General features: G+C 37.5%; 2 protein-coding genes across 4 annotated transcripts in view; both read left to right on the forward strand.

Moving 5' to 3' along the window:
* Positions 1 to 4,878: 4,878 nt before the first annotated feature.
* itgb6 (integrin, beta 6) lies at positions 4,879 to 113,821 on the forward strand. 3 transcript variants are annotated; one of them, XM_051930580.1, is made up of 16 exons: positions 4,879 to 5,066; positions 49,454 to 49,535; positions 50,404 to 50,483; positions 53,090 to 53,288; positions 53,531 to 53,777; positions 60,087 to 60,252; positions 64,794 to 64,955; positions 74,598 to 74,693; positions 85,693 to 85,782; positions 90,478 to 90,612; positions 92,520 to 92,937; positions 98,317 to 98,539; positions 107,546 to 107,643; positions 109,288 to 109,407; positions 112,369 to 112,535; positions 112,630 to 113,821. In XM_051930580.1, the coding sequence occupies exons 2-16, from the start codon at positions 49,475 to 49,477 to the stop codon at positions 112,729 to 112,731; spliced, it is 2,364 nt and encodes a 787-aa protein (XP_051786540.1). In that variant the 5' UTR covers positions 4,879 to 5,066; positions 49,454 to 49,474; the 3' UTR covers positions 112,732 to 113,821. The 3 variants fall into 3 exon arrangements, with proteins under 3 accessions (XP_051786540.1, XP_051786541.1, XP_028662245.1); XM_028806412.2 differs by lacking the exon at positions 4,879 to 5,066 and adding an exon at positions 48,917 to 49,291; XM_051930581.1 differs by lacking the exons at positions 4,879 to 5,066; positions 109,288 to 109,407; positions 112,369 to 112,535; positions 112,630 to 113,821 and adding exons at positions 48,913 to 49,291; positions 108,930 to 109,219.
* Positions 113,822 to 122,403: 8,582 nt separating this feature from the next.
* Positions 122,404 to 144,179, forward strand: part of pla2r1 (phospholipase A2 receptor 1) — a 149,250-nt gene continuing 127,474 nt past the window's right edge. Inside the window, exon 1 of the mRNA XM_028806414.2 lies at positions 122,404 to 122,919. Coding sequence (XP_028662247.1) covers positions 122,763 to 122,919 — 157 coding nt within the window. The 5' untranslated portion in view covers positions 122,404 to 122,762. The remainder of the gene's footprint in view (positions 122,920 to 144,179) is intronic.

The following is a 144,179-nucleotide window of genomic DNA, read 5'->3' on the forward strand; positions in this document are numbered from 1 at the left end:
ACTGGGAGCGGTGTCAGAGCCTGGAGGAGGTCCGGGTAGTGCCTGCACTCATGGGAACTACAAGGCCGAACTGGGGAGATGGCAAGAGAGGCCAAGGGAGCCAGTGGAAGGAAGGGGTACTGACCTGGTGGCAAACAAGGGCATGGTGCCCGGGAAGGAGTTGTGGTGCCCAATGGAGGTGGCAGCTTCTGGTCGGCGGTGGATCAAAAAGGGTCCAGCGGGATGCTAGTGGGTCCTGACGAAGACCTGAAAAGAAATGTGCAGATTTGACCTTCCAGTATTGGATTGCTATCTGTGACCTTTACCCCCCACTAAGGAGCACTGGATTTTTTTCCTGGAGGTTTTAATGATTTTATTTATTCTGAAATTCTGTGCAGCACTTTTGCTTGGAATACTGCTGTTTGAGAATAAGAGCACAAGTGCACTTTGCTCCTATCTCTGGCTTGTTTGTGTCCGTATTTGTCCGGTACATTGTCAGTTACATTATTGATGGATCTGGGATCAAGCTGTCGAGGAGTGTGGAGCTAACCCGGACATCTCAGTCATGTCAACTTTGGCTTTGTGACATGGTGCATTGTCGTACCTGAAGTAGCCATGAGAAGAAGGGCCACGTCATTCAAGCGATGATTTAATGGGCCCAAAGTGTACCAAGTAAGTTCTCCTCACCCTTACACCACCACCATCTGCCTGGACCATCGACACAAGGCGGGTTTAAAGCCTGGATTCATGCTCTTGGCACCAAATTCTCAGCCTACAAATTGAGATTCACCAGACCAGTCTGTTTTTCCAGTGTGTGACTCTCCGGTTTTGGTGAGCCTGTGCCCCCTGCAGCCCCAGGTTTCTCTTTTTGGCTGACAAGATTGGAACTGACGTGATGTTCTGCTGCTGTAACCATCTGCCTCGCGGTTCAACATGTTGTGTATTCTGAGATTCTTTTCTGCTCATCACAGTTGTGTGGGGCGGTTATTTGTGTTACCATTGCCATTCTGACAGGTAGAACCAGTCAGGCCATTCTGCTCTGATCTCTCTGGTCAACAAGGCCCCTCACTGGATTTATTCTGGTTTTTTTTTTTTTTTTGCATCATTCTGACTAAACGCTAGACACTGAGCACCAGGAGCACAGCCATTCCAGAAACACTCAAACCAGCCCGTCTGGCACCAACAGTCATGCCACAGTCGAAATCAATTTTTTTCACCATTCTGGTGTTTGAATTGAATATTAACTGAAGCCTTTAGCCTCTGTCTGCAGGATTGTAGGCATTATGCTGCTGCCATATGATTAGCTTATTCAGTTATTCTGTTTTCTTTCATTTCAATTTAATACCAACTCTTTACTCTTGAAATGGGCGCAGTTCCAATTCCAACTCCTATTCCATGAACTGAATTGCAGTTGATCATGTGCTCCCAGTTCTGTTCATGAATGGCAAAAACCCGGCCTCTGTTATCCAGATGTGCAAAGAATATGGCATCCTCTGTGGACCAGTTGTGATGATACATGACTGTCTGGAATATTCTGCGTAACATCTCCTAGTACCCATCTCCCAAAGTAAGCGTCGCTGGCCCATAAGCGTCCCGACAGTCCACTTCAGTCTTGTTAGGCACAGCGTTAATGGTCGTCCTTTACTGTCCTTCCTGTGCTTTGCAAATACATTATGTCCTGTTTTGGCTTTTTTAATCTAATGGAAAGCAGAACTACCAGTGGCGTAGCTTGGGAGGGCCCTGGGCACAGCATCCAGGGGGTGCCAAATTTCCCTTCCCCATTGCATTTTGGCCAACAGGAGGGGGCGCGAAATCTTCAGTTGTCCCCGGGCACTGAAAACCCTAGCTACGCCTCTGAGAACTACACTGGCCATGTGTTACAATGTACATTACAAGTGTCTTCAGATGATGTTTGTCATGAATACATGTATATTGAGATGATGTTTACCACCCTGTTTTATATATATATATATATATATATATATATATATACACTGCCAGCGGCCACTTCTCTGAAATCCCTCCTAAATGATGATACAATGGGAAACAAAGACATTTTTTAAACTCCTCTTTGCTCAATCAGCTGCTGGCTTGTTGCTGCTGCGAACGTTCAAAAGCCTGTACAGCACCTGAATATTTGATCTCTTTTTGCTGTTCCGTTATTTCCCCAAGTAATATTTTCTGTTTGTTTGCGCTAATGTAATCTTTATTCTCATTTTCAAATTTTCCTACTTTCATTATCTCCTACCTGCTCTGCATGTGTATCACGGGACTTGTGTCTGAAGGTTATAAGTATGACGAGACTTGTCCATCTCGCGGGAAGTGAAAGCGTCTCTGTCTCTCTTCAAAAGATCACGTCTCATCCCCGGGAAAAAGTCTCGTCTCGTCACAAGTTTTTTTTTTTGGTTTTTTTATATGTAGCCCTCCCACCAAAAAAAAAAAAACTGGCATGTTACCTATGACATTTCACTGGTGGGATCCACATTAAACACCTCCCAATAAATTTTAATAACCAATGGGTCCAATGAAACAATAATTATTTATAATTGTTGCACTATTTCAAAGTAATGATTTGTAAGCACTTCACACAATCATGGATAGAAAACAACAAACAAACAAAAAAAAAACATAAAACACATTTATTTAAACACACCGCTTATGGGATATTATCACAGTTCAACTTAACTGAATTTGTCTGAGTTACAGCACAACAAAGGTTCACACATAGAAATCAACAATAAATATGTAGGAATATATATATATATATATATATAATATATAAAATCGTTGGCGCGCTTAGTTGGAGCTCATATGCAGTACATAACTTCACGTGTACTCACGGTGTCCTTCCAGAACTTTTCCCCGCACTTCTCATTTTCCACCTTGGTTAAACACAGGAATCTCACAGCTCCGTCTGGGATGACGCCAGCAGCTTCGTCTTAATGCGGGATTTATTTGCGTTCCCTGATTAGTTGTAGTCTCCTGTGATATTTCTGACACTGCTTATTTCCATTTTCTCCTTCTGGGATAAATCATGTCAGACGTATTTCGTACCAGCTGTGCCTCTGTGGACTCGCGGCTGTGGCGGTCCTCCAAAAAGTCCTTATCACCCAGCACTGTATCGCTTTAAAGGGAGAGCCCCCAACTGCGCCGCTGTGTTTTCCTCTTCGACAGGTGAGGCGCCAACCTGCTTGGCGCGCGAGTGCCCTTCCCGCTCTCCCGTGGCGCCGAAAACCGTGCGCGCACTTAGCGTCAAGTAAACACTTCTGAGTTTACTATTATACCCAACAAGAAGGGTGCTACATATAATATATATAAATATACTGTCACAAAAGTGCGCTTGGGAGTCAACCAAAGGGACCAGAAAACGCCATTTCCACACCAGGCCGGGAGGCGGCGGGTTACGCTAAACCTCTCTTTTCTCTCCGCAGACCACATAGAGAAATCCTGCCTGTCCCGGGCCCCGAGGACGTCACTTCCTGGGGACCGACTATAAAACCCCTCATCTGTATACATTGTACTCGACTGAAAGCCTTTTGCAGCCAGGGAAACTATACGGGTGGCTGCCCCATACCTTCGTTGTGTGTCCAGTCAATTATTAAACATCAAATATCACTAACTTGTATTTTATTGCATGCCTTTTCTATAGAAATGCATTTTTGTATGTTACTGACTGAATCAAAGCAAATTTCCACTTTGGTAAACTAAACTAAAACTAAAGGCGCTATAGTAAATGAGTACAATGTGTTTATTCCGTCAGCAGTGACGCCTGCTATTCTCATGTTTAACGTGAGTGTGTTATCATGTCTGTGTTTAATCAGCATCAGCGCTCCAACAGGACCTGGCTTTGCACACTGAGTAGCTCTGCTGCCTTTCAGATCTGACACCCTGTTTTCAAGTTTCACAGCCAGTCGTTTTAAAGTGGTGTTTGCACGTTCTCTCCATGTCTGGGTGGGTGTTCCGGCTGTACCCCAGTTTTCCTCCCAAATCACCTCGGACATTCAAGTTAATTGGTTCTGTAGGAGTGAGTGTGGGTGTGTGCATTAGTGGGTCCGTGCTGTGGTCTCTGGGCCCCTCGGCTGGATTGAGCAGATTATAAAATGTAATGTTATGTCCTTTACATATTCATAAAACTACATTAAAAAAAAACGATGCTTACTGCTCTCTTGTAGTCATGCTAGACAAAATGAGCTGTTCTGATACGATAAAGCGCCTCCCCACGTGATTTATTGTGTTTGTAAAGCTACACCACCTTGCAAATACAAGCTTGCGTCTGAAAACAGACTGAGGATCGATTGTGAAATATAAAGAGAATCACAAAATGAGGAGGCATTATTTTGTATTTATTACAGTAATTTGTCTGCATATGGGTACTTAAATTGTAGACACTGTAGAGCAGGACAAGTCAAACATTGTCTCATAAAGGTTAAGTAAACACGCCTCAAGTTTACATTTCGTAATAAGGAGCACTCTCTAAGGCTCTGCATGACTCTCTGTCTGTCGCTTGTGAACATGAGCTCATTCAAGTCTCTATTACCTGCTCAGCCCAGGTGCCCCGCTTTGGGAGCCACGTAACACACCCACGCAGTCCCTGGCCGCCTTTCACGCTCACTTCCAAGCACTTCGAGGTCCTACAAGTATCTGCTCTGCACCCTACCATAATGTGAAACGAGCAGAGCTGACCGAGGCCTCCCTCCGCTCTGCTTTCTGTAATCCTGTAACGAAATGAAGCACAGGCATAACTTTTCCATGTGTCATCTCTGACTTGTGCACATTTGCCTGTCACTCCAAATTTATCCTATTATCTTGCTAACACTGTGCACTTGTTTTTTTTTTTTGTTCAATCAGCCGGCCAGTTGGTGCTTTCATTCATTGTTACCCTACACACTTACGCATGAATGAAGCACAGACTCGGTAGTCATGGTTTTTCTATGAGCAGTCGCTACTTTGGTTTAAAGTTTCCCAGATGAAGTTGAACTGGAAAGTGTATGGCGTCCAGCCGCTCGATTAAAGTGCCACTGTTGCTTGACTGTTTAGTTTATGGCTCCCGGGTCTCTAAAGAATGCCAGCAGAGCACACAACTAATGGTAAGTTTCTCAATTTCAAATGATATTTTATTTAGCTGTGAGGCTCAGTCGATCTCGACTGGAAACTCACAGATGACATCACTGCCACAGGGGGACACTTATGTGACATCACTTCAAGTGGTCTGATTTAATTTGGCTGGATGTGATCACTTTTGCTCATGTTTTTATAAAAGGTGCTACAAGAATATAAATGAAAATGTGGGGCGGCTGGTGGGAAGCCCATCTTTTCTGCTGACTCTTTTTTGTGACAGGAAATCCCCCGCACCGTTCATTCATCGCCTACAATAAATCATTTAGGAGTTTTTCAGCCACTCTGTGTTCAACGGTTGCTGTTTTTTCTTCTTTTGGAAATATTCCTTTTTAATCTAGTTTACCGTAATAGCAAATATTTATCATTCGCCCAAATGAGACAAAGGAAATGAGACATTGTGCTAATAGCACTTTAGAATATTAGGTAATGATACTGTGCCTAATTATGACTCATTAGCACTTGAGACTTTACACAATTCAATCAAAAATATGTTGTATTATGAAGATATTTTATGCTGTTTTATTACATCTGATACAGCTTCACATAATTGTTAAATTACATTCTTGATTTTGCACATTTAATATGTCACTTTTATTGCAGTATTAATTTAAATCATATGTCATAACATAATCTTTGAAATCTGTTTCAAAAGACTCATTATATTCATCCAATGAGTAACTGTGATACTGAAAGATAATGTTTTTGGCAATAATTATCTTTAAAGGCATGCAGAATAAATGTCTAAAAATGCCATTTGCCTGTAATTTTAACACAGGACTAAGGAGCAGATGATCAAGTATGCAACTTTATATGTTTAGTACTCAGACAGACAGATAGATAGATAGATAGATAGATAGAACAAGGCACTATATGATAGAACAAGGCACTATATGATAGATAGATAGATAGAACAAGGCACTATATGATAGACAGATAGATAGAACAAGGCACTATATGATAGATAGATAGATAGATAGATAGATAGATAGATAGATAGATAGATAGATAGATAGATAGATAGATAGATAGATACTTTATTAATCCCAAGGGGAAATTCACATACTCCAGCAGCATACTGACACAAAAAACAATATTAAATTAAAGATTGATAACAACAAAAGGCCTGCAATGACACGATTATCAGTAGAAACACACTCTCTAAAATACTGTATGTGCATTAAAGAAACACAGAAGACAAAGACAGGTTTGAACAAGGGGCAGACAGCAGACCACTCCGGCTTCTAGCAAACTGTAAATGAGAGAGACATGGAGGGATATGGGAAGGACAAGATGCTGGGATTAGTCACTTACTACTGAGATGGAATGGATGACGTCCTCAGGATGGGCAATATATTAAAATAGGAAAAGCACTATATAACAGATAAGCACAAAGATTAGGTGCTGTACAAAACTGATACATATATTGTATATACAATAGATAGATAGAATAAGTCACTATATGATAGATAGATAGATAGATAGATAGAACAAGGCACTATATGATAGATAGAACATGGCACTATATGATAGACAGATAAATAGAACAAGGCACTATATGATAGATAGATAGATAGATAGATAGAACAAGGCACTATATGATATATAGATAGATAGAACAAGGCACTATATGATAGATAGATAGATAGATAGATAGATAGAACAAGGCACTATATGATAGACAGATAGATAGATAGATAGATAGATAGATAGAACAAGGCACTATATGATAGACAGATAGATAGATAGAACAAGGCACTATATGATAGAACAAGGCACTATATGATAGATAGAACAAGGCACTATATGATAGACAGATAGATAGAACAAGGCACTATATGATAGACATAGATAGATAGAACAAGGCACTATATGATTGATAGATAGATAGATAGATAGATAGATAGATAGATAGATAGATAGATAGATAGATAGATAGATAGATAGATAGATAGATAGATAGAACAAGGCACTATATGATAGACAGATAGATAGAACAAGGCACTATATGATAGAACAAGGCACTATATGATAGATAGATAGAACAAGGCACTATATGATAGACAGATAGATAGAACAAGGCACTATATGATAGATAGATAGATAGATAGATAGAACAAGGCACTATATGATAGACAGATAGATAGAACAAGGCACTATATGATAGATAGATAGATAGAACAAGGCACTATATGATAGATAGAACAAGGCACTATATGATAGAACAAGGCACTATATGATAGATAGATAGATAGAACAAGGCACTATATGATAGATAGAACAAGGCACTATATGATAGACAGATAGATAGATAGAACAAGGCACTATATGATAGACAGATAGATAGATAGAACAAGGCACTATATGATAGACAGATAGATAGATAGAACAAGGCACTATATGATAGACAGATAGATAGATAGAACAAGGCACTAAATGATAGATAGACAGATAGATAGATAGAACAAGGCACTATATGATAGATAGATAGGATTGGAAAATAACAAAAATGATCCCATTATATAAAAAGGGTGACCAGGCACATCCAAGCTTCAGAGATCAGTAACCTTAACACGTGTATCAGGTAAATTAATGGAAGGAATTATTAAGGAAAAGATCGAGCAGCACGTGGCATCATGAGTTCAGACGGTGGAGGTCATGTTTTTCTAATATGACAGAATTCTATGAGGAAGCAACAAAAGCATTCAATCAAAGTAGTGCAAATGATATTATTTATGTTTATTGTCAGAAAGCACTTGATAAGGTGCCACATGAACAGCTGAGCATCAAACTAAATGAAGTGGGAGTTCAGGGTGTAGATGGGTGGAGAATGGGCTCAGACACAGAAAACAGGACTATAGTGCGAGGTGATTGTCAAAGGTCAGTGCTAGGGCTGCTGCTCTTTTTAATGTATACAAATTATTTAGATAGGAATATAGACCACAAGCTGGTAAAGTCTACAGATGATACCAAGCTGGGGGATTGGCAGATAATCTTGAATCCGTCAAATCCTTATAGAGGGACTTGGACAGCATACAGGTTTGGGCAGATTTGTGGCAGAAATTGAATGTGAGTAAATGTAAAATATTACATGAAGGACACAAGAATGTTAGGTTTGAATATGTAAGGGGATTCTGAAAATCAAAACCATACCTTATGAGAAGAATTTAGGAGGTGTAGTGGACTCAACACGATCAACCTCCAGGCAGCGTGCAGAAGTCATTAAAAAGGCAAACATTGATAGGTTATATATCATGACTTGTAATGTACAAGCTGAAAAAATGTTATGCTTGTTTTTCATTTTCAATAAAGTTTACTTTTTCTTCTTACTTTTGTTATCCAGTGATTAGTTTAAATTTGCAAACTGGCAATTACTTTCTGTGGGCACAAAGCCATTGACTACTTCATTTCTATAATCAAACAATTTGCTACCAAAACCCAAACTCAGCATCTTCTTCAAAGAACCATCCATCTGCCCATTTATTTGCTAATCAGCTAATCCATTTTAGTGTCACTTATCCTCGTAGTACTGAGCAAAAGGTAGGAACCCACCCTGAATGGAGCAGCAGCCCCCATCACTTTGTCACATGCATGTCATCAGTCACACCAGGCTGTGGTAATGCATGTTAGGGATCTGCGGCAGTGTGCGCTCGGGCTCAGGAGGGTGTAGGTGCGCGTGCTGGCAGAGCTGAGTGAGGAAACTGAATGATTGTACATTCATGTGCAGACGCGGTCAGTTCAGCCGGCTTCCTAATTAGCCCCCTATAATTAAAGAACCTGCACCCACGTTAGTATAAAAGAGCCTGAGGAGAGGAGAGCGAAAGAAAAAAAAAAAGAGAAAGAGTTTGGAGGTTAAAGTGAAAGAAAGAGAAAGAAAGAAAAGAGTCAGGGATGTGGCTGAGCCAGTGCTGTAGAGAGGCAGCAAGCAGTCGGAGACGATGCGCCAGGTGGAGCGAGCAGATAGGGTCTCACACGACGTAGGGTCTCTCCTACTGAGGAATGACCAGCCACTCTGGGATATCCCACAGACACCAAGGGAGAGCGGTGGGAGAAGGGAGCAAGGCCTGTGGGGACCATGTGGATGTTGTGGGATGGCGGCAGCGACACAAGCCAGCTGAAGGTTGACTGTGATGGCCAGGGGACATCTCCCCTTGCTGAGCTGAGCACTGAGGGTGAGCAGAGGAGACGTCTTTTTAGTTGGAGGCACCCAGGCTCATGATGGTTCTTATGAAGAGATCCAAACTGTACATTAACCTTGATTTTGACTGTAATTTGATTAGATTTCATTTGATTTTAACCTCCACTGAACACTGTTCTCATGACATCACACTTTAGTATCACCAGCTAAACTAAGGCACATCTCTTTAGGATGTGAGAAGAAACAGACGAGAGGAAACTGCAAACAACACTCTGGACTGTGCCTGGCTTTAAGGAAGCAGCACTAACTTCTGCACCACCGTCTCTTTTTAAAGGACTAGGAAACCATTAGAATCAGCACCACTCTGAAAAGAGAAAACTATGGAGGAAGTATTCAGCTCATGCCTGTAAGCTATTTCTCTTTGACTGTGATAAAACGCACGCTCTTGTTTACGACTGTATATACTACTGAAAGCCATAAATTTAGTTTTAATGTTAGGAACCACATAAATTGATCAGTATTTTGCAAAAATTCATATTTTTTATGGATTATTAGACATATAAGGTATAGTTCAGATGAAGTTCCTTCTATTAGTTTTTTGCTTTGATCCATCCAACATGAATCCAAAAAATTCAATCTGCTGCTCAGCTGTTCTCATTTAATTGACTTCATGTTCACTTCACAATCATCTTCAGGCTCCTGTGGCTCACATGCACTGTTCTAAAATCAAACATCCCAAAATAGCTCAGTACTTCACTTGACCCTTACAAACCGAAGAGACAGCTGACTTCTTCTGGCGCCAACATTCATGTTGCCCCCCCCAAAGTCTCAGTGGACCATCTTTGTGCAGCTTTGTTGCCGTGTCTGTTTGTGAGGCTCTTCCAGTCAGAAATCTTGACCCAGGCTCAAAAACCAGTTCTTCCTCTCCTGTGTTCTTAATTGTGATGTTCTTACATACTTTCATCTTTGGTAGTCAGTTCAGCTTTGGTGACTTTCTGGGTGGCTCTTTGGTTGATTTTCTGTATCTGATACACATACTGTACCTCCTACATTAATTCACTTTTATTGTAATGAGCTTAGCAAAATATGTAAGTGTGAAAAGGTCCATCCATCCATTATCTGTACCGTTTATCTAATTTAGGAACAGCATAACTCATCTGCATCAGATGTCAGGGGAGACACCAATCCAAGGTATTGCTCATTCATACACGCCACACTCACTTACAAGGGCCCCCGGGTAGAGCGGCCAGTTAGCTTAGCACGTCTTTGGAATTTGGGGAGAAACTGAAGTAACCACAGGAAAAAAAACATTCAGACACAGTGAAAATGTGTCAAGTGTACAGAACACGTGTCCTGGCCTCAATTCAAACATCAGCCCCGCCATGCTGCATTCCCAAGCCCACGTAATCCAATTCCTAGCAATGCTGGTGTGAAGGCCCAGGATGAGGAGCGTTACATTGTGCTTATCAGATCACCTGTATGTTGTAACTAACACCCACTAGCCTCTTACAGTGGACATGAACAGTCTACACATCCCTGCAAACATGGCATGCTTTGTGTGGCATAAAAATGAAACCAAGAGAAATCGTGTCAGAACGTATTCCACCTTTATTACAAAATTGCAATCTATACAAAGAAGGTGAAAACAAATCAGCCCCCCCCACCCCATAGCTTTTTCAGGCAGCTCCCAAAACCCAGAAGGGCTGCCCACTGGGGCTACAACTCCCATGCAGTCTGCAGGTGTGCTCATGGGAGATCCAGCAGGGGGAGAAAGAGAGAAGGGAAATAGGGACGCTCATGACTCTGGAAGGCTGCCTCCCCCCACGAAACCATTATAAAGGCCTTCTGGCTGGGTAAGTAATCATCCATCCACTCAATTTGTGTCCTTTTTGACAAATCCACTTGTCTTTGGGATAGGGGAAAAAAGCAGAAACACCCAGACATGAGCACATGCAAACTGCACACCAACAACTACTTGGGCTGAACGCAGCATACGTGATGTAGCTACACTAAACACTGCGCCACCATCCCTCCCGCTACTAAAGGTGTTATATGAACATATTTTATTGAAAGTTCTACCAACTTTAGTAGGAATCAAATTGATATTTTAAGTGTTCTTCCATTCGATATGCACATATACAGTAGTACACAGGACTTGACACACCTGCATGCAAAAATTCCCATCGGAGTGAAATGACTCTTTTGTTATGAAGGCCCTCACATAAACCAGTTATTGTATCCTAAGGCAGTCGATGGCATTTCCATGCTTTGAATACACAGACATCAAATCCATGTACATTAGGTGAGCTTTGACACTTTTCCCAAGACTATCACTGTTACCAAGTGCAGAATACAACAATAACAGAAGGCTAGGGAGACGAGCTCTACTTGTTTATAGATTATCAAAATGATGTGTGTATATACATGTATATATGTTACCGGCAATGTAGGAAAAGCGGGTATTGTATAGAATACCTAGTCAATGTATACAATGCCTGCCGTTTTTAGGCAAGGTATGAAATATCTGCGTTGTTCCATACTTTTCCTAGGCATTGCATAAAATGCCTAGGCATTATAAAGAATGACAAGTACTATTTTACGCCAAGTGTGAATTGTCCAGATTGAAAGGTCTTTAATAACAAAATGTCTAAAAATGAAAGAAGAAATACAAAATGAACTACAGGATATGATTACTGGGAGAACAAAAGAATCAGAAGTGTCATTACTTAGCCTACTATTTGTTGCAGCAAGGAACGCTAGAATGGCATTTTGAATTGCACTTAATTTTCTTTTTTACGCAAAGGCATTTGTTATTTTTTTTACACCTTTTTGTTTCTTCTGCCATGGCTCACAAAGGTGAATATACAGTTCAATGTCATGACGGGTAATGTTCTTGTATTTGGATGCAAGCTCTTTCAACATTCTGTCTTGTCCTCCATGGCCAATGGAGGAATGAATTGTGGCCAGGACACTTGTTATGTCAAAGTGTCAGATCATTTTTTCAAAATAATTTTGGTGAACTAAAAGTGTGTACTGTAGTATCATTTTTACCTTTTGCAGAGTTAATAATATTACTGGATCATTACAATAAAGCCTTATTAAGAATTATCTTAAAGTCGGTTTAATAATTAATATACCAGTTTAAAAGTCTAGCAGAAAAAAAAGTCATATGTTTTTGTCTTATGTATTTGTTCCACGTTTTTAAAAAAAGTAACAAAGTGATCTATTATATTGTCGTTATGAAATGGATTTGCCTCACTGGTGCAGAATTCTGCAGTAACTATACAGTGTAGTATATGACATAATGACACAGCATACACACGGAAGCACTGACGATAGATAGATATGAAAGGCACTATATAATTCATTAAATTGATTGACAGTAAGAATAGGAAAGGTATTTTGTATAAGATAGATAGATAGACAGATAGGAAAGGCACTATATAATAGATAGATAGATGATAAACTTTTCGTCATTCCCTGATGTTAGATTTCTGAATTGCATTTAGAACGCTACAACTAGTGTCTAAAATGAGCAATTTCTCATCTAATCAACATGCATATAATGCAACATTCACTAACTTACTCATCAATATCTTCTTCTTGTCCCAGTTCTATGTAAGGTTTATGTTATATAGATTTTTACGGCCGGATTCCTTTCCTGACACTGGTACTGACTGGAAATGGAGGCTGGGTTCACTCACACATCAGCAAAAACAATATTTCCATTTAGCTAAAAATCTGAAATTTGGCGGGGTGGTACACTTAGGGCAGTAGATATCCACTAAAAAGAGGATTTTTGGATATATCTGTATTTAGGGGTAACCCCCCCCCCACAACAGAAAAATGAGATACCTGAAAATGTCAAAAATGCCTTGAGACGGATTGGATTGAAATTTGATGGCATAGAAAAAAGAAAATTAGCTGACACCAGTTTACAGTATGTATTTGTTCGTATTTGACATTAATAATGCTGTAGTGAGTGGGAATTTCTAATGCACTGCATCCCCTTTTCACCACAGCACTGACAGCAATTACACAGAGAAATGGAGCGTGCCAGTTCATGCAAACAAAGGCCTTCTGCAGAAGCAAAGTGAATGGAACAAAGTTTAGTGAAGCTCAAAGCAGACATGGATTTAGCAAGTGTGCTATAACCAGGTGGTGTGGTTGTGAGAATTGTCATTTTCATTGCTTTCCGGCCTCACATTTTGTATGTGGTACTACCCCTGGACATTGTCACTAACAGTCTTGTCTCCCTGTTCCCCTCACAGCCTTGGGAGACGTCCCGTTGAGGGCAACTCAGCCAAGGCAGCCCCACCCTGCCCAGTCCTCTCACTTTAAATGGGAGACGCTCCAAGTCGGTGGACCTGACACTACAAGAGAGACCGACAGGGAGAGAGTGTGTCTCGCTAAGACTGGCCAGTCCAAAAGGGCAATTGTCCCAGCTGTACAGCACCCCCGGCTGCGTGTTTTGTTTAAAAGCCTATATTTCTTTTGTTAGAATTAAACAGGGTTTGGCCTGGTTCACACTCCTGCTACAACACATACATTCAATGGGGCAGCTACAGCCATTCCAAGTAAAATCTAAATACATAAATAACAAATATCTGAGCAAGTAACAATGAGACAGTCATAGTATAGTGGTGCTGGTTAGGCAGTGTCTGTCCCTCCATAGCCATTGCTATCAGTCCATTAGATTACGGTTCTTGTTCTTCTTTATACCTCTGGTTGGAGTGTAGTGTTAGCACAAAGCTTTTACTTTGTTCTTTTTCCCAGGCACCACAGTGACTCTTATGTCTGCCACACCTCTTTTTAAATGATTTAATGCATAGCTTCTTTCTCCTGCCTAAGGCAATTCATTTGTTCTTCCCATTTGAAATGTTGGTATTCTCTTACATTTCACATACTGTCAAGGCCATCTGCTTTTGAGGCTAATTTACATCATTTTCAAATAATGGGGCTACAAAATGTGTTCACCCCAAACCTCCTTCACATCTGATGATGATATAATTTAGATTTTATTTTTTTATTTTAGTAAATTTTCCATGGATTTAATGTTCAACGCATACTGTAGTTTCAAGGTCAAAATCAAATTCTTCCGATTCAAACACCATAAACCAGACCCCCTTGGTCATGAACTCCTATTTGCTACGACTTTCACTGCCACTTTTTCCAGATAGTTTTTTAGTGATAGCTTACTGGTTCATCTTTCCAATACAATATTGTTAAAACTTTGTCAGGTTGGATGGGACTAACAGCAAACATCACATTTTTGAAGAAACTGAGATCTGTCTTTTTTACTAGACTACCTCAGGAAACTGACCTTACTGTTTTGTAAACTCCTCTAACATGAATGTCATTATGCTTTTGGTTATTTGCTTGCTTCCATGTCGTTAGTCTGTGGTGTCAACTGCGTGGGCAATTTCCATTCCAGTGTATTTTGAACTCTGCCTGTTAATGGACAAACGATGCCAGTTTCCCTTTCTTTTTGTTGGCAGGACAGCACTGGCATTAATCCTTTATGGACAGGTGACAAACTGAGAGAATATGTTTTTTGCCAAGACTGTTGTTTCCACTTCAGCTGCTTTTACTTGCTCATAGACAGTCAAACAAAAGGCTTGATTATGACGTCGGCTCAGGGACCATTGAGAAAGCAAGAATTAAGTCCTTGTGTTAGAAAGCTATGAGGACTGATGGACATTGTTCTAATGCTTCACCTCCCACAGCATGAGGTGACACTGAGAGGACATCAATAATGTGAATTGAAGGAAAATGTAGTGTCGGTCAAGCAGTTTTGGACAAACACTATTGTCATCCTTCTTTAGCTTTGTGTTTACTTCCAGCTATGAGTTGTTTTTTTACAACTGAAACTGTTTAAAGAAGAGAAAGAGACTGAACTGCCATGGAAATGACTCCGTTATGATAGTGCCATGGATCTGGTGAAAGTAATGCCACTGGAATCTAAGATGATAAATTGAGGCCCGGGTGACTGTTAGCACATCCTGCTGAGGCCACTAACCAACAATACTCTGATTCAGTTTTAGGAATATTGTGATTATTTTAGTTGTGCACGCTGATTCTGCACTTTTCAGGACTCACGAAGTAATGGCTCCACTTGGTTTTGCCCAAAATGTAATAGTAAATGGCGTTCTTCAGAAATACTGTGCATCCAGAAAGTATTCACAGCGCATCACTTTTTCCACATTTTGTTATGTTGTAGCTTTATTCCAAAATGGATTAAATTCATTTTTTTCCTCAGAATTCTACACACAACACCCCATAATGACAATGTGAAAAAAGTTTACTTGAGGTTTTTGCAAATTTATTAAAAATAAAAAAACTGAGAAATCACATGTACATAAGTATTCACAGCCTTTGCTCAATACTTTGTCGATGCACCTTTGGCAGCAATTACAGCCTCAAGTCTTGTTGAATATGATGCCACAAGCTTGGCACACCTATCCTTGGCCAGTTTCGCCCATTCCTCTTTGCAGCACCTCTCAAGCTCCATCAGGCTGGATGGGAAGCGTCGGTGCACAGCCATTTTAAGATCTCTCCAGAGATGTTCAATCGGATTCAAGTCTGGGCTCTGGCTGGGCCACTCAAGGACATTCACAGAGGTGTCCTGAAGCCACTCCTTTGATATTTTGGCTGTGTGCTTAGGGTTGTTGTCCTGCTGAAAGATGAACTGTCGCCCCAGTGTAAGGTGAAGAGCGCTCTGGAGCAGGTTTTCATCCAGGATGTCTCTGTATATTGCTGCAGTCATCTTTCCCTTTATCCTGACTAGTCTCCCAGTTCCTGCTGCTGAAAAACATCCGCACAGCATGATGCTGCCACCACCATGCTTCACTGTAGGGATGGTGCCAGGTTTCCTCCAAATGTGATGCCTGGCATTCACACCAAAGAGTTCAATCTTTGTCTCATCAGACCAGAGAATTTTCTTTCTCATGGTCTGAGAGTCCTTCAGGTGCCTTTTGGCAAACTCCAGGCGGGCTGCCATGTGCCTTTTACTAAGGAGTTGCTTCCGTCTGGCCACTCTACCATACAGGCCTGATTGGTGGATTGCTGCAGAGATGGTTGTCCTTCTGGAAGGTTCTCCTCTCTCCACAGAGGACCTCTGGAGCTCTGACAGAGTGACCATCGGGTTCTTGGTCACCTCCCTGACTAAGGCCCTTCTCCCCCGATTGCTCAGTTTAGATGGCCGGCCAGCTCTAGGAAGAGTCCTGGTGGTTTCGAACTTCTTCCACTTATGGATGATGGAGGCCACTGTGCTCATTGGGACCTTCAAAGCAGCAGAAATTTTTCTGTAACCTTCCCCAGATTTGTGCTTCGAGACATTCATGTCTCGGAGGTCTACAAACAATTCCTTTGACTTCATGCTTGGTTTGTGCTCTGACATGAACTGTCAACTGTGGGACCTTATATAGACAGGTGTGTGCCTTTCCAAATCATGTCCAGTCAACTGAATTTACCACAGGTGGACTCCAATGAAGCTGCAGAAACATCTCAAGGATGATCAGGGGAAACAGGATGCACCTGAGCTCGATTTTGAGCTTCATGGCAAAGGCTGTGAATACTTATGTACATGTGCTTTCTCAATTTTTTTATTTTTAATAAATTTGCAAAAACCTCAAGTAAACTTTTTTCACGTTGTCATTATGGGGTGTTGTGTGTAGAATTCTGAGGAAAAAAATGAATTTAATCCATTTTGGAATAAGGCTGTAACATAACAAAATGTGGAAAAAGTGATGTGCTGTGAATACTTTCCGGATGCACTGTTGCTGTCTTCACCATGTCAGAGGACTTTCTGCTTGTATCTGTGATGTCACCTGCCTTAGTTCTTAGTGGCTCAAAGACTCAATGATTGGTCAGATTTTGTTTAGAAACCACTGTATCTTTTTTCAGTTTACATTTTTACTCTGGGTCTCTTTTTAGATGTGTTTGCAAAGAATGTAAAAAGCACCTACTGCATTCAGTGTGTCTGCAGAAAACACCTCGACTGCCAGTGAACCGATTCTGTTAAAACGTGGCACAATAAATCTTCAAAGGTGAGGGAGAAATTCAATTTTCATTGAGATGTCTCAAATTGAGTTCTCTGTACAAAATTTCGAAATGTTAAAGCCTCCTATTGAAAAGCATGTCAATTTGCAAACTTGTCTATCTTGACCCAGAGAGACGTTCTGTGTGATATTAGTTACAGATTAGTGTTTTTTGTTTCAAACCTTCACTTGGATATTTATTTAGTATATTTTCCTGTTTTACTTGTCTGACATCCTCAATACAGTTAGTGGAACAGCAGGAGAGGTGAGCACAAATGAGCCTCTGATATACCAGCTCTCTTGTCCCGCTGTTTGAGGTAAGGAAACTGTCAAGAATGAATATGAGAGGAAAGAAACGATGTAAGTATAGAGAGAACAAATACGTACTCAGTATGCAAGTTAAACTAAAAACAATTCACAGCTGCACATTCTAATGACTCCATGTTTCTCTAACACTACAGTTTATCAGCAAAGCTCCAGACAGATATGATTGGGTGAAGCAGCCAACAATTCTACCTTAAGACTAAGAAACAATGAAATCAAAAGAATTAACGACAAAAATGACGTTCGGTTACACAGCAAATTGGTTAAATGCGTATCAATAGACTTTGCTGAAACAGTTGGTGTTGATGGTGCGGAAGATGAAAACTTCAACTTACAATATCCTGAAGAATATCTACAGCCGTTAACACCGTCAGGTCTGCCACCTCACAAATTACTGTAGAAAGAGGAATGTATCCAAGAAAGGTAATGTGGTACATCTTCAGGGGCTAACATTAGACAACAAAGGAAAATGTTAACAGTTTCCCGTTAGAATAGCTTTTGCAAAGACAATTAACAAATCACAGGGACAAACATTTGAAAAAGTCGTTTTATTTAAAGAGAAAAAGAAATGAAATACAATCACAGGCAGTTACATTGTCACGATGAAAGTCCAAACACAGAATCAAAATTCAATGTGATATTGACGAAAATTTAATTCAAAAAATTGTTTTTACTGAAGTTTTACAGTAAAGGTGTAAGTTTAAAAAGTATTTGCGTATTAATTTCAAAGCCAAACTGAATGAAATCATATTACGTAATGAATAACTCTAATGCAACATGAAACATAAATTACTTTCAAATTATTACGTTTTACTCTTTTTAATATGGTTAATTACTCGCTGTAATGTAAAATAGCTAGTTCTATTATGCATACTGTATGTAACAATACCCATGAAAATAAAAATCTGTTTAAGTTGTACATCCGCATCCTCATACGTGAGTGGCAGAACCACAAAGAGGCTAACGTGTAGCGCCCGCACAGGGGTTGGCGAGTGAAGTGAGCAGGGGGCAAAGCCCACTAGTTTAATAAATGAAAATGTGATAACGGAATCTTTGACGAAGTAAGAGAAAATGTTGAAAATGTTCCATCTTTCAAGTCATTTAATGACATCCTGGAATGCACCGGCTACTTCATTTATACATTTTCCAACTTGTTTTAGAAATGTAAACGTGACAGAAACGCAATCTAGGAAGGCAATAGAAATTTAATATAGTCTAATACATTTTCATAATTCACCCCTATAGTAAAATAGTTTTGCCGATGAAACATTGCACTGTTTCTTAATCCCCCTTAAACACATTGTAATATCAGTGAGCACCAGACCTGGCAAGCCTTCTAAAAATGCCCAGTATGTCAGTTAGCCTCCCAATAACTAGCGTTCCAGTGCCTTCTTATGACTGACGCCTGTTGATTAATCTTTTCTCTCTTTTTTTCTGATTAGGTAGGTCACTGACATTTTCTCTCAGCATTACTGTTTTTAGCATACAGTATCAAAGGGTCAGCGCTGCCTCCACTCTTCCCCGAAGGCATTTTACCACTGACACCAGCCACTAACCACACAAAATAAATAATATTATCAGATCACAACTCTAACATTCAGCACATTTACATGTGCTTCAAAAACCTGGTTATTCACAGAAACCTGACTTCTAAAATGTCATGGAAACCATTATCCTGGTCAGAGACATCAGCCTCTGAGAAACCTGATCAACAGAAGTCATTTTCTCAGCAAATAATCAGATTATGTGGCCATGTAAACCCTTAACTGGGTTATAGTTAACCATTTTCTACTCTGCGCATGTCCGTTGCACTCTGTCAGCCTGCACATGTATTCACTTTGCTTATGTTTTCAGTAGGCACGTCCACAAAATACATTTCTAGAAGCAAATGTTCAGGTGATCACATTATTCCTTTTCCTGGCTGAAATAATCTGTCTCAGTATTTCAGAAATTGAAAATGTATGCTGATAAGCTGAACATTCAGTGCTAAACTAAGAAACACAATCTTGATGGCTGTAGGATACCACGCAAAAAGTAACATGCATTAAGTAGTCCAATTACTTTTTAAAGTAACTGAAGTTTTACTGAAGTACAAACACCTTGGTTATTATTATTCAGCATCACTGGGTGTAAGGCAAGAAGCACATGTACTGTACCTACGAGTCTTTGCAGGGTCAATCGCACGGCCAAGAAGAAAATTGCTTGCTGCATCCGGTAATAGAACCCTATAAATAAAGCATTAATATAACACATTTATAAAACATAAGAAAAGTATCACAGGCATCATGCTTATTTTTAGAATCACAGTGGTGATGACATTTAACTCTTTTTGCTTCACGCTCAGAACGCGTACGCTCCCACATCATGGCCGCCACGCGTTCTGACTGTTCATTTGATGCGTCCTCTGAGCAGGTCCTCAGAAATTAACGCGACGCGTGCGCGAGTTGCAGTACCAGCAAAAAGTTGGGGGGCGCAGTGTGCTAAAAGTTGGAATGTGACGTCAGAGTCTCTGTTTACTATCTACATGTGACAGAAAACCGCTTTGCGGATCCTACGAGATCGGTGTGCGTGATTCGATATTTGATAATTGGTTCGATGTGGTGAAGCAAAACGCTGACATACAGATGTATTCATGGTGGTTTTATATTCAAGCATCACATATTCCTGATCGTAATGACACGATACATTTTATAATTCTCACATACCGTCTTCTGTGCCATCTTTTTTTCTAGGGCTTCCTTTACTCCTGACAGCAGCGAATCGCCAGCAATAGACCGTCACTCAGCGCACATTAAATGTATGATATTCCAACTCTCTGCACATTTAGAATCCTTAGATTTATACTTGATTTCACTTTCATGATGAAAAGCATTAAAGTATGTATATTACATTTTATAGATAAATCTGTAATTTCGTTTAAATAATGAATGCTGTTAATAATTACACACATGGGGTGACACAGTGGCGGAGCGTTAGCGCTGCTGTCTTGCAGGGAGTCACGTCGCTGATATTCGCTGCCTTGGAGTTTACATGTTTTCCTGCTTGGTTTCCTCAGTGTGCTCCAGTTTCCTTCCAAAGATATGCAGATTTGGGGATCTGGTGCCGCTAAAATGACGCCAGTGTATGTGTGTGCTTGTATTCAACTTGCAATTAGCTGCGGCATCGTCCAGGGATTGTTTCTCACTCGTGCCCAATGCTTGCTGGAATGGACACATCCCTGGATTTAATCAATAAACATCCTTTTCAGAGATATTGCGGTAAGGTGTCATCGGAATTTAATGGTTGTTCTAGGCAATTAACAACACAGAGAAGCCGAACATGTTCTCACAGTGATAATATCTCGCACTGCCACCTGGCGGATTCCTCCAGATTTACGTAAAGTACGCGCGCAATTATAAACACTTCAACGCTTGCGTAGCAGCAGCGTCCGCTGCAGCATGCGTCGCATCGCATGAAGCATAACTCCGGCCTAATGAGGTTGGAGTGTTTTGGCAAAGGAGAATTTTAGAAGATTACTTGCACATGTAAATGCAGATCATTAAGAAAACAGATATCTGCTTTAATCGGGTTATTTACTTTATCCCGATTATTTGTGTGCATGTAAATGCACTGAAGCATAAAATAGTTTGCTGCATGCTATCCAGTAAAAGAAACCTATAAACAAATTATTGATTTGACTAAACATATTTATAAAACACAAGAAAATTATCAAAGGCATCATGCTTATTTTTGAACGCACGGTATTTAATTAAGACGTTTAGCTCTTTTTTTTTGCACAGTTTAATGATGTTGGAGTGTTTCACCAAAAAAGAACTCCAAGTATACTTACCCAGGTAAACGCAGATTGTTTAGAAACTAGAGTATTCGCCTTAATCCAAATATGTGTGCCTGTAAACACACTGATTGGTATGTGTCATGGTTTGATGATTTATAAGACCAGTGTTAATGTTTATAATGTGTCATCTTTTGCAATGATAGAGACATATCAACCAGACAGACACACGGACACTCATCCTTTAATTAAGGTGGACTAGCTGTGCCACCCATCTAAGAATGTAAATTTTAGTGCACCATTTATTGGAGTGAATGTAGTATTGAAATGCATTGTATTTTGTATTTCAACAGATGGTATATCACAAACATAGGCACTGCTTTTACAAATCCTATACAAAGTGACATATAACAAAGACATATCAACCAGATAGACACACAGATACACAGACACACACAAACACTTGACTTTTTAAAAGGCGGATGCTAAGGGTCCTGGTGATCTGTCACATGATTATTCACTAACCACATAGGCTATAACATTAATCTTGGTCTTAATTGAAAGCTTATGACGTGATACACAATGGTGAAGTAAAAAATTGTAGTCCCGGCAACCTCCGCAAGGTTTTCAGGGTTCGCGTCTTTCTTGTGGCAAACTGCCCAAGAGGGTAACATGGTAGAAAGGAAAAGAACAGTAGCAACATCCGCTGATTGTCAAGCGCATTGCTGAGGCCAGTCGTAGCAAGAAGAACAAGAACAGCAGCACCTTATGCTGAGCGTCAAGTATGGGAAACAGAAAGTACACATGACAATCAGAGCCACATGCCAGTGTAAACTGACCTGTGAACAGCTGGATAAAACTCTGTCTCATCGATACTGAATGCTAGAATGACAACTACAAAGAGATATATGCCAACAAACAAGAAGAACGTCAAATACCCACAACTTCCATCCGTGTGCAAACACTGCGTTTATATCCTTACTTTAATGTTTGCTTGAGGAGCACTACTTTCAGGGGTCACATCAGCGATGTGGTCACTGTGGGCTAGTATTTTTTCATACTGAAAATAAACAAATGTGTGGCCAAAATGGAAATGTTCAGCTTGCTCCTTATTGCCTTGTATTAGTTAAAATGATAAAAAAGATTTTTACAATAATATTTCACATTTATTCCTAACCAATGTCAAGAGTAATGCAATCCAAAATAATGACAGTAATTGTTTTCTGTTTTTTTTAATATGTGGCTAAGAGTACTTTTCAGTTGTCTTCATTTCAGACTAGCAATGGCTGATACACAAGATCTGAGAGTGGCAAACTAAGTCAAAGCCGAAACAAAACCTGTGGTCACAAAACTAGCAGTGGTCAAACTTGAATTCCTCTTTCTTTTTTAATTATTAAAGTTTTTTCACAAGGGTGATCCTTTTTAGCACAATGTTTGAATACCACTTGACGCACAGTCTAGGCTTAAATAAACTTGAATTGGAGACTGAGCATCTGACCTCAATGAAGGACACAGAGCACACAATGTATTTACGTAGCAACATTCAACATCAAAACAGTCAAATGGTGCATCTGCTCTCCCCAACAAAGAAAGCTGGAAAAAGAAACGTTAAAAGATAAATACCAAACAAGATGAGGCACTATCATTTAAGTCCTGACAATCACAGAGAACACTCCTTCAAATTTAAACAAATCTGCAATGGACACATTCATTTCAAAAGTTACCTTAAAATGTTTTCAGCCGGAATCTTTGAAACTGAAACCAGTAAGTTTATAAGATGCCATGTACAGATACAGTATGAGCACTGTGTCCATTTGGAATATCCAGTGATTTTCTAAAGACTTTACAATTACTGAAGTTACTCGTCTAGTTAACCAACACCCTCTGCTGGCCACAGTCTGTAATATGCAGCATACTTCACGAGAATGCCATTTTTGTGGTCTGTGTTCTCTGTTACTCATGTTGCATCCAGTGCAGGTGTTTTTTTCCAGACAGACTGTCCAAAGCAATGTTTGTTTAATGTCCAGCACTAATAATATGCTGTCACACTTCTATTAAGGCCAAATCATTTACTTGTAAATGTATACTTTGATAAAGGTTTTTAACCTTGTTTTCATATTCTGGAAATGCTGACACACACACACACACAGAAGGATTCATTTTCAGCGACTGCTCTACTTACACATGAAACAATTTTGTATTGGACTCTCAAAGGCCAACCTGAGGAGAACACGTGTCAGGTTGCTGTGAGAATATATGGATTTAGGGCTATCCTTAGTTTTGGGTTCATGGGTCAGTATTTTTCCAGTTCCTGCATATTACTTGAAATAATTGCCACCAAAATATACGTTTTTCTCATATAATTAATACATAAACCTTGCCACAATTTCCCAACAAGCTTATTTATTAATTTATAAGATTATAACAATTAAACAAAAGATGAAAACCATTATAAAAATGACTAGACTCCAGAAAAGTACTTTGTGATGACAGTAAAGGACAGAATGGCTGGATGTGTGCATTGATGAAGGCATGTACAGTATAAATGCCTTTCTATGACATTTTCAAGCCTACATAATTGAATGGAGTGGGGGGCTAGAGAAAATGTGCCCACATTTGTTTAAGTTTCAGACCCCCAAAACATTGTACCATCTAGTGTTGGCCCCTCACTGGTATAAAATGATGCAGTACCAAACAAAGAGAAATCCGAACCCTTTCTTCTATAATTCTGGTTCTCTCACTAGTCAAAAAACATAAGAGCATTCCCTAATACCCACTCATGAACTCCACTGGCCTTGTTTCCTCCTGCCAGGCAAGCTCTTTGCCACTTTCTTTGCCTCCATCTCCAAGCTCAAATGGCAGAGTCTGGACAGAGTTTTTAAGTTGCCCTTTGGAACCACCTATGGGTGACACGCATGTAGAACTCTAGAAGTCCCAAAGCTCTCAGGTGTGTCTCCGGTCTACCTCAAAAAAGACCAGACAAAGTGTGCCAAGGTCTGAATGACACTATGTGCTGGGGAGGACTCACTGCTGCTGTATTCTAAGTACTTTTACCCCTGCGTTCTTCTGTTACAACATCGTCCTTGGAATAGTTATGCCAAAAGTATCATCAATTATTTATTAAGTTGTCATCCCTGTCAGGACATTTAAAAATGGGCCAGAACACTGCATTTTAATTTTACAAGAAAGTCGGGGTCCCCGTTTCTGTGTGGAGTTTGTATGTTCTCCTCTTGTTTTTTCGGGTGCTCTAGTTCCTCCAACAGTCTAAAGACATGCAGCTTAGGTGGGCTGCCATTGCTAAGCTGGCCTGTGTGTGTTTGCATGTTCTCCCTGCAATGGAGCGACAGTTTGTCCAGTGATTATTCCTGTCTTGCACCCAATGGATGCTGGAGTTGACTCCACCATCCCTGCGACCCTGCTCAAGATAAAGTGGGTTTGGAAAATGGATAGATGGATGAATGACATTAAGTGTTGGGAGTCCGTGAGCGAGGAGGGAGCCACTGCTGTTGTCTGTCAAGTCCCTACAGATCGATCTTCTCTTATACCATCTTCTCCAGTAGTTATATCTGAAGAATCATGAATTATTTATTAAACTGTCTTCGCTGCCAGTACATTTTAAAGTTGGCCAGAACACTGCTTTGTAAATTCTAATTATGGTTCAAACCATCCCTAATGTTACATCTGACAAAGGTGTCAGCCAAATATAACAGTAATATGAAACCACAGGCATTTAACTGCAATATTTTGACACATCTCTGCCTTGATTAAAACTACACCCAGTATAAAATATGGAGCAGCAAGAGGGAATGCTAACATTAATACAGTACACGCCTTTACAACACCCCACATTCAACCATAATTACGTACATTTATTCTCACATCATTTCAGACAAATATCTCCTTTATTCATTCATATCAGTACAAAATGTCAAGTTTATAACACCAAATACCTAAAAATAATTAAAGGCTGAAAGCCTGCCTTACAAGTACATGGAGTACTGCACCAGCTTTCATCTCAAATATGTTCACGTTCCCAAGGTTCCTATCACAAATTTCATCAATTCTGCCATCGCTTCTACTCCTGCATTTGCTCATCTGCATCCGCCTCCTCGGTATGACTCACGCAGCCAGCTGGGCGGGACAGGGCGCCGTCTCGTTCTTTGCTCATGGGGCTCAGCTTTGGCTCTGTGGAAGCCGATACATGAGCGCCATGCTGAGTGGACAAACTACCTTTAAACACCATCACATCACCAGACTGAAATGTTGCAGTGTCATCAGTCTGAAATATGATATAGCATGAACAAAAGTTATTTACAGACATGTATGGTTCATTTACTTTGATAAGCTCTAGATGTTTGTGTGTTTGTGCATTGACTCTTCTATGATTTGAGACTTGGGAAGTATTTGGCACTGCCACATCCCAGCTCCCCAATATTGTCCATATATTTCTCTGAGCACTCTGGTTTTCCTGCCATATCCCAAAGTTTAACCATACGTTAATCATTTTACGTGGGCATGTTTCAACATAAAAAAACATTCTCAGTCCCACTTAATCCATGTCAGGGTCACAAAGGGCTATGGGAAAAAATCAGAAAGCAACCCTGATCATAGAAAAACTCACAGAGACATCGGGAGGATGTGCAAACTGCACACAGAGGAGGACTTGGTGTGGGATTTGAAGGCTGGACCCTGAATCTGTGAAGCAGCAGTGCTAACCACATCACCTTTAGAAAGAAAACACATTGAAAAAATAAGAAGGCATTTATTAAATAATCACAGATTACAATAAAAATGAAACCAATAATAAAATGCAAGATAGTGGCTTGATCTTTTCAGCTCAGCATGTTACCACTACGTTTTTCAACAGAACTAGCAAATCTGTGGACCTTTAGTCCACAAATAAAGGTGGTTTATATACAGGACGCTAAACATTTAGATTTTGGCCACACTTTCTTTTTTGTCCAGTGTGAAAAAAGACCACCACATGGTGAGCACAATGCCAATGTAATCCACGTAAGTACCACTCATCAAGCAAACATTGATGTAAGGATGTAAAAGCAATGTTTTCACATGGGTGGAAGATGTTTTGGCCTGATGCTGCACTTCCTTAATGTGTAACTTAAATAGTGCACATCACGTCATAAGCTTTCAATTAAGACCAAAATCAGGGTTGTAGCCCCAGTGGGTCACAAGTGATTATGTATTTGTCAGTGAAGCTCCTTTATTTGGCTTGAAGGTCAGTGGGGGTCACTGCCCTTGTTCTTCTTCATGCCAGTAATGGTGTGTATTAGGCGAGTCAGAGGCTTCTGCGATTTGTTTTTGGCTGGGGATGATCTTCTTCTTCCTGTCATGTAAGTGGTTTTTGCAATTTGCTTCCCACCCAGCAGATGGGGCTGCTCTTCTTTTTCTCTCTCTCTGCCTTGTTACCTTCTCCAGCAGTCTGCCTATGCAGTTTGCCATAAGAAAGACATGAACCCTTATAACAAGCACCTCTCGCATTTGGCCTGATGGTCAGCGAGGGCTGTGGACATTGCTTTTCTTTGTGTCATAATGGTGTGTATCAGTCAGTGTAAGCAGCTTCCACAATTTGCTTCATGCTTAATACAAAGCCAGTGCCAGGGCTGGTCTTCTTTGTCTTCCTAATATATAAGTGGCTTCTGCAATTTGCTTCATGCCCAGCAGTTTGTCTCTGCCATGTTAACTTCTCTAAGTAGTCTGTCTGTGTAGATAACCATATGAAAGCTGCAAACCACAATAACTTTGTGGTTGTTAATGCAAGCCAAATGTTGTTTAGTTAACTATATTTAAGAGATTCTATTTGTCTTCTGGATTTTTTCTGTCTCTCATAATTGCAATCTACATTGATATCAGCAACTTTTAACTTTAATTTCTGCCTGGAGTGTCCCTGAAGTACAGTAGGACATGCTGTGACATACTTATACTGGAGTATAATAGGATGCTATAAGCTTAATTTATACTGGTGAGTTAAAGCCACGACAAATCATTTTTAACATCTGATAAGTGTCTTCAAAAACCTATTGAACTAATAGACTGTAACGTGTACTATGGATTGTCGAAGAAATTTCACGGGATGTGTTTATGTAAATGTCTTATCATTGTATTGGTGGATGTAATGGGTAAACTACAATTAAGATTAGTTGAATTTTTCTCTTTCTGCTGTTTTCCATCAGTACAAATAATGTTGTACTGTGATTATGTTAATGATACCGAGTTGGAACCCAGGATTTTTGGCAATTGACCAGTGTGTAGGATTTGTTACAAATATGTCTGTTACCTTAATGGGTGACTCCAAACTGGACCAATATAAATTAGTGTATGCCCTGTGATGGACTAGAGCCCCACCTGGGGTTAGGGTCCAGCCTTTAGAACATTAGAACACTCTAGATGAGAACTAGAGGAAGAGAGGTCTTCCAAAAGAACATTAAGTCGAGTTTTGAAAGTCCCCAATGTCTTACTGTCTACCACACTACTTGGTAGCTTATTCCAAGTGTCTATTGTTCTTTGTGTAAAGAAAAACTTCCTAATGTTTGTGCGAAATTTACCCTTAACAAGTTTCCAACTGTGTCCCCGTGTTATTGATGAACTCATTTTAAAGTCACAGTCTCGATCCATTGGACTAATTCTTTTCATAATTTTAAACACTTCAATCATGTCACCTCTTAATCTTCTTTTGCTTAAACTGTAAAGGCTCAGCTCTTTTAATCTCTCTTCATAACTTATCCCCTGTACCCCTGGAATCAGCCTAGTCGCTCTTCTCTGGACCTTTTCTAGTGCTGCTATGTCCTTTTTGTAGCCAGGAGACCAAAACTGCACACAGTACTCCAGATGAGGCCTCACCAGTGCATTGTAAAGCTTGAGCAGAACCTCCTTGGACTTGTACTCCACACATCAAGGCACTATATAACCTGACATTCTGTTAGCCTTCTTAATGGCTTCTGAACACTGTCGGAAATCGATCGCTTAGAGTCCACTATGACTCCTAAATCCTTCTCATAAGGTGAGAAGGATGTTGGGACAGGCTTCTGAATGCTTATGGATTCTTCTAACTCACAAGTATGGTTTTATTATATTATATTATATTATATTATATTATATTATATTATATTATATTATATTATATTATATTATCCATCCATCCATCCATCCATCCATTTTCCAACCCGCTGAATCCGAACACAGGGTCACGGGGGTCTGCTGGAGCCAATCCCAGCCAACACAGGGCACAAGGCAGGAACCAATCCTGGGCAGGGTGCCAACCCACCGCAGTATATTATATTATATTATATTATATTATATTATTATAACACAGTACGTACTTTAATAAGGTTACTATTAAAAGAAATTTAACATCACTTTGCATAAAGGCATATATAAATGATGTTTGAAATAAAAATCAGCATACCAGCATAAGATTCTTATGGTTTAAAAATGTTCCTGTTTAATTCCTTCATTTTATTCCTTCTTGTATTCCGTCCTTTAGAACAGGCTATTTACAATACAGGGAGCCAAAGTCTCTTATACGTTGTTAATGATGCCAAGTCAGGACCCAACATCAGATGAGATACCAGCCCATTGAAGGGCACACTCACAACTGCCCAATTTAAAACTGTCTGTTGAGAATTCAGTACAACAGGAAAAAGGCCAAGTCTGGAAAACAGACCTGAAGATCTGTAAAGCAGCACAAGGTATTTTATATTTTTTTAAATTAAAAATTATGTAAAAGACTTTCCTACAGTAATTTGGCCTAGATTTTGTTCTTGCCCTACTCCCAGTGTGGCTGGGGTATGCCCCAGCACCCTTTGACCCAGAATTAAATTAAGCAGGTTTGAGAAAATTATATCAAATCCAAACAATTATTGAGTTTTATTTGTCAAAATGTGTTATCTGCTGTTAAAGGTGATAACAGGTGATGAGCAAATATTTCAGCACATGATAAAATCTTAGGAACAGCACACTCTTTTTATGATCCTGTAAAATGTAAATGCATGCATCCACTTTTTAAATATGCTTAATCAGATGTATGGGGGACAGTGCTGGAGCCTTTCCTGAAAACATCACATACTAGCTAAAAATGAACATTGAGGGGAATATCAGCCCACTACAGGGCACAAGCATTAATACCAAAAGAAAGCTGGCATTTCAATACACAAAGGAGGAAATTTTGGAGTACCCAACAATAACCCAGACTAAGACTAGACAAACTGTACAGACAGTTGCAAGTTTGGAAATTGAATCCCTTACCCTTGAGCAATAAGGCAGAAATACTAACTACTATGCCACCACTTTAAGTAAACACAGTTCAGTATTTTTTTTACCAGAATGCTAAGTGATAACTTTTACTTTACAGTTTAAGAATAACAGCAGCTCTTCAATTTCCCTGACTTGTTGATGCTACAACTAACCATCTCTGGCACTTAGCAATAGACTCTCAGCACAAGTGTATATGCTGTGAAACATAATCTAGGAAGAACAATGAGAATATTTCCTCAGTCATAGAGTACGATGAGAGCTCATTGTGTTCATACCTTTAGATGCTTTCACTCTCTAACTCACTCATAATGCCCAGTGTAGCTTAGCAGCACCCCTTACTTATGATTCTAGTACACCATTCATATGGTTGGTTGGGGACACCTGTTAATCCATGGACATAAACTTGAGTGACAAACAATATTGTGTAAGATCAATGCTTTTCATTCAGCTGACCCCAGATGAGGGGTAACGTAACACAATCCTCATTCTAACAAGGCTTGCACGGAGCTGCTGTCTTAGGCTACAGAGGGAAGTGCAGATTGGACTGTGGCAGTTTGAAGTAAATGAATAAGAGCCCTTCACGCCGCCTGCACAAACATGTCTGTTCTGGACTAGTTGAAAGACTATAAGTTTGTTTTTTTTACAGCTCAGGCATGTGGTTCATTAAAAACCCTGCCTGAGAGCACATATTTTTGACCAACAATAGAGAGAGAGATAATAAAAAGGTATATTAGGATTGATTATGAAAAAAAAACTGTCTTAACACAGATTGGAAGACAGAATAAGGTAAATAAAGTGATAAGGTGCCTGCTCATTTGACTAAGCTGCTTAACAGATTTTCAGATTTTTTGCTATTATCTATCTATCTATCTATCTATCTATCTATCTATCTATCTATCTATCTATCTATCTATCTATCTATCTATCTATCTATCTATCTCTTGTTTAGCTATTTCTATAATAAAGCAATTTAATCTACTTTCAGGTAGGAAAGTGTGCTATACAAATGAATGGTTTTGTTGTATTTTAATTATCAACAGATGCAATATACAGTATGCCCTAAATCGTAGCATAACATTCTCAAACTCACTTAATTCGAATTCAGAGTCATGGGGGTCTGAGACTAACCTGGTAACCCTCCACATTGTGCCAGTCCATCCCAGTCTTTGAGAATGTGGACGTATTATCAAAGTGGGATGACTGTCATCGTACCCATACACAGATCCCAAACAGGCCTGTGACAGTCATCATATCCATACATGGATCCCCGACCAGGCTTGTCAGGGAGAGTCCTTGTAAAAATGAAACCAGCTTAGTTTTAGAAATTGAAACCAGGTGTGCTGGTAAGGATTTTGGGCTTCATGAAAGGTCAAAACTGAACTGTGAACAAGTCACTCTCCATTGCACTCTCAATGCATTTGATATTGTTATTAAATTTGCAAGGAAAAAGGATACAATTTGTGTTTAAGCAACAGGACATTAAATAGGTTAGATGTATTAGACAGGTCTGTATGTGACAAGCGTAGGAAAGGATGGTGTGACACATTGACTTTGTGCTGTTTAGCCCATTGGCACTGTTATTATCTTCTTCTGTAGCCCCTGCTACAGTCCTCTTTTTCTGGATGATAACAGCCACAGGAGATGTTGCCTAAATAGCATACATGTAGTATCCCTGCAATGTGTTCTCCTAAGGGCTGTCCCAGTATTATTTTCACTTGATCTCCACATGCAAGTGACAAGTTTACCTGCAGTAAAATATATATGGTAACATAACTGAGGCCTTCCAAATGGTTCACCATATTCTTGACTTGGGCAAGTAATCTGTGGTCTAAAACACTGAGAAAATACTGGTTTGGATGACGGCAACTGGCTAATGCTTGCCACAAATATAATGTCTACATGTATCATAAACATTAAGAATAAGGGCCGCTTAACTTTTAATGGCCATCTTATTAAAATGGTTACATACGCAGGCTAATGCTGTGAAGGAAATCATGTTAATATTTATTACTTCTGTTGAGGAATACATCAGGAACCACAGCTCCAATTGTTCAGTAAAAGAATTTCCTTCTAAATTCCTCCAAAGAACTGTCACTCCACTCATACTGTAGCAAACACCCAAAGCATTCCAGCAGGTTAGCCTGAAGCAATTTGTCTGCCATGGATTGTGCTGGGAAAGTTGCATATTCTTCATTCACGCCAAAATGTTACTTGTTAGGATAGCAGACAATTACTTATATTTTATATAGTGCCCTTAAGCACTTTTATGCCTGAAAAGCCAACTATTCTACTTTGCATTTTAGATCGGTTACACTCAAATTTTCTCTCTTGTCTAACACATTTCAAAAACATACATGGTGGGTGAATTGGCAGCTTCATACTGTGTGTGTGTGTGTGTCCCTGATGGACTGGTTCCTCAGCTATGATTGGTTCCTGCTTTGCAAACCACTGTTGGTGTTTACTGGACAAGAGGATTGAAAAATTGATGATCTGGTGGATTTTACAGGCTTCTCCTCATATTTTGCTGTGATCTATTCTGTATTTTGATGACCTGGAATTGTACTTTTTTTATTTAGGGCCTTATTGCTTTCAGTATAACTCCTACTGATACTGTCTGCTCTAAGAAATGTATAAGTGAGGAATTACAATGCTTGTAGCTTTAACTGATGATAGTCTGTAGGAGAAGGGTGAACTGCAGGCAATGTGGAGTAAAGACTAAAGGGCCTGTAACTTTACCTGACTTTTCCAGCGATTTACAGTTGCAGAGTCCATTTACATAATTTTAGTGAGTCAAGGACAGTTGTGGCATGATCTCCGATCATTAGTCCAACTAGTCTGTGACTCATCCCGATAATATCAAAGATAAGGTTTGATTTTGTCTAAGTCATAGGGGCAAGCTCTGTGTGCATAAAAGCTGACAACCAATGAGATCTTGCACAGAAGTACAAGCATATAATGCAGCTACAGGGAAAAAGAAACACTGGTGTTCTGGACCTTACAAACAGAACAGAGGCTTCTCTGTCTGACGTCTCATGTTTTACACACCACAATTGAATAGAAAAAAGAATGAACAGGCCAAAATTGCCGCTGAATTCATTGTACCTGGAAAGCATTCATACAGCACAAACTCTATCTGTTAGCACATTATTGAGGTGACATTGCAATACTTTGGAAACGTGATTATATTGGAAAGTCGGTATGGAGTTGTGTGATTTGTGATGGCCTGTGATTTCTATCCATGTAAACTGACATGCTCTGGCGACGAGATCAGTAACTTTAGTTGTTAAGTTTGACCTTCCCTCTGACTAGACGCCTTGTAATGTGACATCAACTTAAGGAACTGCACCCTCAACCATAAGGGTGCTGGAGCAATTACTGTCAATGACTTACTTTGTGATGCTGAACTAAGTTAACGTGCTTATGATTTAACAGTAGATAAATAGCTGGATTTAAAGTGTGTATACATGCAAAGTGCCTTAGGGTAGTATTCATTATAGAAAGATACTACATAAACGTTTTTAATGTGGCAGAATTACTTTTTATCCTCCCTCGTGTGGATCCCCCACTCTTCATTTTACCAGCAAAATGTTTCACTTTTCAAGCTCAGTCAATGATCCTTTGTTCCAGGGGAGATCTCCTCTTGAAGATTTTCCAGGGATTTACACAACTGGAAAGCACTTTCTGTTCCAATCAATCACCTGCTCACGCAAAGTATGAAAACTGCATTCAGGTAATTACAGATCTAGTTTAAATACTGACTACAGGCAACCAAAATATGGAAAGACTGATTGAGAAGAGTATTGTTTAAAGCAATTAACAACACTGCATCACTTGTCTATATTTAGTCAGTTCAGTAGCAAGAACTGACCCAAAAGCACGTTTGCACCAGAACACCTGGAGAACATGCAGACATCATAGAGGGGTAATACAGCGCCAAATAAGATGTGGGCATTGAACAATCAGAACTAACAACCTTACCTGCAGCATCACAGTCCTGGCCAAGAGGAAATGCATTCCAAGCATATAGAAAGAGACGATACATCTTTGACCAGTCAAGAATACAATGGTCTGTTGAGCATCTTGATCTGGAATGACCTGGCAGTGAATTCCACAACCTAACAACCCTCAAGTTCAAAAGTTGTTGTTTCTGTGATACATATACACTGTAAACCAAACATGGCTGTAATTGGCCTAAAAGGATAGGTGAATGATTGGCTGTATCTTAGTGACCACTCGTATTTAAACTGAATAAGCAGCATAGATTTGTGCACTGTGCTGTTTAGATTCAAGGCTATGGGCAGAAAGAGAGCAGTATGGTCCTCAATAAACTCGTGTCAGGCTTCTACTGACTCAGACCACACTCTCTTCATAGCACATTCTCAATTAACTCCTGGAACACAAGCTCAGATCCACATTTTAAAATTGTATCTATTTTAGCCAGTCAAACCAAAGGAGAGCTCCATCATCTGAAGTGACTAATCGGCCTTCATGCTGCACGGGTGTTTCTTCTTTGCAGATTTCCATTTTGAGCCCAACTACAAACTGCTACCAGAAACATTCCAGCAGCCTGCTTAGTATCTGAAAAGATGAAGTCAGGTATTCTAGAAGAATTGTCAGAGTTTACACAGGTTCTCTTGTCTAAGCACTGTTTCCATGGTTGGTGGCTTTCTCACACCATTCCTTGTTGTGCTAAACAGTATCGTTAAACACCACAATGGGAATTCCCCATGGACTTGCCTCTCCATGTTAATCCACATTTTTCCATTAACCCTCCCTCTTAGTAAGCCGGGCACTAAACAGAGCCTCTTTATTTAGTTTTATATGAGTACTTCATTTGTAATTTCGACAGAATTTGGGAGAGTATCCAAATGTTACTTATTTTACCTTGTAATTGTTTGTGTTTTTTTAATAACTATTTTAAAACAGAGTCATAAAACAAAGTCTAAAAACTGACAACCCTTTCCACTTGAGTTGTTATTGCTATTTTTCTAATTGTTTCATCTTTCAGACACAGCACTGTTAGCTCATTATTTCATTTTCAGAAGGCAATAAATTATGTTCATTAAAACATATTCCCTGTAAAAGATGGAAACTAACAAGGTGCTCAGTTGTCGTTTCAAAATTCAAACACTGTTGTTTTGTAAATTGCTCACTACAAATTGAATTAAATCCATCCATTCCTTAACCTAATTTCTTCTTGTCAGGGATGCACAGATTCAGCACCTATGGCAGCTACAACAGCTGCAATATGGGAATCAGCCTCGGATAGAATGCTAGTACATTAGGTCTCCCTCATGCCAACACCCTCACTCACTCACTCACTCACTCAACCCAGGATGTCGAGAGTGACCAGTTAAATGGACATCATGCCCTTGGAGTGAGTTAGAAAACTAGCTTAACAGAGGAACCACACACAGACATTGGGATAACATGCAAAGTGCACACAGAAGTTAACCCTTAATGCACAACAGAACATATGAAATTCTAACTTTGAGGTAAGATAGGCATTTCAGATAAGAAAGCCAACAGTTTTGAGGTAAGAAAGACAGACGTTTGGTGGTAACGTACTAATACTCACTGATCTTGGCTCTGGAGAATTATGACGAAATGATTAGCACACGCAAGTAAAAATGTCACTGTATGCTGTACATGTGATACAATTTACCCTATGAATCCAACTAGAAATCATGTTAAAGATAACACATTGTGAGATGGCAGCATTGCCTATTGGAGCTACTAAAATGATCTTGTTTCTTTTAAAATTCTAAGCCATTCTGTCATGTTTCTCCAGAATCTAATCTACACACTCTTACATCAGTAACGTTACACTCTTCTTGTGATAAATACATTCAATTATAATGTTTGTGTTTTTCAATCACAATGAATTTTTATTTTGTTGATAAGGTTTGAGGAATTGTGGAATTTACAGAATTTAAGAAACAGTAAACTGGCCAAGTGGTAAAGACACTCTTAAAAAGCTGCTATTTAAATGTATTAAAACTCCAGTGAACAGTAAGGACGTACATAACTGACTATAGAATGCAGAGCTTAAGATTACAGACTGTGCCATAATTAGATGGTGTTCTGTTCAAAATCTAGAGTGTGCTTCAGTACTTTCATGAAATGTTACTGCTTTCTCACTGACAACTCACCAAAGAGTCACAATAGAATACAGTATATAGCCATGAAAGGCATTATATCATTTAGGTAGATAGCAACTATATAAAACATTAATGAAGTGTCAGTGGTTCTTCCATTATTATCCATATTTATTATAGAAAACTATAAGAAATATGGAAAATAATGGAAAAACCACTGACACTTCATTAATGTTCTTAGCTTGAACTAACCAAAAGTTTCTAAGTAGAATTCCTGTTTTTTCTAGAAACAGAACTTCCAAATATAAAAATGAGTTCACCGAAAACCATTCCAAACTTCTCAACTACAAACTATAACAAATACTGTATTTATTTATAGTTACATATATATATGTGTATATATAAATAAATCCTTTTTATTTTCCATTTTAATTTAACTATACATTTTTTGCAGTTGTATTTAGTGCATAACATGCTGCAATTTTTAAGCAGAACCGTGTTTTATAAGAATAAATTGAACTAAATTGAATTGAACTAAATTCTACAAGAATAATAATAATAATAATTCATTACATTTATATAGTGGTTTTCTCAGTACTCAAAGCGCTATCCACACAGGGAGGAACCGGGAAGCGAACCCACAATCTTCCACAGTCTCCTTACTGCAAAGCAGCAGCACTACCACATAGCCACTTTTAACATAAATTACTTGCACAGTGAAAATTAGATAGATAGATAGATAGATAGATAGATAGATAGATAGATAGATAGATAGATAGATAGATAGATAGATAGATAGATAGATAGATAGATAGATAGATACTTTATTAATCCCAATGGGAAATTCACATTCTTCAGCAGCAGCATACTGATACAATAAATAATATTAAATTAAAGAATGATAATAATGCAGGTGAAAAACAGACAATAACTATGTATAATGTTGAATGTTAACGTTTACCCCCCCCGGGTGGAATTAAAGAGTCGCATAGTTTGGGGGACAAACGATCTCCTCAATCTGTCAGTGGAGCAGGACAGTGACAGCAGTCTGTCGCTGAAGCTGCTCTTCTGTCTGGAGATGATACTATTAAGTGGATGCAGTGGATTCTCCATAATTGATAGGAGCCTGCTGAGCGCCCTTCGCTCTGCCACAGATGTTAAACTGTCCAGCTCCATGCCAACAATAGAGCTTGCCTTCCTCACCAGTTTGTCCAGACGTGAGGCGTCTTTCCTCTTAATGCTACCTCCCCAGCACACCACTGCGTAGAAGAGGGCGCTCGTCACAACTGTCTGATAGAACATCTGCAGCATCTTATTGCAGATGTTGAAGGACGCCAGCCTTCTAAGGAAGTATAACCGGCTCTGTCCTTTCTTACACAGAGCATCAGTATTGGCAGTCCAGTCCAATTTATCATCCAGCTGCACTCCCAGATATTTATAGGTCTGCACCATCTGCACACAGTCACCTCTGATGATCACGGGGTCCATGAGGGGTCTGGGCCTCCGAAAATCCACCACCAGCTCTTTGGTTTTGCTGGTGTTCAGGTGTAGGTGGTTTGAGTCGCACCATTTAACAAAGTCATTGATTAGGTCCCTATACTCATCCTCCAGCCCATTCCTGATGCAGCCCACGATAGCAGTGTCATCAGCGAACTTTTGCACATGGCAGGACTCCGAGTTGTATTGGAAGAATTAGATAAACTAAGAGACTGCCCCACTAACAACGATCAAAATTTGTCAAAACATTACACATTCTAACAAGTAATGAATATTGTGAAATGAATTCTTATTTCTTCACACAATAAGCAGAAGGTGATAATGGTGGATAATTGGTTGTGTGTATGCATATTCCCTTTTATGAAGGAATTTAGGTTTTTGTAGATTCGATGATATGACTGTTAGTCACTATTATATCTTCAACTGTAAATTAGCTAAATTGTCAGGTTGCATCAGTATAATTACTTAGTTTCAGAGCCTATTTATTTCAATGCTAGATCAAGGGGAGCCAGAGGCTGTTCAGGCAATACTGAAAACAGCAAAGTAACAAACCCTGGATGGGACACCAGATCATCACAGAGCACATGTTCTCGCCTAACTCAACTAAACCCACGTGTACTTTGCAAATTTTGAGTCTGCAATATATCCAACCAGCATGTGTTTGGGATATGGAAAGAAACTGGAACATTCCAAGAAAACCAACACATAAATACAGTGAACATGGAAACTCTGCACAGATTGTGATTGTGATACTGAACTCACTCCAGCAGCTCCACGGTGACTGCAATATTCATGATTATATGAATGAAATAAAAGCTTTAGTATAGTAAATATCATTAGTGTGAGGTGGTTAATTTAATATTACAGAGCTTAACCTTAACCTTAATTTTGCCTTAGATACTCAGAACATTAACAGACCTTTTAAATAATTACTATTGAGCAATCATTGTAAGTATAATAACGAGTTTAATGTGCTTTCTAATTACTATTTGTGCTGCAATCTGTGGGTATTTAGTTAGAATATTACTTAAGTATATGTTATTTTTAGGCCTGCATTGATCACATTTTAATGAGATTTTCATACCACCCCATCAGAAAGAATAAATTAAAATTACAGCTAAGTAACAGAGTGAGCAATTAATTAAAAGCTAAAGGATATTATTTGTGACTTTCAAAGCTGGAGCATTTGATTAAAAAATTAAAAGATGAAAAGAGAGTGCATGTTTATGATGACTGGAACACCAGGCTGGTCCTAACACATAACATATGTTAAAATCTCTTTGGGCTAAGAAGTTCTTCTTATTGTAGAAACAGAAACAAATATAAGGACTGACAGACAGACAGTCAAAACCTAACAAAACTGAGTTCAACACCCACCTGGGAAAAAGAGATGAGAGCCAAGAACATGGGCAAAAATAGTCAGAAAAAAGAAAAAAAGAAGGGAAATTGTTCCTTTGCCCCAATATAAATGCTTATTCTAAATCTGCTTTAATCAAATCTTGCCATATTTTAAGGACATTTTAAACAGATCCTCTAAGCAAGAATTAGATTTTTTCAAATTTCATATAGCATAGAAAATCAGTCACCCAGTGACGAATAAAAGGTGGGATGGAATTCTTCCAGTTAAACAAGATAAGTCTAGGTGCTAATAATGTGACAGGCAATTACAACCAATTTGTCCTTCTCCAGTTTAAGCCTATCTGGGGTGTTTGAATGTTTTGAATGTGAATGTTTATACAGCAAAATGCTACACAAAGTATACAGTAATTATGGTGGCGCAAAAAGAAGTGAACCCTTGGTTCTATGACTTAGGTCACTTTAAAACAGGATCAAGTGGATCAGTGTCACAAAGATCTGAAATGATGTGTTAGGAAGAGTAAATATATATACTGTAATTACAAGAAAGCAGGTCAGCTAATCTTCTACTAGTCTAGAATTATACCAGCTACACTTTCTTACACACTAGCATCATGCATCATCAAACTAAAGAAACATCAACAGAAGTGTGGAGGTAAAAATGAGTGGATGATCATCAGTCTGGGCAAACATATAAATCCATTTTGAACAGATCATGGTTAGGAAAAGAATATACTAGTAGAGAGCATTTAAAATAATGGCAGTCCTGACAAGAAGTAGACACCCTCCTAAAATATCACCCAACGTCTCAAAGAGAATAATAAAAGTGGTAAAAGGTAACTGCAAAATAATATCCAAGATCTTCAGGCTTTCCTAGCTGCCTCTGGAGTGCATACATCAACAATAAGAGGACCTCTGGAGAGTAGCACCATTGTTGGTAATGTATCTAGGAAGAAAATTCTTCAGTCAAAAAGGAAAAATGCTGCCTAAAAAATGCTAACAAGAACACAGAGACCTTATGTTTAATGCATTGGCCACAAGACAGAAACCAGAGCTGGACAGGGTGCATACCTACTATAGGGCACATTTACATACATGTTCACACTTTACTCACAGTGATACTTTTAAGAATCATCAGTCAGCCAAACCTGCAGGTCTTTGGGATTTGGAAAGAGACCAGGGTCCTGGGGTAAAAAATCCATATGAACATAGAGACATTGTGGAAACTCTGCCCAAATCCATGTCTCTGCAGCTGTCTGGTAGCAGTACTAGGCACTTCACCACCATGCTACCTTTTTTATAATCAATAGTTTATAAAATGTTATAGTCATGTTTATGATTGAGCTGCAATGAAGCACTCACAATTGCTCACTTATGAGTATTATTGAATGTAATGCAGTAATAACAAATTTATGATTAAGAATAGTTGCCAGTGTTAATATGGTACTAAACAGGAAGTATTTAATTCCTTGAATGGAGGTGTGCAAAGAATCTAATATCATACAATGTATAAAAAATGAATGCAGTTTCTAAAAAAATGTATCAATAATTCCAACCATTCATTTGTAATTTGCACATTCAATGCAGGACAGAAGAGGCCCACAATCCCAGAAAACAGATATGCAGGAGGAAACCCGCCCTGGACATGATGCATCTCCATTACAATGCAGGCACTAGAACAGTAAATGCTCACACCAAAGCAATACTTAGCATGAAAGAAAGACAGACAGACAGGCAGATAGATAGATAGATAGATAGATAGATAGATAGATAGATAGATAGATAGATAGATAGATAGATAGATAGATAGATAGATAGATAGATAGATAGATAGATAGATAGATAGATAGATAGATAGATAGATAGATAGATAGATAGATAGTGCCTGAATGTTTTTGCAGTCCACATCTAACACATCACAGGAAAATTAATGGAAGGAATTATTAAGAATAAGATTGAGTAACACCTGACAAGGACAGGAGTTATTGTGAACAGTCAGCATGGGTTCAGAAGAAGGAGGTCGTGTTTTACTATCATGCTGGAATTCTATGAGGAGGCAACAAAAGGATACGATCAAAGTGGAGCAGATGATATAATTTATCTTTACTTTCAGAAAGCATTTGATAAGGTGCCACATGAGAGGTTGGGCATCAAATTAAAAGAAGTGAGAGTTCAGGGTGATGTTTTTAGATGGGTGCAGAATTGGCTCAGACACAGGAACCAGAGGGTGATGGTGCGAGGAACCTCATCAGAACTGGCCGATGTTAAGAGTGGTGTTCCACAGGGGTCAGTGCTAGGGCCGCTGCTATTTTTAATATATATAAATGATTTATATAGGAATATAAGTAACAAGGTGGTTAAGTTTGCAGATGATACCAAAATAGGTGGATTAGCAGATAATTTGGAATCCGTTATATCAATACAGAAGGACTTGGATAGCATACAGGCTTGGGCAGATTTGTGGCAGATGAAATTTAATGTCAGTAAATGTAAGGTATTACAATACAATACAATACAATACAGTTTATTTTTGTATAGCCCAAAATCACACAGGAAGTGTCGCAATGGGCTTTAACAGGCCCTGCCTCTTAACAGCCCCCCAGCCTTGACTCTCTAAGAAGACAAGGAAAAACTCCCAAAAAAACCTAGTAGGGAAAAATGGAAGAAACCTTGGGAAAGGCAGTTCAAAGAGAGACCCCTTTCCAGGTAGGTTGGGCGTGCAGTGGGTGTCAAAAGAAGGGGGTCAATACAATACAATACAATACACAGAACAAATCCTCAATAAAAAATAAAAAATAAAAATTTTTTAGAAGTATGGAGCAGAATTTAACAGTAGATGATATCACATAATAAGATTTGGATAATTTTAGATTCCTGGAGACCTCATCCATCAAGCTGCCTCCCCCATTTGGCCATTCCACGGCTGAAACAGCGCTGGGCCAGCCAATCCAATGAAAGGACCCCTCTTTCTCACGATTCCTGCGATCCTCCATCAGGGATGACTTTACCTTAGGCAGGCAAAACAACTTGGCAGATGGGCCGTGGCACCAAGTGCCACATTTGAGTACTGAGAAGAGAAACAAAATAGGTGAGGGTTAGTATCCAATTCTAACTATCATGTTACTTATGTTTTAGTGCTAATGACTAACAAAAGAGATGCAGTCTGTACAGTTAATCAGCAGCTCTAGTCAGGATATGCTAAACTGAAGTAGTGAGTCTTCAGCCGGGATTTAAAAGCTGAGACCGAAGGGGCATCTCTTATAGTAGCAGGCAGACCATTCCACAGTTTAGGGGCCCTGTAACTAAAAGCTCGACCTCCCATTGTTATTTTATTAATCCTTGGAACCATAAGCAGACCAGCATCTTGAGATCTTAATGTGCGCTCTGGTTTGTAAGTCATGATAAGTTCAGACAAGTAAGCCGGACCTCGGCCATTTAATGCTTTATATGTTAAAAGAAGGATTTTGAAATCTGCCCTAAACTTAACCGGGAGCCAGTGTAAGGATTTAAGAACTGGAGTTATGTGTTCGTATTTTCTTGTTCTTGTAATAATTCTTGCAGCCGCATTTTGTATTAACTGGAGGCTGTATAAAGAACATTTTGAACATCCAGTGAACACCGCATTGCAGTTAGTCAATCCTACTAGAGATAAATGCATGAATTAATTTCTCAGAATCCTGTTTATTTAGAAAGCGCTTTAATTTCCTAACATTTATAAGATGGAAGAAGCATGTTTTGGACAACTTTGTAATATGCGCTTTAAATGACATGCTAGAGTCAAAGATAACTCCTAGATTGTGGGCTGATTCAGTAAAATTAATTGGTATTCCAAATGAGTTAAATGATGAAAAAATATTGTTATGATCAGCGTCATTCCCTCCAACAATTAACATCTCTGTTTTATCTGTATTTAAAGACAAGTAGTTCTCATTCATCCACTCCTTTAATTCGCTAACACAACTAATTAAAGACAACACTGGAGAAACTTCATCTGATTTAAATGAAAGGTATAACTGGGTGTCATCTGCATACGAGTGAAAATTAACATTATGTTTCCTAATGATAGATCCCAGTGGAAACATGTAAAGTGAAAACAGTAAAGGTCCCAGTACTGAGCCCTGTGGGACACCATATTGAACTTCTGTGTATAATGATGGAGTATTGTCAGCACATTTCTGTACATATTGGAATCGATTTGATAAATAAGAACTAAACCAAGCGAGCACGGTGCCTGTAAGCCCAACATCATTTTCTAGCCTGTGTAGTAAAATAGAATGGTCGATGGTGTCAAATGCTGCACTTAAGTCCAACAACATAATTACAGTGGAGTTTCCTTCATCAGAGGATATCAGAATGTCGTTTACAACCCGCGTTAGTGCCGTTTCTGTACTATGACCAGTGCGAAAACCAGACTGGAATTTCTCAAATAAATTGTAATGCGTAAGGTGTGACTGAAGCTGATTGGCGACTACTTTTTCTAGTATTTTAGAGAGAAACGGTAGATTTGAAATAGGCCTATAATTATTTAGTATGTGTGGGTCTAGGTCTGACTTTTTAAGTAATGATTTAATGACTGACACTTTTAGTGTATCAGGTACTGTGCCATGCAATAATGTACTACTGATAATGTTTAGAATAGGCGCTGCAAGAACATTCATTGCACTTTTTACTAGTTTTGTTGGCACTGGATCTAGGGAACAAGTAGTGGGCTTCATTTTAGAAATTAAAGTTAAGACTTCCTGCTCAGTTACAGGATTAAAATTACTAAAGTGCTGAATGCAATATGAGACAGGGTCTGCTAAGCTAGTATTTGGTTTGTAGTGTGATGCAGAGATCTGGGATCTTATATTTTTAATTTTCTCATTGAAGAAGTTCATAAAGTCTGTACTGTTAATATCTGTTGGTATTTTGCACTGTTGATCTGAATTTCCATTTGTTAATTTAGCCACTGTTCTAAACAGTACCCGAGGATTTTTATTATTGTTATCTATTAATGTAGAATAGTATTCTGAGCGAGCTTTAAAGAGGGCTTTTTTATATTTACTGTATTAACACTCTCTGTCCATGCAATTTTAAAGACATGTAGCTTTGTTGTTCTCCATCTGCGCTCCAGTTTTCAACACTCTAATTTAAGAGCTTGAGTGTTTTCATTAAACCAGGGAGAGTTTCTATATGCTTTGATCACTTTTGTTTTAAGGGGAGCCACTGTGTCCAGAGCATCTCTCAAGGTCACATTATAATGTGATGTTAGCTGATCTAAATTGTTTTCCACAATTACACTTGACTTACTCAAAGTATCTATAAATTTTGAAGCAGAATTACAATCTAGATGTCGCACTGTCTTTGTTTTAATCTGGGAGTGTGTTGACAAGGGCAGGACTAAATCAAATGTAATTAAGTAGTGATCGGAAATAACTTCATTTAATGGAGTGATATTTAAATTTTGAATTTCAACTTTGTAAGTTATAATTAAATCTAATGTGTGGTTATGATTATGAGTTGGACCTTTGACAATCTGACAAAATCCTACTAAATTTAACAAATAAGTAAAACATTTGCTAAAAGTGTCAGTTTCCACATCAATGTTGTACATTAAAATCCCCCATCAGTACTACGTGATCATAATTTATAGCCAAATCAGATAGAAGGTTGCTAAATTCAGTCATGAACAATGAATATGGCCCTGGTGGTCTGTAGACTAGCACTATAATTGTGTTGGAATCTGTTTTAATATTTAAAATGAATGCCTCAAAGGATGTAAAGTTGCCAAAATTTTTAGAAGTGATTTGCATTTTGTTACAATGAATTATTCCAAGGCCTCCTCCTCGACCAAAATCTCTAGACTTATGAAGGAACGAGTAGCCATCTGGTGACGCCTCAGCTAGGGGGACAGTGTCACATTTACTAAGCCAGGTTTCAGTGAGAAGACACAGATCAGATTTTGTACTTAATATAATATCATTTACCAAAACAGCTTTAGTGCCAAGAGAACGAATGTTCAATAAGCAGCATTTAAAACTGCACGGTTCTTTCTGAACTGCTGATATATTTTTTGTTTTAATTTGAAGTAAATTTCTATTAGCTTTTAAATCCCGGCTAAAGACTCACTACTTCAGTTTAGCATATCCTGACCAGAGCTGCTGATTAACTGTACATACTGCATCTCTGTTGTTAGTCATTAGCACTAAAACATAAGTAACATGATAGTTAGAATTGGATACTAACCCCCACCTATTCTGTTTCTCTTCTCGGTACTCAAATGTGGCACTTAGTGCCACGGCCCACCTGCCAAGTTGTTTTGCCTGCCTAAGGTAAAGTCATCCCTGATGGAGGATCACAGGAATCGTGAGAAAGAGGGATCCTTTCATCGGATTGGCTGGCCCAACACTGTTTCAGCCGTGGAATGGCCAAATGGGGGAGGCAGCTTGATGGATGAGGTCTCCAGGAGTCTACAATTATCTAAATCTTATTATGTGATATCATCTACTGTTAAATTCTGCTCCATACTTCTAAAAAATTTTTTATTTTTTTTATTGAGGATTTTTTCTGTTCTGTGTATTGTATTGTATTGTATTGACCCCCTTCTTTTGACACCCACTGCACGCCCAACCTACCTGGAAAGGGGTCTCTCTTTGAATTGCCTTTCCCAAGGTTTCTTCCATTTTTCCCTACAAGGTTTTTTTGGGAGTTTTTCCTTGTCTTCTTAGAGAGTCAAGGCTGGGGGGCTGTCAAGAGGCAGGGCCTGTTAAAGCCCATTGCGGCACTTCCTGTGTGATTTTGGGCTATACAAAAATAAACTGTACTGTATTGTATTGTATTACAGATGCCCCTGGTGGAGGGTCTGGTATTACACATAGGAAGTGGGCGGTCGGAAAATCGAGAGTACACCTTATGAGAAGGATTTAGAAGTCATAGTGGACTCTAAGTTATCGACTTCCCGACAGTGTTCAGAAGCCATTAAGAAGGCTAACAGAATATCAGGTTACAGTATATAGCATGATGTGTGGAGTACAAGTCCAAGGAGGTTCTGTTTAACCTTTGTAACACACTGGTGAGGCCTCATCTGGAGTACTGTGTGCAGTTTATGTCTCCAGGCTACAAAAACTCATAGCAGCGCTAGAAAAGGTCCAGAGAAGAGCGACTCGGCTGATTCCAGGGCTACAGGGGTTGAATTATGAGGAAAGATTAAAAGAGCTGAGCCTATACAGTTTAAGCAAAAGAAGATTAAGAGGTGACATGATTGACGTGTTTAAAATTATGAAGGGAATTAGTGCAGTGGATTGAGACTTATTTTAAAATGAGTTCATCAAGAACACGGGGACACAGTTGGAAACTTGTTAAGGGTAAATTTCGCACAAACATTAGGAAGTTTTTCTTTACACAGCGAATGATAGACACTTGGAATAAGCTACAAAGTAGTGTGGTAGACAGTAAGACTTTAGGGACTTTCAAAACTCGACTTAATGTTTTTTTGGAAGAAATAAGTGGATAGGACTGGTGAGCTTTGTTGGGCTGAATGACCTGTACTCGTCTAGAGTGTTCTAAGTGACGTTCTAAGTGTTCTAACAATGTGTTATCTGAGAACATACAAAACTCTACATATAAGTCACAACCCCTCCCAACAGAACATGGGGTGAGTGCTGTGCAGTAGCAGTGTTACTTACTGCACCACCAAACTGCCTATATAAAGAATGCTTCAAAACATATTCCAGACTTCTAATTAATTTTTCTTTTATTTTGACTGCAAAAGATATTGTAGACATCTAATTTTTTTATATTATTGCTGCTAAAGATATATTTTTTCAAAAATTTTGTTCAGAGACAGTTTGGAGTTTACCCTCAGCACCTTCTTAGCTTTACTGTTAAGACAGCTGTAATTAACATTACATATGGTGATGGGTTTCCATACACAATGCAAGTATAAGCATGCCTATGGACACAAACACAAATATGTGCCAAAATTCCAATTGGTATTATAAGACTCGCTAACAATCAGTCCTCATTACACAGTAAGCATCTCATAGAGAGCATCATACCAAGTCCTTTTACAAGACAAATATTACAGCAATGCATATATATATTTTTACAGATCTGACAACAAATCATTGGCTGGATGGAACTTGCAAACAGTAAAGTCAAATCTATTGAAACTAGGCGTCCACAGTAACCAGACGGAGTGTTGTATTAATTGTAATAATGCTACTATATAATATTATTATGGAAGCATAGCTCACAGGGCTAGGTTTGCTTCTTGGCCTGGTCACTGTATGTTTTCAGTTAGCAATGTTTTTCCATGTCTATATGAATTTCTTCTGGATAATGAACATCCCTTGGACAACAATAAAAAAGAGCATGTTAGGTTAATTGGCCTCTCTGAATTGACAAGGCATGAATGAAAGTGGGTATGTGCAGGAGTGTGTGTTGAAGTGGACTGGCCCACACCTTGTTACACTTTTGGGTTGTATCTCTACAATTCTGTTATACATTAAATGTACAGTATTATACATTGAAAGTGTGCATTAAAATGTCAAGATGCTGGTGCACTAATGACTATTAGATTTAATAAAACAACAGTAGATGGTTGGGTTTTTATCTACAGAGCCTCAAAGCTGTGGAATGATCTGCCTGCTTGTATAAGAGATGCCTTTTCAGTCTCAGATTTTAATTCCAGGCTGAAGATTCATGATATTAGCTGTTGTTACTGCATCTTTCTTGTTAGTCATCTTTGTGCCATTTATGCAGAAATACACGTATAAGCATGACAATAAATATAAATATAAATACAGACCATTCTCAAGATAGATAGATAGATAGATAGATAGATAGATAGATAGATAGATAGATAGATAGATAGATAGATAGATAGATAGATAGATAGATAGATAGATAGATAATTTGTTCCAAAGGGAAACATAGCTTTTTCCAGAACACACCCAATAACAATACAAAGAATTACACAAAAGAAGAATACATCTGACAGTTGTGCACTGGTTAACCCGAGAAGACAGGATTCAAATACTACCTTGGCTACTGTACATATGGAGTATGCACATTCCACTCATGTTTAAGGGGACTTTTCCTCCAATGTTCCATTCACATCCCTAAGACATGCTGGTTAAATTTATTGTCAGTTTCTTCCTGCCTTGGCTCTGTCTCCTGCTGTGAGAGTTCCTGCCCCGGAGACCTAATTTACATAAGGGAAGGATGAAAGAATTAATTAATCTATCTATCCATCCATTTACTTTTTTAATTCATGATTTAATAGTGGGTAGAACATTAGGAATTAGGCAGAAACCCACCAAGGCAATCAGAGGGCATGCTGAAATATATACAAGTATGCTTGGCCTACACTCATTAACACAATGTACAATCATCAATAAACCTAAGCAGTTCTTTCAGTGGTGAGACAAAAACTAGGAGTACATATAATCCCACATAATAGGCAGTGTAGCAGTAATGGTTAAGTCTTTGGACCTCAAATCCTGTGGCTGTGAGCTCAGACCCTGCTACTGACATTGTGTGACCATGAGCAAACCAATTTACCTGTCTGTGCTTCAACTGGGAAACAAAAAACAAAAAAAGTAAACAATTATATCTTAGCTGTTGTAATAAGTACAATAATACTTAGTGATTAGTGTAGTGTCAACCTGTTGGATTCATCAATCTATAATTTATATATTAAATGATATTGGATTAATATGTTTAAACAAATTACCATATTTATTTACTTACAATCAAGTTTAAATATTCATCCCATCCTCATGGCCCTAAATTTAATTAAGTAGTTTGGAAATGTTATACTATGTTATGTTACATTATATTATTATTCAAAATATAAAAAAGTGCTTATAGGATTATGTTAGCATACAAGTAAAAAAAACATTCGTAATTTCTGTTGCTTAAACAGTCAAAATGCCAAAATATAAAAATCTATTATTTAATGAATTAAATTAAAAACTTAATAAATCTGTTGTGCTTTGACGACTTTGCTTCTTCATAAATGGGATTCAGATCATGCGCAGCCTTTAACGCCTCAGCCTCATAGATCAAGCATGCCCGGTTCGAATCCCGCACAGGTTGCTCTCCGTGTGGAGTCTACACGTTTACCCCATAATCCAATGGTTTATTCCCATAAGATAAAAGGCGCGAGAGTTAAATTGTGATTCCAAATTGTCTTGATGCGGCTCTATGTGTGAGTGGGCGCCACATCCAGGGTTGGTTCCTCTTGCGTCTGATGCTGCCCCCCGCCACCCTGAATTATAATAAACGGTCATGAACTGTGCCACATGAAAAATTAGTAGATTAAAATGCATTTAAATGTGAAGGTCGTCAGCAAAATAGGAAGTTTGTATCATAAAAAATCACCCTAGACGGTGGTTTAAATTACAACATATCGGGAATATGACTTCGCTGACACAGGTATATTTTACCATTTAAAAACGGAGAGAGGTGTTGTAATTTTGTATTACTTCTAGCGTTAATGCACTGCCGCTGAATGTTAACTGCTTTTTTGCCTCCCTCCCTCCCTCATATTTACATACTACGCCGCTATTGCCCCCCCTACAACCCTGCCATACGTGTAATGTTTAACATCGCAGGTTATGCATATTTCCACACCTTCTTTTACCTGTACGCAAACAAGGAAGTGAATTGATAGTCTGTGGCATGTCTGAAGTGCAGCGTGTCAGGTACACCTCAACAGGTAAGCAGGCGCGGATCGCGCTGAATTAACCGTAGATTTCTTTTTCTTTTCTGTATTACAAAAACGGCCCTGTTAGAAGCAGAAGTAGTTTTTTTTTTGTGAAAGAACCAAGAATAGATTTTTCTTTTCTCGGTCTAAAGAGCTCTTATTTATCCCCCACAGCCGAAACCACAGTGAAGACTAATGGGTTTAGTACGATACAGCCTTATTCTCCTTTTCTTCTACGCGAAGGAGCACGCGGAAGGTAAGACTTGTTCCGCTAATATTTTTATTGGGGTTGACTATCCAGTGAATCACGGTGGGTGGGTTATGTTTAAGGAACGACGTTTTTCGTTTCTGTTCAATGTGTGCCTGTTTATCGGTGCAGTTTTGTTCAGCTACATACAGTAAATGTATAAGCGCAGAATTCCAGCCGTTGTAAGTCTATTTCTTTTTTTTTCTGAAACAAAAAGAAAGATTTCTTCGGAAACATTGTGGTTTCAATTTGTCTAAAAAGGCACCGTGTACTATGTCTTGTTTCAACCTGTATTCAAATATTTACACGATTATCTAAAAGCAGACTATCTCCTACCTGGCTCCTTCCTTTCATAATGTTTTCTCTTGTTTTAAGACCCTTTGGGTATCCTGCGACGTGCTGCTAAAGCAGGTGCTGCCTTTATATGTAGGCATATTAACCTGAAACGAAAAATAACATCAACGGTGATATTAGAGCCAAACGTGCTTATTAGTCTTTTTTTGTGCATGAGGCTGCATAAAAAATGCATGTTCATGAAACGGTGGGACATTTTTTTTCTTGTGGACTACTTTTAAAAGAAGATTCACTGATCATTATATGGTAAAAGATTTGCCCACATGATAAACTTTACTTTTTGTCTAGCGGTTTCGGTATGTTGGATACTGGAAAATGAAAGTTCAAATAATCAGGCACTGAATTTCAGTTGGTAATGGTTTATTTTGAAAATGAAACATGTTAACAACCTGCTTTATAAATACTGTAATCCTTACATGGTAAGCCGTTACTATTTGCTTCAGTGACTACTTACGATACGGTATACTGTGGCTCGGGTCCGCGAGGCAAGCCGCGCTAATCCTTGTCGCTTTCTGTTGACTAGGATCGTGCTCAGTTCGCACCGCAATGACCTGCTACGAGTGCTTGGAGCTTGGGCCACACTGTGCGTGGTGCACGCAGGAGGTAAAGATATCATGCTTTTCATAATTATACTTATGATTTATCAAAAGTGATGCTGCTCTGCACAACGTTTTCGCACTTACTTTCAGCACACGTGCACACCTGTGAATAAAACGCATTTTGTTCTGGGCTGTTACCAGCAAGCCCCATTTCCTTTCCAGGTGAGCAAATATTTTCCTTCGGGAAATATGAAAATACGCATGTTAGGCCGATTGGAAACTATTATCGGCTTGGTATGAAAGCGTTTGAATGTGTGAAGGTGGACTGGTGCGCCATCCCGGCTGGTATGGGTTGGTACATTCTTTAAGACTGATGCTGTGGCACTAAAATGTGATAATAATAATAAAAAATAAACATACAAAAGTAAATACATGTATGTATTTCTGGAAGAAACATATCAATTTAAATATTCATTTCTGCAATTAAATTTTAAAGAAATGTCTAATACTCATATATGTAATGCTGCAGCTTTTACAGACAATAACAATTAAAAGCTATTTGCATAAATATGTGAGTAGATAATTATTAACTGCAAGCATCATGATCTATAAAAGCATCACCCATTTCATACATACAGTACTACTGTGTTGTTTGTATTCAGATATATACAGTGCATACTATACAAATATCCTTATTCTACACAGTAAGAAACAGATGTTTAAAACTTTTGATAAAACAAACATTTTAAATTTCCTGTACATATTATGCATTTACAAAATTTTGTATAGTAGAAACAGATCATTTAAATCTTCATTGCTCCAAGGGAATTTATCTTACATATTGCAACTGCATAAACATTATCAAAGTTTCTACAATTGATAATATGCTAATCAACACATAAAATTTAATAAATGAAAGCAAAAGGGACATAGGCCTACCAAATACTGGAACAAACATTTCCTAAACTCGCTTTATCCTGGGTAAGGTCGCAGGAAGGCTGGAGCCAAAACAGTGTTAAGCAGGTCTTTAGTGCCCACTTTTAAGCAAGTGGAAGGTGCTTAGCATTTGTGCCTACAAAATGAATTTAAATTATATGTACAGTATTTACCCGTAGGTATACATATAACTACTGGAAATGTCACTAATTTGACACAGTAGCTTGTAAAACATTTGAAAAGAAATAAATTGACAAACAATGCTTTATAATAAAAAATACACTACAAAACATTGTATTATTGCTCTGAGAGTATCATTTTAGGAAATTACTGTGTACTCTGACAGTGTGACCTATTTTTTAACATGTGCAAATACCAGCTTTCACAATTAAAAGTACTATCTATCTATCTATCTATCTATCTATCTATCTATCTATCTATCTATCTATCTATCTATCTATCTATCTATCTATCTATCTATCTATCTATCTATTATAGCTAGCTATAAAATAAATACTGTTGAGTCTTAAGAGATAACAATTATCTAGAAGGGACTGTTTTGCTTGTTTTTATTAAATTCTCTTTTGATGTTTTATATAGTCTGTTATTAGAAACTATTTACTGGATGCGTGGGACCCTATTATATTTGCAGTATTCACTCTAAAATGTTTAACTTTCCACTGTATTTAACTCAACTAAATTAAAAGAACATTCCGGTAAATAATTAGTCAGAAAAATCAAATATACGTTAAGATATTGATTAGATTAGGACCTTTTCAAATGCTACACCACAAATCTTTTTTTAAATTTGTTAGGATCCGCATATCATTTCTAATTAAGCAGTTGGTAAAACCAGTTTTTAACAGTTGTATATATTGCATTATATTCTAGTAACACATTCTATGTCTGGGTTGTAAGGTCACAAGTCTTTCAGACTGACAGGAGTTCTTTTTGATGCAGTGCATGCTTAACATATGAGGTCCCATTCAGACATTTCCGCATGGCCCTAGATTGTACTGTAGTAATCACTGGTTAATGTACTTTGGTAATGCAAATAGTTATTGACATGCTAATAAAGCATTGATTAATCTGATCGTATCTTCTGGTGAAGTTGGTCCAACAGATCATGTTTAGGGAGTGTAGCCAAGTGATGAAGGCATTACACTTTAAACCACAAACAAATCAAATTCTCATTGCAGCTTTCAACAAGTCATTTAACTTGCCTTTGTTTCAGGTAAAAAATAAACAGACCATTGTACTATAGTTCTGTACTTAAGCAAAGTTGCAGGGTAGTTATAACTACTGTTTAGGAAGCCCTTATATAAAATAAAGTTTGCATGTATTGATGCATGCATTTAACAACATTTCAGGTAAATTCACAAAGACATTGTGTGTCCTATAAAATAAATAATATATTATGGCTTCATATACAAAGTTAAGATTACACCATTGCTCCAAAGCCAGATTTACAAATGTTAACCACTCTGTTGCATATACTGTATATCATTGTTGTTGTTGTTGATTGCTATTTAAAACACTGTAAGCTTTAACTACAAAATACTATCACCTTTTCAATATCTCTTTGCTCAGTACTAAAATCCAGACTGTTCATAAAGCATATTTCCTACATCTATACATACATGTGTATAATAACAGAATAAACCATATGCTGCCTTAACTGATTTTTGACAATACTGAATAACTCTGGGATGTTTTATTTTCTAACTTGCATAGAATTTCACTGACTTGTTATCAGTCAGTGAAAGGTGTGACACTCCAGAAAATCTTTGGCTCAAAGGATGTGCAGAGAGCTTCGTTGAGTTTCCAGTTTCAAGTGCTGTGATTCAGAAAAATGAATCCTTAGGCGCAGGAGGGGAACATAATAATATTACTCAAATAGCACCGCAGAAACTGGGCCTGAAATTAAGACCAGGTAAACTGATTTTCTTGTATTTATTTACAAATGTTTTAAATCTCTGAATTTAATGAATACGTTATTTAATACAGGACATGTCTGTACAATACTATTTCATAGTTTAAGTGTACATACAAAAGGCTATGATTGATGTGGCAGCAGCATGATTTTCACAAACAGGTTTCATGGCACTGAATAAATGGATCATGTTACAGATGTGAATATTTGATTAGAACAATGATTTCTTACTTTCTTGGCAGGTAGTGGGATCACATTCCAAGTGGATGTTCAGCAAGCTGAAGATTACCCTGTTGATGTGTATTACTTAATGGACTTATCAGCCTCCATGATCGATGACCTACAAATGATTAAGGAGTTGGGTTCCACACTTTCCAAAGAAATGGCTTCCCTTACAAGTAACTTTAGGCTTGGCTTTGGTTCTTTTGTTGAGAAGCCAGTGATGCCGTATATTAGAACAACACCTGAGGAATTAGAAAACCCTTGCAGGTAAGCATTGGTAGGCCATCTATATTACTTACATGTGTTTGTGCTCAGTAATGAAAAGTTACAAAATGGACAAATCATGGATTACTCCAAAAATTGTCACTTTTATATTATTAATTATTTATGTTTACTGCTCATTTGATTAAAAAACATTTTTGCTTTATGCTATGATATAAAGGGCAATATAATGACAATATTAAATGCCTAATATGTATTGCTTTATTTGTTCTGGCTATTTAACATAGATATTTGAATATTAGAACAATTGTGACAAGAACAGGCCAGTAAGCCCAGCAAGGATGTCCATCCTATTCACCTAGGTTGTCAAAATTATATCAGACCAAGATTTAAACTACACTACTTGGTAATTTATTCCTTGCGTCTATAGTTCTTTGTGTGAAGAAAAACTTTGTAACATTTGCACAAAATCTTCCCTTAACATGTTTACAACAGTGTCCCCATGTTCTCATTGAAATTTTTATTTTAAAGTATAACAACTATCCATCCATCCATTTTCCAACCCGCTGAATCCGAACACAGGGTCACGGGGGTCTGCTGGAGCCAATCCCAGCTAACACAGGGCACAAGGCAGGAACCAATCCTGGGCAGGGTGCCAACCTACCACAGGACACACACAAACACATCCACACACCAAGCACACACTAGGGCCAATTTAGAATTGCCAATCCACCTAACCTGCATGTCTTTGGACTGTGGGAGGAAACCAGAGCACCTGGAGGAAACCCACGCAGACACGGGGAGAACATGCAAACTCCACGCAGGGAGGATCCGGAAAGTGAACCCGGGTCTCCTAACTGCGAGGCAGCAGCGCTACCACTGCGCCACCGTGCCGCCCAGTATAACAACTAGGATCTACTAAATGAATTCCTTTCATAATTGTAAACACTTCAATGATGTCCCCTCTTAAACTCTATCTGCTTAAACTGAAAAAGTTCAGCTCTTTTAGGCTCTCCTCACAGCTTATAGCGTTAAGTCCTGGAATCAGTCTAGATGTTCTTCTCTGAACTTTCTCCAGCGCTGCAATGTATTTCAGGTAATACGGAGACCAAAACTGAACACAGTATTCTAGGTTTTGGTATGGTTAAATTAATCAGACAAGCCTTATGCATGATGCACCTATTTACATTTTTCATAGATATACTGTATGTCATGGACACTTATGGATTATGGAGTGCAGTAATAAGCACTGGACTCTAACAGTTCTAGACACCTGGGTTTGATACCCACCTGGTCATTGTCTGTATGGAGTGTATATATTCTTCCCATGTTTGGATGCATTTTATGTGAAGCTTCACCTTCCTCTGAAAGATGTGCTTGTTAGTATAATTGGTGACTCAAAACTGACCTGATCAAAGTGACTGCACACATTTTGGTTGGAACCTGAGATACATTATTGTCATGCCCAGACTTACATTCTGCTTAGCACCTGATTCTCCTGCATTGGCTCATGTTGTTCACAACCCTATAATAGATAGATAGATAGATAGATAGATAGATAGATAGATAGATAGATAGATAGATAGATAGATAGATAGATAGATAGATAGATAGATAGATAGATAGATAGATAGATGAAAAAGCTGATTCAAAATGTACATGGATAGCTAAATGTATGGATGTTTACTCTGTAGATTCTTTACTTCTTGACAGCCTTTGTTTAGATACACTGGTACCTATAAAGTCACTAGTGTGGGAAGCTTTTTTAGACAAGTCTTCATTTTTGCTTTGTACTATTTCTCCTCTTAGTTGTCCACTGTTAGAAGAAGTACTTTAGTGTGATCAAAAGTTTATGAACCTATTTCTGATACATGTTATCAATCAAACAGTAGATATCATAGAAGATTATGCAGTATAGTTAAATCAGGAAATCCATCAACATGTATGTTTTCTAAATCAGCTTATTGCAATTCACTTGCCCTGAGTGATGAAGTTTATCTTGGCAGCAAAGAGCTCAAGGCAGTAGCCAGCTGTGGGTAGGGAATATTCACACACTTGCCTAGAATAGGCCAAATTAGTCATGCCAGTCAACTTACCTTGCATGTTTTTGGGATGTGAGAGGATAACTGGACCACTTAGGCAAAAAGGTCACAGAAGCTGTTTGGAGAATATACAAACTGCACCCAGACAGTGACTGGACCAGGATTTAAGATCTGGTCTCCTGATATAATAATGCAGTAACAGTAATCACTGCAGCACTGTGCACGACAAACCTTTTGTAACACAACTGACAAAGTGGAGTGAGTCACATATGATATATAATTATTGAGCTACAAATTCTGTCATACTGTTGGGATAAGTGTTTTACTAAGCATTACACATTGAGTCAAAGGTGGTGGTGGTAACTATAGTAAAACTTTATTGATTATAATTACCCACATTATAGATTGTGTCATGTTTTAGTGACCATGTCTTTTTTAAACAAGATTATTCTGCCTAATTTTCAAGTTTTTTCTTAAGTTTGCTGTCTTATTAATGAATTATGCTGAAGTATTTAGTGTAGTATTGCAAGCTTATGTTATGTTGTGCAGTGAATCAGAAGAAAAGAACATTCCCTTACGGTATGTTACTGAAAGATTCAATGCATCAGGCATATTTACTGCGACGATTTAAATTCAATGACATAATTTATAATACAGTTTTAGATTTCTACAATGTATGTTCTGTTTGGGGTGGTGTGCAGTGGTTAGTGTGGCTGCCTGTCAGCTCCTGGGTTCATGTTCCAGCTGGTCACAGTTTATACACTTTGTATTTTCTCCCAACGTCTTTGTGGGTTTTCCCCACACACTTGTTGTCTACCAACATTTCACAGATGTGAATGTTAGGTTGATCAGTAATTCTACTACAAGTCAGTCTTATAACAGGCTGGAATCCCATCCAGAGTTGGGCTCTTCTTTGTGTCTGATGCTTCAGGAATACATGAAGAATAATGAAGAAAAGCAGGCTCAGAAAATTAACGGATAGAGGAATCCTTGCACATGGATTGTGGCAACTACAGAGGAATAACACTGCTCTTGGTGCTGGGTAAGGTCCTTGCTAGGGTCATCCTCAATAGGGTCTGTGATCACTTGCTCACTACCAATGACTGGAGCAGTTTGGTTTTACGCCTAAGACGTCCACCATCAACTGCATCCTGGCACTGAGGGTTCTAATGGAGTGCAAATGCGAAGATTGGCAGGGTTTCTTTACAGCTTTTGTCAATTTTCATAAAGCGTTTGATACAGTTGATTGAGCTGCCTTGTGGGCCATATCATGGCTGGCCTCTACACTGATACTGTGAGTGCTGTACAGAGTAGAGGCAGAACCTCTGCATTGGGCAGGGTCGTGGGGTCCAGCGGCTGTGGGGCATCAATTGGTAAAGAAAGATTTCATTGATCTCAACTTTGCCAAAGTTGCTGTGATCTTCGGGGATTCAATGAAGGGTATAATCCAGGGACTCGAGAGACTGAGTAAGGAGTCTACGTTTTCTGGATAAAAATTAAGATCCAGGCCTTTAATGACCTCTTCGGCACAGCCATCAGCAGTGTGTCTGTTTGCGGAGAGAGTGTTGACCTTGTCGAGAGGTTTACTTACCTCGGCAGTGACATTCATGTCTCTGGTGACTCTTCCTAAGAAGTCAGTAGACGGACTGGGAGAGAATGGGGGGTCATGGGGTCGCTAGAAAGGGGTGTGTGGCGTTCCTGATATCTTTGCAAAAGGATGAAGGTCCAAGTCTTTAGAGTCCCTGTGCTTCTTTTTTTGCTATATGGTTGTGAGACATGGACGCTATCCAGTGACTTGAGATGAGGACTGGACTCCTTTGGTACTGTATCTCTTCGGAGAATCCTTGGGTACCGCTGGTTTGACTTTTGTTTCAAATGAGCGGTTGCTGATGGAGTCCCGAATGAGGCACATTACCTGCATTGTGAGGGAGCGTCAGTTACGGCAGTATGGCCATGTGGCACGATTCCTCGAGGGTGATTCTGCTCATATGATCCTCATTGTTGAGGGCCCAAGCAGCCTGACCAGGCCAAGGGGACATCCACATAACACCTGGCTGTGACAGATAGATGGTCATTTCCAGGAGCTGGGACTGGACTGTGTCTTTGCCTTGGGGGGGTTGCCAAACAGGATCCCAACCTGTTTTGTCATTTGGTGGGTGCGGCAACGCACTGTACCACTGCGTGCTCCCCAATCTGACCTGACCTGGGGTCTTTGCTTATTTTTCAATATGTGACCTATGACTTAATGCATAAAGCTATACAGATACAACAGAAATAATCACAGAAGACTTAATGGCGATAGGTGGCCTTTTGATCAATACTGTATAACCTCACCTGCCATTGGCCTGTAAAGAATCAATCTGCTGTTTGTCATAGATCCAACTAAAAAATTAAAGAAAGGAGAAAATGGAAAAAGTTTTATCTGGAAGATTAGAGCCAACACAGCAACACCACTCTGGTTGTAAGAGGATTATAAATTTAGACTATTTTTAAAAATACAGTACTCATAATATCAGATTATGTCTCATACTTCAATATATCAGTTTTTTAAACCGTCAGTGTAGTTTGGCACACTTCTCTATTTTCGGTTTACCAGTATTTAAGTTTATCCATTGATCCTGGCCCTCACAAAAATAATCTATGAACTTCTTTCCACCCTTCAGGAATTTAAATATCACTATCATGTCTCCTCTTGTCCTTTTTCTTTCTAAGCTGGGCAGATCCAGTTTCTCCACACTTTGCTTGTAATTTAGCACTAATAATTCAGGAATCAGCTGGGTCACTCATTTAACCCTTTCGAGTACTTTGTTGTCTTTACTATAGTCTGGTGCTTACAACTCTCCATAAGTCTTCTAAAAAATTGTACAATCTTAGCATTGCTTCAAGTTCTAACATACACTTCCTCATATGCAACATGCAATTTATTTACCTTCTTAATGCACTTATCACATTTGACTAAATGCAAACAGGGACAGATTCCACTACTGCCTCTGGCCTTTTTCAGGTGTTGCTATTGAGTCAATCCTTTTAATTTTATATGAAAACTCTTTATTTTTTTGACAAACACATAAGCATAGTACAGTTATACTTTTTCTATCAGTCAGGTGCTTTTTAATGCCAATTTGCAAAATAATGCATTTTACAAAAGTATTTTATATATATATATATATATATATATATATATATATATATATATATATATATATATATATATATATATATATATATATGTTTATATAGATAGATATATAGATATAGATATATAGATATAAACATATATATATATATCTATATAAACATATATATATGTTTATATAGATATATATATGTTTATATAGATAGATAGATATATATATATATATATATATATATATATATATATATATATATATATATATATATATATATATATATATATTATATATATATATAAACATATATATATCTATGTTTATATAGATATATATATATGTTTATATAGATAGATAGATATTTTTCATCGCATATCTTCCCACTAACAAACATCATAATTCTTTGAATGGTAGCAACTGTATCACAGCTGTCCCTTCCACCTACATATGGCATAAACAAGTTTCACTGTCATTGTCCTACTTTCCTTGTCTGAATCATATGAGCATGGGGCCTAATAGTAACAGAAATTTCTTTGAGTGTTGCCACAAATCTCACCACTTACAATCCAGCAATCAGCCTCTTTTGGTGCGCCATGTCCCTTCTGAAGACCAAAATTATAATACTGAACACTTTCTACAACAGTCTGATATGTAAAAACTGCTCAAGGAACTCCCTCACATTAGTATCTCAGGAGCTACTTTTACCAGAACCATAATTTTTCTTTTCTGGAATTCTTTTTGTCCAGTGGATACTAGTCTAATTCAGTCAAGATTAACGTCGCTCTACCCTGCCCTAACACTAGTGTTGAATCATCTGGCCTGTAATTAGTCACATGGATTCTGGATAAATTCCCATCACTGACTCACTGCTCAACCCTGAGCAAATCATTTAACCTGTCAGCAGTCCATTTGTGCTACATTATTTTTAAGTTGCTCTAAATAAAAGTGAAAGATAAACAAATTTAAGTGGTGACTGAGCTCATTAAGAATTTGCAGCTACTTTTTTGTTTTCAGGTGAAGTATGAAACGTGTTGATTTAGGACAGCAGTTACTACATTAAAAATGGTACAGTTCAAATGTATTGAATCCATGAAAAAATAAATACATTTGGTGATTATAGTGTTTTATAGGAAATAATGTTGTGTATCATCTTTAAAATATGTTTCTGTTTTTCTATCCAGGAGTGTAAATAATCATTGCCTGCCTACATTTGGATATAAACATTTATTATCTCTAACTGATAGTGCTGAAAAATTCAATGAAATTGTCAGAAATCAGCAAGTCTCAGCTAATCTTGACATCCCAGAATGTGGATTTGATGCCATTATGCAAGCAGCTGTTTGTGGGGTAAATGTTTTCTGTTTTTTAAAATACAATACCAAATAATAAATACAAACATCATACAAACAGCAAGAAATAAGCTTTTCATGAAAATGTGTCCACATTTTGTACCATCTTGATAATGACATGCCATAATTCCGTCCATCACTGCAAGCGCATTAAATTGTGTATTTTTCAGCTATAGCCTTAAAGACAAAACAACCTCATAATATGAGTCTGCCAACACACTGCATCTTTCACAAAGTGATCAAAAACAGAATAATTTGTGCTATATTGGTTCCTAAGCCTTCTTCAAAATGTGCTAATTGTAGAATCAATATACATAAAATGCAAAGCTGACTGATTCACTCACTCATCAACAAAAATAAAAAGCTGGACGGCACATCTAGGGCAGTTGGCATCCACTAAGAAAGCACATTTCAATATTTAAGGGTAAACCACCTTCCCCCCACAAAAGAAAAAAACTAAATACCCCAAAGTCTCAAAAACACCTTGACAAATCTGATTTGAATTTGGTGACTTTACAGAAAAAAAGAAAATCAACTTACAAGTGTTTTTTTGTTTGTCCATATTTTTCAATAATAATGCTTTGGGGTGTTCTTAGAGACCATGTCATTTTTTATGCTGTGCACTGCAAAGGACATGAAATGAATTATTATTATTTCTATTAAATGGGGCTGCTACTTTTTGCAAATGAAAGCTGCTACCTGAAGCAAAGTGGAAGGATGAAAGTTCCGCAAAGCTCAAAGAAGACATGTTTAGCAAGTTGTCTCCTTGGGTACTTGCTGTACTCCATATTCTGTCAGCTTCGTCTTACTCCTTATGATATGGTATAAATTATACACAAATTCAAAGTGTAGTTGTCCCCAGCAGATTGTTGACCATGCTTATGTACAGAACATATATTCAAACAATGGGGTGGGGCATGACGGGCACTTGATGGTGGTGAAATACAAGCAATAATGCAGAGAATGAGAGTGTCCCTTTGGAAGTCAGAGTGCAATGTGTCGTTATGCTCTGATTCACAATGCAGAAACAGTAAGGGTTGGTATTGCATACCAGCCTGCTACAAGCCCCGGGTACAATACAAGCCAGGAGCAATGGTAAGTTTAAACACTTACTCAGCTCAGTAAAAGAGTCCCACATGAACAGAACATACAAGAAGTGACCACTATAGTGCTGTTTAGTGGGCCACTACTGGCATACCCCATCTTCTCCTACCTCCCACACCCCAATCTAATATTAATTTATCATGGTGCTCCTATCACCATCCCCAGGTCTCACTAATTTTTTGTCATGTAAAAGTAATAACAAATTGCAAGAAGGAGCAAGACTCTAACTGAACAGTATAGTAAGTAATTTAGTTCCACTTCTAGCACTGGGACATTGTACCCAGTTCACAATATTAATACGATTGTAAGATTTTTTCTGTAAGATGCTTCAAAACGTTCAATTCATTGTATATCTCACATAAATATTCAGTATATAAAAGTCAAGGATGTAAGTAATATGTTAAAGTAAACCACAATGGAGTGGTATTTCTTTTGCTCTAAATCCTCAAAAACTTTGCGAAGGTACAAGATTACAGATCAAAGCATTACATTCAATTCTGATTGACGCTATCTTATTTAAAGGATGTACTATAATTGTATTTATACCCCAAATTTCCAATTACCAAAAACAAAAGCTAAGGTCATTCACTAAGAAAAGTAAAAATTGATCTGTGACAAGAATGTTTTACTCCTGGGGAAATTGTATGTAGCATGTTCAAGAGTAAGGAGCTCCATTGAATGAAAAATATTAACCCCTGGTAAAAAAAATAACAAATATCATATGTAGAAAAGTACTCAATTTCATAGTACTTCTGATTCATCCAATTAATAGCACTATAACAAACACCCATTGTTTTAGGAAATTTCACAAGGTTAGTGTTTAATATATAATGATTCATGATTCATACTTTATATGCGCAACAGAGGAAGTTCAGTGATTTTGCAGTATTTACATTTTTGTGCATTAACATTCAGCTGCAATATTGTTGAAGTTAACAAAATCACAAGCCATGTTACTATGACATTTTCCCATTTCAGTTATTTATATACTTATTTATTACCATTATACAATTTAATTATAGTAAATATGATAACACAGATATACATTTAATCAGCTACCGTGTTAATGGCAAGGAGCTGATAAATCAGGGTGCCTATCACTGTACTGTAACTTCAAATTAGATATTTCATGGAAAATAAGGATAATGAGCCTTGCACATATGTACATTTATATATGCTGTATATACTTTAGGTTTGTTGGGTCATTATTGTCACTTGTACAGAGTATAGTGCAGCTCTTACCTGATTGTGCTAATCAATATACAACCTCACCAGTGCTATGATTAGTGAGTACATTTACCACAGATCTAAAGATCTTTCTTATTTTAGTGTGTATGTGTATGTATATATAACATGCATACATACTAGGGCTAAAATTTAGCAGATCATTTTTGGTCACTTGGTAGCCTGAAGGACAAGTCCTGTTAAAACTGCATTTGTCTTTTCTGTTTTGCCTGAAGAAGGGGCCTGAGTTGCCTCGAAAGCTTGCATATTGTAATCTTTTTAGTTAGCCAATAAAAGGTGTCATTTTGCTTGGCTTTTCTCTATATTCATAATGGCTAACACGGTATAACACCCTAGTACTACAGTTTTCTTTATGTAAAAGAAATCATACTAACATCAAGAACAACAAAAATTGCATTGAATAGTTAGCATCACATATCATTTCAGAGCTTAGAATTTACAAAGTAGTCCTTCAATAAAAACTTGATGCATTTCTTGATTTGGATCAACAGGTTTATTATTTATTTATTTATTGAATGTTATTTTACTTTAAAAAACAGAAAATTGCAATGACATGCTACTTAATCAAACAAATAATAAGAAGTTATACAATAAATATAACCATTTACTTCAAAATGAATATAAAGAAGAAAACCAAGTAAAAAGAAAAAAAAATAAGGTTTAAAGGAGAAGTCACATGGAAAAGAGTGAGGCAAGCCATTTGAATTGATGAATGGTGAGATGTAGTGGTATCCTGTCCAGGCCTAGCTTCTGCCTTGTTAGAGAAAGGATGAATAAATTGTTCTGGGTTTACACTGCATCTGTTACTTGAAATTTTGAACCCACAATGTCTCAAGTTCCCAACTTAATGTGGTAAAAACTAGCAAATTATAGTAGTGCATTGAGCTAAAGAAAAGTTCATTTAGCCTATGGAGTTACCTCTCTTGTTTGGTATGGGAGCACTTATGTCACTGCATTTCTTTTCTAATAGTTCCATAACTTAACTCTGTTACACTATCTCTCATTTACATTCACTGTGGTATGGTTACAGATCAATTGAACCAATATAATTGGTTTATGTTTTACTCTTCTTTTTAAGACTGTCCCGCAGAGCAAAAAAAAAAAAAAAGCAACTTAGCTGAATGAGCTCATTCTTCAAAAATAAGAGCAACACCCTATATAAATAAACAACAGCACTGAAAGAGCTTATCCAATTCCAATTCCAAAGCTAAAATAAATAGATAGATTAATCTGAATGGCCAAGAGATAATAACAGCATGGTCCATGAAGGATAGTTGGTCATCGATCACCACCCCATCATGGAGTACCAACTTGACAGGTGTTAGATAGATAGATAGATAGATAGATAGATAGATAGATAGATAGATAGATAGATAGATAGATAGATAGATAGATAGATAGATAGATAGATAGATTTTACATGTGGACTCATAATAGTAACATATTTTGATATAATTAAAAACATGGGGGAAAAATTAAATATTGAAAAAATGTATATTATCCAGTTCGACTTGATGTTACCCATTCAACAAATTATAGGTTTAGTTATGAAAATAAATGCTGATATGTACAGATACTGTATCAAAATGTACAAATCAGATCATTTTTAATGTATCAATAGATATTTATCATTATTGATAGCTACAGTACATTCTACTTTCATTATTATGAATAATTTGCATGTTGTCATTTTACACAGACCTGTCAGCTAGATACAGAATTAAAACAACTACATTCTCATGTGCCCCTTTAGTTAATAAAAAAACAGATCCAAGTTCATGGAAAATATGTACCAATAAATTATATACATTGGTGATTGCCCTGTGATGAAGAGTAAAGCTAACATATTTTGTTGTAATGCAATTGAAATTCTTTATAAAATGAGGCTCGGTAGTGTAGCCTAGATACCAAGACATTGAACTAAAAACTACAAGTCTGTTGGTTCACTCCCTACTTTTGACTCTCTGTGTAATCTTAAATAAACCATTTAGGCTTCTATTTCTCCCACTGTAGAAATGCTACAAAAAGAAAGCATAAATATTTGAAGTATGTCTTTTTGATTTGTGAGGTACTTCAGATAAAAATTACAGCGAAGAAGATGAATGCAAATAATTACAATAATAACACTATTAGTTTTTAAATGCTCTTTCATAAGTCTGTAAGCCTAAAAAAACTACAATCTAATTGCAGGATAAGATTGGCTGGAGAAATGATTCAATGCATCTCCTGGTGTTTGTAAGTGATGCTGACTCGCATTTTGGAATGGACAGCAAAATGGCAGGGATTGTCATCCCCAATGATGGAGAGTGCCATCTGGACCACAACAATGAATATGCCAAATCCACCCTTTTGGTAATGTATTTTATCTTCTTGCTTTGACCGCAGGCACATTTAAACACATTATCAAGTGTTCTCTTTTTGCACACTGTTTTCTCTACAGGAAGATTCTTCTAGAAAAAATGAATGTGAATTGGCTCTTTTGTAGAAATGAATTCTTAAAAGGACAATTGACTTAAGTATGTTACTATTTTCATTGCTAGATAGTGTGTATCCATCTGAATGCATTTAAAACCAACTCTTCAAATACAGTCATTGTGCTGTTCTGCACATTGGAATCTATAGATAAAGAATATGTGATTGTACTCTTTTTATCAGGATTTTAAATAGTATTTTTACAATAATGGAAGGCTCTGTGTTGTCCTTATCAGTCATTTACTAAAAATACTCCACCTTTAGTCTCCTCCTATCATTGTGACATAATGCCAATGGCAGCTGCAATCTGGTGACAAGGTCCAGAGCTGTAGAATAAGCTGGAATGCTGTACATGAGATTTTAAAATAATACTGTATTTAGTGGCTGATTGACCAGTTTTTAGCATAGTTTAAAACCTCCATTCTCTGCTACTTTCCTGCCATTTAAAATTAATGATCAAATAATGATTGAGAGACTACTGTGTCATAAAGAAGTGGCATATCTCTCTATGCCATCAATAATGAATCAATAGGATATAATCATATTGTTCATTAATTTATTAAGCTAAAGGTTTGAGTACATAAACTCGTGGCCATCCAATTATAACTGTAGACTAATTAATCACTGTGGTGAAAATCATTTGCAATACAGTAAGTGCACTTAGCAACCTGGAATAAAGCAAAAAAAAAATTAAAATAGTCATCTGTATAACCCATTTAAATGAGTTAATAGCTAATTTGTCCTAGCAAATTAACTACTTTCCATCTTGAATATTCTTTGTCTTCACGTCCCTAAATGCTTTGAACTGTGGTGTCACTAAGAACTAGTTTACTGGACAGATTACTGTTTACAATGTACTGTTACTGACTGTTTTGGTAATTAATTCACGTGTTTCAGTATGCTTATGTTATAGGACCACTTTGTCTGCTGCTGCTTGCTTTAGTAATAATAATAATAATAATTCATTACATTTATATAAGAAGTACCTTGAGACTGGGAGGCTGATCAGTGGTAGTCATACACTAATGTGATTTCTCCCATGTCTCAATTTGGTAAAAGCTTTCAAGACACTCCCTTCTAAATAAATATACAATGAAGCAGAAAAATATTTTGTTCCTTCAATCATCATGTCAGCATTACCTGTTCAGTGCCGACCACCCGTAATTGTAAATAGTTTCTTGCTGTAATGGAAATACCATATCTTGTGTGTTTTATCAGATATAGACTACTGCACACTCAGGTCAGTGATGTACCTGACTGCTATGATGATTTGAATTTTAGTAGAGGTAAAATACTCTTAGTCTGTGATTAAGTTTTGATTCTATAAAAATTTCTAACTAAAAATTTGTATGCTTCAGAGTAAATAACTATTAATCTTAAACAGAATTTTTTATTCACTTTCATTTACTTCAGTGTGATCATCAACCAGTATCTGCTTTAACAACAAATGTTTTGAAAGAGATCCATCACCAATTATCTAACCCACTTGTTTGTGGTTGTAACATCCTGTGCCTATCTTAGCAGGACTGGAAACAAGGCAGGATGCAGTCCTGGAAGGGAGTAGTTTGTCCAAGGCCTATAGAACCCCAATGCTCTTTGATCTAGTTTTCCCTGGACACTTGTCCATGTTGATGCATTTATCTGAGGCTAAACAGTGTCAATGCTTTAAGGTCACTTTGATGGATGTTCCTAGTTCAAATCAGATTCCTCAAGAGGGAACAAACTTTATTTAAACAGATAACTTGTTTATTATGTCACTCTGTAAAATTCAAAATAATACTATTTATATTTTTAAGTAATATACAGAGAAGTTTATTATTATGATAACCATTATAATCTATGTCTATTCACTTTATTTATTTAAGTTCCCTGTCAAAGTTAAAAGCTGGCTCCCTTAATTAATTTGATTTTAATACTGATTAATTTTAATGTCATTTCACTCATTTTGTGACATCTGCACAGAGTAACCATATACGCATCAGTATTCTAATTCTTAAGTAGTGTGTGTGTGTGTGTGTGTGACTCCATAAGACCTTTGACTGTACTATACTGTACTCCGATTTTGACACTGTCAAATAAGCAAACCAGCTGCCATGGCACAACGTCAGAGGCTTCGCCTCATGCATTGACATTCGAGGTTCGACCCATAAGTTTGATTCAAAAGTACGTACACCTGCCGAGCCCCAATAAGGACGAAACATGTGTTATGTACTCTTTGTATTATTTGTCATATATATATAAATATAGTGTATATATACAGTTACAGTCATGGCCGAAATTATCGGCACCCCTGGAATTTTCCCAGAAAATGCACCATTTCTCCCAGAAAATTATTGCAATTACAAATGTTTTTGTATATACATGTTTATTTCCTTTACGTGCATTGGAACAACACAAAAAAAACGAGAAAAAAAGCCAAATCTGACATCATGTCACACAGAACTCCAAAAATGGACTGGAAAAATTATTGGCACCCTTTAAAAATTGTGGGTAAATCATTTTATTTCAAGCATATGATGCTCATTTGAACTCACCTGTGGCAAGAAACAGGTGCTGGCAATATAGCAATCATACCTGAAGCCAGTTAAAATGGAGAAAAGTTGACTCAACCTTTCTGTTGTGTGTCTGAGTGTGCCACACTAAGCATGGAGAACAGAAAGAAGAGCAGAGAATTGTCTGAGGACTTGAGAACAAAAATTGTGGAAAAATATCAAAATCTCAAGGCTACAAGTTCATCTCCGGAGATCTTCATGTTCCTTTGTCCACTGTGCGCAACATAATCAAGAAGTTCACAACACGTGGCACTGTAGCTAATCTCCCTGAACGTGGACGGAAGAGAAAAATTGATAAAAGACTGCAACGATGGATAGTCCGAATGGTGGATAAACAACCCCAGTCAACTTCAAAACATATTCAAGCTGTTCTGCAGACTCAGGGTGCAACAGTGTCAGCTTGAACTATCCGTCAACATCTGAACGAAATGAAACGCTATGGCAGGAGAGCCAGGAGGACCCCACTGCTGACACAGAAACATAAAAAAGCCAGACTGGAGTTTGCCAAAATGTACTTGAGGAAGCCAAAATCCTTCTGGGCGAACGTCTTGTGGACAGATGAGACCAAGGTAGAGCTTTTTGGTAAAGCTCATCATTCTACTGTTTACAGAAAACGGAATGAGGCCTACGAAGAAAAGAACACAGTACCTACAGTCAAACATGGTGGAGGTTCTAAGATGTTTTGGGGATGTTTTGCTGCCTCTGGCACTGGATGCCTTGACTGTGTGCAAGGCATCATGAAATCTGGAGACTACCAAAAGATATTGGGGCGCAATGTACGGCCCAGTGTCAGAAAGCTGGGTCTGCGTCAGAGGTCATGGGTGTTCCAGCAGGACAATGACCCCAAAAATACCTCTAAAAGCACTCAGAAATGGTTGAAGACAAAGTGCTGGAGAGTTCTGAAGTGGCCAGCAATGAGTCCGGATTTAAATCCGATTGAACACTTATGAAGAGATCTCAAAATTGCTGTTGGGAGAAGGCGCCCATCAAATCTGAGAAACCTTGAGCAGTTTGCAAAAGAAGAGTGGTCGGAAATTCCAGTTGAGAGGTGTAACAAGCTTGTTGATGGTTATAGGAAGCGCTTGATTTCAGTTATTTTTTCCAAAGGGCGTGCAACCAAATAAGAGGGTGCCAATAATTTTGTCCAGCCCGGTTTTTGAGTTTTGTGTGAAATGATGTCAGATTTGGCTTTTTTTCTCTGTTTTTTGTGTTGTTCCAATGCACATAAAGGAAATAAACATGTGTATACCAAAACATTTGTAATTGCAACAATTGTCTGGGAGAAATGGTGCATTTTCAAGGAAAATTCCAGGGGTGCCGATACTTTCTCCATGACTGTAGGTCCATAAATATCTGGACAGAGACAACTTTTTTCTAATTTTGGTTCTGTACATTACCACAATGAGTTTTAAATGAAACAACTCAGATGCAGTTGAAGTGCAGACTTTCAGCTTTAATTCAGTGGGGTGAACAAAACAATTGCATAAAAATGTGAGGCAACTAAAGCATTTTTTTAACACAATCCCTTCATTTCAGGGGCTCAAAAGTAATTGGACAATTGACTTAAAGGCTATTTCATGGGCAGGTGTGGGCAAGTCCGTCGTTATGTCATTATCAATTAAGCAGATAAAAGGCTTGGAGTTGATTTGAGGTGTGATACTTGCATGTGGAAGAACAAAAGAAAGATCTAAATCAAATTAATATTTGGTGTTACTACCTTTTGCCTTCAAACCAGCATCAATTCTTATAGGTACACTTGCATAAAGTCATGGATTTTGTAGGATTCTAGTCAGGTGTCTGATCAACCAATTCTACCAAACAGGTGCTAATGATCATCAATGTCACACGTAGGTTGAAATGCAGTCATTAACTGAAACAGAAACAGCTGTGTAGGAGGCTTAAAACTGGGTGAGGAACAGCCAAACTCTGCTACCAAGGTGAGGTTGTGGAAGACAGTTTCATGTCATGGCAAGATTGAGAACAGCAACAAGACAGAAGGTAGTTCTACTGCATCAGCAAGGTCTCTCCCAGACAAATATTTCAAAGCAGACTGGGGTTTCAAGATGTGCTGATCAAGCTCTTTTGAAGAAGCACAAAGAAACGGGCAACGTTGAGGATCGTAGACGCAGTGGTCAGCCAAGGAAACTTAGTGCAGCAGATGAAAGACACATCAAGCTTATTACCCTTTGAAATCGGAAGATGTCCAGCAGTGCAATCAGCTCAGAACTGGCAGAAACCAGTGGGACCCAGGTACACCCATCTACTGTCCGGAGAAGTCTGGCCAGAAGTGGTCTTCATGGAAGAGTTGCAGCCAAAAAGCCATACCTCCGACGTGGAAACAAGGCCAAGTGACTCAAGTATTCACGAAAACATAGGAACTGGGGTGCAGAAAAATGGCAGCAGGTGCTCTGGACTGATGAGTCAAAATTTGAAATATTTGGCTGTAGCAGAAGGCAGTTTGTTCGTCGAAGGGCTGGAGAGCGGTACAATAATGAGTGTCTGCAGGCAACAGTGAAGCATGGTGGATGTTCCTTGAACGTTTGGGGCTGCATTTCTGCAAATGGAGTTGGAGATTTGGTCAGGATTAATGGTGTTCTCAATGCTGAGAAATACAGGCAGATACTTATCCATCATGCAATACCATCAGGGAGGCGTATAATTGGCCCCAAATTTATTCTGCAGCAGGACAACGATCCCAAACATACAGCCAAAGTCATTAAGAACTATCTTCAGCGTAAAGAAGAACAAGAAATCCTGGAAGTGATGGTATGGCCCCCACAGAGCCCTGATCTCAACATCATCGAGTGTGTCTGGGATTACATGAAGAGACAGAAGGATGTGAGGAAGCCTACATCCACAGAAGATCTGTGGTTAGTTCTCCAAGATGTTTGGAACAACCTACCAGCCGAGTTCCTTCAAAAACTCCAAGTGTACCTAGAAGAATTGATGCTGTTTTGAAGGCAAAGGGTGGTCACACCAAATATTGATTTGATTTAGATTTCTCTTTTGTTCATTCACTTCATTTTGTTGATTGATGAAAATAAATGATTAACACTTCCATTTTTGAAAGCATTCTTTGTTTACAGCATTTTTTCACACCTGCCTAAAACTTTTGCTTAGTACTGTATATGTATGTATGTGGCACGCGGCTGGGGGTGGTACCCAGCCGGGACGCCTAAGAGGACCGGAGGAGGGCTCACGCCTCCTCCAGACCATGAGGGGGCGACCGCCCTGGTTGCTGTGGGGACCACGGGTACAGTGCTTTGAAGCTCAACCCTGTAGGGGCCTGTGGTCACCACCAGGGGGCGCCCCAATGCCTGGAGAGCCCTGGACCTCAGCACTTCCGCCACACCAGGAAGTACCGGGGGGAAGAGGAGCAGGGACACCCGGAGTGCTTATGGGGATGCAGGCGGTACTTCCGCCACACTGGGGCGTGTCGGTGGAAGATGGCCAGAGCACATCTGGGGGACAATAAAAGGGGCTGCCTCCCTTCATACAGGGCTGGAGTCGGGTGGAAGAGGACGAGGTCTGGGAGAGGAAAGAGGCGGCCTGAAGAGAGGAAAGGCATTGTGTGTTGGACTGGACTTGTGGGGTGATTGGTGCTGCGGCACTGGGTTGTGCACTTTAATATTTATAAAATAAACGTGTGTTGGACTTTAAACGATGTCCGTCTGTCTGTGTCCGGGCTGTTTCCCACTATATATATATATATATATATATATATATATATATATATATATATAAAATCCAATGTCTGTCTGCTTTTCATAAGAGAACTACTTAACGGATTTAGATTTGGTTTTTCCAAAATTTTGCTTGAACATTACAGTTGATTTTGCGACTTCTCTCATCACGCTGTGTATCACCGATTTATTTGCATGAATCCGAAAGACAGGCTGTGGGCCAAGGGGAGGGGGAGGCAGGACCTCAGGAGTAGGGAACCGGGCGGGGCCATCTTCACTCACGTGCCAACCTCCATTCGAGTTACTCTAACTTGCCTCCGCTTAGCTAGCGATACCTGTTTGTTAAGCAGACATTATCATCTAGAGTTTGTTAAAGAGTAATGTTTGACATTTTTGAGAGAAGGAGATCACAGCTATGTGTGTTTTAGAGGGTATCTGATAACTGGCAGAGATATCATGACCAAGTGCTCTTCTCCCCATGCAGGGGACGCTCTACCGTGTTTGTATACAGCATATATATATATATATATATATATATATATATATATATATGGTTGAAAATAGTTTTACTGTCAAATAATGCAAAGAGTACGCGACACGTGTTTCGCCCTAATTCTGGGCTCATCAGCCGTACACCCTCACTGCATCCCCGATCTACATGCTGTCCAATGAACGAATCACACGCCATAGCGCAACGTTAGGGACTTCGCCTCTGGTGCTGACGTTCGAGGTTTGATTCCCGAGAGGGGATGCAGTGAGTGTGTACACCTGATGAGCCCAGAATTAGGGTGAAACACGTGTGGCGTACTCTTTGCATTATTTGACAGTAAAACTATTTTCAACCATTCTATGATCTGCTTCTCACAACTGAAAGAGGGCACTGTGGCGGATGTTAGCTGACCAACCACAAGCGTTACCTGGTAGGTAACCACCCATACAATCAGATATATATATATATATATATATATATATATATACAGATTGCCGTTGTGATTTACAGGGGTTAGTGGCACAGGACCATGAAGTAAAAATCCATGAATACTTTCAACAACATAGACTAACACACAGAGAGAGAAAGAGAGACCAGCAGTACACATACAGCACTACTACGGTATTATATGGTATTGTATTTAGATATCAGTAAAATACAAAACTCTAGTTTCTACTGTATACCTAGGCCTACCTGTAAATTAATATCCACTTTCCCCACTGGAGTAGCTGCTGCAGCAGCTTCATTAATTACCTACTCTTTTGCCCAGCAGCTGACTTTACCGAATGAAACATATCCAAATATACAACATCACTTTTTTCTGTCTCTTGGGGGCACTTTTAGACCTAATAGAAGCACTATGTTTTGGATAATCATTGTGTAAGTAAATCAAGTGTGTGAGCCTGGCTGCATGTTGTCCACCAGACAAAGTGCACAGTTCTGAAGTGCATAGTACTAAAGAAATGTATAGAATTGTATCTTAAATGTTGAAAGTTGCCTTGGATAAAGGCATCAGCCAAGTAATACCATTATTAGTTCACTGGAGCTGCTTACTCCTGAACATGCTATACACAATTGTCCATGAGGAAAAAAAACATTTCTGCATTAAATCAGTTCCTGCTTTTTTCTGCTTTTTTTAGTGACTTGGCTTTTGTTTAATTTTACAGGAAAGTGTATTTGAATTGAAACAGGTAATCAGTAGGAATAATCTAATTTTTGAGTATCTATTATTATCATTATTAGATGTCTATTATTTTCATTTGTTTAAGCCGTTCACTCAAGTTTTCATCAGTTGTTTTTGGTCACCCTTTAAAGTCTGCAGATGTGAATGTATATGCAAAGCAGTGCTCTTAGAGTATGCAGCACCATGATCAAAGAGCAGGGGGCAGGGCGGGTCGATTTTTAGGGCCACAACTGGGGGCTGAAGGGCGATGGAGCGGAACGGATAAGAAATTGGAAACTCATCTAAGAGTGCTGGTAGTCAACAGAAAAAAATAGTAGTTTCTAACCATGGAACTTTGCCGAACATTCTCTTTCCATTCACAGCATGATCACGTCTTTTTTAAACAGTCCAGAGCACTGCCCCACTTTGAGTTGTCCATTCACCCTATTGGTTACTGGTGCTCTTCAAATGGCCCATCAATCACTTCTGCTGTGTCCTTCATTTGCATAAAGAACACTAGCTGCACAGCACTAAACACTTAAGTTGATATTATATTAATAAATATTGAGAAATTAAAAACATCTGACAGCTAACTTCATTTTTTCTATAACATCCCCAAATTTCATTCAAATCTCTCAAGGTGTTTTTGAGACATTGGGGTATTTGGTTTTTTTCTTGAAGTGGGGGTTTTACCCCTAAATATTGATATATCAAAATATCCTTTCTTAGCGGATACCAGGTGAAGGAGATGTACCTTCCTGTGAATTTTCAGCTTTTTAACTAAATGTAAAGTAAGAATTTTGCAAGTGAGTGAGTGATTGAGTCAGTCATCGTTGCATTATATACGAACAAAATAGTTATGTACACTTGTGTCTTTTTACCAAAAAGTGACATCTTTAAAATAATTATTTAGAAAAAATCAAGTGTGTGACCTCATTTGTAGCACACCAGATGAGATACAATTATTGTAAGAAAGATTTTCTTTATAAACCTGAGTGCAAAAACAAATAAATAGTGCTTATTTATGCAAAAATTCAAACTAAACACAATCCCTGACTTCTAGTTAAACATTCACTAGAATGAATGCCTTCACAGACCTTCAGTAATAGATTTAAACATATGAAGTGTTACATATTCAGTCAATTGTCCTACTTTACACATTATTTATTATGAGAGGTGTCATGTATATGATGTAAATTAGACACTCGCATTCTAAAACCCTATAACCATCTCTGCTATTATATCTATTTTAGCACTTTAGTCCACTAGGCTAAATGAGACGATTTTTGCATTTTTTATTCATGACACAAAACTAGGTCTCTTTTCCTGCTTAGTGTGACAATAACCCTAAAAGGCTTATGGGCTATAAATATTTTAGTCCTAAGCAAGTATAACCCTGTCTGTGCTCTAGGTGTAAAAAATACCAGAATAATTATGATATGCAATAGTTATGTTGGATTAAAATTCACAAAATATGATATTATTAAGGGGGGAAAAGGAGCAGATTAGAAAAAGCATGACATTTAGTGTTGCAGAGCAGTAATCAGTCCCTCACTGGTGAGTTGTCTTTTGATGCAGCAAGCATATTCTGTGATACACACCTAACATTCTCTTTGCATCTTTTGAACTTTTTAGGAGTATCCTACACTTGGCCAGCTCATAGATAAACTGGTGGAAAATAACATTCTTGTTATTTTTGCTGTGACAGAGAAGCAGATAAAAGACTATGAGGTGAGAATATACTTATGGTTTACAATCTTAGTGCTTAATTACATAAAGGATATTCTATAGATGTTCAGGGAAATAATAATTTGCTTTGCGGGTTTAAATATATTGGTTTAAATGTAATGATGGGTTTTTGTTCTGCTGGTAAATCAGATGTTTGAAATAATGTTCCTGTTGTCTACATTTTGTGAAAAATGTTAATGCAGAAAGCTAACAAAATTTTCCACCAGGAATATAAGTCCACCAAAAAAAAATTTGTAAATGAAGATTGTATAATGTGTCTCGCTTAAAATGGAAAAGCACGATCAGTAAAAGAATGGAATGTTTTTGAGTACATTTTAGAAAGGCCTGGACAGGCACAGTGTAAATTTAGTTTGTTCTTACATTGTTCCATTTAGGTAAACCATCTAAATGTGCTGCTATGAAATTGAAATATCATTACACACATAGGCCTACCTGACAGGTAAACATAAAATGATGTACATGAAATCTTAAAGAAAACGTATTTAAGTATTATAATACACAAACATGAAGAAAGTTATCTCTATGCCATTTTAAATACATACAGTAATTGTATGCAATAATATATATGTAAGACCTTAAATGTGTATTTGTCTTTCCATATATAGTTTTAGCTGAAATCTATGTTTGCCCGTGTCTTTCCATAATGAGTCCAATGAATATCGCCTGATTTTTATTTCAGTATAAGTCATGGTCAGGAGGTACCACTGATTTCAAAAGCACCTTCATTCTATACATTCTGAAGAAGAACCACACAGTTATGGAATTTGGTATGCTTCCACAAGTGTCATCTGTTTTGATCATCCTGTGCTATCATTACTAAGTCTAATCTCTCTTTCTGGTTTCAAATTCTTCTTATTCTATATAGCCCAGAATGGCCTACATTATGGTTAAACTGCTGAGTGAATGTCTCACATTTGGGTTATAATATCTGTTTAGCTATATTAGACTGATAAAAAAATTAACCAAACAATGTTAGTCTGGCAGCTCATAGCGGAAACCTTTTAGACACAGGGGATGTTGTGCTTGCATGGACTGTTCCTGGGGACTTGAGGTTAAAAATATGTTGTTAGACTGATTGAGGTCTCTAAATTGGTTATAGTAAGCAGCACTTGTAGATAGAGATAGATAGATAGATAGATACTTTATTAATCCCAAGGGGAAATTCACATACTCCAGCAGCAGCATACTGATAAAAAACAATATTAAATTAAAGAGTGATAAAAATGTGTCGTCACGTGGCAGGACTCCGAGTTGTATTTGAAGTCAGATGTATATAGGCTGAACAGGACCGGAGAAAGTACAGTCCCCTGCGGCGCTCCTGTGTTGCTGACCACAATGTCAGACCTGCAGTTCCCGAGACGCACATACTGAGGTCTGTCTGTAAGATAGTCCACGATCCTTGCCACCAGGTATGAATCTACTCCCATCTCTGTCAGCTTGTCCCTGAGGAGCAGAGGTTGGATGGTGTTGAAGGCGCTAGAGAAGTCCAGAAACATAATTCTTACAGCACCACTGCCTCTGTCCAAGTGGGAGAGGGATCGGTGTAGCATATAGATGATGGCATCCTCCGCTCCCACCTTCTCCTGGTATGCAAACTCCAGAGGGTCGAGGGCGGTTGTATATAGCATAGATGGAAAAAATGCTATTTTCAAAGCAAACGTGACTGTATGAAGAAGACTTCAAAAAAGACAGCCATCTAAGTGCCTGACACACATTTATTTTATTTAGAAAATGCTCCCATATCATTTGTGCCAACAATCACAAATGTGTACACTTTAAAATCTAAATTCATTATTTATTTAACTTTTTTCTGAAAATCCTAGTTGCTTTTTACATTTTAGATGCATTTAGCCGTACTATTTGGCTACTACCATTGGTATAATTTATAACAAGCACATCAAAGAAGTAGGCTGACTAGATTTAGAAAAGTACACTTTTGTTGGCAGCTCTTAATTACAGCTGTCACACAAGCACTACTAACTAGCATGAAACCAGTAATACGATATCTCTGAAAAATAAACCACCTTGTTTCTACTGTCCCCATTTAGGTGAAGTATTTTAATGGAATTTTTTTGTAAGTTGTATTTTTAGTTAATCCAAAGGCAGGCACAGTATTTAATTGGCATAATATCATGAATATTATTGCTCTGAATGGCTTTGATTTTAATTTTATAAGATTCTGAACCTCTTTAAAAGCACTTTGAAAAACTGCACGTTAATTAAACTATTGGCATGGCAAAAGGGCACAGGGCACAAGAGGGCCTAGTTTTGGTAGATACTGGAGTATTTTTTGCATGTACCTTTAAGACTGAAACATTTTTTTTAACAAATAACATATTAAATTGATAATTTAATTGTGCACATACTCACTCGCTTATGCCACCGAGCAAACACAGGATGATAAATAACCTTTTCTGTTATTTTACCTCATTTTAAATCACAGGCTTTAATTGTACATACATTGTCAAACCCAATTAATCCAATGCTAATTTTGGTGGGGCCAGAGCCACCATTACCTCACCAGGTTGAACTACATATTGGTCTGGGCAATATTTTTAAAAGGTGGGCTCACTTATTACACAGTTCACATATGTTATTTTGTGTCACTGCTATGCTGCAGTATTGTGTATGGATAGTATGACAATAAAGTCACTTGACTTGACTTGACTATAAGTCCACACACAAAGATGCTACTCTTAAGACACTAATGTACCAAAATAAAATCATATTTCCAGTTTCTTTTTGCATGCACAACATTTGTACATTTTGTGATAGGACATCCAGGGCTTCAAGGTTTGAGGTACGAGAAGATATTAAAGGAAATTAACTTTTTCAGTTTAAGCAAACATAGGTTAAGTGGTTACTTAGAAGGTAAATTCCATCTCTTCCACAAGAATATGGAGACACAGATAGGAACTTGTTAAGGGTAAATAACTTTTAAGTGTTAGACAGTTTTTCATCACACATAGATACATGCAATAAATTACAAAGTAGTGTGGTAGAGAGTGATACTTTAGCAACTATCAAAATTCAACTTGGAAAAATTAGGTGACTAGGATCAGTGAGATTTGGGCTGAATAGCCTGTACTCTTCAAAACTAAGTGTTCTTAAGCAGGAACACATGGACAACTTTGAGCAATCCTCAAAAATCAGAGGAAATAAAAGCATTAGTGAGCCCTTGTGACAGTAGCCAAAACGTGCTGAGTCCACTTCAGTTCATCAGTGATGGTCACTCAAAGAAATATAAAGCTGCTCACCCTCTTAAGAGTTTGATATGCAAGTGCATTTAAGACTGAAGCCAGGAAGCACTTCTCTACACAAGGAGTTTTGAGAATCTGGAACAACTATTGAGACATGTAATTGAAGCAGAAATCACGACAAGAAGTATACAGTTGAGATACTGGGACAGCTTAGCTATTAGCTAAATAAATTAACTTGATGAACTGCATAACTAGCTTTCTTTTGTCAAATTTCTAATGTCCTTATACTCTTGATATGCATACTAACTTTAATCCCCAAAAATGCTCTCCAGTGTGTATTGGTTAATCGCGCTGTGAATGGTTTGTGCTTATTATGTGGCCCTTCCCTGACTGGATCCTGCTTATTACATTTTCTTATCCTCTTTGCTTGCTTTATACTAGTGCGTTATGCTCAATTAACAATTCCATCTCATCTTCATTACAGCAAAACATCCTGTTTTTATTTGTCATTGTTGTTCTCAGTGTGTGAACAGAAGCTGCAAATGAAAGTCTACCATGGATGACATTTTCTCTTCCTGTTTCTGCTGATGCGTGCATGCCAAGTATAGTCAAACAGCTATATCAAATGAATTTTCAGCCATTTTAGTGATTACGGAGATACTTTCCTAAACAATGTGAAAATGCTAGAGTGAACAGAGATCATTTTTGTTTAAAAACACTTTTTTAAATGAAAATGTAGTAGTGTGAATGTAGCATCAGGAAGATTTTCAAAGTCACAAAGAAAAATATTAAAACTGATCAAGGAGAATACTTTTGAGTTAAACAGTGAAAACCATATTAGGTGTCAGTGCAAATGAAGAACATTCAAAACAGAAAGCAGGAAGTACTTCTTTAAACAAAAGGATGTGGAAACATGCACTATAACGGCTTTAAACAAAGCTCAGCAAAGGCTCAGCAAAGGTTAGCTTGTAGCTAACTAAACAAGCTTAATGCAGAGAGTGCTCTTCTGTAGCAGTCTTAATTTGTATGTCCTGCTCTCTGTAGTATAAAGTTTAATACAGTATTTTCAGAGTTAATTTTTAAATCCTTAAGTGGCTGCATAAATAATATTTAGTAATTATGTCAGAAGGATGTCTAAAATGGAGGTTTCAAATCTATATATATAAAAATGGAATGGGTGGGTCGTCGGGTGGGCCTTTTTTCATTCCGTCGTTTTTTCGACGTTTTGAAAATGTAGAATGATTATTTGATTTTTTTGTTTTTATTTGATCGTGTCTATGTAGCCGCCGTCGTAATAAAGTATCGCTAAAATTGTCATTTATCGTAATTTATTTTTGACGTATAACGTCGCCGTCGTCGAGGTCAGTGATACCAGTGCAAAAAATCTGCTTACGGTTGAAAGACACGCCCTACTCACTGGACAGTTAAAAACACCAATCAAACTAACGATGACATCAAGTATTACCCAATCAAAAGTAGGAAAGGAGGCATCTTCATAAAATGCGTGTGGGATGATTTGCATGAGACGCTGCTTTAAAAAAAAAATGATAAAAAAAATACGGGATAAATCCCGTCCAGTATTGATTCAAAACGGGACGCGCAATTTCATTCTCAAACGCGGCACGATTCCGTATTTTAAAGGACGGGTGGCAACCCTACAGTGCCAGGTAACCACCCATACAATCACATTGTGATTCAGACTAGGAATGCAATGAATGTAATTACCCCGATCTACATACAAGGCGAAAGTCTTGCAACATTCAAAGATGATGGTTTGGGATAAGTACACCATAGAACATAAAAGAGCTTATGAAGCCTTGAACCGAAAAAAGCAACATCTCAGAGATCGTAAAAAAAAAAATAGGAGCTAATGTCGTTTTACTCGCTGTAGATTTTAGTCAAACATTACCAGTTATTTCACGAGGGAGACCAGCACATCAACTCAACGCGTGTTTAAAATCCATGCTTCTCCCACGCTCGGTTATATGTCGCGTGTTCTCGGGTAGGTGCACCAAAAAATTTATACATTTAAGCATGTAATGGGCAAACAAAAAATGAGGTATACCCGAAGGCACAGCAGTAGTACTTAATGTAACTTTACTTCTTAAATGTTAATGTTTTACTGTTTAATAATTTATACGCTTCTTATATGTTGTTCAAATTCTTTTATCAAAATACCACTGACAGCGCAATGCACGATAACATCGAGTGAATACACCATACGCATCCGCCCACGGCTGCCCTGCTGTGCGCAGATAGGACTTGATTGTACAATAAAATAAAATAAAGATAAAAAGACTAAAACAATCATCACCCATAAAGCGGATAGTAGACGTGACGTACTATATGTGTACCACATTTCAAGTGTATAGGTGCAACGGTTTGCGAGCTACAGGTCATTTAAAATCCTGGACAGACACACAAATTGCCACGGTAGCAAATTACAGAAGAAGATTTTACTGTTTAATAATTTATATTTATATGAAACGAGCTGTATATACCCGGCGTTGCCCGGGGCAGAAGTAACGTAATCGGTCAAACACTTACATATATACCAAAGTAAACCTAATCGGTCAAACAGTTACATATATAAAAAAAACCGAACCTAATCGGACAAACAGCTTCATATATACAGAAGCAAACCTAATCGGACAAACAGCTAATCTATATACATAACCAAACCTAATTGGTCAAACAGTTACATAAATACAAAAGCAAACCTAATCGATGAAACAGCTTCATATATACAGAAGCGAACCTAATTGGTCAAACAGTTATGCATGTGCAGAATAATTTTACAAAGATTATGCGTGTTAACAATCATTAAAAAGAAAAGATTGAGGAACTCTTCTTCTATATGTGATGAAGCTGGATGAAGTTGACTTGACGAAGACGTAGGTGGCATAGATTGGTTTTTCTAAAACAGAAGAAAAAAATGAGTATCTATTATTATTTAAATTAGAATGAAAATGAGAACCTTGATTAGAGATAGATTATCCGTATTAAAATATGTGCATGAATAAACTTTTGCTAACTCTCTAGCAAAAGTTTATTCATACAAATTGGCATGGGATGGCTTTGTGAAAAAGTAAAAATTAGATAAAAATACATTGAGAATGCGTACTTCGATTTGACTGAGATTATCTGTAATGATGAAAAAAAAGTTTAGTATGTTTTTTTTTCCATACAGGAAGGATGTAAAACCTTACATAGGCACCCTTCAGCCCGTACTGAAGGGTAGTGTCAGATTCTTACTGACTAAAAAACACCCTTTTTATTCCACAGCTACCCCAAAAACCACTATTAGGCATTACTTTGGGGTGGCAGTAGTTTAGTTATGAAACAGCTGGGTCCTGAAAAAAATCTGTCTTATTAGTGGCTTCATCACATATAGAAGAACAGTTCCTCAATCTTTTCTTTTTAATGATTGTTAACACGCATAATGTTTGTAAAATCATTCTGCACATGCATAACTGTTTGACCAATTAGGTTCGCTTCTGTATATATGAACCTGTTTGATCGATTAGGTTTGCTTTTGTATTTATGTAACTGTTTGACCAATTAGGTTTGCTTATGTATATAGATTAGCTGTTTGTCCGATTAGGTTCGCTTCTGTATATATGAAGCTGTTTGTCCGATTAGGTTCGGTTTTTTTATATATGTAACTCTTTGACCGTTTAGGTTTATATTGGTATATATGTAAGTGTTTGACCGATTACGTTACTTCTGCCCCGGGCCACGCCGGGTATATACAGCTCGTTAGCATCTAAAAATGATGACAAGCTGCAAACATCAGCTAAAAATGAAAATGGGTTTCCATCATTCAGGATGCCTTTTATTAAGTACCTTTTTCTGAGCTTTTTGTTATGTTTTTCTTAATATCAAATGTTTTGGTTTGGGCTTTTAAAATTGGAGAATTTTATAAAGGTCTTTGATGTGTATTCAATCATGTTTTCTTACTTGTCATGGACACCTCCATTTTTGGAACGTTTTGTTGTAGTGTAGCTAAGTAACTACCACAACTTATGACATCGTAAGGGGCAGCAGAATAAAAGGTCAGTTTTGATGTCTCATGACTATCTGTGACTGCGGATAAATAATAAAAGAAAACCCACTTTGAAACTTGTGTAAAAGCTTTGTTGGTTTAGAACTTTAGGCAGTATGTTTTCACTGTGACTTTTGATTACATTCTAGCTTTAACATCTGAGTCTCTGACTTTTTTGTTTCGAAATTTGCTTTGATTTCTTGCCTAACATCTTGCCTTCTGTTCATTTCTTCTTTTACTAACAGTAGTGCAGTGCTATCAGAACAATATGTACACTTCTGTGATAGACAGTTTTCATTTTTGCCTGTTTTAAGGCATGATTGATGAATAGTACACATAACAAAAATGTTGTATTGCAAATACAAATACATTTTATATGGTTTTCTAATCAAATTAATTGCAGACACAGCTTTACATATCATTGAGCAATTTGAAAATGTAATAATTAACTGATGTTTGCTAATGAATATGATTGGAAACAGTACTCAAAACCAAAATAGAAATTCATTTACTCTGCTATTTGTTTAAAAATCTAATAGTGTCTTCATAAGCAAGAGTATTTTGTCGCTACTGTACTCTGTTCCACACTTTTTCCACTAACGATTTCTTCCTAATTACCTCTTTTTCACTTATAGTACACTTACAGTTAAGTAAACTACTTATCTTGAGTCCTCACACTCCTATATACAGTGTTGCAGGGGCACATGCTTCTAGAAAAATGGGTTATTTTATCTTGCATTCTAATGCTAACCCAAAAACACTCTCACACACCTCAAAACAAGAATCAGAAGGCAAATCATTCAAATGTTAGAGAAACAAAAACACATAACTTGGCTTTTTTTGCTGGTATAACTTGGAACATGTAAGCAGCTGAAGGGATGAGGAGCATGTCATTATCATTATTGTCAAAACTCATATTCCTGGCTACAAGAGAAGCATAGGCAAACTTCTTGTCTGCTGCCAAGTCCCTGGTTCCTCAGCGGTGTCTAGGTGGCTTGGTTTAAAGGCTGCATAGCGTCAAGACTTCCAAGAAGAATAACATGAAGATAAATAGACAACAGCAACAGGGTTTGTTTTGCTGCCCCTTTCTATCATCTTATTTAATCATCATTTACAAAAGTTCCCTGTAAAAGACACATTTTTTCTTGTAATCAGACTACTCCAGCAAGATTTCTTGCCTGTTCTTCAGTTATAATTTTGCTTACTAGCTTGCTACTAGATGCTTATATTTCAAAGGGGCTTTTTTCACAGTTCATTTAGGATAGTACAAGCTAAAACGTTTATATAGTATATGTGCATAAATGCAAGCTACATCTAAGTGTAAAATATAGAAGAAATCACATATACAATAACATTGGTATATATTTATTTATACAGTACTGTATAGCATATTTTCATACAAAAAACAGAATAGCTACAATTGCAAAGAAAAAAATAAAACAAAAAATATTCTATATAAATAAGCAAACAAAAAAACCAATAAACTAAAAATGGACAAGTCCCAAATGAAATTAACCATAACTTAAATTACTATTACCTAAATGCAGTTTAAGTCTCTAATAGTTGGCATGGTAAAAGTTCAATGATACGGTCAGCACTCCAAGGAAGAGAGGAAAGCAAGAATGCCATCTGCAAGATTTTGGAGAAAATAAACCACTAGGGTAGTTTTTCCCAATCTTTGCAGTATCACAACCCAGATTTGCACATGTCAGTGCATTCGCATCCCAGCCATGGGCCTGCCCTCCCATTGTCCGCTGAGATCCACCTGCGATGCTGCAGCTATAATCAAGCATGATGATCAAGGGTCGGCTGTGGCCCGCCTGCAATGCTGCCACAGCCCACAGGTTAGGAATGCTGCACTAAGGGTTTCAAGGCCAAAAGATCACTCAACCACTGTGTTTTCTACTATACATTGATGTGATAAAATTATTCAGTACTTTACTGATTCACTTTTACTGAACTGGGGTGAGACAGGAAATGAATACAGTCAGGAAATTGCTAACCAAAACTCAAAGTACCTACATATACCCAAAACTAATTTCTAAACCAGGAAGACTATGATGAAAAGATTTTGTAAGCACATGGTACTTGAATTTATCTACAATGCACGTACTGACATTTATGTAGTTGCTCTGATGATGCGACATGGGTTAAGCATTCTGAGAAATTATGGGTACAACCGATATGGAAAAACTCAATGTATCACAAAGATCGCAGTGCGGTATAACATTAAAAACTTTTTTTAAATTGCCATTAAACAAAAAACTAATTTTTTTTGTATCATTGGTTCCAAAATCCCTAAATAGATGCACAAATATTTAATTTTCACTCTGGGACATCCAAAAAATTTAATAAAAACTAATGATCATAACAGCACAGTTCAAAAATATTTGATGAAGCAGCTTGGACTGTTCACATTCTTCCCAAAATCAAAGACTGCAGTAGAGGACTTTGATCAAGTGGCAATGGTGCAGAATGCCACTACAGAAAATGGAGAAAAGTAGTGGTTGGTTAGCAGTGCAAACTTTAAATATATTATTATATTGCAGCACTTACAGTATAACTATTGTAAACTGATAAAAAAGAAAGAAATTATGAAAATAGCAAATTTAAAAAGTGAGTTTGTAGAAGTTTTTAAGTTTTTTGTAATACTAAGTATGTCTGTTAGTAAAGCATCCCAAACATTTGGTGCATAACAGCTAAAGACTACATCATCAGTTCTTTTATGTTTGTCTGTTAGAACAATAACAAACCCATGATCAAGGATACAAGATTATGAATCAGAATGTAGGGGGAAAGACACTCCAAATTTATATAGTATATGATTACAAGTATTTTTAAATCAATTTTAAATGATACAGACAGCCAGTATAATGATACTAAGACTGGATAAATACTTCTGTATGACCATTTAAAGTATAAATCAGTGTGACATACTGATATTTATTGAACACTACAGCTCATTTATGTGAAAATATCTAATGTAATTTGATTTTTGATACAGTGACATAATAGTTTAAACCCCACGTCTGGTCACTTTCTGTATGGAGTTTAAACATTCTCTTGTTGTCTGCATGGTGTGTTCTCCAGCTACTCTGGGTTTCATCTAATATATTCAAGATATGCATGTCAATTTACATGGCTATTTTAAGTGAGCTTTCTCTGGATTTGTGCATCCCATCCAATTCTGGTTCCTGCCGTGCACCCTATGTTAATAATGAAAAATTCCCAAACCCACTGAATATAACAGAGAGTTGTGTGGGACCAGAGTCTATCTTTGTAGCATTTGGTGCAAGTTAAAACCCAGCCACAGAGAAGATGCCAATCCATAACAGGAGAATGCCAGTGTGTGTTCATGCGTTATAATAGAGCTTTAATATAATGTTTTCCATCTTAGATACTATATGAAATAAAGACTGATCTAATATTACAGGAAGCAGTAGAGATTCACAGACTAAATAATCATTAAATATATCGACTGGTTAAACATGTCTATGTTCACTCATGCCATGCTAATTTCAAATTGTCAATTAACAGAAAACTGACATCTTTGGGCTGAAACTGGAGTGTCCATAAGACATTTTCATAAATAGTGACAATGACACTGACAATGATAGGACTAGAAATCACAGATCAAAAGTTCCACCTAACAAAGCATAATTTGAAAATGGTAAAAAAAATTCCAAATCATTCATGATAAAAATTGTTGTTTTTTTCCTAATCTGAATTTTTTTAGAATTATGCTAAAATGATTCCTGGAGCTACAGTTGGGAAACTGCAGAGTGATTCCAGAAACATCCTTCAATTGATTATGACTGCATATAAGGTAAGAAATGTGTATGATCTAGCTTATCTTCATCATGTTTAACTCTAAACTTGGTGAAAAGCTTTGAGAAACTATTACATCCACCGACTAATAATTTTCATCAAACCTTTGGTTGTCAACCTTTTGTTGTGGACTTATTTTTAATTAGAAACTGTCCATCCATCAATTTCTTAACTCCCTTATCAAGTATGGAGGGTAGGGAGCCAGTGCCTATCCCAGCAGGTGCAAAGTGGAAACCAGCCCAGGATGGCACCAGGTAAAGTGGAATTAGCAAAGTCAATGCCTGAGTCAATGATATAACCCACATGTTCGATCAAATTTTATATGGGTTGAAAATGTCAGCTTTAATAGTAAAAACATCATGTCACTTTCGTTCTGCTTATCCTGCGTTACCAGAGTTGCAGTAGCAATATGCCAAGCTGGACTGAGCAGGCCACCTTATCTTTAGCAATTTCTGGGTAATTCACAGAGCATCTAGGCCAGGGAAGAGATATAATCCCTTCGGCATCTTTGGGCCTCAGGTTTCTCTTCTAGTGGGTCATGTCAAGTACAGCAATGGGAGATGCACTGGGCGCATCCTAACCACATGCTCAGTCCAGCCCTTACTGTACCCGACACTATTTTGCTGGGAGAACACCATGTCCCCTGATTCGAAGATGCTAATTCTCATCCTAACCATCTGCTCTGAATCATTCCAGTGCATAATGTAGATTACTGTTAAATGAGACCAACAGGACATCATCATTTGAAAACAGCAGAGACATACCTCTTAGATTCCTCAATTGGACACACGGCAAATACCTTGATATCCTTTCCATAGAAATCACAATGTTAAATTATGACATACAATGAAAAGAAAAAAAACTTTGTTTGGTTACAAAGTAAAATTATGATGGCAATGAACACTTTTGTTGCAAGCTGTAACCTTCAAAAAAGCTTCTCAGCAAGGAAACAGGAGAAGGTAGAAGCTAGTTAAAAATAAATTTTCATAGATGTTCAAAAACAGTTCTTTACACAGGCAACAGCAGATAAACATTCTTACATTTTAGAACATGCAGTATTCCCAAAATTACTCTAAACCAGCTTATTGTTACTGATGCAGTTACTTAGGTTCTGAAAACAATAAAGATGAAAGTTGAAGAACATGTGTTGAATTTAAGAAAATGAATAAATTCTGTAATCCAACACAGTTACAGGCTAGGTTGTTCACTCTTTGAAATTCATGTGTTCTTTGTCTAGGTTTGCTTTTATCTCAAAAGACACGATGCCAGGTGGATTATAGACTCTCAACTGTCTTATTATTAGGGTGTGTCTTGTGGTTGATTGCTGTCAGGAAATGTCCCACAACACTTCTTTGGGAAAAGCAGCACCAGAAGACTGATTTGTATTAAATAATAAAGAACTCGGAGGTTCCTGCCAAGAATTTTTACATTTCAAAAATGAAAGCCCTACTTTTTACTGTACAATTAAGCATATTTACAATATCTTTATAAAAAGGAGTATCTCACATACTATTATTATAACTAAAATACATACCAGCAAATCTAAACAAAACTAACAACTTACAAAGGAATTAAACAGGCAGATGCTGTAATGACTTTATGTTGTATTGGCAACATTTTGTTGCTGCATTCTTTTGAAATTCAAGTCTAAACAGGCTATTTCTGGCTCCTGTTACATTATGTAAAGTGAAAGTAATAAAAGTTGGAAATGAAACAAAATGCTGAGGAAAGTGTTGTCTTGATATTTTTGAGCTCAATTAAAGAAAACTTTAGCTGTCTCATTTTCTTTTCTGAATATTAGGAGGGGGAGGTACTGTGAGGCAGAGGATTCTTTGGGTTAGGGTGTTTTTATTGCCTGAGCCAAGATTTTACTCCCTTCTTCTGTGTGAATCATGTTCTCAAGGTGGCAGGTCCAAGCATGCTTTGTATTTGAAGGCTTACTTGTTTTTATTCCCAGGAAATCCTGCCTGAAACATTAGGCTGAAACAAAGTGTTAGGGTAAAAAGAATATTTAAGTACCTAGATTATTTGCAGTGGCACCTACTCTAAACTTACAAGCTCATTTCTGTTATAGAATACGTTTTAAGATATGCTGAAAAAGACGGCAGAGGTATGAACAGATATGGAAGTAAAGAAGATGTTACCTGTAGCCTTATTTTTAAAATGGCCTAAATGTTTGGCTTATAGTGTTAGAAAAAAACAGTGTAAAGATGTGCATTAGTCAGTCCATTAATTATTACAGTATATGTTTTATACCATATGTGGATTTGTTAGGACACAAAATAATTTTATTTTGCTGCTACATGCTTAAGATGTGAAACAGGTGCTTTTTTTGCAATTCTGCCGGTAATTCAAATGTGCAAAAAGGTGTTGTTTTCGAGAGTCATGAGATTTTTTTTTCTTGCTCCTATTTTTTGATGGAAAAAGAGTTTACAAAAGGTGAAGCTGACAGAATAGAGGAAGGTGTTCCTTCATCACTTACAGTGCACACATCTTACACAGAGCCTTTATGTATTAAGCATTATACCTGTGCATAATTCTAACCTAAATGCAGTACTTGTCAAAATGTGTTGTTTTAACATTTTATTTTTCTACTACAGAAATGTGTAGAAACATGATTTCACAGTAAATCCCAACTTTACAGCAGGTTTTCCCATATAGCCTTCAGAACTTGTGAAATGATAAAAGATCATGACAGGCACATGTATAACTGACTTAATGTCCTGCATTCAGAGTACTCATTGTAAATCTAAAGACATTTAAAATGAAAGCAAATAAATAAATAAATAATAATACACTTTTATTGCTGTTGTATATACCTGAACTAGTTGAAAGTAAAATGTTTTATTCATTCCCCTTAACTGTCCTGTCACCAGTGCTTAAAAATGAGATGGGGAAAAAATGTCTACAAACCCAGCCAAACTGCCAGAGGGTAATTATATTTTAAATTCCACATTCATGCTTCCTAGTTAGATAGATAGATAGATAGATAGATAGATAGATAGATAGATAGATAGATAGATAGATAGATAGATAGATAGATAGATAGATAGATAGATAGATAGATAGATAGATAGATAGATAGATACTTTACTAATCCCAAGGGGAAATTCACATACTCCAGCAGCACCTTACTGATACAAAAAAACAATATTAAATTAAAGATTGATAATAATGCAGATAAAAACAGACGATAACTTTATGTAATGTTAACATGATAATCATAATATTTCCAATGTGCTTGGTGGTATTATCAAGTGCTATGGCAAACTGCTCATTAAGATAGCTGATCTATTCAGTAAAGATTGAGTTGTATATACAAAAGTTAAAAAAACAACAAATTGCCGGTTTAGGCAAAATTGACCGCTGATAATGTCAAGTGATAATATCAAGCTTTTCAAGTTTATAAGATGTTTTGTAATGAGCTATTGTAAACCCGAATATGAAAAAGATGACAATCAAGCTACAGTATATTTACGTCATACCTCTCAAGTTTCAATATGCAGAATGGTTTGGGCTTGTATGCTAATTTAATTCTGTAACTTAATTTTTTTTACTTTAAAATAGTTTTTACATGCATTTACTGTATATATATATATATATATATATATATATATATATATATATATATATATATATATATATATAGTAATCCCTCGCTACTTCGCGGTTCACTTTTCGCGGATTCACGACTTCGCGGGTTTTTAAATACAAGTGATTGCCCACCTATCGCGGAAGTTATGTTCCAGACCCATCAGCAACAGGAGAAAATCCGTGATATAGAAAGACCATATAAATAAACATTTTTATAGTTTAAGCCTTAAAATACCCATCCCACATGCTTTAAACACATGTAAACTTATAAAACACACTTTGTTAACACATATGATATGTGGATGTTGGGCTAAGGATATGAGTAACATCTCACTATTATAAAACATTTTAACTTCACGCAAGACAAGACAGTGAGACAGGAAAATAGGTGATGTACAGGCTTTTAAATTATTGACACGCAGAGCGACAAGCAGCACAAAGCCAGCACAAAGTCCACTTCTCCTTAGCGTTCATTCAGCTCCCCACCCCCTTGACAATGCAAAGTGGCAGGAGCGTACTGCGCCTCCGGGGAGGGGGGTTTGAGCGAACGTGCGTTCAGCCCTCACACACCCCCACTCCTCCTCCTCCTTCCGAACACGCAGAGCGACAAGCAGGCATTTTGGCAGAAGCAGCACAAAGTCCATTTCTGCTCCCTTTCACAAAGCGAGCGCAGACACATCGACGTCTGATCGCTGCATGCAGTGTGCAGTGTTGGTCTGCGGTGTTTAAGAATGCAGAAAGTGTTTAAGAGCATAGGAAGTGTTTATAAGAGTGTGGGAAAGGTTAACAAGAGAGTGAGAAAGGTTTATAAGAGTGTGGGAAGGGTTTATAAAGCCTTAAAATATGTATAAATAATAAAATAAATATAGGTTGCTACTTCGCGGATTTTCACCTATTGCGGGGGGCTCTGGAACGTAACCCCCGCGATAGGTGAGGGATGACTGTATATATATATATATATATATATATATATATATATATATATATATATATATAGTATATGACTGTTATGGCCATTGAATTACAGCAGTTGCAACATCTGAGACTTTTTCATATGAGTCATTTCTTTTTTAATTAGTTGTGTGTGTGTGTTTTTAAGGAATTAAGATCAGAAATTGAACTGGAAGTCATTGGTGACACAGAGGATTTACAGATTTCATTTACTGCAATTTGTAATGATGAAGTCATCCTTCCTGGACAGAAGAAATGTTCACATCTTAAAGTGGGAGATAAGGTTTGTTCTGATTTTGATTTTCCATTGTAGAAAAATAAGTTAGAAATCCAATTAGAAAAATTAAGTTCATACATTTAGTTTAGCTGGGAAGTACTAAGTAACTCACTTCAATTAGACTGCACTTGCATCATTTTGTTGCAACCTGCCCTTGTGAAAAAGTAGGCATGGAAATGTGTAAAAAGAATTTATCTTTTATTTAAAAAAAAAAAACTTGGTACCAGTATTTTTCCAGTCCAATGCAATATTTCTAAATAAGTTATTTTGTACATTATTGGAAAGATAATTAATTTATACATTTGATGGCATTTCCAAATAGTGACCCTTGGATCCTGGTTAACTTCCCAGCTAAGTTATTTGCCTTGGTGTATGGAGTTTTCTTGTTGTTCACATGGGATTTCTTGGGTCAATCCAGTTTCATTCTGTCTATTTAAAAGACAGTGCTATGCTGATTGCTTTAAAGCTAATGTAGGCTAATGATGAAACGTCCTGCCTTGACTTGTCCTTGTCTTACCCATGGGGTAGAATCTTTGAGCAAGTTATGTGAGCATATACATATATGTGCTTAGGTTCTTAAACCAATTGAGCATTGCAGGGTGCAGAATATACATACAGTAAAAACACTGGTCCTAAATTAATTCATGTAGTGTTAAAGTAGCTATTAGAACATATACCTGCTCAAAAAATGTAACCATCTTAACCAAAGAACACTTAACCATCATAGTACTTAACCATCATAGTCTAACGCCAAATCATTTAAGCTTCAGGGGTATCAGTCTGTCCAGTTAGGAAGCATAAGCGATTGTGAATCAGTTTCACCTGCTTTGGTGCAAATGAAAGTGCACTGCAGAGGCAACAGCAAGACAACCTCCAAAAAGGGAATGGTTTTACATGTGGTGGCCACAGACAATAGCTTTCTCCTTATCCTTCTTGACTGATTCTTCTTTAGTTTTGTGTTTTGCTGGTGTCCTTGTCACTTGCGGTACCTGCTGCCAATTCAAGTTGCACAGGTAGTTCAACTCTTCCAGGATTATTAGTAGCTTGTGAAATAAGTGTAGGACAAAACATACAAGCAATCTTGCAATTTAAGGTCACATGAAGCATTCACATATTTTACAAATGTTAAGACTGTATTTCACACCTGTCATCATAAAGACTGCCTTGATTCTTCTGTTGACAATGACGGAAGGAAAAAAACAAAAATTTAAATCACTTTATCAGCTACAATATCTACGATTATAATTAGATTTAATAATAAAATTACAAAGGTTTGCTTTACAACTTGTGCCCAGTGCTGCCAGGTTAGACTCCAGCCCCCGTTACTATGAATTACATTAAGTAGGTTTAACAATATGTGTGTGGGCGTATGTTTTAACTAAAACTACCCAAGAAAAAAAAAATACCCAAGATACTAAAGTTTCTGTTTAAATCCATCTACATTTTGTTTTTGAGACAACATAAGCATGTCACAAAATTCCAGTTTATGTACAGTGGTGAAAACATTTGCTGATAGGCTTCAATCCTAATAATAGTAGTAATGCTTTGCAAACTCATGTTTAAATAACAACTGCTAAATTATATGTAGATAAGCAGCATTTACTTTTTTCATATTACTGAACTGGAAGTCAACTGCCACTGTAGTACCAGCATTTAAGAAATATTTACACTTCATCAGCCTATGGCACAAATCATACAATATAAAAAGGACAGGACACCAGACGATCACAGCCCTTTATTATCATTATTTGCATAAATAAGATTAGATGTCAAATTAAAATTACATCACTTTTGAAATCTGCTTTCTTAGTGTTATTTAATTAACATGGCAATAGTATGGCATTATTATTAAGGAAGTCTTTATTATATTAAAACATTTTGTAAGCTTACATTGTAAACCCTTTCTTCTACAGGTATCATTCAATGTAACAGTGGAGTTAACTGACTGCTTGAAGAAGCACAAGCACTTTATGATTAAGCCAGTGGGATTCCAAGATGCACTGGAAGTAGAGATTGAAGCCCTCTGCACTTGTGCCTGTCACAATGAAATTGAGCTGAACAGTTCCAGATGTAGTGAGGGCAAAGGCACTTTTGAATGTGGTATGTGCAGGTGCAACCTTGGCTACATGGGCCCACACTGTGAGTGCACTGAAGAAAGTATACAGACAAGTGACTGCAAACGAGATGAGAAAGGAGATTCATGCAGTGGCCAGGGGGAATGCTACTGTGGGCAATGTGTTTGCCATCCATCTAGTTTTGGACGTATCTATGGAAATTACTGTGAATGTGATGATTTTTCCTGTGTAAGGTTCAGAGGTCTTCTTTGTGGAGGTATGTAATTCTAACACTAGTCTTCCTATAAGTACTGTTGAAAATTGAACAGGTGATGATACATGACTGCCATTTAATTCACTAACACTGTATTACGTCATACAGAAATCAGATTACAAGATCAATTTCTGCCAAACAAAGCTTTTAGATGTTGTGATTCTATGCATTTTGTGCTATTTTATTCTTTTAAACATGCAAGTTTGATATTTAAACAGCAGAGAGACCAAGGCATTTTGATTTTGACTCCAGTCTGACATTCAGTTACAATTACATGTAACAGTCCAACTCAGTTGAAAGTTAAGATCATTCTAATCCTGCCATTTTTTTCTTTTTTAGATTTACATTGATTTGATAAAGAAATCGTCTATTTTAGCTACAGTATTAACATAACAGCCTACAATGAAAATTAAGCTAATCTCAAACCTGTTTATGGATTTGTTTATAAATGCTTCACCATCCCTGCAAATCCAAACTAAAAAATCACCTCTTATTTAGAAGTGGTCTTTCTTCACTACTTCTGAGAAACCAGTTTTATTATATGCTACAGGGTCTGTGGTATGAGGTGAACTTTCTGTTTCCAGTGTATTATTCTTTATTTCCATTGTCTATATTAATACTACATTTTTGCTATTGCTTGTAATATCATTTTATTTTTTTAAGTTATTAGCTAATAAATATAGGCCATCATATAAAGTGATGAAAACGGAGGAATATCAGAAACCATAGTCTTTTAATTATTGTATATGCAAGAAAAAACATCCCTAAATATCTGACTAATGGGCCAATAGGAAAGCATCTAAAATCACAGAAGGCACTCTACAGGAACAAATGCTTTTAAATATTATCCTGTGGGGAGAGATACATGTCTGTATTAATCAAAACAAAAAGGGCAGCATCGTTCCCTCAGTGATAAAACAGCCAAACAACAAGAGAAAACAAGCTATTTGATTTGCAGAGACTGACAAAAACTATTTGTAGATTATGTTTTATCATGTTTTTCATTTATGGCAAGGTGGCACAGTGGATAGTATTGCAGACTCACAGCTAAAGAGTCTTCAGTTTGAATATTAGCCAGGTTTGCACAGAGTCTGCACATTCTGTTTTTCTGGTTTTTCTCTTGAGTAATCTGGTTCTCCTAACATATCCTAAAGACGAACACTTTTACATGCATTGGTGACTCAATATTGGATTTTTGCAAATGTGAAAAGGTGTATGGATAAGTATTGTCCAAAACAGGCTGGTGCCTGGTGTGGATGGATTGTTTGTTCCTTGTGTCCAGAGTTGCTAGATTAGATCAGGACATAGAAAGGCAGGCAAAAAGGAAAACACACAAAATTACCCAAGAAAACAAAAAAGCAAGAAATGAAAAAAAAAATCTTCCACAATTGTAAAAATAATAAAAAAAAATGGTTCAGTGCTTGAATTATATCTACTCCCTTTTCAAATATCTGCACCCCTCCCCACACATTACTGATCCTTGGTTAGTATTGTCCTATAACCTATCAGATAAGTAAGGTCAAAAATAAGAGAGTCCAGAAGTGGAGCTCTGGGCAGTGCCTGTCAGTGTGCTTTTTAGAAATTGCTATTGTTGGATTTGCATTTGCCCAGCCCTTCTATTTTTAAGATATTATAGGCAGACTTACAATTGTAAATCTTAACTAAACATTACAATGCAGCACAGGATATGTAACAAACAGCATAATAGTGGAATGTTTTAATCAGCTAAAAGTCTAAAACCAGTAAAGCTCATCAGTAATCTAGCTCATCCGTTTCAATATGAATAACAAAGGTGCTAATTTTAATCTACAGTTATACTGTATGTGTGAAAAAATAATTTCTAGTGTTTTTGTAAATTTACTGTATATCTGTGTAGCTGCTGAAATATATAAGGTGTCATCCGGCACGGGTAAGACGCGTGTCAAAAGAATTCTCAGAGTCCAAGAGTTCGTTTTAAAGGTATTTAGTGAAAGGTAAAAGCAAATAATCCATACAAGAATAAAAGAAAAATAGTTACACATGTAGAATAAAAGTCAAAAAAAAAAAGGAAAAATGTATCTTCTTTAAACTTAGCTTTTCTTGAAAGACTTTAGTTATTTCTATACTTAAAGGTTCTTAATTTCTTCTTCTGTTCGCCTTAGCATACGGTGCGACATTTAAGTAAACAAGTTTTCTTTACTTGTTATTTCTCACTTTCAAAGGGCCCATAGGCCATCCAGCAGTGTTACGTGCGGTCACGTTTCTTCTTCTCTACTTAAAGGTTCTTAATTTCTTCTTCTCTACTTAAAGGTTCCTAGCTTCTTCTTCTGTACGCTTTACGTACGGCACAACACATAAATTAAGTGCTGTTAAGTGCTTATTTGCTTCACACATTCAAAAGGCTCGTAAGCCGGTTGGCACATAGGCAAGTGCCCAGGCACGGTGACGTGCGATCATGGTTAAAAACCGTATGCCTCTACACCTTATACAAGGCAGGGCTATCACTAGCTAACTGAAGAGCAATGTTTACTCCAAGCTATTAGAAATGGTAAGAATATACCACTACGATTCTATTTACGGGGGTTATAGGAACCTCCCGTTATTTATGCATTGTCATCTAAGAAATATTCATGAATCTTATAGAACAAGGAAAATGGCTCTTACAGTCTGCTTTAACCTGTGATCCTGTGTCCACATTAAAGAACAAAGCAGCATCTAGGATCAATCTTAACTTATTTTGTTCATAACTTTAAATACTCCTGTCATGTTTTCCCATAATATCAGTTTAGAATAATTCTTTCTTCCCAGGTCATGTTCTGAAGTCCTTTAAGTATTTTTCAGATTTTCTCTAATTCTGTTATTACTTTCTTATAATGTGTAAACCAACACTATTAAATGCCATTTAGTTTTCCAGTATTAATGAGGTTTTGAATCCCATTGACATTTGGAATAACACCTTCATCAGCATTATTATTACCTTCCCGTTGATTTCCTTGTTGCATTGTTTTTAACCATCTGCCTGATGTTTGATCTTGCCTCAGGCTCGTGGGCTAATATAATAATATCTGTTATTTTATTATTTTACACTAACATCTGCTTTATTATGGCTCTTTCTCCTCTCTAAATCCATCCCTTTAAAATGAATGCCTTAGTAATGGTGCACAGAATGTGTGAGAGGATGACACATGCACACAAGAAAACTAAGCAGGCCTTGGGAGAACTAGATATACCTCTGATTAAATACATCTTATTATATAACTTCTTCATAAATATATGCAATTGGGGAAAACTCCACAAAAGGCAGCAATGACACTGATTAAGTCAATGTGAATGATTGTGCGGCAAGTATGTTTTAGGTGAGATGTGAAATTATGAATTTCATGAAGTTGCTTAAAGTACACTGGACAAATTTTGGTAAAGTATGTAGCAAAGTAGTTTTTCTTTTTCTTTTGATTTTTTTGTTTCTATGATTTCTGTATTTTTTCGTTGTTTTTTGTTGCAATTTACAAAAGGGGCTTTCTGTAACAAAAAATAGTTATGTATTGCAGTTATTCCAAGGTCTCCTTTTCTTAAGATTAAGTCTTTAAAAATAAAAATGTTACAATCCTCATTTTTTTCTCAGAAAATGCATTACTTTGTCTGGACAAATAACCAAGGAACTCCAAATGCAATTACAAATTTTTTTTTAACTCAGAATTACAGATAAAAAAATGTTAATTTGTAGATACTGACCCATACATTTTCATGCTGCATATCTCATTGTAGCAATAAGCCACCAATCTCATTACTAATTTTCTCCAAAACAGTAACTTAAGACAAAGTATTACTAACTGATAAAAGATTTTGCCACATGCAGAAAATATTGAAATCCAGACAAAGTGGGCAAAGTGCTTTAAAGTAGCAAGTCATTGACATGCCATTCCACATCCTGGAATGGAACATTACTGTAAGGCAGCTGTGAATAGCTATTATTCCAGTTGACAAAGACTCCTTTTGTTGTACCATTTTCTATGTGGGATGGGCATGAAAAAAGCACATTGTTAAAGGATTTGGTTTATTCCATGATTATAGGTTTTTAAGGTTAGCCATTTACTGTATTACTGTAGTGCCAAGACACCATGGTAGATTTCTTCTCATAAATATTTTCCAAGACAGTGTCCAACTACATAATTCATCAGCTATGTATTAATTATTAATATTATTTTTATGAACCTATTCAAGCAGTGATATTTAACTGTCATCGTTTTCTGGACTTCATGAAGTCACAAAAAAAAAGTCTTGGAAATTAACCATAGAACGACTGTATAATGTGGTGATGTTTTCGTATGCAAGTGTGTGAATAGAATATAAGGCACAAATATTATTGCCATTGCACCTAAATGGTGATGGAGATGGATATATCCCCATAAAACATTATTAAAATGATTACTTTAACATTTGCGTAAGGCATGTTATTTTAAAACATGCTTGTGTATTGTTTGTTACATAAATTTATGTAAACAGACAGCAACATATTTAATCTAGTTTTCTAATCTATTTTTAGACTTTACATTTAGTATGAACAATTTAGCAAACCATACATAAAAGTGTTGTTTCTACAGAAAAGCATACAGTATATTGCTATTATATGCATAAATTATAAAATGGCTGCCTAAGTCATCTACCAGATATAAAATGAAGGTGCTGAAACATCATTATACAGATATCAGACATACTGGGCTACCACACACTCAGGCCATCATCCAGCACCACAGTTTTGTCCCTTTGTATACCCTGAATTGACCTTTGTTTGAGCAGCTCTTTGTGGGCAGTAATGAATGGTGAAAGAACTCACAGAAACAAACTATGTTGTTAGAAGGAGGAATTAATGATGTGACCTTAACTGCTGAGGAACAATAGAATTAACAAATACAGCAGACGCCTGCAATTGGAAAGCATGCTAACTAGGCAAGACTTCCAAAATCTTTAAAACTACTGTAGGTAAATACTTGTAAAATGTAGTTTAATACCAAAAAGTGAAAACTGCTACATATTAGCTACAAGAACATTCCTTATAAACAGAAGAGGAAATTTGACTTACAGGAATCAGTGTCTGAAAAGGATTTGGGAATTTACATTTACAAAACATTCTCATTATCTAGACAGTGCAATTAAGCAACTGAAAGGGCAAACTAAATGTTAAGTTATTGTGTAAAAATAGTTGAATATATATATATATATATATATAGTCAAGAGACATTATTCTCAGGCTTTATAATGCGCCAATGAGAATGTGTCTGGAGTACTATGTGCAGTCACAATGTTATAAAAACAAATATATAGCTCATGATTTCATTTTAATTAACAGTTAATAGATAAATAATTCTGTCATGCAGTTTGAATACTCCTATTACAATTTTTCAGGACATGGTGACTGTGACTGTGAAAAATGTTCGTGTCACAGTGGTTGGACAGGAGAGTACTGTAATTGCACCACAAGTGTGGAGAATTGCATTACTGAAGACGGGGACCTCTGTAATGGAAGAGGAGATTGCATTTGTGGAAAATGCATTTGCTCTGACCAAGGAGCGTCGGGTGATAAATGTGAACGATGCCCAACATGTGGTGATAATTGTGGTTCAAAGAGGTAACTGTTTTCACATTTCTTTTTATATTTGGTAAACTCAAGTCAAAAGTAGAAGTTAACAAATCAAAATCTAACTTTTGGAAATTTCCAACATTTTGGAACAGTTCATACATAACTCTACCTGTGAAATCTTAAATTATGGAAACAGTTTTCTCCTTAAGACTATCTTGACCCACAAGTCTTAGAAAGAAAAAAGATATTATATTTTATCAACTAATACAAATACTGTTACTACAAATGGAAAGTGCTGTCATGTTCCTGAAATATAAGAAAATGTGGTTAAATAAGTATGTAAAGTGCAAGCAGGCTCCTATCAATTATGGAAAATCCACTGCATCCACTAAACAGTCTCATCTCCAGACAGAAGAGCAGCTTCAGTGACAAAGTTATTCAAAGTTATTGACTGTTTTTACCTGCATTTTTTTTTACTCTTTAATTTAATATTGTTTTTTTGTATCAGTATGCTGCTGCTGGCGTATGTGAATTTCCCCTTGGGATTAATAAAGTATCTATCTATCTATCTATCTATCTATCTATCTATCTATCTATCTATCTATCTATCTATCTATCTATCTATCTATCTATCTATCTATCTATCTATCTATCTATCTATCTATCTATCTATCTAAAGACATTTTCTCACATATTTAAAATAAATCCAGATCTATAGAAGAAAATAAACAGAAAGTAGTTATATATTTATGAATTTCAATCTCCAATCTTTAAAATCTAATATGATTTCCATATCAATTAAAAGTCAATAAACAGTCATGGTTAATGCCAGATAAATGTAACTTCTTGTGTAATTTAAATGTAAAGGTTTGCATTAAATATACTTTACAAAATTATATATGCAAATAGTAGGATGTGTTAATTTAGAAGCATTGTACATGTCAGTAATGACAAGCATATGAAAAGCAGCTACAACATAATTAATGTATGGCATCTTTAAAGTGTATGAAGAGATTAGTATATGATAATAAGGACTTATAATATATTTTATAACATAACATTGTTAAATATGTTTAGTCCAAATCAGTTTCTCAGATGATGATAGCCTATCCTGGCAGCACTGGTTGGAAGACAACAAACCGCCTTGGATAGGGTGCTAGTCCATTACAAGGCTCACACACAAAACCAAACCTGCAGTCAAAACAATTTACAATTAACTTAACCAGAATCTTTATGGATTGGGAGAAAAACAGGATTGCCCAGAAGAAAATCCACACAAAGATAGGACTAATGTGCCAAATCCATACAATGACTAGATGTGCAACTGAAAACCTAGGGTTCTAACATTCATAGTGCAGCTTTGTCTTCTGATTGGGCTTGACTTTGAGTGTGCTAAATCTTTTCTTCCAGTTTCTAATTGCCTTTGGATTGTGTAGGACACCACTGTACTCACTAACACTTTGATTTTTTTTACACATCTAAGGGTAATAATGCTGTCTCATTTCATTTGTTAATTGCAGTTTTCTTGCCATTATTACTGGAATATTGTCCAAGTAGTACGTCAGAGGGTGTAGTAACACAGTCTATTCCAACTCTGCTTTATGACAGACAGAGGGTTATTAAATAATCATCAGAAGTTGGGACACCTGTGCAAATTGTTTTCTTCAATTTACAAGGCTTAATTTACTTTAATTAATGCAGAACATCTGTAGGTTGTAACCTATTAATTGTTCTCTGAAGAAGGCCCATTTGTAATTTTATGATATTTCCTTTTTTCAGATTTTGCTAACCTAAACTTTAAATTTTAACCTCTGGCAGTTTACTTCTTACTTTTTCACCATTTTAGGTCATTCATTGGATTTCAACTGTTTAAATTTGGAAAAGAAAACTGGAAAAACTGAGGTGTTGTAAATCTTTTCACCAGTAGTGTGTATATATATACATACATACATACTAGGGGGTTCCCCCTGCTTGCTTTGCACGCCAGCCACTTCGCGTTTTTGCCTCTTGCGTTGTGAAGAGGGGGGCTGAACACACCCCAAGGAGACACAGATGCTCCTCCGAAACCCCTCTTAAATGGTGATACAATGGGAAACAAATACAGTTTTTTTTTACTTCCTCTTTCCTCAATCAGCTGCTGGCTTGCTGCTGCTGCCGTGCTGCGTGATCTGCATCTCGTGCGGCGCTTCGAACATTTAAAAGCCTGTACAGCAGCTGTCCTACTGCTTGTGTTTTATTTCTGGCCCCGGGCATAAATAAATCTTTTGGCACAAAGTCTCATGTTGCGAGATATGAGTTCTTGATATTTTTTAGTTTATAATTTAAAAAAGGAATACAAATCTGAAAATCTAACAGCATCACATTAACGTCTGATAAATTCTGAAAATAATGATACCAAACATATATATGTAGGTATTAAAAAAAGCCGGATTTAAAGCGTGGCAAAAAACGTGGCATTAAAAGCATCATTGTTGCACTTTTAGGCTTAGGATTTTATATATATATATAGAGAGAATATATATATATATATATATATATATATATATATATATATATATATATATACAGTTAGGTCCATAAATATTTGGACAGAGACAACTTTTTTCTAATTTTAGTTCTGTACATTACCACAATGAATTTTAAATGAACCAACTCAGATGCAGTTGAAGTGCAGACTTTCAGCTTTAATTCAGTGGGGTGAACAAAACGATTGCATAAAAATGTGAGGCAACTAAAGCATTTTTTTAGCACAATCCCTTCATTTCAGGAGCTCAAAAGTAATTGGACAATTGACTCAAAGGCTATTTCATGGGCAGGTGTGGGCAAGTCCGTCGTTATGTCATTATCAATTAAGCAGATAAAAGGCCTGGAGTTGATTTGAGGTGTGGTGCTTGCATGTGGAAGATTTTGCTGTGAACAGACAACATGCGGTCAAAGGAGCTCTCCATGCAGGTGAAAGAAGCCATCCTTAAGCTGCAAAAACAGAAAATAACCATCCGAAAAATTACTACAATATCACAAGTGGCAAAATCTACAGTTTGGTACATCCTGAGAAAGAAAGCAAGCAATGGTGAACTCAGCAACGCAAAAAGACCTGGATGTCCACGGAAGACAACACTGGTGGATGATCGCAGAATCATTTCCATGGTGAAGAGAAACCCTTTCACAACAGCCAACCAAGTGAACAACACTCTCCAGGGGGTAGGCATATCGATATCCAAGTCTACCATAAAGAGAAGATTGCATGAAAGTAAATACAGAGGGTGCACTGCAAGGTGCAAGCCACTCATAAGCCTCAAGAATAGAAAGGCTAGATTGGACTTTGCTAAAGAACATCTAAAAAAGCCAGCACAGTTCTGGAAAAACATTCTTCGGACAGATGAAACCAAGATCAACCTCTACCAGAATGATGGCAAGAAAAAAGTATGGAGAAGGCGTGGAACAGCTCATTATCCAAAGCATAGCACATCATCTGTAAAACACGGTGGAGGCAGTGTGATGGCTTGGGCGTGCATGGCTGCCAGTGGCGCTGGGACACTAGTGTTTATTGATGATGTGACACAGGACAGAAGCAGTCGAATGAATTCTAAGGTGTTCAGAGACGTACTGTCTGCTCAAGTCCAGCTAAATGCAGTCAAATTGATTGAGCGGCGTTTCATGATACAGATGGACAATGACCCAAAACATACAGCCAAAGCAACCCAGGAGTTTATTAAAGCAAAGAAGTAGGAAATTCTTGAATGGCCAAGTCAGTCACCTGATCTTAACCCAGTTGAGCATGCATGTCAATTTGTTGAAGACTAAACTTCGGACAGAGAGGCCCACAAACAAACAGCAACTGAAAGCCACTGCAGTAAAGGCCATGCAGAGCATTAAAAAGGAGGAAACCCAGCATCTGGTGATGTCCATGAGTTCAAGACTTCAGGCTGTCATTGCCAGCAAAGGGTTTTCAACCAGGTATTAGAAATGAACATTTTATTTCCAGTTATTTAATTTGTCCAATTACTTTTGAGCCCCTGAAATGAAGGGATTGTGTTAAAAAAATGCTTTAGTTGCCTCACATTTTTATGCAATCATTTTGTTCACCCCACTGAATTAAAGCTGAAAGTCTGCACGTCAACTTCATCTGAGCTGCTTCGTTTAAAATTCATTGTGGTAATGTACAGAACCAAAATTAGAAAAAAGTTGTCTCTGCCCAAATATTTATGGACCTAACTGTGTATATATATATATATATATATATATATATATATATATATATATATATATATACTAGCAAAATACCCACGCTTCGCAGCGGAGAAGTAGTGTGTTAAAGAGGTTATGTAAACACATATATATACATAAACATATATACATATCTACATATACACATATCTACATATACATATATATATATATATATATATATATACATATACAAATTTACATATCTACATATATATATATATATATATATATATACATATAAATATAGACATACATATATACATACATACATACATTCATATATATATATATATATATATATATATATATATATATATATATATATATATATATATATATATACTGTATATATACATATCTACTTATTCGCTCCTGTATTTAGGATATAGCGGGTTGGATAATGGATGGATGGACATTTGTATGCATAGCCCTATTTGCCCGTTTTCGTTTTTTTTCTTTCTTCAGTAATATTTCAGCAAACCCGGAGCTTGTCAGTTCAAATCCTGGTACTGACACCACTGTGTGACCCTGAGGAAGTCACTTCACCTGCCTGTGCTGCAAAAAACAAAAGTAATGTAACAAATTGTACCTCAGATGTTGCAAGTTGCTGGAATAAAGGCATAAGTAAAATAGATAAATATGTATTATACACATAGGAAGTATTAATTTATTTTCAGTTAAGTCATCTGCAGCAAACCTTTATAAATGAGGGTTTCTTATTTTTAGATAGTGCAAACTGTTTCTTCTTCATTGAGGTTTTCTCTTGGAGAGCTTTTTTCATTTCATTGAAAATTAAAGCAGCAGCTGCCAAAATATGTAGCTTTCTTATTAATTTTTCAACATTGTGTAAAATAACTTTATAAAGTAACATAAAAGGTTTAAATACTGGTTATCCTTTTACACTAAAATATTACTAAAGAGATACAAAAAAAGTAAAATGCATATGTTCTTTTTCTTTAAGGAGATTAAATATTATTGAAGAAAGAAAAAAAAAAGTAAAACAGCCAAATGGGGCTATGCATACAAACTTAAAAGGTTTAAATAAAACAGAAATATACACTTTTATTTTTACTTGCTTAACTTGTGGAGAGTGTATCCTGTAGCAAAGCCATCACTTTTTTCGTGAAAGCCCATTTCAGTCAGTAAGTCTTAAAAACAGGTGTAAAGATATTGACAATAAGCTACGCAAACCCACCAAGACATGGAATCGTTTAAATCAAGTATCATTACATCTTCCTTTCTTAAAGAGAAGTAAGGCAGTACTTATAAGCTTACATATATATATATATATATATATATATATATATATATATATATAGACATACATACATATAAATATATATATATATATATATCTATATCTATATATATCTATATATATATCTATATACTGACTTAGTCACCTCCACCCACCGCCCCCCAACCCCCCACTGAATGTGTTGCTATATATTGCCTTTGATTCTTGTAAGTCTAAGCATTATCCTCTGATGAAGATCCCTGATAGGGGTTGAAAGCTCAGGAATAAAATTATTTTATGATACGTGCTTCGTTTTTTTTTTCTCCCTTCGTGGATCTCCAACTGCAAATATCTATATCTATATATGTATATCTATCTATCTATCTATCTATCTATCTATCTATCTATCTATCTATATATATATATATATATATATATATAAATCCCCGCGAAGTACTGCTTTTAAATTTTTATTAAGAAGAAAAGCTTTTTAAATTGAGGGAAAATATCCCAATAGCAATTTGTTAAGGATCTGTTTTTTTGTGAAGCAGCCTTAACACAGCTTTTCCGCTGTTTTATAAACAAACGCCATATAAGGTCTTACTTTTTCCTTGCTTCGCCAAGAAAGGAGCCTTTTTATTAAATCCAAGGGTTCTTCGCTTTTTTTTTTTGTTTGTTTATTACGATTGTTATAGTTCTGTTTGTATACGACGTTGTCAGTTCAGCACTCAGGTTGTAATATGACCAAGCCGTGCAAGCTTACTGTTAAGAATGCAACGTATAGTTGTACATGAGAAAAGCAATCTTGCCTCAAATCAATGGCAACCTTTTGTAGGTCTATGAACTTAATTTAAAGTTTAGGTTTACACGGTGCTTTCTTTCCGAAGTACCTGCACTCATGAATATGTCTGTATGCGTCAGTCGCTCAAATCCCTGCGCTTCGCACCGGCGAAGTACTGCTTTTAAATTTTTATTAAGAAGAAAAGAAAACCTTTTAAAATTGAGGGAAAATATACCAATAACAGTTTGTTAAGGATCTGTTTTTTTGTGAAGCTGCCTTCACTCGAGTGATCACTTCGAGCTGACTTGCTGGCTAACCATAAGCGTTACCTGGTAGGTAACCACCCATACAATCAGATTGTGAATCAGACTACGGATGCCATGAATGTAATTACCCCGATCTACATGCTGTCAAATAAACGAACCACACGCCGTGGCGCAATTTTAGGGGCTTCGCCTCTAGCGCTGACGTCCGAGGTTCGATTCCCGTAAGGGAGTGAAGTGAGTGGGTGGTTACCTACCAGGTAACGCTTATGGTTGGCCAGCAAGTCAGGTAACATCAGCAACGGTGCCTTCAGTTGTGAGAAGCAGATCATAGAATGGATGAAAATAGTTTACTGTCAAATAATGCAAAGAGTATGCGACACGTCTTTCCCCTTATTCTTGGCTCATCAGGCGTACACACTCACTGCACTCGCTTACGGTAATCGAACCTCGGACGTCAGCGCTAGAGGGGCTTCGCAGCGGTGAAGTATTGCTTTTAAATTTTAATTAAGAAGAAAAGAAAACCTTTTTAAATTAAGTCTTAAAAAGAGGTGTAAAGATATTGACAATAAGCTACGCAAACCCACCAAGACATGCAATCGTTTAAATCAAGGCGCGAGTCAAAAAACACCATCCCATAATATTAGTTAACGATTAACACATTTCTATATGTATTGTAAGCATACAATACAACTGATAATATGTTGCGCTTATTTATCTGGTGTACTGACATTTTTGCGCGTTTAACGGCTGAAATCTAACGTGGTTTGTGCCCTTCAGAATGAAAAGAATTTGCATTTACCTTTTTAATAAAAGGCGAGCTTTTAAGCCTGAGAAATCACCCCGTAAATGCACACGTTTAATTGCACATATGTTAATATGTATGCTTACACAGTATTAAAAGACACTCAACAAGTACACAGTATTAAAAGACAGTCAACAATTAACATCATTTACCTTCGTTCCCGCGTTTTACTTGTGCTGTAAATCTCTTCCTCGTTTTCAGTTCACGTGATTACGTATGAGGCGTAATACGTGATGACGCAATACGTGACTCCGCCTCCTCCATTAGAGTATATGGACAAAAAACAGGTTCCAGTTATGACCATTACGCGTAGAATTTCGAAATGAAACCTGCCTAACTTTTGTAAGTAAGCTGTAAGGAATGAGCCTGCCAAATTTCAGCCTTCTACCTACACGGGAAGTTGGAGAATTAGTGATGAGTCAGTCAGTCAGTCAGTCAGTCAGTGAGTCAGTGAGGGCTTTGCCTTTTATTAGTATATATATATATAAAGGACTCTGAAATCCACAAAGGGAGCAAATTAATCACGTATCTTAAAATAGTCTTTTATTCCTGAGCTTTTGATACCTATCAGGTGTCATCATCAGAGGAAAATGATTAGACATACAGGAATCAAAGGCAATATATAGCAAATGAAGAGGGGGAGGGGTAGGTGGGTGTAAGAAGGGTGGATTAGTAAACTGGGGTTCAGACAGAATTGATCTTAGTCTTTTTTATTATTTGGATGTTCTTCTTTTTAAGCCTGCATATGCTGGGTTCATATCCAAGTGTCTGTTAATGGCGTTTACATTTAGTATTTTCCCTGATTGTGTGCCCAGTTAAGTTGGTATGTGCATATATCAGAGACTGTGGGTCCTTTCTTCTGACAGCATTGTGATGTTCCTGTATACGTGATGCAAGTGTTTTAGATGTAACATTATATACAAAAGAAGAAGTTATGACTTCTTTAAACAGTGCAAACCCTTTGTCAACTCTCAATAACTAATGATAAAATTAAAAATGATAAATGATTAATAAAATTTAAGAAAAGAAACACATAATAGATATTTTAAAAAGATCAGAATGTATGTTCACTATAAAAAAAACAGTATTAACAAGGAATATAATTTTAATCAGTTACCTAGTAAATGTTTTGTGGAAAATGCTACAAGTAAATCTAAAATTAGTTTAGGCCTTTCTCTACAAAGATACTTTCCAGACACATCAGTCTACAGAAAGCATTGAAAAAAATCTGCATTGATCCACTGTGTTGTGAATCTCTATTTTGTTTTAATATTTACCATTCTGGAATTTTTATACATATTTTGTTTTTTATTGTTATGACAGTAATGCCAGCACACTGTTAATCAGTGAGTATTTTCTTGTCTCATGCAGCTCCAATCTTGGTCATTGCTGGTTAAGTGATATGCAGATCACATTGTACATCATTTCACTGCACTCTCCCTGTGTAGGGAGGGAGGCAAATAGGAGCCTGTTGTCTATTTATGTGATTTATCTATTTATGTATATTTATGTGATTATCTATATCTATGATTTATGCTTGATCAGTTTCTATCTTGTTCTTTGTGTATTTTAACAAATCTACACTTATATGTCTAACATTTCTGTATTTAACAATTAGAATAATCTATACTTACAATTTAACTGAGAATTGTTGGCAGCACTCTGTGCTTTTGCTTAATATAAGACTAAATAGATTGTATCATTTCTCTGTTTAACATTCAATTTTCTTTTCCATTAGAAACTGTATTGAATGTCACTTGTTTTCAAAAGATGAAGTAAGTGAGAGCTGTAATGAATTATGCAGAACAGCTCACACTACAGTAATAACAGCAGCAGGTAAGTACACTTTTCCACATATTTTTACTGATGTGTGATACTGGCCAGGGGCAAAGATTAAAAAAGGGTGTGAATTGCTGTTCAGAATTATCCAAGGGTGGATCTCTTCATACACAATTTGAATTCAGTAGGTATTAAATAGGTACCAAATAGCCTTACTGTTTTCATTTCATGTGTTCTTGTGGTGAGTGCATCACATCAAACCGATCAAATCAGAACCCTAATAGCTAAGAGAGTTTACAAGCCCGAAAGAGAGTTTCCTCGTTCCTATAAATCACACACAGTAGGTGTAGAAGATGTCCGCTGCTTAATACTTACATCTGTTCTAAAATACACAAATATAGTGTTTTCAAAAAGTATGATACAAAATCTGTTAACATTTCTAATGATGAAATAAAAAAAAAATTATTTAAGAAGCTAACACCTGATGGGAGAAAAATATTGTCAAGAAAACTACTATGATATTTTACAGCATATTACTTACTAGATGTCTCATTTTATTTCACTCTGCCACCATTACCTGGTGGGAAAAGGATATCTTATAATACTTAAAAGTGGCAGATAAAATGGAAATTTTCTCTACAAAGAAAAATCCAGCTTTTTGTCTTAGAATATTGCAATAATAAACTGTTCTTAATACTGTTCTAAAAAAAAAGTGGGTTGTGTCTCTGCTAAACTTTTTGACGTCTCAGTGTATGTGAGGAATTTGTTCATATTAGATTCTCTGATCATATAGCTTACTGATTTGGGTAGGTGATAAAAAAATAAATATACAAGATGTATGATTGACTTCATCCTTGATTGATTCATGCCACATTTTCTGAAATGTACAGTATTTTTTACAAAATTAGTAACAACTATGAAAAAGGGAAATAAAGGAGAAGTCCATTTGAAATTGAAGCAAAGAAGTACTTCTCCATACAAACAGTCATGGGAATCTGATACAAATGATCTAATCATGAACTTGACCAAACAGAAACCTCCCCATATTTAAAAAGTATATCAGTGACATATCAGGACAAACTTGCTATTAGACAAACATCATACCTTCACTGCTTGAATCTTGAATTCATTACTTGGTAATAATTATATATGTATCATTCTTTTGTTTTAACACAATAAGATTTAAAATTTTATTTATTTTGTTTTCTCAATGTATAGCTCTTTAGTTTTATATCATTAGTTTGTAAATTATAGCTATTATCATATATCAGTAATACATTTTAATTATTTACTTACAATTCACTAGGCCTTATCTGTATGTTACCTGTTACTTTTATCAATAGAGAACATATTATTTACCTTGTTCTACAAACAGACCTATTGTGCATGGAGCCTACTTACCACGAATCGCCAAATACTAATTGCATGCACAGTCACACAAATGAAAACCGATAGGTATATCTGATGGACCAAGCTGCTGGACCATAGGAATAACAGGAGATACTACAGAGAACAATGATCTCACCGGCCATTAAAATAGAAAATGATACTTTTCAAGAAGTCAGGTATCTTCTTACATATCTTAAGTTTGAAACTGCTGAGAACAAAGTCTAACTTACTGCTTACTGTGGTATAATGTTAAAAGAGTAATTAATATGTTTAGAAAAATTTTTTATGTCTAAAGCTTGCTATATTTTGTAGATTTTGAAGACAACAGATCAATATCTTGCACATTACAGAGTGAAAATGAATGTATTGTTTCATTCGATATGACTACTGATGACAATGGGAAAAATGTTATTTATAACTTACAAAAAATTGGTGAGTAACTTTCTGCTTATTTTTAATTAATCATATTTTTGTAAACAATGATAAATAAAATCTGTATGATGGAACAAAAACAATAATATTTATATTTAAGACGAGAGAGACGAGACTTGGGAGACGAGACTTTTTATCCTGCAACGAGATGTGAACTTTTTCAGAGAGATACTTTCACATCCTGCGGGATGAGACGTTGTGCCAAGAGATTTAACCATGTCCGGGGCCGGAAATAAAAGACAAAGAGTAGATGACAAAGTAGAACGTCGTAAAGAATTCAAAAACGTTGATGCGATACATATGCAGAGCAGGTTAGAGATAATGGAAGTACGAAAATTCGAAAGTCTCAAAAAAAGGATAGTAAAGATCGCATTAGCACAAACAAACAGAAATTATTATTCGGTGAAATAACAGAACTGTGAAAAGAGATCAAATATATTGTTCAGATTTAAACTTTAAGTCGGAGACGATTCGCGTTGCCATCAGGGGGAAAAAAAAAGTAGTGTTTCTTCCCAATGAAGAGGCATATCCATGAGAATTAAAAGATTGATTGTTTGGTGAAAGTGAAATCAATCCCATGAGAGAAAATTTCAAGCACACACATGGTTCAATCGTTTCTCATTTTTGTAAATGCTATTGTCAGACACATTTCTTGTAGAGAGGAAGAAATGATATTCCCTCATGGGCAGTTATACGTTGCGTTGTCACAATGTAATTCCAAATCAAAATCACTGCGATATTGATGAAAAGGTAAAAGCGAAAAGACATCGAATATATGGACATAGGATGCGGCATGGCAGCAGCAGCAAGCCAGCAGCTGATCAAGCAAAGAGGAGGTTAAAAAACTATTTGTTTCCCATCGTATCACCGTTTAAGAGGGGGTTTCAGAGAAGTGACCATGTCTCCTTGGGGTTCGTTCAGCCCCCCTTTTCACAATGCGAACAGCCGAGATGTGAATTGGCTGGCATGTAGCGCAGGCCAGGGGGCTTGGGGGGGACGAAGCCCCCTAATATATATTTATATATATATATATACAGTATATACATACACACAGGGGTGGGCAAAAGTAGGTTTACAGTTGTTCATATGGAAAAAGACATACAGGTTTTGAGTGCTCCACTTAAACACATTTTAAAAATAATAAGAAGAAGACAAATAATAGAAATGCATATATATATACTGTATATATATATACAGTGCATCAGGAAAGTATTCACAGTGCATCACTTTTTCCACATTTTGTTATGTTACAGCTTTATTCCAAAATGGATTAAATTCATTTTTTTCCTCAGAATTCTACACACAACACCCCATAATGGCAACATGAAAAAAGTTTACTTGAGGTTTTTGAAAATTTATTAAAAATAAAAAAAATGAGAAAGCACATGTACATAAGTATTCACAGCCTTTGCCATGAAGCTCAAAATTGAGCTCAGGTGCATCCTGTTTCCCCTGATCATCCTTGAGATGTTTCTGCAGCTTCATTGGAGTCCACCTGTGGTAAATTCAGTTGATTTGGACATGATTTGGAAAGGCACACACCTGTCTATATAAGGTCCCACAGTTGACAATTCATGTCAGAGCACAAACCAAGCATGAAGTCAAAGGAATTGTCTGTAGACCTCCGAGACAGAATTGTCTCGAGGCACAAATCTGGGGAAGGTTACAGAAAAATTTCTGCTGCTTTGAAGGTCCCAATGAACACAGTGGCCTCCATCATCCAAAAGTGGAAGAAGTTTGAAACCACCAGGACTCTTCCTAGAGCTGGCTGGCCATCTAAACTGAGCGATCGGGGGAGAAGGGCCTTAGTCAGGGAGGTGACCAAGAACCCAATGGTCACTCTGTCACAGCTCCAGAGGTCCTCTGTGGAGAGAGGAGAACCTTCCAGAAGGACAACCATCTCTGCAGCAATCCACCAATCAGGCCTGTATGGTAGAGTGGCCAGACGGAAGCCACTCCTTAGTAAAAGGCACATGGCAGCCCGCCTGGAGTTTGCCAAAAGGCACCTGAAGGACTCTCAGACCATGAGAAAGAAAATTCTCTGGTCTGATGAGACAAAGATTGAACTCTTTGGTATGAATGCCAGGCATCACGTTTGGAGGAAACCAGGCACCGCTCATCACCAGGCCAATACCATCCCTACTGTGAAGCATGGTGGTGGCAGCATCATGCTGTGGGGATGTTTTTCAGCGGCAGGAACTGAGAGACTAGTCACGATAAAGGGAAAGATGACTGCAGCGATGTACAGAGACATCCTGGATGAAAACTTGCTCCAGAGCGCTCTTGACCTCAGACTGGGGCGACGGTTCATCTTTCAGCAGGACAACGACCCTAAGCACACAGCCAAGATATCAAAGGAGTGGCTTCAGGACACCTCTGTGAATGTCCTTGAGTGGCCCAGCCAGAGCCCAGACTTGTATCTTAAAATGGCTGTGCACCGACGCTTCCCATCCAACCTGATGGAGCTTGAGAGGTGCTGCAAAGAGGAATGGGCGAAACTGGCCAAGGATAGGTGTGCCAAGCTTGTGACATCATATTCAAAAAGACTTGAGGCTGTAATTGCTGGCAAAGGTGCATCGACGAAGTATTGAGCAAAGGCTGTGAATACTTATGTACATGGGATTTCTCAGTTTTTTTATTTTTAATAAATTTGCAAAAATCTCAAGTAAACTTTTTTCACATTGTCATTATGGGGTGTTGTGTGTAGAATTCTGAGGAAAAAAATGAATTTAATCCATTTTGGAATAAGGCTGTAACATAACAAAAGGTGGATGCACTGTATATACTGCAAATAAATTGTCTTAGAGTGAGAATGTCTTTGAATAACTTAATATTTAATATTCAAATAAAATGTATTTAAATTATCCTTAAGTAGCTTGTTAAGACACATTTGCAGACTACAAGTACATAAAATTACAGAAAAACATACTGAAAAATATGTTGTTTTCTGTCTCCCTATAGATTGTCCTGAACCTCCAAATATCCCAATGATAATATTAGGAGTCTCCATGTCAATCCTTACAATAGGAATTATTCTTCTAATTATTTGGAAACTTCTTGTATCTGTTCATGATCGTAAAGAAGTAGCTAAATTTGAAGCAGAGAGGGCAAAAGCTAAATGGCAAACGGTATGGTCTATTTTATTATTACTATTTTGTACAATATTTCATTTATGGATATTTACATTGATTCAAAAATATTTACTTACCATTTTTGCTGCAGGGAACAAATCCACTTTTCAGGAGCTCCACTACTACTTTCAAGAATGTGACCTACAAAAATTCTGGAAAACAGAAAGTTGACATTTGTTCAGATCCTTTTTGACGACATACAGTAAATATTCTGTACAACTAAAGCTGATTGCACTGGACAGGGAAATACATTTTGTATTTCTCTGCAGGCCGTTACTAGTTTAACTAACTTTTTATTTGTGTGGGTGTGTATATGTATTTGAGTGCAATGTATTTTCAAACATTCTAATTTTTCAGCATGAAAAATATGCAGTAAATGACTGAGTACTGGAAGTAAAGGTGCATTATAATTACAAGCCTTAGTTAAAATGATACTAAGGATGTAGGGGTCTAATAAAGGTTACTGTTGAAAGTAACTGACACTTGAAACTGTGGTACTGTGCTTATACCATATGTAAATATTTCAAAAATTAAATTTACATCAATACCTTTCACTTCAGGGACTTTATGAAATTCTGTTTAATAAAATACAAAGTAAACTGAAAAACTACTGAAAAATTACTTTCAGTTTTAAAATTATACAAAAACACTACATATTTTTACCTTGACATGTTTAGAACAAACATGTTAACTATCCATATACATTAAGAACATGCTAACCCATAAATACATCTAGAATAAAGTATTTATTTTTATTTAGAGAAGTCAAGAACTATTTTTCTTCTACATGGCTCTTGTGATACTACTGACAAAATTCTAATATGTGAACACTGGATTTTAATTACAAAAAAATTAGTTTATCTTTTTAATACCTTTTGTTTCCTGCAAAGCAGGGACACTTTTTAAATAAAATAGCAAAAAAATATATTATATATATATTGTAAATAGAACAGGTTTTTTTTTTGTTAAGGCTGTGCCTTACATTGTTCAAAACTAAGTTTTGTAATGTAAATATATTTGTTTTTATAATTGTTTAGATGTGTAAAGTTTGTGATAAACTTTTTATATGTTTTTGCTTGTTTGTTTTATAGAAAGACAGAGTTTAAGTTATGTTTCTTCAGTGTTTTGCATACAATGTTAATTTCACCTTGGGTAAGCCCCTTGTGCCTCTTGCTTCAAGCAAACAGAAATAGTATTGTCCATTTACAAAATAAATGGATTGACATTTTCTGTGTAGTTTCAGATTTACAAAAAATAAAATGGTATGAAAATACATCCAAGGAGTTTTTGGAGGAGTCTGGAGCCTTTTTTGTTAATATGTATTTTGTTTAATTGTTTATATATTAATTTTGTTTAACTGTCAATTTCCCAAAACCCTTAATGTTACTACTTTGCTTCCAGACACAACAATTCAAGCTGTATAAAAAAGAGAGACAAACTACTTGTTCACACAGAAGCATTAACTTTGTTCATCTTTGTTTGAATAACAAACCTGAACAGGTATTCATGGACAGCCCTTCATTGATTTGCTTTCCTCAATTTGCTTCACAGCAAGTTAGGTGTTTATGATGTATTAGGCTAGAAGGTAGTGGGCACTAACTGTAAAGCAGGATTCTGGATAAGTCATTGACTTTGATTGGCTGCAAGTTAGTTGATATAGATAAATATATATCTTGCACCCCCTAGCCAAGGATCTCATAGCCATATGAAGAAGGAGTTGTTGCTTCAGGAAGTCATAGTCATTAAGTCTCTTGGAAGGAACATTTTGCATGACCTGTAGGGCATCCCTGGTCAAAAAAGGGGCCAAGATAGTTGCCCAGTCTGTTCTGTCCCAGTGATTCAATGTGGCTGTGCGTTCACAACAGAATAGGAAATACTCCAGGTCATCCGAAGGAGCCATCATCACAAGCACATCTCTGGGATGGATTAGGGCAGCAGAAACGCTTGCAGGGGCCTAATCTGGATCCAGTGGAAGAGAAACATTTTGCACCTGTGGAAGACCCCCCTTGTGATGTTTGAGTCCCGATGCCTTGGGAGCTCTGGACCTCAGCACTTCCGCCACACATGGAAGTGCTGGGGGGAAGAGGACTGGGGACACCCAGAGGACTTCCAGGTACACAGCCAGAGCTTCCGCCACACAGGGGTGTGTCTACGGAGGCTCCTTGGGAAGCACCTGGAGTCCATCCGGGGTGTATAAAAGGGGCCACCTCCCTCCAGTCAATGGCAAGAGTCAGGTGGAAGAGGATGAAGCTCAGTGGAGAGGAGTGGAGGCGGACCAGAGACTGGGAAGGCATTGTGTTGTGTGGCCAAGGACTTAAGGGGTGATTGGTGCTGCGGCACTGGTTTTGTGCACTTGAACCTTGTACATAATGTATAATAAACGTGTGTGGTGAAACCATCTTGTCTACCTGTCTGTGTCCGGGCTGTTCCCCACACCCTGCCTATATTGTATAAATACAATATAAAAACTGTCTTGCTATACCTTTGTTTGCGAAGCACCACAGGATATTGCTTACTACAGCAAGAGTATACAAAATAAAGTTTTCTTTTTTTATCAGGATGCATTACTGTTCCAGGTCAGAGCAGAAATTGTTAATAAGATTTAGTTTTCAAAGGAGCATAGTATGTAACAGTGCTGCCTCACATCTTTTGAATACTAGTTTGATTCAGGACTGGTAGAATCAGCATGTTTATCAGTAAATCTAATTTGGCTAATTTGGTATTAATGTACTGTATAATAATGTCAAATAAACAGAACTGAATTTCAAAATAAACAATAGCCTGGTTCCCACTGGTACAGAAAAAAAGTAATGCTTTACTTTTATCATGGTTCATATTAAGAAATTATTAGTATATAGTTCAGGCTCTCATAAACTGAAAACAGTGATAGAAGCAAGTATACTATTTTGTTCAATGTGTTGCATATCACCTACTCTTAATAAATGTCTTTATTGCCTTCTCTTTTTTACTGTCAAAAAGTCTGTTGGTGAAACAATCCATATAAATGCTAGTTCTGTATGTTCTGAAGTAAATTGTAAATAAAAAAAATCAGGCTGAAAAATCAATTAATAATGCCAATGCTTTTGTGGAATGTTAATGCAGAGGGTTTCAATATAAAATTTAACTTGAAGAAAGAAATTTTTGTGCACTATATATTTCCAGATGAAAGCAGCAAATATCTAGTAATAGGAAAGAGCCAACCCTGTTAGGTACCTGCAACTGAAATCAATGCAAATACTTTAGATATGTTATTTTTAAACTTCTGTTTTTAAACTCCTTTGAAGAATAGTTAGGAAAAAATGTACAGATCATTCAATTACTGTTCATTTAAGTAGGACTTAAACAGACAGGCATCAAGTCATGTTTGTGACCATCACTGAGGCCAACAACTCTGCCCAATTGTTCTTTTGTCAAATTTTGAGGTGGATCCTTTCTTGTTCTTCACCAGAAACTTGACTTTTTGTATTCCAGTATTGCCCTTCTTTGATGGGTCTTTCTTTGGCATGTTCTAAGAATGGTTCATCCAACAGTTAACCTCAACCTGGAGAGAATAGCAGATTTTAGGAAAAATAAAGTATCAAAAGTAATGGGAGGGATGGATTATAAATAAACATACATCTTTGGACAGAAATTAGTATTCTGAGTCAAGGGTATCCAACTCTTAAGAGCCACTTATTACCCTTGGGATTAATAAAGTATCTATTTATCTATCTATCTATTAATAAGTTCCATTCTTAATTGCTTGTTTTACTCATAAACCAAAGCATTCACAGTCTATAATTGCTTTTAAACCATCTGACATTTACCAATTTACCCTGCTTTAAAAAAAATGATATTGTCTTCAGAGAATAAAATGTTACAACATTACAATTAACAGATGAGAAAAATGAATGTACTAACAAGTCTAAGAATTAAATAACTTGTTTCCTTAAACATCAAGAACTGGTTTCTTAATTTAGAAAATACTGTAGTTGGGAATAAAACTAGCAGTGACATAGTGAGTAGTGCTGCCTCCTCACAGCCCCAACGTCCTGTTTCCAGATGGCATGTCTGAATTTTGTCTGTGTGAAATATACATGTTCTCCCTATATCTGCATGGGTTTATCTCTCATACCCCAAAGACGTGAAAGTTAGGTTAACTGGTAATTCAAAGTTGGCCCCAGAATAAATGAGTGCAAATGGGCCATACAATAAATTCAATTTCCAGAGGTTGTGGTTCTAAAGTAACTGCAGGTTTTTATACCAATCCATTTATTAAAAAGCAAGTTTAACTGTCAATGTTACATTGTCACATCACATAGTCATACCACTGTGTATTTTACTTTAAAATGAAAATAATGGAAGCCTTCTGGAGGGCAGAATGGATTTACATCAACACATTTTCTTTCATTCTTTCTTTAAAATACCATCATTATGACATAAAATCACAGATGGGGGCAGAACAGTAGTTAGTGCTGCTTTCTCAAAAATGGATGAATGCTGAACCACACACCCAGTTGAGCTGTACATAGATAAGGTAAACAGGAGGGACTTAAAAATGGATGTATGTATGGTAGTATCTGCACAGAATAGGTCTGAGAGTGACTTCAAAATAAGTTTGGAATACTGCTTCACTCCAACAACAGGGCTGCTTATCCCTGATCAACATATTCTAATAACAAGCCTCCATATGTCATCACACACATTTAATTTACATTTTTTGGCACAACTGTCACTCACACAGTGAACTGGGATGGACATGTAACTGCTCTTATCAAAAAAGTTCATCAGCATATTCTTTTTCTCTGTCAAGTTAAAATGTTTAACATCTCCCAATCAGTGCTGGTACAGTTTTGTAGAGATGTTATTGAAAGTGTCTTTACTTTCTTTAAAGCAGTCTGGTATAGCAATACGTCTGCTCACTTGATACATAAACTGCAGTGTGTTATTAGGTCAACAGAAAAGACTGTAGGACTGAAACTGGACTCCATTGAGGTCGTGTATGTATCAAGGGTCAGAAAACACATCGAAAAAATAAGCAAAGACCACACTCAGCCGACAACCATCTCTTTTGGTTATTACTGGTCACTATAGACAAGAACTTCTAGACATATAAACATTTTCTATCCTGCAGCAGTCACTATTTTTAAACACAGTCTCTGATTCAACTCAGTATTTTCCTGATTTCTAAACTCCTTCATTCACCTAAAATATGTTTATTTTGTGTTTATTTTATAAGGACTTGCTTGATATATTACTGGACAGGAGTTTAATTTTACTTTATTGTTTTATATATTTCTGTTTTGTGCAATATGTTTTTCACTATTAGTGTATTGCAGCACCAGCGTGAAGTGATAGAATGGCAATGTTATTTCAGAATGTTACCCTTAAAAAGGACCATGGCCACACTAAATGGAATTCTGTTGGTAACACTGCAGGCTTGCCGTTTTTATAGGCATTCCTGCTACTGCTGATAGAATGCCAACTCATATAGGCGACTCATCTCTTGAATAATTCAACCTGTCAGCTCTGTTATATGGCCCACTATTTGAAATTGCTGTCTCCAATGACTACTTCTAACATTTTGAAATGGTGAGGTGGTCTTTATTTCTGCCATGATGTTGTGGCTGGTGACAAAAGCACATCAGCAAGAGTATTGTGAGTTTCGCTGTCAGGTGGCCCAGCAAGGATCTTGAGTGTCATGAATAATAATAATAATAATAATAATACATTTTATTTATACAAGGCGCCTTTCAGGGAACTCAAGGACACTGAACAACAACAAATAAATAATTAAATAAAAGACACAATTATAAAAAACTTAAAACATCAGAAAATCTAGAAATTAAAACCAAACAAAACCATTATAATCAGGAGGAAAAAGAAAAAGCCATTTTAAACAGATGCGTTTTAAGTTTACATTTGAAGGATGAATATGATTTGATATTTTGGAGATCCGCAGGCAATGAATTCCAGAGCTTGGGAGCAGAACGGCTGAAAGCTCTGCTCCCCATGGTGGTTAGACGGGCGGGAGGGACAGTCAGATGGGTGGAGGAAGAGGATCTAAGGTTACGGGATGGAATGGCAACATGAAGAAGGTCAGACAGATATGGAGGGGCGAGGTTATGGATGGCCTTAAATGTTAATAGTAGAATCTTAAAATCAATACGAAACTTAATCGGGAGCCAATGAAGCTGCTGCAAGACCGGAGTAATATGGTGAATAGATGGGATTTGAGTGATGATACGTGCTGCAGAATTCTGGACTAACTGAAGCTTATGAAGAGATTTATTTGGGAGACCAAAGAGGAGTGAATTGCAGTAGTCCAGCCGAGAAGTGACAAGACTATGAACAAGAATGGCAGTGGTGTGAGGAGTGAGGGAGGGGCGAATGCGATTAATATTACGTAGGTGGAAGTAAGCAGACCGGGTGATGTTATTAATGTGAGATTGGAAGGATAGAGTACTGTTGAGGATGACACCCAGACTCTTGACCTGAGATGATGGGGAAACAACAGAGTTATCAATAATAAGAGAAAGATTATTGGTTTTGGATAATGATGATTTGGAACCAATGAGGAAAACCTCAGTTTTGTCACTGTTTAATTTAAGAAAATTCGAAGAAAACCAGGATTTAATTTCAGCAATGCAGTCAATAAGCGAGGGTGGTGGAAAAGAGAAGGTGGGATTACCAGCAAGGTAGAGCTGGGTATCATCAGCATAACAGTGAAAATTAATGTTATATTTGCAAAAAATATTGCCAAGGGGAAGAAGGTAAATAATAAAAAGAAGAGCCCCAGGACAGAGCCCTGGGGCACAACAGAAGTAACAGCGGTGGGTTGGGATGTGAAGGTTTTAAGTTGTATGAACTGAGTGCGGCCTAAGAGGTAGGATCTAAACCAATCAAGTGGAGTGTGGGTAATGCCAATCAGAGATAATCTATTAAGGAGAGTGGTATGACAAATAGTATCAAAGGCCGCACTCAGATCAAGGAGGATGAGAATAGTGAAGTACAGCAGAGGTGTTAAACGCTAAATTTCTCTACAGTGAGGCTTGAAATGTGTGCACAGAACTTTCCAAGCAAACATCAGGATTTGTCAAAGAAAACTTGATGTGAAAACTAGTGTATATTTATGTTAACTCTGACCAATGAATACGCAACATTTCAGGGAAACTGCGAAATGAAGACACACTTGATAAAGTATGGAAATGCAGCTAAACCAGTTAAATGACGACTCATGCATATAATAATTCATATCACCAATTCAATATTATAATGTGTGTTGATGTGACAAAACATATTAAACCTCAAAATTCTGAATATGATATCAGAGTCTATTCTAGTTTTCTTTTAAGAGGGCCAATGCTACGTATTTGCATTAATGAACTTTTTTGGTTTTTCATCAGTTTATATCGGCTACTTGTTGTCACTTTTCAGGAAACTGGGCGAAAGGTCAGGAATATCTTAGCCAAGCTTCACCCCATTGTACCCGCTGTGCTGGAAGCCATTTGCGAACTGAGGACACACTACAACCAGTTTTCGTGTGGTGTGGGTGTACATACATAAAACATATCTTGCTAACATAAAAAAGCAAATTTCAGCAGTGCCTGGTTCTCCTAATGTAATCGAATCACATTACTGCTTTCATATTATATAAGTTCATCTAGCAAAGAATGAAACTCTTTTGTTAACCATAATCTGGTACGTTCTATTGACAGCATCAAGAGTAATATGTAATACCATGATGAGACTGACAAACATCATGTGTCCATAGCCTGGGTCCATCCATCCATCCATTTTCCAACCCACTGAATCCGAACACAAGGTCACAGGGGTCTGCTGGAGCCAATCCCAGCCAACACAGGGCACAAGGCAGGAACCAATCCCGGGCAGGGTGCCAACTCACCGCAGGACACACACAAACACACCCACACACCAAGCACACACTAGGGCCAATTTAAAATCGCCAATCCACCTAACCTGCATGTCTTTGGACAGTGGGAGGAAACTGGAGCACCCAGAGGAAACCAATGCAGACATGGGGAGAACATGCAAACTCCACGCAGGGAGGACCTGGGAAGCAAACCCAGGTCCCCAGGTCTCCCAACTGCGAGGCAGCAGCGCTACCCACTGCGCCACCGTGTAGCCTGGGTCAACCCTTGATTTATTTACTTTGAGGCAAATTAGCTTTAGCAGACATGGGGGGCTGGCCTGTTGGTAACTGGCTGAACCCTCAGTTTTTCATATGTTCTATACCAGGGGTAGGCAACGTCGGTCCTGGAGTGCCACAGTATGTGCAGGTTTTTGTTCCAACCCAGTTCCTTAACGAGAACTCAATTATTGCTGATGAAGCACATATTGCTTAAGTGACATTTTAATGCTTCATTTTAGTGGTCTCGCTTGTTAAGGTTCTCCAACCTTAATTGCTTATTTCAATCTTAAACTGCTGCATTCAGTGTTTTAATTGCTCCTTATTAGCAATAAGATGTAAAAGACAAAGCAGCCAGCAGTTCTCCAGCTAGCTTTTTTCCAATTACATCTGTGTGTGTTCATCATGCACGGTTTGATTTAATAAAACACTTAATAGAAAAATGTGACAGACTGAAAATGATCTGTTTTAGGCTTCAAATCATTTGGATGATATCCTTGGAAAGGAAAAAAATCTACGATATAAGAGCCTTACATTGCACAGACTAACAAGCCATAAAATTAAATAAGGTCTGAGATTGGGAATGATTGGTTTCTAATTAAGCAATTGGGTTGAATGAAACCTGTAGCCACTGCGGCTCACCAGGATCGACATTGCCTACCCCTGTTTTACATCTTATTGCTAATAAGGAGCAATTAAAACACTGAATGCAGCAGTTTAAGATTGAAATAAGCAATTAAGGTTGGAGAACCTTAACAAGCGAGACCACTAAAATGAAGCATTAAAATGTCACTTAAGCAATATGTGCTTCATCAGCAATAATTGAGTTCTCGTTAAGGAACTGGGTTGGAACAAAAACCTGCACATACTGTGGCACTCCAGGACCGACGTTGCCTACCCCTGTTCTATACTATTCATTGTATCAGCAATTATGCAGTTACATGTGCCAGATGATAATGACTAACCACTCAGATGGTGGCACTTTATGCCTTTCCGGGACCTCCAGATTGCAGAGGAGAGGCGCTACAATGTTGCGCATGATCTTGTACGCTCAGTTCCAGAGTACACCCAGATGCTCTTGGATCCAGGTGGCAGGGTCTCAACACATATGGAGGAAGGCTTCTCCACCAACCAATGAATGCCTGCAGCATCTTGATTGCATATGCATGAGGTTGATTAGCACTGAGGCATGTTCATGAACACACATTTTTACAAGATGATTGTGATTTACAAAGGTAAATTGTGTAGAAATGAACAACAACATCCTTGAAATTTGGAAAAAAAAACCATGTTTAACTCTTAAAGAGTGTCACTGTGCAATAGTTAGATCAGTATGAATTAGGCACAAATGCTCATCTTTCCTACATGCCACATTGTCACAGGTTGTGGTATTGAGTGCCGTTACATACTTGTACTGCATATAATGTTGTGATGGTGTCATGCACTTTATACTGTCTTAATTATATTTGCCTTGATTTGTTATGAATGTAACACCAAGAGAAACTCCTAGCAACTATGATGCCTGGTAGTAAATAAAGTTCAAGTTCAGTTCAGGGCTGAACTTTACTGGGCCAGAGCCTATCCTAGCACCATCAGGCGCAAAGAAGGTGGGAATAAGCCCTGCATAGGATGGCAATTCATTTTCAAGAAAAGAAGAACGTCCATAAAATTTGGGAAAAAAAGCCTGGTTAAATATTCGGGTGTCACTGTGCATGAGTTGGATCAGTATGAATGAGGCGCAAATGCTCATCTTTCCTGCATACCAGATGCACTCAGGTGGCAGTTTTGAGCGCACTGCCGCATACCATTGCCTCGGCGGAGTTTTAATGTCTTCAAGCTGTTTGCAGAGTCCACTGTTTTTACTCCCCACCAAACTCCGCCCCAGCAGCAGCTGGAGAAGGCAGCCAGGAAACCAAAGATTTTTTGGTAAAAGTTTTTGGATTTACACTCCCCAGTCAGGGGGGGAAAAAAAGTTGTGACGCTGCAAGCTCAAAATGGCAAACAAATAAAACCCAGCCCCCTTTTTTTAAAAAAAACAAGACGGATACCCAACTTTGAACTGTGATTACAATTACCGATTTTTTTGGGGTTGGGAAATGAAAGACTCCTCGAGAATGTGTCGAAATCTGTTCGTGCGGGCCACACTCTACACGCTGCTGTTGCTCCTGTCGCTGCTGCTACACGTGAGGAGCGGTGACCCCGTGACCGCCGAAGACGCCGTTCTGGACGCCGATCAGCTGTCCCGGTTTTACCGTAAGTCGAGGCGGCCTGGGCGAATGGGCGCTTTTGGCCGAGGAGGGAGGGGGGACGCAATAACGTGCGCCATGCCTGAAAGTCCTCGCCTCCAGCTGAGCCGGCTGGTCTTGGCAGACTTTTTTTTAATTTTTTTCAGCTTCAGCACACAAGTACAAGTTGCAGCTTGCCTGCTTTTCAGACGGTCGGTACGCTACGCCTGCGGTACGTGCATAGGAGGCATCGTCCGCACGCAGGCAAACCAAGGTCTGAACCCCAATGGATTTATTTGTTTGTAGCAAATCTAATAAAAACGAGGGTAAGCTTCAGCATTTCTTGGATACGTGTTGGTTAAAAAAAAGTTGAACGGTTTGCAAATCCAATGGAAAACCAAAAAAAACGTAATTTGGTAAGACAACAAAATGGAACAGTCCTCCCAGGCTCCGCAGTGTGTCAAAGAATATCAACGTTAGCAGTTTGGGGCCCGCAAAACGGTGAATGGCCTCAAAGTGAGCAGCAGAGCAGGAGTACTGCATATCATATGGTTTCGAGCAGCACTCTTTTTAAAAGCAACCAGAGCTTCTTTCTATTACTTGGTCTAATCAGCCTTGCGTTTCAGCAACACTTGGGCAGTTTCAAAATGACCCATAGGTGGGAAGCAGTCGATCAATCATTGGTTTATATAGCGCGATTAAATTTGTAATTTTTGGGACACTGGCATCCAGTGTTCTGATTCCAAGTCAGGGCCATTTCTGCATGTTCTCCCCATCGTTTTCCAACTACATTCTTTAAAGCGGGTTGGGATTAGGGCTGCATGTTTTTGGTCCAATTCAGCTTAATAAGAAGTCAGTTATTACTGATTAAGCTTGTGTTGCTCAAAAAAAAAACATTTATAGGTCAGTGGAATGGTGAAGATGCAGGGAGTAGAGTTGGAGAAGGTGGATGAGTTTAAATACTTGGGATCAACAGTACAGATTAATGGAGATTGTGGAAGAGAGGTGAAAAAGAGAGTGCAGGCAGGGTGGAATGGGTGGAGAAGAGTGTCAGGAGTGATTTGTGACAGACGGATATCAGCAAGAGTGAAAGGGAAGGTCTACAGGACGGTAGTGAGACCAGCTATGTTATATGGGTTGGAGACGGTGGCACTGACCAGAAAGCAGGAGACAGAACTGGAGGTGGCAGACTTAAAGATACTAAGATTTGCACTGGGTGTGATAAGGATGGATAGGATTACAAATGAGGACATTAGAGGGTCAGCTCAGGTGGGACGATCTGGAGACAAAGTCAGAGAGGCGAGATTGTGTTGGTTTGGACATGTGCAGATGAGAGATGCTGGGTATATTGGGAGAAGGATGTTAAGGATAGAGCTGCCAGGTAAGAGGGAGGCCTAAGAGGAGGCTTATGGATGTGGTGAGAGACAACATGCCGGTGATGGGTGTAACAGAGCAAGATGTAGAGGACAGAAAGATATTGAAAAAGATGATCCGCTGTGGCAGCCCTTCACGGGAGCGGCCGAAAGAAGAAGATGCTTCATTTTAGTTGTCTCGCTTGTTAAGATTCCCCACCCTTAATTGTGTATTTTACTCTTAGAACAGCTGCATTCACTTTTTTTAATCGCCCCTTACTACCAATAAGATGAAAATGACAAAGGAAACCGCAGGTATTCATATAACTTGTTTCTGTTTACACCAGTGTTCATTCACTATCTGATTTATTCAAATACTTGGAAGTAACTCTAGAGAAAAAAAGTGAAGGACTGAGAATTATGCTGCATTCAGCTTTAACTTGGAACTGTCAGTTTCCGACCTCGGGCTCAGAAAATACAAAGAATACACCCCACCCAAGCTTGGGCCTGGTCTGTCAAATCAGAGTTTGTCCAACTTCAGATTATGATATCAATCCAAAATGGCAGCTGAAACTGCGAACAGTAAGTGTAGTTACAGTTTATAGGTGTAATTTGTTTATTACAAGAATTTACTTTAAATCACCCCCCCCCCCCCCATTCATAATACTGAATATTGAGATTGTGAACGTTAACATTACTGGCATGAACAGTAACTGGCTAACCAATGTTAGCTTATACATGTCACCCTTCGTATGTTGCACTCAGTTGTTCTTCAGTTGCATCTTCCAAGTAGAAATAGTACTGCTTATTGTGTCCAACAGCATAAAAATCATTTTTTGATGTGACAACATACTTTTTGCACCTTTCTTGCTCATCAGTTTCTTCTTTGATCCAGACTATATGACTGTTAGTTAGTGTTTATTGCTAAAACATTGCCTTTCATGGAAGCATTCTTGTTTACTTTCCCAATTAGGTAGCATGGCAGAGTGGTGGCTCTGAGGCTAGGGATCTGTGCGGTTACAATCCCGTAAATGCCAGAAGTGACTACTCTTTTGGGCCCTTAACCTGCAATTGTTTCTTGCTGGGTTTGACTTTAACCTGCATCCAGCCCTTCAAGCAGGTCCTCCAACTTGCATGGAAAACTTGGGGGTTGGAGGCAGGATAGACTCTCCAGCCACTGTAAAAAACCTCAAACTGTTCCAGCCACACTATGCCTCTCTCAGATAGCACGGAGGTCGCAAATGACGAAATTACTCAACTGTATGATGAATGTAGCAAAATTAAACCGTTTTAGGCTTCAAATCATTTGGATGATATCCTTGGAAGTGAAAAAAATGATGATGTAAGAATGACCTGACATTGCAGAATTAAAACACTAATACGCCATGAAAATCAAGTAGTATCTGTTATTGGCAAAGATTGGCTTCTAATTAAGCAACTGAGCTGGAGCAAAAACCTGCAGCCATTGCTGCCCTCCAGGACCAACATTGCTCATCCCTGCTTTAAAGCAGGGGTTCTTAAGTTCAGTCCTGTGGACCCTCTGTGGCTGCTGCTTTTTGTTCCAACTTATTACAAGTTTTAATTGGACTCCTCTTTGTTTTTTGAATCCATCCAGAAATTATAAGGTGGCTATGCTATATTTTTACTGAATGAAGAAGAAATGTATATGTGTTAGATGGGTAAGAATGAATTCTTTTTCCTTTTACATACTTTTTATTTATTTTTAATGTTCTTATTAAAAACAATTGTTTTTTTAATTGTTTACCCATAAGCACACAAGTGGGAAAACTGACGTAGTTCCTCCTTTCAGATTCATTTGTGCTGGTGTCTGCTCTGCTCATCATTAATTGTAGGTATTCAGATACAATTAAGAAAAAAAAGTAAACTAATAAATAAGAAATCAAAGTAAACATTTAAATATACAGAAAAACTACAGCTATGTCTTAATTTACTATATGTGTAAAGCGGTTCTATTCAATAAGGGCGCGCACAAAAAGGCGACCTTGAAAAGGGCGACCTCAATTGGGCGCGGAGAATAAAAGCGCACATAAATAAAAGCGATCTTCAAAGGGGCGACCTCAATTGAGCGCCGAATAAATGCGCGCGCAAATAAAGGAGCGCTTCAAAAGGATGACCTTCGGAGCGAATTAAATTAATTGTCCTTGATTATGTTAATAGACCGCATCTCGAATATCTACGTGGCATTGCACATAATCTACAGCTTCAAGTGTAACTTGTTTTCACCTTTTTATACATTCAGTCATTGCCTTAATCTAATTTTCTGTAATTTTGAAAACAAGGAAATATAGAGAGCTTTAGAAATAGTTCGTTAGAAGTTCATGCATTAATTAATTGGATGTTTTAATATTCTTGCTTTCACCTTTTTATACATTCAATCATTGCCTTTATCTAATAAATTTTCTGTAATTTTGTTGCGTTTGCCTTTATTCGCTGCGCCCAATTGACGTCACCCTTTTGAAGCGCTCCTTTATTTATGCGCGCAGTTATTCGGCACTCAATTGAGGTCATCCTTTTGAAGCGCTCCTTTATTTGCGCGCGCATTTATTCGGCGCTCAATTGAGGTCGTCCTTTTGAAGCTCGCCTTTATTTACGCGCGCCTTTATTCGGCGCTCAATTGAGGTCGCCCTTTTGAAGATCGCTTTTATTTATGTGCGGTTTTATTCGCCGCGCCCAATTGAGGTCGCCCTTTTGAAGGTTGCCTTTATGTGCGCTCCCTTATTGACGGATACCGTGTAAAGCTGACACTACTGTACATTTCTAAATGCAAAATAAAAGGAAAAAAACAGGTTAGCTGTTTAAGCATTTAGATTAATTAAAGGTAAGGAATGACATACTGATTAAGAAAGTTGTTCAGAACAAAAACCTGCAGCAACCAGGGGCCCACAGGACAGTCAATGTAAATCTTTAAATCCACAGTGGATGTGCATTCTTAATTACAGTAGTAACAAATTACAGCTGTTAGTGAAACATACTTCTTTTTCCTCATTTATAATTGATTTGCTTAATTGTCTTTTTCTTAACTGGCAGCCAAGCAATAAAGCTGTACATGGCAAGCCTATAGATATCCAGTACATTCAGAGGTCTCAAACACTCCAGCAGGGCCACTATTTTCACCTCAAACATTCTTCTATTTACTGTATTTGGTAATGAAACCTATTATTAAGTTCTACTATTGAAACATGCAGACATCTAGTCGCATGCATTTCTCTGTCTTTTTCATTCTTGCATTCTGTATCCTGTAGTTGATGCTCATCAAGTGTTGCTGCTTTTCTTCTTCTTCCTATTATGGTGATCTTCATCACATCATCGGCCTGTGCGATTTGCTTGATGTTTAGTAGGTGTTGTTTGTCTTTTTTTTCTTTCTGCCATGTTAGTTTGTTTGCAGATTAGTTTGTAGTAAGAACCCCACAAGTTAAGGGGCCTCATGTATTAATGGTGCATATGCACAAAAATGTTACATAAGCCCATTTCCACGCTCAAATCACAATGTATAAAATCTAAACTTGGCGTAAAGCCATGCACATTTTCATGGTAGCTCCAACCCTGGCGTATGCAAGTTCTCTGCTCGGTTTTGCAAACTGGCGGCACCCAGCGTCAAAGCATTGCTTTTGCTCCAGTGTGGTTTCCCTTTCTTTTTAGATCCACATCCCTGACATGGCTTTACCAAATACACTGAAATTAACTACATATTGTTTATTAGGTTAAGGCATCTGATTGTAATTAACCTGTAACAATATAAAGGTCCATGGAATGGCCAAACTGTTCCAAATACAATAGCTGCTTTAGCGTTGTTACACTCATTGCACCTTCTTCTACTTTCAGCTGTTTCTGTTAGGGGTTGCCACAGCGGATCATCTTTTTCCATATTACTCTCACTGCACCACTCAGAGCTGCTGATCGGAAGGAGAATTATCGGTATACAGCATCAAGCACACGCTGCCTCAGCCATGCTGCCTATTTGAACTGCTCTTATCCGACAAACGCTTCAGAGCCTTTCCTGTACAGACGGTTCAGAAACAGTTTCATCCCAAGAACTATAAACGCACTCAATCAATCCATCAAGTTCTCCTTATAAAACTGTTTGTACTTACGAGTACAATTACCTCACTGTAAACTTCCAATACAGTTATAATAGTGCACAACCAGAGCCACTTTGTAAAGCGCATATTTTCATATGATGAAGATTTCATTTTTAAGATGAAATGCAGAAAAATATGTTTATTACATTATACAGATAAAATGTTAACATCATTTAAATAATCTATATCCTCTTTAATAAAACCCCTGTGTGTGTGTGTGTGTTTCTTCTGGTGAAGTGCGCATGCGCGGGGCACGGTGCGATGCTTCAAAGCAGATGCTTCAAAGGCCGCCTGACACGTCACACAAGACAGAGAGGGCGGGACCTATAAAATATCGCGCTGCCGATCCAATTGGATTTCTGTAAATGAGGTAAGACTTAAAACAAAAGGCACAAAAAATCCAATCGGGTACTGAGACGCGGAGACCAGCTTCCCCAAAGAGGTGGGATTAGTGTTTGTTGTTGTGCAAGTGTTCACTATGAGGATGTCAGATTTGCGATTAAGAAGCCTGGCCCGGTAAAGTGTAAAGTGTCAGTCATTGAAGGGGTTTTCTTAAATATACCAATTTTCATGATATTACAATAGGATGACTTTTAAAAGTAGATTTATTTTCGTGCAAATAAAATCCGTTGCTGGGGAGACGCCACACATGCAATAATCAGCTGCACGCCAGCACAGATTAAAATACTTGCTGGGGAACTGCACAGTACTTGCTAGAGAGACGCCACAAGCACAATTATCAACTGGACGACACACATTACATCAGTTGATGGGGAGAATCTGCTGATTGCCCACTGTTGTGACAGAAAATTAAATGCATATTACGGACATCAAAGCCAGTATTACTGTCAGAGAAAATTACAAGCATTTTATGGAAATACAAACCAGTATTACTGCGAGAGAAAATTAAAGGCACACAATACAGTGACGCATATTACAGCCACATACAAGCCAGTATTACTGTAACAGAAAATATTACGGACGTACAAGCCTATATTTACTGTGACTATCTACTAACAACATGCCACCCAAAAAAGAAGAAAAAGAAAATGAGCGTCAGAAAAATGCTAAAAGAGAAAGACTCAGAAGAGCAAATAGATCTATAGAAGAAAAGGAAAATGAGCGTAAAAAAATTATCAAAGAGAATGCACTACTGTTCTAGCACCCATTATTGTAACGGGCTAATGTTTAGTTGTTAATAATTAAACATGTGAGGACACGGTGTCGCAGCGCTAGCGACGAGCTGGCGCCCCGATTATTCCTGCCTCGCACTGTATTCTTGCTGGTGCTGACGCGACACTGGAAGGATAGATGGATAGAATAATTAAACATGTACTACGAAGATATTTCAATGTTCCTTAAAAAGTTTTCAAGAATCGGTGTTCTAAGCTTACAGATGGCTTAACATCTATTACAGAGCTGATTGTGTGGTGATTGGTTACTTGGAGAAAGAAAAGGAAGGACAGGAATTGGGGGTTAGTACATTTGAAAGAGACAATACTGCTGCAATAAATTATTTCATCGAAGGTTGCGCACGGTGCAGCAAGCATCTTGCAGGAGGCAGGAACAATCTGTGGACGGTGCGCCAGTTTGCCACTATCACTGCGCCACCGTATTCCCTTGTTTAATAACATGCTTTAATTCGTATCATCATGAAAATTATATCAAGTATATGTCTCAGTATTTTAATTATTTAGAGAGCTGTAATATCACGAATGTAAAGGATTCTGTGTCCTGTCAGAGGAAGAGAAAGCCTGTTTAAGAAACGCGTAGTGATTCACACACAGAGTACATAGAAGAACACATACAAAACAAAGCATTTAACGTGCTACTTTAGTTACTGTGGTATTTGAGAAACTAGTAAATTAAACGATTTAAAGATGAAGTTTATGATGTTCTACTTTAATGGCAAAATAAACTACGTGATGTAAGTGGAAATTTCAAGATTAAAGTTGGCATTTCGAGCTTTTTTCTCACTGTGTCCCTATTTTTTTTTTCTTTCTCTGTACCCTAATAAGCTTTCATATGACACTCAGACGGTGGGCTACGACTTGCCTTTTCACAGCGACTTTGATATCTGACCGCTTCTTTTTTATTTCGGCACTGTGCGACTTTGTGAACTTTCGAGTTTGTCCGACACTCTATGTCACTCGATCAACTTCCATTTGTTCATTATATCATTGTTTAAACCAACAAATTGTAAGTTTTTCCTTGCCTCCACTTGGTATTTGCTGAAATTCGTCTATTTTCCCCTGTGCTTTTGCCATTTCCTTTTCACAGAAGGCTGAGCTTAAGCATATTCAAAGAGGCATAATTCTGGGAGGAGTTGGGGCGAGACAGCAGGCGGGTGCACGTGCGTTACTTTTAACGCTGACTGGGATTTATGTAGCGGAAGAACGTGGAAGATGGCGAACGCACAGATTTATATATCTGGGTTTTTTTGTGCGTATGAACATTTCCGCTTTTGTCTGTACGCCATGTTATAGTGTGAATTCTACGCACGGCATTATACATGAGGCCCCAGGTCATTTTGCTGACATTGGCACTACTTCAGTTTTGTAAATTTCCAGAATGGATCAGGTCATAAGCATTCAATCAAGACCGAGATCAAGTTTTATACCCAAGTTGCTCACAAGTAAATCATGTGGCAGATGGACAGACCTTAGCATTGTATATATATACTGTATATATAGGTAGCTTGTTAATGCTTTAATTCTGTATAATGGTGATTTCCAACACTGATTTTCTTTTTTCTGATATAACCAAACAAATATTTTGTGAACCATAGCACATCAATATTTCTGAGATTCACTTTTTTCTGTACAGACATTGCACAGTGGCAATAAACGCACCAATGGGATTAAGTTAGTCTGGTTATCTCTTAACTCTTTTGACTACTGGCTAATGAAAAACAAAAGATTAAAATACAAGTCACTTAAATCGAGGCAACATACAATGTTCCATTTGTATTAGGAATTGGTTGTTAATTAAGAAAATGTCTGGAACAAACACCTGCATCCTCTACAGCCATCCAGGAACTAACTCTGACACCCCTGCTTTAAAGACGTGCTGTTTGGGTTAAATGGTTTTTCCCAATTGGTGCATTGGGGGATCTGTGATGGGTTGGCACCCTGTCCAGTGCAGTTTACTTGCTTTGAGCTCCTTGCATTTTTCTGACATTTTCATATGTGAGGAAGTGGATAACCTCCCAACAGTAACAGGAACTACTAAGGAGTTACTTAATGATTTGGAAATTGTAGAGGAGGATGTACTGTTTTGATTAAACGGATTGAAAACTAACAAATCACCAGGACCACATAACATTTATCCTTGAGTGCTTAAGGAGGTTTGTGAGTGCATATATAAACTCTTGCCGCATATTTTTCAAAAGTCACTGCTCACTGAGGAAATTCCTGAGGACTAGAAAATAGCAAATATTATTTAGTTATATAAAAAGGAAGATCAGGCACATTGAAGTAACTATAGGCCAGTAAGCTAACATCTGCCACAGGTAAATTAATAGAAGGATTTATTAAGAAGGAGATTGAGTGGCACATGGCAAGAACAGGAGTTTTAGGGAACAGTCAGCTTAGGTCATAATGGGAGAGGTGTTTTATAAATATGCTAGAATTCTTTTAGGAAGCAGCAAAAAGGTACATTCAGAGAGGGGTACATATGATATTATTTATCTTGATTTTCAGAAAGCATTTGATAAGGTCCAACGTGAGAGTTTGGGAATTAAACTAAAAGAAGTGTCAGTTCAAGGTGTAGTGCATAGATGACTGCAAATCTGGCTAAAACATAGGAAGTAAAGGGTTATAGTGTGCAGAAGCTTATTAGAATTGGGTGCACTTTAGAGTGGTGGCCCTCAGTGTTCAGTGCTGGGGCTGTGCTATTTTTAATATACATAAATGATTTAGATAACTATTGTTAAAGGTGCTATAAAGGCGCCTGGCTCGACACAAACTGGACACGGAGGTACACATAAAATAAAACAAATATTTATTTTTCTTCAGCTGGAGGGCACGTCTTCCTTGTGTCCCCCAGCCACAGCACAGTCGCAAACCACCAAATAAGCACCAACACACTCTTCTTTTCCACCACCACTCCTTCTCCAAGCCTCCCAACTCTGGCCATTGAGTGGTGGTTGCTGGGCCCTTTTATAGTTCACCCAGAAGTGCTCCAGGTGGTTGATTACCGAGTTCCGGCTGCACTTCTGGGTGTGGTGAATACGCTGCCCATACAGGCTCAGGAGTCCCAGCTGCAGCACCCCCTGACGGTGCTTGCGGGACCCAACAGGGCTGCACCCAACTCCAACTCCCATGGAGCCCTGTGGGAAATCGAGGCACCGCTCCAACCCAAGGGGGGTTGGCCATCTAGCATCCAGGGGGAGGTATTGCACAGTCCATGGCTGTTCCCCCTGAACATATAATGAAGGGGCGTCCGCCACATTTCCCCTCTCTCAGTTGAGCCCTGCTATAGCATCAGTCTCCCTTGTTATTTTTAATTAAAAAAACACAAAGCACAAATCCATGAAATAAGATGAATTAAAATGAAGCAAAAAGTAGAAAATAAACAGAATTATTTGCATGTCGTCATTGTAGCACTGACCATTTTTCTGAAGTTCAAAGAAAAGGCAAAGTCAGTTTAGTGTTCATTTCAAAGACAATAGGCAGAGGGCTAGAGTAAGCCATCTCCTTAAGTGAGGAGTTTAGCTACAGTAACAACAAGCTAGACATTAATGGAAGAAACTGGTTAAAGCAAAAGGTTTGAAACTACTATGACCATCCAGGACCAGAATTGTCAATTAAAAGGATTCAGAGTAACCAGTCGAGAAAAACTGGCAATAGAAGAGAACCCTCATCTCAACACTTTTACATAGTATCTAAAAATTGATTAGTTTTGAGAAATCATTATAGCAGTAAAGTATAATGAATATAGCACTTCTGGAGGAAAAGTACATATAAGTTAAAGTTTTGCTTATTCATTGCAGACAATCTGGCTTTTAATAAGAGGAAAGTAACAGATCAAGTAGACAAGACACATCTCTATGTACCAAATGCAAGAGGATCAAGGCCAGCAATGCACATATATGTTGCTGATCTGACCAGTTCATTGTATGCAGACTCTGAACGGCAAGCAGTTTAACAGTACAAGTCAGATTAAGAATTCTAATTTAGAATCATTTCAAAGATAATCATGTAGCCACTATGGATGTACACGTGGCCTAGAAATAAGTATCCTTGTAGCAGAGTTTATTTATTTATTTCCTTTTATGGCATATTGGTTAGGACTGATGTCCTATAACTCCATGTTTGCTTTCTGGCCCGGTTACAGGATGTGTTTGGCTTGCTTTAATTTCAGTTCAACTCTGCTCTGTCATGGTCAGACAGACAAGCCTCTCTTCTGTTTGTGCAGTCCAAAACACCCATGTTCTCTCTTCTTGTGGGACTGCGTTCCATACATTGGACTTACGGACAAGTGTTCATTGGACGTCAGCTGTTACGTACACCGACACACACCAGACTACTCCTCCAACTTAAGACAGAATCAAACCCGGAGGCTATGTTTACTTAATAAATTGTCAACTCACTTTTTATTATATAAGAGTTAGGAAACAAATCTGTTGCACTGTGTGGTGTAGTAACATCACTGCCAATTTTTTTTAAAAGAGTGACTGTAGCTTCCTAATCTGTGAAAATATTTCTTTTGTTCTGTGGGTGAAGTTTGTTTTCTAGTTTAATGCATGGTTGGGCTGATTAGGCTGATGGGCACACCTGTTACAGGAATGTCATTAGTGATAAAGACCTTCGCTATGGATGTAAATTTTAAATAACAGAGTTAAAAAGTAAACCTGTTGCATTAAGTATTGCATTGATGTCATCACTGTCCCCTGAAGCTGAGCGACTGTAGCTGAATAGGTAACAAGAATGTTCTTGAGCTCAGCTAGCCAACATAATGTACTTATTTTTAATGTTATGTTTGCGGTCTGGAAAATATGACAATATGTCATGGAAAAGATTGTTAAAATATTGTATGCTGTATACATTCTGCTGCCTATTGTCATCTTTCTCATCAAAATATACTATTTTATATATTCATTTTATTTAGCATTTTTGTTACATTTATCCCTAAGTAAATGCTATGTACTATTTTAATGATTTTACTTATTTAATTATAATCTTATATGAACTTGAGCATTGCTATAGCAATAGAGTTTACGGAGGGCAAAGGTGACTTTGTTTTATTTTGGCATAGAAATTTATATTTCATCTGTCACATGCACATCTGAATTGGCTTTTTGATTCAGTTAAATCTGCGACCCACTCACAAACCAATGAAGGCAACTTGCAACGCATTATGAAAGCAAATGTTAAGAAAGCCTAAATGACAGAATTGGTTTTACTTTCACAATATTATAGTAGAATGGCTACACAAATTCTCTTAGTCAGCATTGCAAGAGCATTCTACAGTCACTTCAACAACCAACAAATGGAATAGCACCCAAGCAGAGTGGTACTTACCATATTTTTTGCTCCATAAGACGCACCTGACCATTAGACGCACCTAGGTTTAGAGGAGGAAAACAAGAAAAAAATATTCTGAACCAAATGGTGTACTAATATGTTTAATAAAGTATAGCAGAATAATATTTCAACCATGTAAATTCAACAGCGGTATTAAGAAACATCATCACTGTCATTAACAAATAAGGAGAGACTTTAAGGTTCAAGCACTCTTCTAGTTTTATGGAAACCCCAAGAACTCCTCATCGCTAGTGTCAGAATTTATGAAGCTTAGTTGCTCACAATCACTTTGCAGGAGCACGTACCTATCATCACGCAGCATAACCTGTCCAAAGCGACCAGGGGACAAAGCACGTTTGGACCAATGCTCCCTGAAGTTATATCGCCAGTCTAGTCCTATCAATATCTGTAATGCCACAAAGCCATTCATCTCGTGTTTTGTTGTGGGTTTCCAGTTTGAAAAACGAGAATGCGGTGCAAACACAGCCCTCGATTCAAAAAATTGCTCTGCATACCTGTTTGTCTCGTCTGACAGTAGCTGAAAGGCATCTTCAGGAAAGAACAGCCTGAAGTAGTTCAGCGGCTGGTAATCTGTCCAACAGCAAGCCATACTGTCTTGTGAAGTCCGGTAGCCAGTTTGGCTCCCACGGATCAGTGTCTAGGTATTCCTCCCACACGAACCTTGCCATAGGTGTATTGGCTGCATGAATGCGCTCAGCTGGGGCGGCATCAGCTGGTGTCCCGATCAGCTGATGCCAGTTCCTCACTCTCTTGTTCGATCTCCTGATCACTCTCAACAAAGTCAGATTCTGAAAAATCAGAGTCCGACTCAGTGATAATGTGCAAAACATCGTCTGCTGAGTATTTTGTTTTCTGCACTCGCTTCGCTCCCTCGTGAGATGTCGATGCCATCTTGCCTTTGTTTACATTTGTTTACATTTTGCAACTCACGCACACGCAAGGATTAGATGGCGAGTCAATGAGTCTAACATTCCTCCAAGCACAGAGGGAATGCCTATAACATAACAGTGAGTTTTGTCGCCCTCTACCCCTGGATGTCGACTTTTGTCAGGTAATACACATCATGGTCTGTGATGCAATATTCGCTCCATGAGACGCACAGACATTTCCAACCTTCTTTTGGGGGAAAAAAAGTGCTTCTTATGGTGCAAAAAATATGGTAGTTTTCTTTGTCTGAAAAGGATGCACCTTTGCCTTAAGAGACCTCAAGGCACTCAATTTACTTGGTGAAAGAGACCTTCACCTACTTTTCATATATGGAGGTATTGGTGTGCTTTAGTGCTCATTCATTTTTTTGATTATCAATCCTTCCAAGTACAAACTAAGGTAATTAAAAATAACACAATTCATTACTTGAAACCATTTGTGTAAGTCATCCTCCCAGAATGTCTCACAGCATGGATTTATCACCATTATTATTTCAGATTTAAATAAATACGTGGAACAGTGCTCCTATACTGACTTCATCATCTGTTGTCTCAGATAGGAAATTCTAAAAAGAATAATACAGTCATTTCTGGGAGAGATTGGAGGTCAAGGTGGATGCTGTTTTATTGTCTCTTAATCTTTTTTCCCCCGCAAATCAACCAATCTGGTAAAAACACATTATAAAACTGGCAACCATGTATTTTTTCTACTATTGAATACAGCATTCGCTTTAAGTTAAAAGCCTTTCCCAAGCTTTAGAGCTCCATGGAAATTTCTGGAAGTGTCTTAACACATCCCATCATTTTAGAATTCAATGCATGCATCTAGCAGTGCCTGTGTATGCATATACAGTACTGTGCAAAAGTTTTAGGCAGGTGTGAAAAAATGCTGTAAACAAAGAATGCTTTCAGAAATATAAATAATGATTGTTTATTGTTATCAATTTACAAAATGCAAAGTGAGCGAACAAACGAAAGATCTAAATCAAATCAATATTTGTTGTTACTACCTTTTGCCTTCAAACCAGCATCAATTCTTATAGGTACACTTGCACAAAGTCAGGGATTTTGTAGGATTCTAGTCAGGTGTATGATCAACCAGTTATACCAAACAGGTGCTAATGATCATCAATGTCACACGTAGGTTGAAATACAGTCATTAACTGAAACAGAAACAGCTGTGTAGGAGTCTTAAAACTGGGTGAGGAACAGCCAAACTCTGCTACCAAGGTGAGGTTGTGGAAGACAGTTTCATGTCATGGCAAGATTGAGCACAGCAACAAGACACAAGGTAGTTCTACTGCATCAGCAAGGTCTCTCCCAGACAATGATTTCAAAGCAGACTGGGGTTTCAAGATGTGCTGTTCAAGCTCTTTTGAAGAAGCACAAAGAAACGGGCAACGTTGAGGATCGTAGACGCAGTGGTCGGCCAAGGAAACTTAGTGCAGCAGATGAAAGACACATCAAGCTGATTACCCTTTGAAATCGGAAGATGTCCAGCAGTGCCATCAGCTCAGAACTGGCAGAAACCAGTGGGACCCAGGTACACCCATCTACTATCCGGAGAAGTCTGGCCAGAAGTGGTCTTCATGGAAGAGTTGCAGTCAAAAAGCCATACCTCCGATGTGGAAACAAGGCCAAGTGACTCAAGTATGCACGAAAACATAGGAACTGGGGTGCAGAAAACTGGCAACAGGTGCTCTGGACTGATGAGTCAAAATTTGAAATATTTGGCTGTAGCAGAAGGCAGTTTGTTCGTCGAAGGGCTGGAGGGCGGTACAATAATGAGTGTCTGCAGGCAACAGTGAAGCATGGTGGAGGTTCCTTGAACGTTTGGGGCTGCATTTCTGCAAATGGAGTTGGAGATTTGGTCAGGATTAATGGTGTTCTCAATGCTGAGAAATACAGGCAGATACTTATCCATCATGCAATACCATCAGGGAGGCATATGATTGGCCCCAAATTTATTCTGCAGCAGGACAACGACCCCAAACATACAGCCAAAGTCATTAAGAACTATCTTCAGCGTAAAGAAGAACAAGAAGTCCTGGAAGTGATGGTATGGCCCCCACAGAGCCCTGATCTCAACATCATCGAGTGTGTCTGGGATTACATGAAGTGACAGAAGGATGTGAGGAAGCCTACATCCACAGAAGATCTGTGGTTAGTTCTCCAAGATGTTTGGAACAACCTACCAGCCGAGTTCCTTCAAAAACTGTGTGCAAGCGTACCTAGAAGAATTGATGCTGTTTTGAAGTCAAAGGGTGGTCACACCAAATATTGATTTGATTTAGATTTCTCTTTTGTTCATTCACTGCATTTTGTTGATTGATGAAAATAAATGATTAACACTTCCATTTTTGAAAGCATTCTTTGTTTACAGCATTTTTTCACACCTGCCTAAAACTTTTGCTTAGTACTGTATATATTTTAATTTCTGCATGTTTATACAGTATGTATGTGTGTATGTATATGCTGTATAATAAAATAGCAAAGCATCAAACATTGATTTACAGTTTCCCTCTGCCATACTCCACAAAAAACACATAACCCATAGCTGCAATTCATACTTCTTTGTACTGGTGCTGTCTTTTTCAGGGTAGAGGTTGCACTATCCTCTAGCATTTGGAGGATCTCCACAGCTGTCTAACACCATCCTGGTGTTTTCCTTGGCCTTGGCGACCTCTTGGGGACCCCCTCACAATATATAATAAATTCTTTGTGTGTGTTTGTGCTTATATAAAATTATGTTTTATAATAATAATAATAATAATAATGTTTTGCATGTCTTGTGTGATTTATAAAAAAAAAGCCTTTAAGCCATCAATATGAGTTTATTTTTCATGGTACTGAAATTTCATTATTAGGTGATGAAAATGTGACCCATTCAAATGCAGATAATGGTAGTCTTGCAGAATCATTTCCCCACCCTTCCAGAAATCTAAATCTGCTAAGTCTTAACAGCTCAGAATTCCAAACATTTTTGTCAATGGATAAACTGAAATGCTGACTGTCTCTAGCTATTACCATAAAAATAATTTTTAAAAACTGCCTTGAGTTCATTTAAAAAGACGGTAATCCATGGCAATTTTTGTTAGACACTTTCTGTACCCTTTTTCCACAAACGCTATAATGCGTTTTACAAAGACACCAAATGATAAATATACATAATTATCATGAGCACTTCACATTCACAGAAAAGGCATTGCTTAAAGGCTGTTGGGTTTACTTGGCGATTGGCTATAAACATTCATAATACATCCTAATTTTTAACAAATTGTGCAAAAATGCTAAAATGATATTTATATATTTGACATTCAATATTTTTTTTCAGAATGTAACAGTTAAATGTTGGAGCTGCGTGTTGTACTTCTTCATGCATCACCTAAAATTAGAACATAAAAGCAAAGTAATGGTTAATAAAAACCTGTACAGACCAGTTTAGCTCAAAGCAAAGCATATGTTGTTCAAAATTGCTGTACAATAGAATTTTCAACCATTTAATTTCATCCATGAACAAAAGGCATTGTTCATGTCATGTTGTAGATGTAGTATTGAGTGTGCTGTCTGCAGTGCCAACAAATAGTTATATGATTTTGTTCAGAAAGGTAAAGTATGCAATATTGTGTAATGTCTTGATCATTACATTAGGAATCTGCAACTTCCTACAGTTTTTTGATCAAATTAACTGAGCCTGAATGCCTAAATTGGACAACAGTTTTAATCAATTTTGACAGAATTGTGTGGAAATGGCTTTATACACAATGTTAAAATAATATCCCGAAAGAATTTCACTTATGTCTTAACCTCCCTCTTCTTCATTAAGTTTTAAAATGCTTTAGCTTCCTCCTTCATTAAATAGTTTTGCTGCAGTTGTTTCTTCTTTCATGTACCACATAACTGAATGTTTATCTTAAATGCCTTGTGACCTTTAGACGGTGGGCTTCTCCATTTTAGAAGGCACTTCATTAATATAAACAATGATATATGCTTTCTGTTAGATTTATTTTATAAGATGTAAGGATTTCTGTGCCCTTGTTACTTTTAAACCTGCTGACTGTAGTTATAGTACATAATACATAAATATGTGTGAACTCATAATCATAAAAATTGTCTTGTTTTTCAAGGTGCATACAAACTGGATGAGGAAAATGTGTTTTGCTTTTTTATAACTATTGTGTTCATCTACTGCTAAATATAAATTAGAAAACAGAAGTGCAGATCACCATGGAGTGTTTTGATCTCCCTTGCACCCTCCTTTTTTCATTGTTACCTTTGCCTATTTTTGTTAGTTTAGTTTTGGGTTCATTTAGGGAGGGCTTTCAATTACTGTATAGCCTAATAGCAGCATCACCGGAAGGAAATAAAATGACTCTTTGATGCCACAGTTGTTCACTCTGTCATCAGTTTGTCTCTAGCCCACTTCTCTCTTGCAGTGATAAATAAAAATTCTAAAGATATATTATTTGATTTGTTGATTTTTAGCATTTTGTCTTAGTCTAGCTTTTGGATTAAGCTTGATTATTCTTGGATTATAGTTTTCCTACGTAAAAGAATGTGGGACTATTATTGTTTTGTGCTTAATGATTTTCCAGCATTGATGTTTTTTCAATTGTTTTATAAATTTGCTTTTGTTTATGACTTTTAATTAAGAGTTTCTTTTTTGGATTAGTGCTGTCAATTATCAATTCTCTCTGTCTCCAGATTTTTTCCTTAGCTTGCTTCTGTTTTTTGTTAGTTCAGGAATATAAAACAAGTTGTTACAATAGTTGTTTGTCCCTTTCCTTGTACATTGTTAATTTTGCTTGATTGTAATTCTTTTTGCTTTCTAAATTTAGCTTATTAGATTAGCTAGCCAGCATGCATACTTATATTGATTTATACAGTCCATATTGAATTTCATGGGAAAAGACTTTGGTTGTAGTTATCCTGTTAACTCACTCCTAATTAACTCTTTGTGATAAGAGAACCATGCTAAAGCTTAGCTGGTTTGTTTTTGTCAGTAACAAGAAATTAAATGGAGGCGTCTAAAAAAGAGAAACTTGCATATTTTTTCTGATATATTCAGTATGTTGAGCTGTTGGTGTCTAATGTTTACCATCATTAGAACTCATTTTAAAACCTGATCAAATTTGTTACTTTACATTACATTACATACAGACATTAAAACTTTGCTATAATTGTAGGGTATATTGAAGTAGTGCATATACAGTATAGTACAGTATTGTGTGGATGCTTTGTGTGGATACTTTCTTCAGCTAGCTAGTTCTGAAGAGGTAGGTCAAGACAGTAAAGGGGTTTTGTTTCTTGCCAGAGGTTTACAGTTGGCATCAAATGTAAGATATGCAATGCTAATTATATCATTTTGATGTTTAACAAATGTGCATCTCACCTCAACTAGGAACCCAAATTGTAGTAAATTATGCTACAGAAAGCAGACACAGTTAAATTTCAGATTACAAAATAGCTGTTTCTAAATGTAAGCGTTAGAGCCACTGAAACAGTATATGATGAGGATTTAGACATCTTCATATTGAAAAAAAATGCTGGACGTACTTTTGCTGATTAGACTGTGACCTTTCTTGCCTGCTTTGTGTGCATTTTACAATCAAGGGATGATTGGATGTCTTACAGATTATTTATGTCATTTCATGTGAAGAGATTTGCAGCATTTTATCGTTAGTAGGGGTGCGTAATTTGAATGATATTAGCAATAGAATATTCTATGATCTGGGTACCTGAATGCTTGAATAGTAATCAGTCATCAGTATACTTATGGTGAATGGTAGTGGTTAGTGCTTCTGTTTCATACTTCCGTGAAACTTCTAATTTTTGATTTCTGGTGGTGACACAGTATTCCTGGAGTTTACATGGTCAGCCATGGTTGTATGTGTTTTCTGTTTGGTGTTTCTTGCACCATCCCAGAGTTAATTGATGTTGTAAATCTTTTAATACTATTTTGGAAAAAGCAGCTTCAGAAAATTATTTAGAGTGATATATTTCGGTAACACAAAACTCACTACAAAGGAATTTTAAAGTTTTTTGGGGATGTTGGGGGGAAAAAAAGGATCATTGCTTCTTAACGGTTTAGCAAAACCATACACCCTTTTTGGACCTATATATTTTTCTGAAAAGGGCCTAGATCAAAATAAACGGAATGGAAATTCAACATGGCTAAACACAAACCACAATGAGGCAAAAAGACGTTCTTTTAGGCAAAAGATTTAATCCAGTGAGGCAAGAAATTATGATACAATTAGTTGAGAAGTGCTTGCTAAAGACTTCCTCCCATCAGCCTTAGTGCATTCGTGCTGCCTGATGGGAACTGTAGTCCCCATGTCAGTGCTAGTTTTTAATTTGCTTTCACCCCATTATAAACCCTTTTCTTGAAAAAAAAAACCTATATTTTAAAAGAGACCAATGGCAACGTACATTCATAATTTTATGAAAGTCATTCGGCTGTTTTTGCATGATTGGCAAATAGACAAACAAACAGATGAACAACCAGATTATTTCATCTCATTTTTCCATCTGCTTTTCACACTGGCAGCAGGCCAAGCAAGTCTGCCCAAACCTCTCTGTCCCTAGCTGAAGATTCTAGCTCTTCCTGGGGAATTGACAGGCTTTCCCAAAGCAGCTGAGAGATATAATCCCTCTACAATTTCCAGGGTCTGCCTCTGGGTCCCTGCCCAGTGGGATGTGCCCAGAGCAGCTCTAGGAGGAGCTGCCTATGGGACATCCTTACACCATCCCTAGACCACCTCAACTGGCTCTTCTCAATCTGCACAACTACTCTGCTGTGTTTCTTACCTTATCACAGAATGTCAGCCCAGCCACCCTGCAAAGAAACTTTGTTTCTGCCACTTGTACTCACAATCTAATTTTGGTCATTTCCCACTGCTTATGGCCATAGGTGAGGACAGGAATGTAGACTGACTGCTAAACCAAGAGCTCTGTTTTTAGACTCTGCCCTTACTTCACTACCACAGACCGGTACGGTACCTGCAGAACAGCTGCTGTAGCTCCAATCCAGTCGTTGAACTCATGTTCCCTTTTTCTGTCTCTCATGAACATGATCCCAAGTTACTTGAACTCCCCCACTAAGGGCATTTGTCCCCCCACTCACCTGTAGACATAAATCCACTCATTTCTGAGAGATAACCATGGCCTCAGACTTGGAGGTGCTGATTCTCATTCCAGCCATTTTACACTCAGCAGTGAATCACTGTAACGTGTACTGAAGGTCACCATCAGATGAAACCTAGAGGACAACATCAGCTGCATAAAGCAATGATGCTACCCATAAACTTCCCAAAAATAGTGTGGAACAAGTTGTGATGATAGTGTAATAATGAAAGATTACGCTGACAATCCTAAATTTCAATAAATAACTCCTGAGACAATATGGCCCCAGAGTGGCTTGGAATTATGACAAAAGTAGTGAGCGAAATACTTGTTTTAAAATAGGAAAAAAAAAAGCACGAATGTAGTTGTTAGGAATTAAACTTGGATTACAGGCTTGAAATGCAAGTGTGCGAACCATTACATTACCATTGCAACCTGTGTGGCACTGTGCCTCTGTTAATACATCATATTGACTCCTCATGACAGGGACAAGGCCGAAAGTATAAGTCAGAAATCTTTACTTTGGTGAGAAAAAACCTGTGTGCCAAATTTCGAGTATATGACTTGGAAAGCAAAAGTGTGCATAGAAGATAAGTGAGATAAAAATATAAGTTTTCAGAGTGAATATTATGCCGATAAATGAGGTAACACCTAAAACATAAGGCATGAAAAATCCAATCGGGTACTGAGACGCGGAGACCAGCTTCCCCAAAGAGGTGGGATTAGTGTTTGTTGTTGTGCAAGTGTTCACTCTGAGGATGTCAGATTTGCAATTAACAAACTTGGCCTGGTAAAGTGTAAAGTGTTTTTCTAAATATACGAATTTTCATGATATTACAATAGGATGACTTTTAAAAGTAGATTTATTTTCACGCATTAAAATCCGTTGCTGGGGAGATGCCATACATACAATAATCAGCTGCACGCCAGCACAGATTAAAATACTTGCTGGAGAGACGTATTATTGTGAGAGAATATTAAAGGCAGACAATACAGTGACGCATATTACAGCCACATACAAGCCAGGATTACTGTGACAAGAAAATAGACGGTCCTTTGCCATTTAATATAGACTGTTCCTACTAATGTTTATGCACTACTATTCTAGCGCCCGTTATTGTAACGGGCTTAATGTCTAGTGAAGAGAATATTACCACTCCAGCAGCAGACTACACAACACCATGTAACATGTGTAAACTGATTATAGTATGTTATTAAATTAAGTTTGTCTTGCATT

This window comes from Erpetoichthys calabaricus, chromosome 8 (genome assembly GCF_900747795.2).
Source record: "Erpetoichthys calabaricus chromosome 8, fErpCal1.3, whole genome shotgun sequence".
In the NCBI taxonomy this organism is placed as follows: Eukaryota; Metazoa; Chordata; class Cladistia; order Polypteriformes; family Polypteridae; genus Erpetoichthys; species Erpetoichthys calabaricus.

Bases quoted from the DNA above. Each gene is read 5' to 3' on its own strand.
- itgb6 (XM_051930580.1), top strand. From the start codon at position 49,475: ATGGGTTTAGTACGATACAGCCTTATTCTCCTTTTCTTCTACGCGAAG. The intron at 90,613-92,519 runs GTTTGTTCTGAT...TTTCTTCTACAG, and splicing joins ATCTTAAAGTGGGAGATAAG to GTATCATTCAATGTAACAGT. The intron at 92,938-98,316 runs GTATGTAATTCT...ACAATTTTTCAG, and splicing joins CAGAGGTCTTCTTTGTGGAG to GACATGGTGACTGTGACTGT.